The 134714-nt window shown below is 43.4% G+C and overlaps 2 protein-coding genes across 4 annotated transcripts; both read left to right on the top strand.

The window, feature by feature from the left end:
- Window positions 1-26404: 26404 nt before the first annotated feature.
- LOC133379062 (extracellular calcium-sensing receptor-like) lies at window positions 26405-101208 on the top strand. The gene is made up of 7 exons (XM_061613671.1): window positions 26405-26686; window positions 32393-32533; window positions 54773-55012; window positions 65260-65416; window positions 70765-71667; window positions 74384-74629; window positions 98721-101208. Exons 1-7 carry the CDS (start codon window positions 26405-26407, stop codon window positions 99371-99373), a joined length of 2622 nt encoding a protein of 873 aa, XP_061469655.1. The 3' UTR covers window positions 99374-101208.
- Window positions 101209-108936: 7728 nt separating this feature from the next.
- On the top strand, window positions 108937-121215 carry LOC133381744 (zinc finger protein 420-like). Of its 3 annotated transcripts, none has more exons than XM_061621144.1 (6): window positions 108937-109028; window positions 110303-110426; window positions 110533-110656; window positions 112186-112272; window positions 115139-115219; window positions 117181-121215. In XM_061621144.1, exons 3-6 carry the CDS (start codon window positions 110566-110568, stop codon window positions 118842-118844), a joined length of 1923 nt encoding a protein of 640 aa, XP_061477128.1. In that variant the 5' UTR covers window positions 108937-109028; window positions 110303-110426; window positions 110533-110565; the 3' UTR covers window positions 118845-121215. The 3 variants fall into 3 exon arrangements, with proteins under 3 accessions (XP_061477128.1, XP_061477130.1, XP_061477129.1); XM_061621145.1 differs by lacking the exon at window positions 108937-109028 and adding an exon at window positions 109053-109380; XM_061621146.1 differs by lacking the exon at window positions 115139-115219.
- The last annotated feature ends 13499 nt before the right edge of the window (window positions 121216-134714 follow it).

Below are 134714 nucleotides of genomic sequence, written 5' to 3'. Positions count from 1 at the left end.
CTATGTGATTCTCTAGAAAAGGCAATAATGCTGGGAAAAACAGAAGGGAGTAGAAAAAGAGGAAGGCCAAACAAGAGATGGATTGATTCCATAAAGGAAGCCACAGACCTGAACTTAACAAGATCTGAACAGGGTGGTTTTTCACAGATGCTATTGGAGGTCACTGATTCATAGGGTCACCATAAGTTGCAATTGCCTTGAAGGCACATAACATCAAGTTATAACAAAGCAGCAGTAATTGGTTTTATTTATTTATTTGCATTTTATTTTATCTTGTTAAAGTTCCTTTCAGGCTTCTCTTCTTCTTTGTACAAAGCAACAGATGCAATTAAATGATGATGATGATAAAGAAGAGAGGGATTTTGCCTTATCAGCTCCTAGATGCCGGCCAGGCTGTTGTGGCATCACAGGTTGGGACTCTAGACCCTGACAATTCCCAGCACTCTTAACAAACTATAGCTCCCAGGATTTGGGGGTTGGGGGGGTAAATATGCTTTAAATTTGAGAGGAATAGATAAAAGGCAAGCACCCAGTGAAAACTGTTTTGCTCTTCCCAAGGTTTCTGAAGTTTTACCTGCATCTCCTTAAGGATTCTTGCCTGAACCCATAAAGAGCCAGTGCCAGCCAATGTTTACTCAGCCTTTGCCAGATTGGTGCCTGTGACGCCCTTCCCTGGCTCTCCCTGTCAGGTTCCTACCTGCACGTGGCTACTGCCTGTCACTAGGCTCCACCAGGGACTCCACCAATCCGGACTGTCCTGTTTTATTGTTTCTCTCCCCGCTCTAGCACAGATCTCAACAGATCCCCCTGCTAGGCAACCACCAGTCACGTCCTAATACTAGTATTCCCAGAGACTCTGAATACTGGTATTGTTATTCTCTTCACCGCTGCCACCATTTGTTACAGTTTCCCTTCAGCCTTGGTCATTACCTTACCCTCCCTTCTGGTCTGTGAAACCCCAGCCAAGGATCAGGCCTTTGATAAACCAAATTAAGTATCTAACAAGATTAACAAGATTTCTTCTTAAGGCACATAAGCATATGGTTTTATTCAATACTAATCCAAACTCCACCCCCCTCCTTCTCCACTCTCTCCTGGTAAACCACTCTCTCAAACCCACCAAACAACCCACTCTTTCTCTTCTCCCCCCAGATTCCACTCTCACTCTTCCTTTTATACGTTCAGCCATTTTAAACACTCAGCCAATCATCTAGCATTCTACTGCCCATTCACTCCCCCTCCTCTTTCACTCCACTTACCATGTATCTTCTAAACAACCAACACTTACCATATATACATTAATATAGGAACATCACAGTGCCCTCCATATATTTTGGGCTACAACTCCCACCAGTCCCAGCCAGCTGCACCGTATGATACCTCACATCACAAGGTGAGTTACTAGGTCTGCAAAGGCTGGAATAGATTGAGTTGGACAGACCAGTGGTCTTCTTGGGTATATAAGGCACCTGGAACAGTTACTTTTTTGAACTACAACTCCCATCAGCCCAATCCAGTGGCCATGCTGGCTGGGGCTGATGGGAGTTGTAGTTCAAAAAAGTAACTGTTCCAACCTCTGCACCATCCTGAGTTCCTAGAGTCTTGTGGCACTTCAAAGGTTTACATATTTATTTATGGCATATGCATAGACTAGAGGCAACTGCTTCATCAGATGCAAGACGTGTCATCCTGATTTAGGTGCACAGGGGTGTGTGAGGGGTTGTAAGCACAGAAGCCAGAGGATAATTAAATGCATAAAAGTATACAGACACCTATTACTGAGCTCAGTTTTGTGGGCAAATCCACAAACTTGCAGCTGCATATATTGTTTCCTGATCTAAAATAAACCTTTTCAAATGGATCTTATACTCTTGAGTCCTGTTTGGTCAGTTGGGGCAATTAAGGGCCTTATTGTGATAATGATAATGATTACATAATTAACCAATCATTCACATTCCTGGCACTGTTCAGCCAGTTAATGGCATAATTGTAGAACTGGGTTGTATCTTTTGTATTTTATCTCATTTTTATCTTACCGATAGCTTTTGGGGGGCTGTGAAGTAGTTTATCAGTTTGTCAAAATAAATAAATGGACATTGTATAATTATTTTTTTAAAAAAATCCTTTGTCTCCGTTCCATCCACAAGAAACAGGATTTTAATTTTTTCAGAACAGTCACCTTTCTAAATTCTGACCAAAATACAATTATGAGAAAGTGCTTTGCACCACTTTTTTTTTTAAGTGCTTTGTGTAAGACAAATGCATTGGGTTGCATGATCCAGCTAAATTCTAATCAAGAGTAGACCCACCGAAATTAGTGGAAGCAAGTTAGTAATGTCCATTCATTTCAATGGGTCCACTCAGGTTATGGGTAGTATGGGATACAGCATTTTGCTTTACCCTGTCTGGGCCCTTTAACATTTTAACATATTTCAACATCACTTAAAGATGAATATTAATATTACTAGCACCCAATTATTGTGACTAGGCTGCTTTATAGTCCTTATGAACCGTTGTATTGCTCACCATAAGTCAAAATCGACCTGAAGGCACATAACAACAATAGTGGCAAATTAAGAAGTGCAGGGTCCCTTCATTATAGTCACAGCCAAGCCCCCTTTTTTGCTGCTGGTTTAATTAATTAATTAAGTAATGTTCATGGAGGAATATGGTTATTAGCCACAATGGCTCATATTAGTTATTTGATGTTCTCCTTTCTCATCAGCACCCATCACAAGGCTAACTTAAAATAAATGTATTTTAATTTATTTTAATGTTTTTGTAATTTTATTGTTTACAATTTTATTATGTACATGTTTGATTTTACTTTTGTAAGCCGCCCTGAGTGCCCTATTATAGGGTAGAAGGGAGGGATAGAAATATTTTAAATAAATAAATGGCTATGTTGAGCCTCCACCGTCAGAGGCAGTATGCTTCTGATTGTCAATCCATCAAGGTTCTTATGAAGTTCCATAGATCAAGTGTGGCTTTAGAAGCAGACCCCGACTTTGCTTCCAGCCTCAGAGAGAAACCTTTTTGGAGTTTTAGTTTTTGTTGTTATATGGCTTCAGGTCGATTACGACTGCTGGCGACCCTATGAATCAGCGACCTCCAGGAGCATCTGTCATGAACCACCCTGTTCAGATCTTGTACATTCAGGTCTGTGGCTTCCTTTAAGGAATCAATCCATCTCTTGTTTGGCCTTCCGCTTTTTCTACTCCCTTCTGTTTTTCCCAGCATTATTATCTTTTCAAGTGAATCACGTCTTCTCACTCTGTGTCTAAAGTATGATAACCTCAGTTTCATCATTTTAGCTTCTAGTGACAGTTCTGGTTTAATTTGTGCTAACATCCAATTATTTGTCTTTTTCGCAATCCATGGCATGCACAAAGTTCTCCTCCAACACCACATTCAAATGAGTTGATTTTTCTGTTATCCGCTTTTTTCACTGTTCAACTCTCTCCTTTCTAGTTTTTTTAAACCCTCCTTCCTCTGTGATCGAGAGCTCGGTTCATACAACCACTGGAGGAAGACTCCCCTCCTTCCTTCCTTCCCTCCCTCCAATATTCGTGCAAAGACTGACGCACATACACCCCCGCACCCAAATCTTTGCAAAACTGCCTTTTCCAAGTGCACGTTTTGCGCCACTGAAAGCGCAGTGAGACTTCGGGTTCCTTGTCGGACGCCCAATGAACCAGAATCAGGAACCGTTAAGAGCTGCAGAGGGAGGAGAGAGCAGCCCCTCCCACTTTGAGGCGGGCTAACCCCAGGGCTCGAATGGGAACCGGAGGTGCGGGCTGTTCGCCTGGCTCCCTCTCCTATCTCTATGCGCGAGATGCTGGAGAAGCAGAACTTCGAAAAGTTATTACTTTTTAAAATTACAACTCCCATCAGCCCCAGCCAGCATGGCCACTGGATTGGGCTGGTGGGAGTTGTAGTTCAAAAAAGTAATTTTTCCAAGCTCTGAGAAGAAGCCAGGATTCTGTTCGAGGTGCAGAATTGGAGTGGTGAGTCGAAGAGGGGGGAGAGAAGGGGGGAAACTGTGCACATACAGACGTGGCACTTTTCGATGAGATCCGTTGGCAAAGCGTGTTCGGTCCCTTGGCATCATTTGCTTGTTGCACGCAAGCCAGATGTGGGTCTCAGGGGGATGCACTGACTGGGAAAGGGGGTGTCTCTGAGCGCCGAGATAAACGGAGGGAGGGGGGAAGAGAGGCTGCGCAACCCACATGCACTGGGGCTGGAAGGGGAGATCTCTTTCAACTTGCCTTGTGCATAACTGAAAAGGAGCCAAATCCTCACAGCGTGTCAATTTCTGTGTGTAATCGATGAGATTCTGCTCTGCTATGTCAACTACCTTTTATTCAGACCCATTGAAATGAGGCTGACGGAGGTCCATTCCTTTCAGTGGGTCTACTCTTGAGTCAAGTTAGTTAAAATACAACCCACAGTCTCAAAGCAGACTCCTTGCGGTGGAGGCGAAATTATGAATCAGAGGCACCTCCAGACATTCCCTAGGGAATCTAGCTGGACTCTCGTTACAGAGGTTAAGGCACCCTTGGAAGACTCTCCTTCCCTTGCAGGAATTGTAGATGCTGTAGTGAATCATAATTATATTCATTAATAACTGTGTTGCTCCATGAAATACACACACACACACACAGACTTAATTTTACAAAACATGGTGCAAAACCTCCCATCATATATCAAAGAAACCAATGACTTCTTACTTAAAATCGAGTCTTACAATCATAGAATCATAGAGCTGGAAGGGGCCTTGTAGGCCATCGAGCCAACCCCCTGCTCACAGCAGGAAATCCACAGCTAGAGCATCTCCCGCAGATAGCTGTCCAGCCTCTGCTTGAAGACATCCAGCGAAGGGGATCCCACCACCTCCCTAGGCAGTCGGTTCCATTGCCGAACTGCCCTTACTGTCAAGAAGTTCCTTCTAATGTCCAATCTGAATCTACGCTCCTGCAACTTAAAACCATTAGACCTAGTCCTACCCTCTGGGGCAGCAGAGAACAAATCTGTACCCTCCTCTATGTGACAGCCCTTCAGGTACTTAAAGAGTGCAATCATGTCACCCCTCAGCCTTCTCTTCACCAGACTGAACATGCCAAGTTCCTTCAACCTTTCCTCATAAAACTTGTTCTCCATACCGGCTATCATCCTCGTCGCCCTCTTCTGAACCCGCTCTAACTTGTCTATATCTTTCTTAAAATGAGGCGCCCAGAACTGAACGCAGTATTCCAGATGAGGCCTGACGAATGCAGAATATAGTGGGACTATTACTTCCCTCGACCTGGAAACTATAGCTCTGTTTATGCATCCCAAAACCGCATTTGCCTTTTTTGCCGCAGCATCACACTGCTGGGTCATGTTCAACTTGCAATCCACTACAATTCCAAGGTCCTTCTCACACACACTACTGCTAAGCCGGGTATTTCCCATCCTGTACCCGTGCATTTTGTTTTTGTGGCCTAAATGCAGAATCCTGCATTTGTCTTTATTGAATGTCATTTTATTAATTTCAGCCCAATTTTCTAGTCTATCCAGGTCCCTTTGGATTTTATTCCTGCCTTCCATTGTGTTAGCTATCCCTCCCAGTTTCGTATCATCCGCAAACTTCATAAGGCTTCCCTCCACCCCATCATCTAAGTCATTAGTAAAAATGTTGAAGAGTATCGGCCCCAGGCCTGTGGCACTCCACTCGAAACCTCCTTCCAGTCTGAAGCAGAGCCACCAATGACCACTCTTTGAGTATGGTTTTCCAACCAGTTGTGAATCCACCTGACAGTATTTCCATCTAGTCCACATTTGACCAGTTTGCTAATCAAAAGGTCCTGGGGGACTTTGTCAAACGCTTTGCTGAAATCTAGATAGATGACACCTACAGCATTTCCACCATCTACTAAGCTAGTGACCCGATCAAAAAAAGAGATGAGATTAGTTTGACAGGATTTTTTCTTGACAAACCCATGCTGGCTCCTACTAATAACAGCATTGTCATCTAGATAGTTGACAATGGACTCTTTTATTATCCGTTCTAATATCTTTCCCGGTATTGAAGTCAGACTGACCAGCCTGTAATTCCCCGCATCTTCTTTTTTACCCTTTTTAAAGAGCGGGACGACGTTTGCCCGTCTCCAATCCTCCGGCACCTCTCCCGTTCTCCAGGATTTCTCAAAGATGGTGGCAAGAGGTTCTAAGAGTACATCAGCAAGTTCTTTCAATACTCTGGGATGCAGTTCATCAGGCCCTGGAGATTAACATAAGAACATAAGAAGAGCCTGCTGGATTAGGCCAGTGGCCCATCTAGTCCAGCATCCTGTTCTCACAGTGGCCTACCAGGTGCCTGGGGGAAGCCCGCAAGCAGGACCCGAGTGCAAGAACACTCTCCCCTCCTGAGGCTTCCGGCAACTGGTTTTCAGAAGCATGCTGCCTCTGACTAGGGTGGCAGAGCACAGCCATCATGGCTAGTAGCCATTGATAGCCCTATCCTCCATGAATTTGTCTAATCTTCTTTTAAAGCCATCCAAGCTGGTGGCCATTACTGCATCTTGTGGGAGCAAATTCCATAGTTTAACTATGCGCTGAGTAAAGAAGTACTTCCTTTTGTCTGTCCTGAATCTTCCAACATTCAGCTTCTTTGAATGTCCACGAGTTCTAGTATTATGAGAGAGGGAGAAGAACTTTTCTCTATCCACTTTCTCAATGCCATGCATAATTTTATACACTTCTATCATGTCTCCTCTGACCCGCCTTTTCTCTAAACTAAAAAGCCCCAAATGCTGCAACCTTTGCTCGTAATGGAGTCGCTCCATCCCCTTGATCATTCTGGTTGCCCTCTTCTGAACCTTTTCCAACTCTATAATATCCTTTCTGAGATGAGGCGACCAGAACTGTACACAGTATTCCAAATGTGGCCGCATCATAGATTTATACATCGGCATTATGATATCGGCTGTTTTATTTTCAATACCTTTCCTAATTATTGCTAGCATGGAATTTGCCTTTTTCACAGCTGCCGCACACTGGGTCGACATTTTCATCGTGCTGTCCACCACAACCCCGAGGTCTCTCTCCTGGTCGGTCACCGCCAGTTCAGACCCCATGAGCGTATATGTGAAATTCAGATTTTTTGCTCCAATATGCATAAATTTACACTTGTTTATATTGAATTGCATTTGCCATTTTTCCGCCCATTCACTCAGTTTGGAGAGATCTTTTTGGAGCTCTTCGCAATCCCTTTTTGTTTTAACAACCCTGAACAATTTAGTGTCGTCAGCAAACTTGGCCACTTCACTGCTCACTCCTAATTCTAGGTCATTAATGAACAAGTTGAAAAGTACAGGTCCCAATACCGATCCTTGAGGGACTCCACTTTCTACAGCCCTCCATTGGGAGAACTGTCCGTTTATTCCTACTCTCTGCTTTCTGCTTCTTAACCAATTCCTTATCCACAAGAGGACCTCTCCTCTTATTCCATGACTGCTAAGCTTCCTCAGAAGCCTTTGGTGAGGTACCTTGTCAAACGCTTTTTGAAAGTCTAAGTACACTATGTCCACTGGATCACCTCTATCTATATGCTTGTTGACACTCTCAAAGAATTCTAATAGGTTACTGAGACAGGACTTTCCCTTGCAGAAGCCATGCTGGCTCTGCTTCAGCAAGGCTTGTTCTTCTATGTGCTTAGTTAATCTAGCTTAAATAATACTTTCTACCAGTTTTCCAGGGACAGAAGTTAAGCTAACTGGCCTTTAATTTCCGGGATCCCCTCTGGATCCCTTTTTGAAGATTGGCGTTACATTTGCCACTTTCCAGTCCTCAGACACGGAGGAGGACCCGAGGGACAAGTTACATATTTTAGTTAGCAGATCAGCAATTTCACCTTTGAGTTCTTTGAGAACTCTCGGGTGGATGCCATCCGGGCCCGGTGATTTGTCAGTTTTTATATTGTCCATTAAGCTTAGAACTTCCTCTCTCGTTACCACTATTTGTCTTAGTTCCTCAGAATCCCTTCCTGCAAATGTTAGTTCAGGTTCAGGGATCTGCCCTATATCTTCCACTGTGAAGACAGATGCAAAGAATTCATTTAGCTTCTCTGCAATCTCCTTATCGTTCTTTAGTACACCTTTGACTCCCTTATCATCCAAGGGTCCAATTGTCTCCCTAGATGGTCTCCTGCTTTGAATGTATTTATAGAATTTTTTGTTGTTGGTTTTTATGTTCTTAGCAATGTGCTCCTCAAATTCTTTTTTAGCATCCCTTATTGTCTTCTTGCATTTCTTTTGCCAGAGTTTGTGTTCTTTTTTATTTTCTTCATTCGGACAAGACTTCCATTTTCTGAAGGAAGACTTTTTGCCTCTAAGAGCTTCCTTGACTTTGCTCGTTAACCATGCTGGCATCTTCTTGGCCCTGGCGGTACCTTTTCTGATCTGCAGTATGCACTCCAGTTGAGCTTCTAATAGAGTGTTTTTAAACAACTTCCAAGCATTTTTGAGTGATGTGACCCTCTGGACTTTGTTTTTCAGCTTTCTTTTTACCAATCCCCTCATTTTTGTGAAGTTCCCTCTTTGAAGTCAAATGTGACCGTGTTGGATTTTCGTGGCAATTGGCCAGTTACATGTATGTTTAATTTAATAGCACTGTGGTCACTGCTCCCAATCGGTTCAACAACACTTACATCTCGCACCAGGTCCCGGTCCCCACTGAGGATTAAGTCCAGGGTTGCCGTCCCTCTGGTCGGTTCCATGACCAACTGATCTAGGGAACAGTCATTTAGAATATCTAGAAACTTTGCTTCTTTGTCATGACTGGAACACATATGAAGCCAGTCTGTGTCTGGGTAGTTGAAGTCACCCATTACTACCACATTTCCTAGTTTGGATGCTTCCTCAATTTCATATCTCATCTCAAGGTCTCCCTGAGCATTTTGATCAGGGGGACGATAGATCGTTCCCAGTATTAAGTCCCTCCTGGGGCATGGTATCACCACCCACAACGATTCTGTGGAGGAGTCTGCCTCTTTGGGGGTTTCGAGCTTGCTGGATTCAATGCCTTCTTTCACGTATAGAGCGACTCCGCCACCAATACATCCTTCCCTGTCCTTCCGATATAGTTTATATCCAGGAATAACCGTATCCCACTGGTTTTCTCCATTCCACCAGGTCTCGGTTATGCTCACTATATCAATGCTCTTCTCTAAGACCAAGCACTCCAGTTCTCCCATCTTGGTTCGGAGGCTCCTAGCATTAGCGTACAGGCACTTGTAAGCAGTGTCTCTCTTCAAGTGTCTTTGGCACTTGTGGTTAGGCCTGTGGTAATTTTGCTCTTCTGAATTTATATCCTGTGCCCCTGCTCTCACAATGCCTACTTCTAGGCCTACCCCTTTTAAAATTTCATCATTTCTTTGGTTTTTATCCCAGGGGGGAGGTTTATTCCGAACCGGACCTTTCTCAGCTCCTGTCGGGTTTCCCCCCTCAGTCAGTTTAAAAGCTGCTCTGCTACCTTTTTAGTTTTAAGTGCCAGCAGTCTGGTTCCATTCTGGTTCAAGTGGAGCCCGTCCCTTTTGTACAGGCCCGGCTTGTCCCAAAATGTTCCCCAGTGCCTAACAAATCCGAACCCTTCCACCCGACACCATCGTCTCATCCACGCATTGAGACTGCGAAGCTGGTCCTGTCTGGCTGGTCCTGCGCGTGGAACCGGTAGCATTTCAGAGAAAGCCACCTTGGAGGTCCTGGCTTTCAGCATCCTACCTAGCAACCTAAATTTTGCTTCCAGGACCTCACGGCTGCATTTCCCAATGTCGTTGGTGCCAACGTGCACCACGACCACTGACTCCTTCCCAGCACTGTCTACCAAACTATCTAAACGACGGGCGATATCCGCAACCTTCGCACCAGGCAGGCAAAACACCTTGCGGTCTACACGCCCATCACACACCCCACTGTCTATGTTCCTAATGATCGAATCACCCACTACAAGGATCCCTCCACCCCCTGGAGATATATCCTCGGCACGAGAGGATAGCTGCTCATCCCCCAAGGAATGGGTCCCTTCTAAGGGATCGTTTCCCTCTTCCTGAGCTGGATGCTCTCCTTCCCCGAGACCATCGTTCTCCATGATAGCAGGAGAGCTATCATCGTTGGAGTGGGACACAGCTATAACGTCCCTGAAGGCCTCCTCCACACACCTCTCTGCCTCTCTCAGCTTTTCCAGGTCCGCCACCTTGGCCTCAAGGAAATGAAGTCGTTCCCGGAGAGCCAGGAGCTCATTGCACCGAGAGCACACCCACGACTTCTGTCCAACAGGCAGATAGTCGTACATGCTGCAGGCGGTGCAAAACACTGGAAAGCCCCCACACCCCTGCTGGCTTCTTACCTGCATAGTTTTGTTTAAGGTTTATTATGTCAATGGGCTGGAGACTGCGGTTTAGTTGAGGTCAGGGAACAGACGGGCAGAGTGGGGGGCCCTGGCCTCCTCGCCCTGCTGCCGAACTCACTCTGCTGCTTAACTCGCCTTGACGCTTCGTCAGCTGGGGCTCCCTCTAGCTCGTGGAGCAGGCTCCCTCGCTAGGGTGCTCTGACTTTATATGTGTGGCTGGTTCCTCCCAGCTACTGCTGCCAGCCAATGATGTGTTACTTGAGGCTGATGGCGTTCAGCTGGGGCTTAACACTTTAGTATTATCTCAGGCTTCCTTCCTTCCTGAGCGAGGGGCGGGGCTGTTTAAGCTTTTGGCTGCTTTTAATCTAATCAAGGGGCTGCGCCTTCCAGGCACGTCTTTTGTGTTTGTTGTTTTCCCACCTAGAACAGCCTGACCTTTCTTTAACCTAGGGAAACAGAGCTTGTGGTTGTGTTTCAGGAAAGCTGAAGCTGCCCTTTTTAGCAAGGACTGTGCTGACTCTCTCCCTGTATGTGTCGGTGGAGTTTCCTTTTCCCCCTTCTCTCCGACTGGAATTTAGCCTTGTTTACAGTGTCCCCTGAAACTTTCCTGCTAGGGTGGTGTTGAAAACTAGCTTTCTATGGGCTTCCTTCTCCTTGGATCTGTCTCCTAAGATATAGGCTCTTTCAGGATTTGGCTCCTAGCTCAGGGTGACCTTGGGCTGCCCTTATTACTTATTGCTCTGAGCTGTTTTACTTCAATTAAATAATGGAATAAATGGGAGCTACTTACCCTCTTTTCGCTCTGCTGCTTAACTCGCCTTGATGCTTCGTCAGCTGGGGCTCCCTCTAGCTCGTGGAGCCCCAGATTTGAACTCATTTAGGTTAACTAGGTATTTCCTGACTATCTCCTTATCAATCTTGAACTGCAATCCCGACCCCTTACTGAGATTGCTACTGATGCAAGGTTGCACACTGTTCCCTTTTTGGGAGAAAACGGAGGCAAAATAGGTGTTGAGCAGTTCTACTTGTTATCTGTCAACATTTGGCATCCTCATTGAGCAGCAGTCCCACCATTTCCTTGGTCTTTCTCTTGCTTCGAACATATCTGAAAAACCCCTTTTTGTTGTTCCTCGCCTCCCTCGCCAGCCTCAGCTCATTCTGGGCTTTAGCTTTCCTTACGCTATTCCTGCAAGCCCGAGCAGCTCGTCGGTACTCTTCCTTGGTGATGCGTCCTTCCTTCCATTCTTTATACATGCTCTTTTTTACTTTTACCTCCTCCACCAGTCTTCCGTGTAGCCACATTGGCTTTTTGAGATGTCTTCCGTTTTTCTTCCTCTTTGGAATTGTTTGCGATTGCACTTTTTGTAATACGTTCTTCATGAACTCCCATGCTTCTTGGGCTCCTTTTTTCTTTAGTCTATCTAGCCACGGAATCCTACCCATCATTTCCCTGAGCTTGCTAAAATCGGCTTTCCTGAAATCCAAGGTCCATGTTTGACTATATTCTTCTTTGGCTTTCCCCAGAATCCCGAATCCCAGCATTACATGGTCACTTTCCCCCAAGGTACCGACCGCTTTAATTCCCGTGACCAATTCGTCCCTGTTAGTTAAGATCAGGTCCAGGATTGCCGATCCCCTTGTTCCTTCTTCTACTTTTTGAAAGAGGAAATTATCAGCAAGGCCCATCAGGAATTTGTTGGAGGCTTTGTGCTTCGCAGAGTTTGTCTCCCAGCAGATATCTGGGTAGTTGAAGTCCCCCATCACTGCTACTTCTTGCCTCCTTGAGATTTCAGAGATTTGTTTGAGAAAGGCCTCATCTACCACCTCTTCTTGGCCAGGGGGTCTGTAGTAGACACCTACTACCATGTCGGTTTTATTTGTTTCTCCATTTATTTTTACTCAAATGGTCTCTACCGGACCCCTTTGTTTGCTCTTTGTCTTTAAACAAACAGTGCCAATTCCACAACAATGCTCTGCTAGCTACTTTAGATGTCACATCTCTTTACACCGATATACCACATAATGATGAGATTCAGGCTTTAAATGAGTTCCTTAACACCAGAGATATGAACAATCCTCCAACAGAGGTTCTCACAACTTTAGCTACGCTAGTCCTGACTTGTAACAACTTTACATTCAATGGAGAACACTACCTGCAACTACAAGGCACAGCTATGGGGACTCACATGGCTCCATCATATGCAAATTGTTTTATTTATTTTATTATTATTATTATTTGATTTATATCCCACCCTTCCTCCCAGCAGGAGGGTAAACTGAAGCAAGAGATCTTCAAAAAGGCAATTAACAAACCACTTATATGGTGGCGATACATTGATGACATCTTTATGGTCTGGGCAAATGGTAAAGAGGGTTTAAAACAATTTAAAAATTACATCAATTCTATCTATTAAGTTTACATTTGATAGGACAAATGATAATCCACACATCCCTTTTCTTGATGTCCTTCTCACCATTGAAAACAACAAAATAGCTACTGATTTCTACAGCAAACCCACGGAAGCCCACACATATCTTAACTGGAAATTCTGTCATCCAAAGGATATAAAGAAAAGCATTGTGTATAACTTAGCTCTGAGAATCAAACTTATTTGAAACAATGAGGATAAATACCAGAAAAGGATCGGTGAACTTAAAGAACACCTTCTTCTGAGAGGATATCGTCCAAGTATTATTGATTGTAACATCCACCGAGCCTCCATTCTATCCTGAGCAAACCTCCTCCATCATAATGAGGTGTCAAAGAACAAAGAATTCCATTCCCATCTAGCATCTCCTAACTATCACCAAGCAATCAGGGAGAGCTATCCATTGCTAGCAAACTCTGGACATCTTGCTAGAGCCATCAACAAGCCTCCTGCGTAGCATTTCACCAGCCTCCTAGTTTACTCAGACTGTTAGTGAGAGCTCTGCTTAAGCCACCTATCAGCAATCCTGGGTCTCATCCTTGTCCCGCTGTATCACCTGGGTGCACCTCAGGGAGACAGCTGCTTTCACAAGCAGGCAGGACATATTACATCAAACAGAACATCACCTGCAGGTCCTGCAATATAATTTATGTCATTGAATGCAAAAGACCAGGATGTCATATCCAATACATAGGAAAAACCACAACTGACTTACGCATGTGCTTCAGGAACCACAAATTGGCAATCTCGACTGAAAAAAAATCAGTTGCAAAACATTTCAACATCGAGGGTCACAGCCTGTTGGAGTTTTCCATTACAGCGATAGAGATGCCAGCAGATCCAGCAGCATTGACCAAAAGGGAGAACTTTTGGATTTACTCTGTGGACACATTGGCACCACATGGCCTGAACCTGGAGGACAGTACCAGCATCGCTTAGCTTCTGCAAAGGAAGCCCCTCTGAGCGTTCTATCCTCAAAGCTCTATAACTGCCACCTTGGTAACAGCATTTGTATGTTAGCAGCTGATGAAGGCGGATGCGGAAATGTTTTGTTAATATAATAAAAACCTCTGTTTGGTTAATCACAATTATGTGTTTTATAAAAAAATAAAATATTTTTCTAAAATATGTGTTTTATAAAATATGCACTGTAATGTCAGGGGGAAAAATGATTAGTTTAGGTTGTTGGACTAGGAATCGCTATGATTGTCAGTCCACACAAGATAAGGATATTGCGTCTGGCAGATCGCTTTCTCTGAAAAATACCTAACTCCTGCCCTTAGAGTCTTGAAAGGGCAAACTGTAGCGCGGGGAGCTTCAGGGGCCAAGCGCTGTCAGCTGAAGCGGCTGGAGCTCCCTGCGCTACAGCTGATTATAGCAAGTTAATTTTGCCATTAAAGCATAATCCCATATTTTTATTTTGCTATTCTTGAACAGATGGTGCCTTAACAGTTCTCCACTTTCCTGCATATAAAATTCTAGCTCTTGTCAGCAAACAGAAAATTAATTCCATAGGTTTTCACCGTATCAAACCCTCTTCAGATAGTTTAACATAGAAAAACACCACCAGATGTTATCAATTGAGGCTGGTCCATTCAGGCTAGTGGGGCACTGCCCTCAGGCAGCCCGTCTACCTTCTTACTTATATCTTACTTATAACCAGTCCAGGGAGTGGTGCTGGCTGTCAGATTCTTCCTTCTCCTTCGCCCCGGGGTGCAGCATCCTACAAGCCAATCAGCATGAAAGTGAGTTAGCCACTGAGAAGAGTCTTCTAACATGCTTCTTGGTCCTTTCCTGCTGATTGGAGCCAATAAGAGTGAAAGGAGGTGAGTCAGCCACTGAGAAGACTCTTCTCAGTAGCCAACACTCTCCCCCTTCATGCTTATTGATTCCTAGGGATATCTGTTGTTGTGGGGGAAGGCTTTAACAAAGATTTGATTCTCAACCCTGCAGCAAAAAGGGGGGGGCTGTGGCTGTGACTAGCATGAAGGGACCCTGCACTTCTGAATTTGCCACTACACTCCTGCTTTAATCTCATTGTTTCCCTTGTAGAACTCAGCAGCAAAGAGGATAAAGTCAAAGCTAGAATTAGTTGGTTGGGGCCTGCCAGTACCTTTGGTACCGGTACCATCTACTGTTGGATGCCCCACAGTCTCAGTGGGCAACAGCCACCATTTCCATCATCATTATTATTGTTATTGTTATTTGTCTAGCATTCCTTATTTAAATGTATGTTTTTGAGCTTTTCATTAAAACCTGTTTCCTGTATGTGAGACTAGAGTGTTTCCTTTTGGAGTTTGCCATACAGGACCTTGAGAGCAAGGCATTACACTGAGGAGTGTGATGCTTACGGGAATTCCTAAGATGCTGCTGACAGGGAGGAATGTAATAGGGATTATCGTTATTTTTTTGGATCATCTCCCCCATATTGAGACTCCCCAGTAGCCTAGAAAGAGACTGAATCATTAGTAAACTTATCATATGAACTGAACACTGATGAGAAACCTAGATAAAGCATTGACATTTGGGAATGCTTGTCACACTAGGATGGATCTTTTCAAATGGGTCTGCCTTATAAAATTTAAAAGAAGCTTTCAGCAAGTCCCAAGATTAAGGGATGAGTAGGTTTGGTGTAGTGGTTAAGGTGCTGGACTAGGGTTCGAATCCCCACATAGCCATGAAGCTCACTGGGTGACCTTGGGCCAGTCACTGCCTCTCAGCCTCATGAAAAACCCTATTCATAGGGTCGCCATAAGTCAGAATCGACTTGAAGGCAGTACATTTACTTTTAGGTTTGAAGTGGAATCACGCTACATTCCAGAAACTCAAAATCCCAAAATTCACACTTTTGAAAAGATGGCATTCAGAAACATCTCTGAAGTGGGAAAAGAATGCAAAGGGGTTTATTATGGTTGCCCTTTAAAAGAAAGAATAGCATTGGAACAATTTGCTGGTCATGGACCGAAATAAATTTATTCACCATTGGAACAACTAGGCAATAAATCTAGTAATTTATTTATTTATTTATTTATTTATTGAACTTGTATACCACCTCACAGCCGAAGCTCTCTGGGCAGTTTACAGCAATCAAAAACATTAAAACAAATATACAATTTAAAACACATATTTTAAAAACAATTTAAAACACAATTTTAAATTTTAAAACAATACAAAATCAATTTAAAACACATGCTAAAATGCCTGGGAGAAGAGGAAAGTCTTGACCTGGTGCCGAAAAGATAACAGTGTTGGCGTCAGGCGCACCTCATCAGGAACATCATTCCATAATTTGGGGGCCACCAAATGTTCTTAATGTTTTTAATGTTTTTAAGCCCGCTGATAAAGGTGGAGCTATACCGATTCTGGATAAAGGGGGCTATTTAACAGCAGTTTATAGACAATTTCATATCATATTTATTATTAAAATATTGGTCCAAGAGGCAATGTCCTTAGGATATATAAACAGCCCTATTGGAGAATCTTTGATATGTAAGAGTTTCAGGTTTCTATATACTTCCTGAAATCCATAAAGAAGGCTTTCCTCCTGGAATACCTACTCTATCAAAGTGAGTATCTGTTTGAGAACACTGAGCCCAGTATCTTGATTCATTCTTGTGAGATTTTATATGACAGAGCATCGTATATTGAAGATACGAACTGGGCTGAGGCAGGATGTCTCCAAATACCAGCTGCTGAAAACCACAGGAGGGGAGAATGCCCTTGTGCTCAGGTCCCTCTTGGGGCTTCCCATGGGCATCTGGCTGGACTAAATGGGCCATTGGCGTGATCCAGCAGGCTCTTTTTATGTCCTTAAGCCCTCTAGCTTCTCAGTTGCCTGGCAAAACAAAACCTCATTGAAACCTTGTCCACCCAGTCTATGTAAAGCTCATCAAAGCCTCATTTGCCCCATATTTTTATTACAATGTAGCCTGGGCAGTGAGGTCCCCAGTCCAGTGTGTAATAGACGGTGGGTATTTATTCTTCCAGGCTCGAAGTATCTTACCTACCATAAGGGATCACAATTTTTTTGTTGTACTGCTGTTAACCCCCATCCTACATTTAAAAGTGCACATCTGCAAATATCTGTCCTGGCCAACCCCATTGGATTCAGACTTGGATTTACTGGTGTGTTCATAGAATAATAGAGTTGGAAGGGGCCTCTAAGGCCATCGAGTCCAACCCCCTGCTCAATGCAGGAATCCAAATTAAAGCATCCCTCACAGGTGACTGTCCAGCTTTCTCTTGAAGGCCTCCAGTGTTGTGGAGCCCACCACCACCTGGGGTCATTGGTTCCATTGTTGTACCACTCTAACAGTTAGGTTTTCCTGATGTTCAGCTGAAATCTGGTTTCCTGTCACTGGAGCCCACTATTCCGTGCCCTGCACTCTGGGATGACCGAGAAGAGATCCTGGTCCTCCTCTGTGTGGTACCCTTTCAAGTACTGGAAGAGTGCTATCATATCTCCCCTCAATCTTCTTTTCCCCGGGCTAAACATGCCAAATTCTTACAGTCTGTCCTCATAGGGCTTTGTTTCCAGTCTCTCTGTTTTCCTCTGTTATGTTTAATGTGAAACCATATATCAGTTTACAGATTGTACAGGACACTGCATCTCTACACAGCATAACTATGTGTGACTATTCAAGCTAAGACATTGTCACAGAGCTACAGCTATGGGGCGGTAAACAAATGAAAAAAATAAATAAATAAATTAGACATGCCCATTGAGTCCTTTTGAGTAGGCTCAAGGCAGGCTCTCTCAATTTGTGTGGGCAAGGTTTCTGTGACCGGGACTGGGATAGCAAGCAGGCACTCCCACGAGCAGATTGAAAACCTGGTGCTATCTGCTCATGCCAGCACTTCCTTGGCGAGGGGGTGGAGGCACTTCAGCCAGATCCTCCTCTGACACTGCCTGTGTTTGAGTCTCCATTTCCTTTCTCCTCAAGCGGTGGCTCAGATGACAAAGGACGGTTGAGAGGACAAAAAATGGGCTGGTTCACTGTCATGTAGGGAAAAAAGGGGTGTGTGAACCCTGAATGCCAAGGAAGGGAGTATCAATGTATTTATAGTATAAATTCTTTGAAGAAATGGCTTTATAGTATAAAATGCCCAACGCGTTTTAGCCCATCAAGGGCTTTCATCAGGGGCTACAATCCAACAAAAAAACATCATTAGGACAGACATATATTACATTAATTATAACTATTAAAATCTTTTACATTATGTTATTAAAACTCATATTTTAGAAAAGTTCTTTTTAGGAAATACCCATTCAACTCACCCACATTTACAAAGAAATGAAAGTGTAAATATATGTATATATGAAAATATATAAACTGACATAATACATGTAATTCTTTAAAAATAGTAGCAGAGTTACTCACATTATAGTTGCTAAAAGCTCTATATGCGAAATTTCAGTACTGCAGCAATCATATAAATTCTCTAGTGGTTTTTGCAGGCAAGAGGGAACATATATATGGCCTTATACTCAACTAATTCCACCAATCGCTAAAAGCAGGAAGATAATTGATTTGACCTTTAGATGTAAAATTAAGTGCACCTGGAAGAGACCTTTGTGTAAGGATAAATTTTTTTTTTTACAAAAAACTCTTATGTGAACCAGAAAAAGCTGTTATAAAAGAGGAAGAAATGAGTAATCTTCATTCAATCCACTGGGTGTCACTGTCTTAAGCCTTAAAATCCAACCTATTTCTTTTTTATTAAGAAGAGAATTCGAACCTGATCCTTGTATCTTCTGCACAACCCAGAACTTCAGCCCCATACTAGCATATTGGGAACATTGGAGACAATGTGACACTAAAGGTGCTCCTATTCTATTATTTCTGATATTACTCAAATGTTCTCCTATGCGCACCTTTACCTTCCTGGATGTCTGACCTACATATAATTTCAAGCACCCACACTGCACTACATAAATCACTTGAGCAGTGTTGCAATTAGAAAAATGATACAATGTATACTTTTTTTGGTCAATTGGATTAATGAAGTCCTGGATCTTCATTGGAAGACTCATAAATGTCTTTTTCAAAAAACTCCATAAAGAGGTTAGCTACTTCTGGTGCCATGATTATATTGTATTTTATTGTAATTATTGTATTTTATTGTATTTTATTGAAATTTAATATGTACGTCGCCTAGAGTGGCTTCGGCCAGATAGGCGACCTAAAAATTAAATTTACATTTACATGGGGCAGCCCATGGCCACTCCCTTTATCTGCCAATAATGTGAACGATCGAACTGAAAATAATTTTTGCACATGGCTATGTTGGCCAATTCACACAAGAAGTGTGTGGGAGGATGAGTGATTTGGCGTCTATCAAGGGTAGATTGGATAATGTTGAGGGCTTCTTGCTGAGGTATGCTGGTATAGAGCGATCTCACATCCATGGTTACTATCAAATCAGTGGATTGAACATGGATGGGTTGGATCTTATTGATAAAATCAGTAGAATCCCTTATATATGAGGGTATTAGAGGTACAAAAGGTTTTAAAAAATAATCAACAAATTGTGACAAGGGCTCCAAAACAGACCCACAGCCCGATACAATGGGTCGCCCTGGAGGAGGGGAGGTCCCTTTGTGGATCTTGGGGAGAGTGTAAAAAACAGGGATTCTTGGTTCTTCTTTCAGCAGAAATCGTTGTTCCTCCTGGGTAATATAGCCTAAGCAAACCCCTTCTTCTAAGGTGTTCTTAATCTCCCTTAAGATGGAGGGGGTGGGGTCACCTTGGCATGCCTTATAGGCAGTAGTATCAGCCAGCTGATGTTGTATCTCTTTTTTGTACATGTCTACATCCTGTACAACAACTGCCCCGCCCTTGTCTGCTGGTTTAATGATGATAGTGGTGTCTTCCGATATTGCTTTCAAAGCCTGTTGCTCCTCTATACTAAGGTTGTTCCAGTGGTGGTGGGAAGAAGATTCAAGTTTTTCAAGATCTTGAGTAACAAGTTTTTCAAAAGTGTGTATGAATGGGTCTAAGGGTCCTGGTGGCATAAATTTTGACGGAGGTCTGAACATGCTTTTTGAATCTGTGTAGTGGGAGGTGGTATTCCCAATATACTGGCGAAGTCTAATGTTTCTAAAAAATTGGACTAGATCTAATCGAGTCTGTACCGGATCATGGCGAGGAGTTGGAACAAACGTAAGACCTTTATTTAGTAAGCGTGTCTCAGTTGCCGTAAATGATCTTTTCAAAAGGTTGACGGTCAGCGTTTCTTCCTGAACCTGTAGGGGGGTGATGACATGTTGTCCCTGCGTCTTTTTAGGTTCCCTCTGTGATCATTGGTCCTTTTTTGTTTCCCTCGATCTGCTAAAAAAGTGGAAGTTTCAAACGTAGAGACATCTGTTTCGCTGCTATCAGCGGTAGTGGATTCCCAGTCTGTATGTAAACCCAAGGATGTTTCATGTACAGAGAAGGTAACCTTTTTGGTCTTTTTGTAGAGCCAGGGATATACTTTGTTTGCTTTATAGTCATCCTCATCTCTGGTGAACTTCTTGTATTTAAAGGCCTTAAGGTTATTGTAATACTCCTTAAGTTCCAGATCTAAAGAGGCCAATTTGCCATCCATGTCGCCAATATTGTCCCTTTTATACTTATCTCTTTGTAAATTGAGTGATTGTTTTAATCGTGCATTTAATTCTGTAGAAGTGTCCACCAGCGATATCATTAAATCCTGAGAGCATTTGTTAAGAATGGCACACCATTTACTCATAAACTCTTGTTTGTCCAAAAACATGCCTGGTGCCTTTAATATTCTTAATCCTCTGGGTATCCTCTGTACCCTACAGTACTCTAGGAGGGTGGACGCATGCAATTCACTCCTAATCATATTTTTATGTTCTTGCTTAAATTGCTCCCACGTAGAATGTAGATCGTCATGGTTGTGGGGAAAAATGGATGGTTGTTCTAATAGTCTGTCCAAATGTTCCTTAGAATAACTGTGGATGTTGTCCCAAGTCATGATTGCCCCAACAGGAACCACATAAAAATGCAAGTAGAAAAGAAGGTGGAAGACATTCAATGACATGTAGGAAAAAAAGGGGTGTGTGTGTGTATGGGGCTGAAGTTCTGGGTTGTGCAGAAGATACAAGGATCAGGTTCGAATTCTCTTCTTAATAAAAAAGAAATAGGTTGGATTTTAAGGCTTAAGACAGTGACACCCAGTGGATTGAATGAAGATTACTCGTTTCTTCCTCTTTTATAACAGCTTTTTCTGGTTCACATAAGAGTTTTTTGTAAAAAATAATAATTTATCCTTACACAAAAGTCTCTTCCAGGTGCACTTAATTTTACATCTAAAGGTCAAATCAATTATCTTCCTGCTTTTAGCGATTGGTGGAATTAGTTGAGTATAAGGCCATATATATGTTCCCTCTAGCCTGCAAAAACTACTAGAGAATTTATATGATTGCTGCAGTATTGAAATTTCGCATATAGAGTTTTTAGCAACTATAATGTGAGTAACTCTGCTACTATTTTTAAAGAATTACATGTATTATGTCAGTTTATATATTTTCATATATACATATATTTACACTTTCATTTCTTTGTAAATGTGGGTGAGTTGAATGGGTATTTCCTAAAAAGAACTTTTCTAAAATATGAGTTTTAATAACATAATGTAAAAGATTTTAATAGTTATAATTAATGTAATATATGTCTGTCCTAATGATGTTTTTTTGTTGGATTGTAGCCCCTGATGAAAGCCCTTGATGGGCTGAAACACGTTGGGCATTTTATACCATAAAGCCATTTCTTCAAAGAATTTATACTATAAATACATTGATACCCCCTTCCTTGGCATTCAGGGTTCACACACCCCTTTTTTTCCTACACGTCATTGGTTCATTGTCAGACAGGGTCTCTTCGGTTGTACGTGGAACTAAAGGGGCACAGCTGCCACTGTTTGAAGTGCTGAAGCCTCTTTCTGTTTCAGTCCCCTCCTACTGTAGCCCACTGGGCCCCTCCCAGGACCCCAATTTCCCTCCTCCTCCTGATCACCCCAGGAACTCTCCATGGAGCCCATGACAATATCAAGGATTTTGCCAGCACAAAATTAATAGGAATAACAACTTCAGACCAGAAAGAATGTATCACTGGACAAGCCCACATCATGTGTCTCAATGAGGCATTATATCAACGTCACACCTCCAATATCTATCTGTATTGGACAGTGCCTTCCTATACAAATGTTGTGGAGCCCAATATTCTCAAAATAATTAATTTTCGCTGAATCAGTCTCAATTTCAGGTTTAAAGAAACACTCCACATAAGATTCTAAAGCAATTTCCCATTCATTAGTCAGTATGATACCTGTTTGTTCCCTGTTTCACACCTCGGGAGTTCCTGTTTAAGATCCATTAAACATTTGCAAACAATTGGTATGAGTTTAGCTTTCTGTAATGATCCGATATTTCCCTGCAACAATTTAGGGGATGCCAGAGTTCTCACAACACATTCTCCCAGTATAATAATGCTTCCCTGAAGAGGAAGGTTCTTATCAACCAACCAAAAGTGTTAAGGGCGGGGGGCAAATTAAATTCATTGGACACAGGATCCAGTTGCCTGGGTATATCAAAGCCAACAGCCCACCACAGAGGATCCACAGGAGGTCCTTCCCACCAGATCTGATGATTATGTATAAAGTTTGGATGTAATTAATTTTGTGGTACAAAACCATGCAAGTGCCTTGTTGCAACTGACTAATATAGCTCCCCATCTGGAAATTTATACTGCACAATCATTTGTATAAATCATAATGGAAGAGATTTGTCTGGGATGATTTTGGAGAGTCTTGGTGAAAGGTTCAGTCAGCCTCTCTGACCTCTCCCATTGCTAACCAGTATCACAATGTGGAGCCACATTGCACAAACAAGGTGTTGTTTTTTGTTTGTATCTGCACATGAAGCCATCCAAAATGTCCAGGAGGTGATGCAAAGGTGATGCTTCTCCTGATAATTATCAAAATTGTGGTGATTTATTCTTCAGCGTCTTGTCAATACTCAAGGGGATTCCCCCCCCAAAGATCACCTTTGAGAACAATAATGTAAACATCAGAATCAACAGCAGCCTGATGCAACTTCTTGCAACCAGACTGAAAAAACACACAAAACAAGCCAGGTGCATAAATACCTCCTGCAGCACCAAGAGCTTGAGAATTAGGAAGGGGAGGAGCGAGATGCCGTATCGTCCCATGCAGTTCTGAAGCCATGGCTGGTCTCCATCTATGAGTCACGTCTTTGCAGCCTCAGGCTTGCGACAAGGTTTTGGGTGCTTTTCGTTAACATGGAGAACAGCCCTGGAGACAGTGACTATAGCAGTCATATCCAAATTGTAATGCTGCTGCTGTCCTTACCCCAGACAGCCTGTGGCATGCTGGCGGCAAAATGCCCTTTGAATTTAGTAAGTGATCAAACAGATCCATTTAATTATTACAGATCAGGGGACTACATCATTAGTGGGGTCATATCTGCCACAAACGCCGTAATTCTATCTCCTGTGTTCTCCAAACCTCCATCTACGAGACTTCGCTCGTAAGTAATTATGTGTTGAAGGCTTTATTGCAGTTCCTGCTGAATCTCATTTCATATGCTCCAATTGTCTTTTTTTTTTTTACCAGGGACAATCCCTGTTTCCTAGTCTCCCTCTCCTTTTCCAAAATCATTTTGCCTATCTTGCTTTTGACAGAAGGTTTAGGGGCTGTTTGACCATTAAGGCATTGTCTCCTGCACAGCCCTGACATTTCATTTCCTGTAGCTCAGTGGTTCTCAAACTTTTTTGGTCCACGGCGCACTGTAAAACATATTATATTAATATGTAAAATATATTAATATATTTTAAACGATGAATAAAAATAACAAACTATAGAAAACTATTACTTACCCTATACTAATGGGTTTCTTCTCATTTTTGAAATATACTTTCATAATATTTGAGGCACACCTAGCCACCTCTTAGGGCACACCAGTGTGCCTGGGCGCACCGTTTGAGAATCACTCCTGTAGCTGAAGAGGAAAGTACGATCACGTGGTGTTGTTAGTTTGCTATTTCTTTGCTGTGAATTTGGAGAAAGTGCCTTTAAGTGATCAACATGAGTGGCTGACATTCCTTACTGCAGGGATAGGACAGGGGGGAAACTGGATTCATTTTGCATTTGAGTCTATCCAATTAGCACTTTCCAAAACAATATAAGAATTTAAACACAGCCATCCGTCGAAATTTGCACTCATCCAAATTTTGCAATGCAGTTTTCCAACCAAACAAGGTTCACAAATGCACATATGCAGGGAAACTGTGCATAAATGTATTAGTGACAATAACACGACAAAATGTTACATTAGGAGAAATTGCTTGCAAAAGTGTGCCCGTTAATGTGTGCAAAAGTTGTCCCTTACATGCCTGTGTATACATGCATGCAGGGGACAACAGGAGCTCTTCCTTCAGACTGATGGTCATTTGTTGTTGGGGATTCTCTAGCTTTGGATTTCTTGTATCCACTGGGGAACTGCACCCGATGATCTACAAGGTGTGAGGGAGCCTGTCTGCTAGGAGAGAATCTGCAGATGATGCTTCACTCCCACCTGTTCTCTGCCTGTGTTTTGTAAATACTCCTCGTATTACAAAAATGATATGAGTCACCAGTCCTCCCCTCCCAGAGGAAGTTGAACCTGGATGGCACTTCTCCTAGAACTTCCCCTTTGTTTGGGGAAGTTTGGAGGACATAACACTATTGCTGTACGATTACGGTGGGCTTAGCACACTTTCAACATGTGGCATTCCATCTGTTTGGAGAAGTTTAGAGGGCATAACACTATTGTACAATTATGGCGGGCTTAGCACACCTTTAACAATTGGCACTCCATCTGTGGAATGTGATCCCCAGTGAGGTCCCCCTGGTGCCTTCATTGACGTCTTTTCAGAGCCAGGTAAAGACTTACATATTTTTGCCAGGCATTTGATAGACGGAGATTATGCTGTTTATATTACTGTGCTGCCAAACCTTTCTGTGGCTATATGGGGATGGTAAATGGTATGAGAGCCAGTGTGGTGTAGTGGTTAAGGTGCTGGACTATGACCTGGGAGACCAGGGTTGAAATCCCCACACATCCATGAAGCTCACTGGGTGACCTTGGGCCAGTCACTGCCTCTCAGCCTCAGAAGAAGATAATGGTAAACCCCCTCTGAATACCGCTTACCATGGAAACCATATTCTTAGGGTTGCCATAAGTCAGGATTGACTTGAAGGCAGTCCATTTCCATTTCATTTTTATTTATTTATTTGTTCAATTCATATCCTGTCCTTCCTCCCAGAAAGAGCCCAGGGCAGCATTTTTCTGTTTGTCCAGTGAGCACATCCAGAAGTTCTCCCTCTTTGCAAATATGGTAGGATCTGCTGGCATTTTTGCGGCAGTTACTGGTGAGTCTGACAGGGTTAGGGTTCTCAGAACTGGTTGCTCCACTTTTTTGGTCAAAACTGCAGATTAGTGGTTTCTTAAACGTGTGCGTAGGTCAGTTTTAGTTTTACCGACACATGGGATATTTCTTGCTCTCAGTGATATTGATTAGATTGCAGGACCTGCAAGTTTATAGAAATGAAAAAGAATGATAGGGAGGGATATTGTTCTCAGCTGTCCCATTTCAAGTCTCAGTGATCTCAATGCAGGGTAAGAGGTAAGAACATAAGAAGAGCCTGCTGAATCAGGCCAGTGGCCCATCTAGTCCAGCATCCTGTTCTCACAGTGACCAACCAGGTGCCTGGGGGAAGCCCACAAGCAGGACCCGAGTGCAAGAACACTCTCCCCTCCTGAGGCTTCCGGCAACTGGTTTTCAGAAGCATGCTGCCTCTGACTAGGGTGGCACAGCACAGCCATCATGGCTAGTAGCCATCTTTCTAGATACTTCTCTTCTTGGGGGTTATTTTTAGCTCCAAATTGATAGGTCATTATGATCAACAGTGCAATTTCCCATCTTTTTCTTACCTGTTCAGTTACGGATGGAAGATTTTTATTTTTCCAGTATTGGCCAGTCTATAGCCTTGCACCAATGCGTTACACAAAGAAGAGTTGATGTAGGATTTCTTGGTCAATTATATCTTGTAACATTCTGTAATCTGTTGTATGGTTAGTATTATTTCTCCACTTGCTTGCAAAAAAACCTTTTTATTTTGGCACATGTTTTTATTTCCAATAAATGTTTTTAAGTGTCTATTCGTTCACTTTGCAGCAAGACCCCGCCCTCACTTCAGCGCTCAGATGTCATGGTGGTTGTTTTTTAGCTAGAAATATTTCTAAACTGCTTATGATTAATGCTTATGATTAAAATAATTTCAGCATAAATATAATATGTACAATAATTCATCAGTGTAAAAATCTGTAACAATAAAACTACACCAGAAAGAAAATCTACAAGGCTACACAGTGTAGTGACTGGAGAAAGCCTGTGTTAAAGGGTATGTCTTGGAAAGGTGTCTAAAACATCCAATTGACTGTCCTTCCTTGAATGGTGCAGTCATTGAATGGAGGATTCTTAAATGTGGGTTACATATATTGTCGCAGGTTAGTAGACATGAAGTCTTGGCATATCCTGCCCTTCTCATTTGCCATTGAAAAGGTCAACCAGAATCCCAGGCTCTTGCCCAACATCACCCTGGGCTACAGCATCTACGAGAACTATTTCAATGCAAAGATGACATATGATGCCACAACAGACCTGCTCTCTACTGGGCATAAAAACATTCCAAACTACTACTGTGGAAGGCGGAATAACCTGTTGGCTGTTCTTGAAGGGGCTGACTCTGAAATCTCAGGCCAGATTTCAACCATGTTGGACATCTACAAGATCCCACAGGTAGGAAATTGGGAAAGGGAAGAGGGAAGGGAAAAGAGGAAGATAAAATATGTATATTAAGCTTTACATGGTTCTGGACCAAGGTACATATATCTGAGAAACCACCTTTCTCCTTTAATCCCACTCCAGTCACGTAGATCTGCAGGCGAAGATCTGTTGATGGTGTCACATGTTCAGACAGATCCTCAAAAGCCAGGGTATACATTTTTAAATAAATAAAATATGTTTAATTTCAGCTTGCACAGCAGCCAGAAGGGATCTCACTTTGCACAGGGCTGGAGACAGATAATATTATTTAAAGAAAGCTGAAAAGAGTTTGAGAAGATTCACTCCCAACAATACACACTAGGGTTGTAAAGAGACAGAGAGTTTCATTCCAACCTGTATTCATCATGATCAGCGCTGCTTCTGTTTCCCTGCAGTTTAGTTTCCACCAAATACTGTTATTCGACTCTGTCCACTATCTACATAAGTTGCGCAACTATTTACACAGCTTACATTCATTTCATTGTAAAGGAAATGTCAAAAACAATGTAAGAAAGCCATTAATTATTTATCGTTCGTGGACTTAAAAACAAAAACAAGCAATGTGAATGAATGCTGAATGTATTTGCTGATTGATTTTCATTCCTGACCGCTAATGAACACCCAAACTGCAGCGATTTCTGCTTCCTTTTTTGTTTTACTTGGATTTCTCCAACATCCCCACAGTATGCACACATGCCCTGTTTGTTCCACTCTTTGCCAGAGTGCAAGTGGAAGCAGCAGAAACCTTTCTTTTAAAAGGCTTTCAGCTCTCTGGAAAAAACTGCTGCGTGTCTCCATCAAATAAACTTTTGCAAGACAAAAGGGAAGGTATGTGCAGATTGGATTTCGTATTGTCCTAACCCTCAAGTAGCAAAATGCCTTGCTGTTGCTGTTATGTGCCTCCAAGTCAACTATGACTTATGGAGACCCTATGAATCAGTGACCTCCAAGAGCATTTGTCATGAACCACCCTGTTCAGATCTTGTAAGTTCAGGTCTGTGGCTTCCTTGATGGAATCAATCCAGCTCTTGTTTGGCCTTCCCCTTTTTCTACTCCCTGCTGTTTTTCCCAGCATTATTGTCTTTTCTAATGAATCATGTCTTCTCATGATGTGTCCAAAGTATGATAACCTCAGTTTCATCATTTTGGCTTCTAGTGACTGTTCTGGTTTAATTTGTTCTAACACCCAATTATTTGTCTTTTTCACAATCCATGGAATGTGCAAAGCTCTCCTCCAGCACCACATTTGAAATGAGTTGATTCTTCTCTTATCTGCTTTTTTCACTGTCCAACTTTCACATCCATACATAGAGATCATGAATACCGTGGTCTGAATGATCCTGACTTTGGTGTTCTGTGATAGCAAGATGCCTTGGGTTGGCTAAATTACTTTTCATGGTAACTCGGCCATTTACCTGGCACGTATTCTACCAGCTTTTAGATACCAGATGAAGATGATTTAACTGTCTCAAGGGTCACATCATGCATCGATTTATTAAATTGTATTTTATTTCAATAATTGTATCCTTTTATTGGATTTTTTGGAAACTGCTTTGGGGCAGTTTATAAAGAATAAATATGAATAAATAAAATAAATAGCTACAGGCATTTCAATAGTTATCATTTTTTATTTTCATCAAAAGCTTAATACATTCATGAAATATCTAGCTTAACAAGACATAGCAATACTTTCATTCTATACAATCAAAAGCTTTTTCAGCATCAAAGGAAAACAGCTGTTTCAAATGTATTGTGAGGACTTTGATTAAATTCAAAACTCTTCTTGTATTATCTAATAATAAATACGCCATAATAAACCTGTCTGCCTGGATGGAGATGTCTAAATATAATTTGGGCTCAGCAAGGATATGGGTCTGTAAGACGTGGTTAAAGTTGGATCTTTCTAATAAATGATGCTATTTTTGCACTTTCTCAAGATTCTCGTATACTTTTGGTTGTTTTGCATTCTCTACAAGAAGTCAGCCATCCACACCAGATTTTTTGTTTTAGCTTTTAAGGGTTCTTGAAGATTGATACTTGCATTCAGTCTATCCTCCTCAGTAGTTACTTACTATGAAAAAAAAAAACCCTGAGCTTTGTCCTGAAATCAAAACAATATTTTCCTTCCCTCATAGGTCAGTTATGATTTTGTTTCTCCTGCTATAAAAGATAAATCACAGTTGCCTTTGGTCTACCGGATGGTCCCAAGTACAGAGACCAAGTATTTGGGCATTGCCAAACTGCTACTGCATTTTGGATGGACGTGGATTGGCCTTGTTGCTCCAGACAATGACAATGGGGAGAGACTCGTGAGGACTCTGACAGATGTGCTGATGAGGAAAAGGATTTGCATTGCTTTCTTGGAAAAAATCCCAACACTCATTTCGTACACTAACATTGCCCACATGATTGCATTTCTTGTGCAAAGGCAAGTCAATGTAGTCATTTTCTCTGGGGACTCTCAGTCCATGTTTGGTTTAGCTTGGGTCATGCATCAGGCTGTAAAGTACAAGCAGCCCACTGTGGGGAAAGTTTGGATCACAACAACTTTGCAAGACATTGACATGGCTGCTTTTTACCAAACTTTTAAGATCCAAGCAATTCATACTTGTTTTGCTTTCTTAATGCAATCCAAAAAAGGTACAAGATCTCAGAATCTGGAATCACCAGTTGAGAAGAAAAGATTTCGTTGTTTTTACATAAAGCATGTGCTGTCTCTGAAACAACGGACAAGGTGTGCAGAGAAAGGGGAGAGCTTGTATCAGGATGTGCCTGACAGCAGCCTGTCTCTGGGCAGCTACTTGATTTACAACCTTGTCCAGTCTGTGGCTCATGCCTCAAATGCTGTGCTTTCATCCAGATCCCAGAGGATGGCGAGGGTGGATGGAAGTGGCTTGCACCCTCAAAGGTTACAGCCGTGGCAGGTATTCCCTTTTTTTCCCCACAGGTATTTCCACTAATAAATTACAGTAGGGCCCGGCTTTACGGCGCTTCACTTCTAATGCGGCGGTTTTGGATTGTGTCCCATGTGTTCGGCGCTTGATCCATTTTTGCAGTGATTTTGCGGTATGACTCAATTGATGGCACCCAACGCCCTGAGCACATCGTCAGCGCTTCGGGTGCCATTTTACAGTGAGGGAGGTGGCGGAGAGCAAGCGAACAAGTGGGGGGAAGGCGAGCAGGCAAGGGGAGATGAGCAAGGGAGGCTGTGGAGGGCAAGCGAACAGGTGTGGGCAGGCAGCTCATTCCCTGTGATCCTCAGCAGAAGGGGAGCACTACTCCCCCATCATAACAAGAGTGAGCGGGAGGGAGGGAAGAAACATTGATCAGCTGTTGTGGGGGGAGCTTCAGGGGCCGAGCACTGTCAGCTGGAGCTCCCCACACTACAGCTGATCGATGTTCCGCTTTATGGCGATTTTCGCTTTACGGCAGGGGTCTGGTCCCTAACCTGCCGTATCAGCAGGGCCCTACTGTACTGGTATTTGGGTTTTTTTCCATACCTGGAGCCTGAGAACATTTCAGATGTATTGTTAGATTGGAAGAAAGATGAAAGGAACTCAATGCATTAACATGGAGCTTCCATGGAATTACATTGGTTGATACCCTGTCCTCCTCCATGGTCCTGTTCTCAACAGGTTCTTCAGGAGGCAAGAGAATTCCCAGCACTAATACAGTTAGGAGCACCATGGAGGCAGTATCAAGGGCCAGTCCAAAGTGAGAGTCCACAAAATCAAAGAGGTCAGGCAAGGAGCAATGTCACAACAGTCCAAGGTCACAAGCCAAGCAGTCTGCGGCCAATGCTGCTCAAGGGCAAGGTAAGAGGCAGGTACAGAGTAGGCCAAGGTCAGGTCTGGAGTAGGGTTGCCAGGTTCAGGGCCTGAGACTGATCCTGTATCTTTAGGAGAAGAGAAAGTCAGCCAAGTGCAGGTGTTCTTGCAACCCTGTAATGGGAAAAACCACAAGGTGGAATTCTCCCTTCCTCCTGCACACCTTTTAAAGATACAGAAGACCTCTTGATTGCCAGGTCTAGCCTCCAAGAAGTCTTTTGTATCTTTAAAAGTTGTGCAGGGAGAAGGGAGAATTCCACCTTGTGGTTTTTCCCATTACAGAGTTGCAAGAACACCTGCACTTGGCTGACTTCCTCTTCTCCTAAAGATACAAGATCAGTCTCAGGCCCTGAATCTGGCAACCCTAGTCTGGAGTCAACAGGCAATCAGCAGCTAGGTCAGGTCCAGGACTGGTGTATAGACAATGTTCCAGCAGCCTTTCCAGCCCAGCAATGGGGTTTTCATCTTGGAGCTGTCCATACCCCAAACTTCAGCTGACTCCTATTAATCACCTGCAGCCAGACCGTTACTCTCGAGGAGTCTGGGACAGCAGTCTGACCTCCTATGGATGGGTGGGGTCTGTAGCTCGTGTTGGAGGCAATAGAATCATAGAATAGTAGAGTTGGAAGGAGCCTATAAGGCCATCAAGTCCAACCTCCTGCTCAATGCAGGCATCCAAATCAAAGCATTTTCGACAGATGCCTCTTGGATGCCTCCAGTGGCAGAGAGCGCACTACCTCTCTAGGTAATTGGCTCCATTGTTGTACCCCTCTAACGGTTAGGAAGTTTTTCCTGATGTTCAGTCGAAATCTGGCTTCCTGCAACTTGAGCAATCTGGGACAATCAAGAAAAGATCCCATCCCTCTTGTGTTGGCCTCTCCATTGTGCTTGGGTCCTGTTCAGCCTCGATGTCAGGGGTCAAACCTGCCCTGGGTGCAGATGGCCCTTCCTCAGCCCTCATCGCAGGACCGTGGCTCCTCATCCCCAGAGGGACCCTGACGCAGAGTTCGGTCCAAGACCGGAGCCTCCTGGGCTTCCTCTGAGGAGGACTCCCCTGATAAACACTCCTCTGGTTGGGATGTGACATCCATCCCCCTTTAAAGCATATATCTATATCTAATGGGCCTACTCTGATCTATATCTATAAGGAGAGAACTATGTGCTCTGTGAAGAAGTACTTTAGTTTAGTCTTTCCTCAATTTACCATCAGCTTCCTTGCATACCACCATTGGATTCAAGTATTTTGGGTAAGGGCAGTATTTTAAAAACAAAGGCTTGTATGTGATTCCAGTTCTACTCAGAGTAGACCCATTGGCAATAGGTGCATTAATTACAGTGGATCTGCTCTGAGTACAATTTACTGGGGTACAACCTGAGATAAAATTACACAGCAAACTAAAAAGTGAATGCATCTGGGATTGGGGGATGCCTAATGACCTAAACAGAAAATATTATTTATTTATTATTATTTATTAGATTTATATCCTGCCCTTCCCCTCACAGTAGATGAAGAGATGAATAGGAAATCAGTACCATTTCTCATCAAAAGGCCAGGAAGAACAGGACTGTTTTTAGACCTTAAAATGAGTTTCAGTGCCCCCTTCTGACAGAAGCTCAGAGAGTGGTAACAAGGGAGTGGGCCTCTTTGGTGATGGCTCCCTACTTCCAGAATGCTCTTACTGGAAATAACAAGCTACATTATGCACCAGACCCACCAGACAATCAGTACTGTCTTCATTATGAGTCTGCGGAACATGTTCACACATGCCAAGAAGATTAGACAGTCCAAAAAGGCTGGGTTGCTGATATCCAACTCCTTTTCTAATTACTGCTGGTTGTTTTGTCATCCCAGCTCCACCGTTTCCTGAAAAAAACCCAATTTTACAATATTTCCATGGATGGGATGTACTTGGATGAGAATGGAGACCTGGAAGCTGACTATGATGTCGTGAACTTGTTGGTGCTCCCCAATAAGACCCTTAAGAAAGTGACGGTTGGGAGTGCAGAGAGACAGGCCCCGGCAGAAATAATGTTCTCGATAAACCAGGATGCCATTGTGTGGCCTGGGTGGTTTAACCAGGTGGGGAAAACCATTTCTTTCATTTTATTATCTTTGTCATTTCTTAAAGTGGGGGTTCCCAATCTATGGTCAGTAGACCACCAGTGGTCCGCGAGCTTCATTCAGGTGGCCTACGGCATGTCTGCATTACATATTCAAATTGATTTTTTAATTGTATTATTATTGCTTCTTAAAAATCAATAAGCGGTCTGTCAAGAGTAAGACCATCAGCAAGTTTCAAGTGGTCCACGGAGAAAAAGTTTGGTAACCAATGTTTTAAAACATAGGTTGGGAACCTCAAGCCCGGGGGCCAAATGTGTTTCTCCAGGCCTCCCTATCTGACCCTTGGGACTTTCCTCAGCTACATCTACTCGTCCCATGCCATGATAACTCACCAGCCCTACTTCATACCTTCCTTGAGTACTTTTGCCTGGGTGGAATGTGACCTTGAACTCTGATCTTGCCTCTTGGTTGCTTGCATGGAGCGCAAAGAAGGATATTGGAGTGTGTGCAGAAAATACCCTTCTGTGCAAAGGCAACATTTGCATTTGTTGCTTCACCCACTCTTGCCTCTAATCGAGCCCACCACTGGACATTTACCCTGATGAAAATGTAGCCCTGGGACTGAAAAAGTTTCCCCACCCCTTCTTAAAGTCTGACAATTTATTATTAGGGATTGGCAGATTTCAGGCTTGTGAGATCTTCTTTGTTATTAGAGATTGGCGGATATTTTTTAATAGGGATTGGCAGATATCAGGCTTCTTTTATTTTTATTTTTTTGAGAACCTCTGAAAGATCACCAACCAGAGACTGGCACACACACAAAAACAGAATTAAAAAAAATTATGAGCCCATTTGTTTTGAGTGCCAGAACCGAGCAGAGCTCACTTTTGGTCACCCCAAGCTTTCTTCATTTCAACTGTGTAGATAACAGCACAATCCCACATGGCTCATATGCACCAGGAGCTGCATGTTCAGTATTGTGTATCCAATGTGGTGACACTGCCTCCTGGATGAGACCAGACTTGGCTCCTAAGAACATAAGAACATAAGAAGAGCCTGCTGGATCAGGCCAGTGGCCCATCTAGTCCAGCATCCTGTTCTCACAGTGGCCAACCAGGTGCCTGGGGGAAGCCCGCAAGCAGGACCCGAGTGCAAGAACACTCTCCCCTCCTGAGGCTTCCGGCTACTGGTTTTCAGAAGCATGCTGCCTCTGACTAGGGTGGCACAGCACAGCCATCAAGGCTAGTAGCCATTGATAGCCCTGTCCTCCATGAATTTGTCTAATCTTCTTTTAAAGCCGTCCAAGCTGGTTAACTTCTGGTGCTTGTTGAACACTTTTTAAAAGAGCCTCCCCCTCTGATTTTATGGTTAATTTTAACTAATTTTATGCTGTATCCCTATTGTATATTTGCTTAGAAATGATGGTATTAAGCAGTATATAAATTTTTAAAATATATAAACAATATTGTTGCTGCTGTTCAACAACTAGAAGTAGGAAATGCTTTTTGATGACCTGCAAACCACTCAGAGATCTATGTTCACCGCCCAGAGAGCTATTGCTAGTCGGGCGGTATGTACGTTTTAAAAAATAAATAAATAAATAAATAAATAAATAAAAATACCAGTGGACCCAGATTTTTAAGAGAAGGACCATAGCTGAGTGGTGAAGTGTTTGCTTTGGAAGCAGAAGTTTCCAGGTTCAATCCCTGGCACGTTCAGACAGGGAGAGAACCCTTTCTGAAATCCTGGAGAGCCAGTCAGTGTAGACAGTAACAAGCTAGATAAATCAATGATCTGACCTGATCTAAAGCAAATTCCTGAGTTGCTATCTATCTTCTGCTCACCCCTGACATCAGTGCCATAACTAGGCAGGTGCAACAGGTGCACAGGCACAGGGCACAGGACGAAGGGGGCTCTGAAATGGATTTGCTGAAATGAAAATTATTTATAAACAATTGTTATATTGTATTTGTTTTATTATTATTTTTCCCCCAAAAAAATATTAAGGGCCCCAAAAATAAAACCTTGCACAGGGCACATGAAAAGCTAGTTACGCTACTGGCTGACATGCATTAATACAAAAGGATATGATCCCCATTCTATTAGTTTACTGTCTGAGGACTGGGGATGGGTGAGAAATTTGATTCAGATTGCATTGAAAGGCCAACCTACCAAAATGAGCGCTCTCTGAAACAATGAAAAATGGAAATGGACTGCCTTCAAGTTGATTTCAACTTATGGCAACCCTATGAATAGGGTTTTCATGGTAAGTGGTATTCAGAGGTGGTCTACGATTGCCTTCCTCTGAGCCTGAGAGGCAGTGACTGGTCACCCAGTGAGCTTCATGGCTGTGTGGAGATTCGAACCCTGGTCTCCCAGGTCGTAGTCCAACTCCTTAACCACTACGCCACACTGGCTCTCATATGGCAACCCTATGAATAGGGTTTTCATGGTAAGCGGTATTCAGAGGGGGTTTACCATTGCCTTCTTCTGAGCCTGAGAGGCAGTGACTGGCCCAAGGTCACCCAGTGAGCTTCATGGCTATGTGGGGATTCGAACCTTGGTCTCCCAGGTCGTAGTCCAGCAACTGAACCACTACACTGCACTGGCTCTCTGAAACAATACATGGGCCTTTTGAAATTCACACTTCTTTGAATTTTTCAGCGCACTTCTCCAACCTAGTAATGTCTACAGAAATGCATATGGTAGGGCATATTACCTTTTTAGAGCCTATTGAAGACCTTTCTCTTTCAACAAGCCTTTTAAGTAGAGACCTTATCCCAGTCTGCGTCTGTGCTGGAATTGCTTTTTAATATGTTTTTAAACCTTTAAAAAAAGAAACAGATGTTCTTAAAGCTTTTAAAAAATGTTTTTAAAGAGGTTTTGTTTTAATGTGTTTTTAATAGTTGTTTTAATATATTTTAAAGGCGGTTGTTATGATGTTTCAAGGTGTTTTTAGTGCCTCTTTTTATTTTGCCCCCCTGGGCTCTTACTGGGAGAAAGGGCGGGATATAAATCTAATAAATAAATAATAAAAAATAAAATGTGTAAAATGCATTATATTAGGGAAACCTTGCTTTGCAAAGAATGTGTACAGTAGGCAAAAGTGCATACAAAAAATGTGGGTATCAGGAGAAATTCACACAGAAATGATGATGAATTTTCATGAGGACTTTTTAAAAAAAGAAAATGCAGAAATGTGAACTGAATTTAAGATTGGAAAAATAACCTGAAAGAAATGGAAATGGACAGATTCCCCCATCCCTACTAAAACATATAATATGAATGGGAAGGGTCAACCAGATGGGATGCAGGGGCAAATATCCGCAAGAAGCACTGGCTGTTGTTTATGATGGGGTCAGAATGAAGTTCGGGTCTTACTCTGGGGTCAAGATCCAGAAGGCATCTTCTCTAACTCGGGGTCCTGAAAGTGATTGGCTTGCCAGCAATGGGATCCTATTCTCCAGTGGAGCAGAGGTCTGCTGTATTTTTTATTTCTATTATTTTTATGTAATAAATTTGATAGTTGCTTTTCTACATAAATATCTGCACTCAAAGTGACTCACAGTTATATATATATATATATATAAAGTTAAAAACAAAACAGTCCATAAGGCAGTGGAGCAATCCTTCTTAGGAAGGCTGTAAGGACTATAGCTTGTATTTGGCACCATATTTAAACGGGCTGCTCGTTAGGCTGGGATATAAATTTAATAAATAAATAAAAATATAAATTAGCTACAAGGCCAAGTTCAAGGTTCTGTTTTTGGTGTACAAAGCCCTATACAGCTTGGGACCAGGATACCTGAAAGATCGTCTTATACATCCAGTCGGTCACCACGCTCTGCAGGTGAGGGCCTCCAGCAGATACCAGCATGAGATCCGTTCCACACAACATAGGAAGTGGACCTTTAGTGTAGTGGCACCTACCCTGTGGAATTCCCTCCCCTTAAATATCAGACATCTGCCGTCTCTGTTATCTTTTCAGCACCTACTGAAGACCTCCCTCTTTCAACAAGCCTTTTAAGTAGAGACCTTAGCCCAGTCTGCATCTGTGTTGGAATTACTTTTTAAGATGTTTTTAAACCTTTTTTAAAAAGATGCTTTCAAAGATGTTTAGTCTTAATATGTTTTTAAAGATGTTTTGCTTTAATATATTTTAAAGTCATTTTTAAGATGTTTTAGAGTGTTTTTAGTGTTATTGTTCACTGCCCTGGGCTCCTTCTGGGAAGAAGGGCGGGTCATACATTTAATAAATAAACAAATGGTTCTGAATGCAAACTGCAGCAGAAAAGGAATAATCCAGACCACACTCCAAACTGCATGTTTGTTTATTCATTTATAAGATTTCTTACCTGCCTTTATCATAAGGTTTCAGGGCAGGTTACAACAATATAATACACAATTATAAAACAGACAAAACCATTACAATCATCAAAATGTAAAACCGTTCCAAATGGAACAGAACACTATGTTTCTTTGCAGTGTGCTGTTTTCAGTAATGATCTTCAGGTGGTTGACAATGTAGCCTGCAATGGGTTGGCCAATGCTGGATCTGACTCTAATATTACAGAGTTGGAAAAGGTTCAGAAGAGGGCAACCAGAATGATCAAGGGGATGGAGCGAGTCCCTTATGAGGAAAGGTTGCAGCATTTGGGGCTTTTTAGTTTAGAGAAAAGGCGGGTCAGAGGAGACATGATAGAAGTGTATAAAATTATGCATGGCATTGAGAAAGTGGATAGAGAAAAGTTCTTCTCCCTCTCTCATAATACTAGAACTCGTGGACATTCAAAGAAGCTGAATGTCGGAAGATTCAGGACAGACAAAAGGAAGTACTTCTTTACTCAGCGCATAGTTAAACTATGGAATTTGCTCCCACAAGATGCAGTAATGGCCACCAGCTTGGATGGCTTTAAAAGAAGATTAGACAAATTCATGGAGGACAGGGCTATCAATGGCTACTAGCCATGACGGCTGTGCTGTGCCACCCTAGTCATAGGCAGCATGCTTCTGAAAACCAGTTGCCGGAAGCCTCAGGAGGGGAGAGTGTTCTTGCACTCGGGTCCTGCTTGCGGGCTTCCCCCAGGCACCTGGTTGGCCACTGTGAGAACAGGATGCTGGACTAGATGGGCCACTGGCCTGATCCAGCAGGCTCTTCTTATGTTCTTATGTTCTCTTTGCCCAAAAGCAGTTCCACAACAGTGATAGAGACTGAAAGGCCAACCTAGGCATTTCCCGGGGGGAGGGGAATGGCCAACCGTGGTTTTTTGTGTGATGTGGTCCTTCATTTTATGCACAGACCCTGCCTCACTCAAGGTGCACTGAAAGCTGTCACCATGGATATGCCAAGGTGGTTCTGGAAGGAAAACCCTTTTGCTGCTATGGCTGCTCACGGTGTAAGGAAGGGACAATCTCCAATCAGGAAGGTAATCAGTTACACAGGGAAGGGCATTTTTGAGGCAGAGGACAAAGATTTGCACACACAAAGGGGGGGGTGCCACAGTAACAGGAGGCTATGCTGTGATTTCCCCTTGTTTTTGTTGTGTGTGTGTGTGTGAGATAGACTCAACATTGAATCTCCTACAACTGCAGTTTGTAGAGAGGCTGTGAGCATTGCATGTTTGGACGTCTGCGGAATGGACTGGGAGAGGGAAGGAGTTGATATGGTAACGGTCAGCACTCACCCCAGCAAATACTTTTCATACTTGGAATTGCCCTTGTGCTGTCACATTTAATATTGCCATTATTATTCATTCCATAATGTTCACGTAAAATATATATCTATGCTGGGTACAAAATCTCAGTTACAGACAAAACAAAATGATCACGGCAAACTACATTATAGAATCAGAAGCACAGAATAAGTCATCTGACAGAAGGTTATTGAAGCAATCATTCATTTTCATAAGCAACTTTGCTGAAATAACCAAGTCTACAGTTGGAGCCTAGAACTCTTTACAGATGAAATATTGTCTTACCCCTTATACACCCAGTCAATCACTGCACTCTGCAAGTGAGGGCCTCCTGCAGATACCATCTTACCAGGTGGTCCATTCCTCACAACATACGAAGCGGACCTTTAGTGTAGTGGCACTCACCCTGTGGAATTCCCTCTCCTTAAATATTACACAGGTGCCGCCTTTGTTATCTTTTTGACACCTACTGAAGAACTTTCAACAAGCCTTTTAAGTAGAGACCTTATCCCAGTCTGTGTCTATGCTGGTACTGCTTTTTAAGATGGCTTTGAAGCTTTTTTTTTTTTAGATCTTCTGTGGCACAGAGTGGTAAGTGGCGGTAACACAGCCGAAGCTCTGCTCACGGCTGGAGTTCAATTCCAACGGAAGGAGAAAGTTGAATCTCTGGTAAAAGGGGTCGAGGTCCACTCAGCCTTCCATCCATCCGTGGTCGGTAAAATGAGTACCCGGCATATGCTGGGGGGTAAAGAAAGGCCGGGGAAGGAACTGGCAATCCCACCCCATATATACGGTCTGCCTTGTAAATGTCGCAGGACGTCACCCTAAGAGTCAGAAACGACTCGCACTATAAGTGCGGGGACACCTTTACCTTTTAAAGCTTTTTTTAAAAAGATGTTTTGTTTTAAGATGTTTTTAAAGATGTTTTGTTTTAATATATTTTAAAATCTGTTTTTAAGGTGTTTTAGAGTGTTTTTAGTGTTTTGTTTGCCACCTGGGGCTCCTTCTGAGAGGAAAGGTGGGATATAAATTTAATCAGTCAATACATAATGGTGCCAGTTTGATCTCATTCATTAGAGAACTCCATAAAGTACCCTAAATGCACAATTTCTTGCTGAGGACAGTCTAGCACTGCCCATCACCATCAGGGAATGCTAAGAGGGGATGGGGTTGTAGCTCAGCAGCAGAATACCAACTCTGCATGTGAGAAGTCCCAGGGTTTATCCCTGAAATCTCCAAGTAGAGCTGGCAAAGACTCCTACCTTACACCCAGAACAGCCACTGTCACTTGGTATAGACATCAACAATACTGAGTCCACTCAGGCTAAGGCATCTTCCTAAATCCCTGTGCTTTGAGACTTGCTGATGAAGGTTCCTCTAGGCTTCCTTGCATGCTGAGGTTAGCCAGGTGGTAACTGGGGCATGGAATCACTAACTCCAGCAGTGGCTAGTGCCCATTGGGACTGCTCTGGAGACAATTGACAGGTGGAACCAGAGTTGATTGGCAGGCAGAGCCAACTCATAGTTTTGTCTCCATCTTCTTCTCTGCTGAGTTCGACAAGGGCAACACGGAGAGTAAGGACAGCCAATGCCACCTCCTAGACTGGCTGTAGGTAAGAAGGCAAGCAGGTGAGGGGGTGGCTGAGGACAGACTGAAGTTGGTGGGGCAGTGCCCCTTTTAGCCTCATGGACCAACTCTCCACTGTCCAACCCACTTCTGCTGCACATAGTAAATTCTTGATATCGTGTCCACTATCCCTGTAGAGCATGTCACCTGTCTCTTTGACAGACATGCCTTACCTGTAGTGGAAACTTCCCTTCCCTCTGTTAGAACTGGCTAGTCTAAGGCTTTGTCTGTGTGGCAAGGCCCAGTGCTAGCTACTAGGCTATGCTGAGATGCTGTTCTGTTTACTAAAATAAATACATTCATCAAGGTTCTCCTGGCTCCTGCTGCTTCCTGATATTAGGGCAGACCCAATGCAAGGTTTCTTCACGCAGGGAGTCCCTTCCCCAAACCCACAGGATAGTACAATCCCTGTCCCATCTGGCCCTTGGGAACAAGCTTTCATGCCAATATGTAACTTTTTATGCAAGTCTCTGTTCTGTTACGAGACTAACAGAAAAGTAAGTCAGATGTGGTTGATACTGAAGGCACTCTTCCTCCATAGATGCAGACCAGTGCACCAAATGTCCAGATGATCAGCATCCAAGCACGAAACAAAATCAATGTGTCCCCAAGATTATAACTTTCCTCTCCTATCAAAAATCTCTGGGGATTGTCTTAGGTTCCTTTGCCCTGTTCTTGTCCTTAACCACCAGTGTTGTGTTGGGAATCTTCATTCAATACCTAGACACTCCGATAGTCAAAGCCAACAACCGTGACCTCTCCTACATCCTCCTCATCTCCCTCCTGCTCTCCTTTTTGTCCTCCTTCTTGTTCATCGGCCAGCCGAGAAAAGTGACCTGCCTTCTCCGACAAACAGCTTTCAGCATCATCTTCTCAATTGCAGTCTCTTCTTTGTTGGCAAAAACCATCATTGTGGTTCTGGCCTTCTTGGCCACAAAGCCAGGGAACAGAGCGAGGAGATGGCTGGGGAAGAGTCTGGCCAACACCATTATCATTACTTGCTCTAGTGTGCAAGTTGTCATTTGTACCATCTGGCTAGGAATCTCTCCTCCATTCCCAGACTCCGACATGCACTCCCAACTTGGAGATATCATCTTGCAGTGCAATGAAGGGTCTGTTGCCATGTTTTATGGTGCCCTTGGCTACCTGGGCTTCCTGGCTGCCATCTGCTTCACGGTGGCTTTCCTGGCCAGGAAGCTTCCTGGGGCCTTCAATGAAGCCAAGCTGATCACCTTCAGCATGCTGGTCTTCTGCAGTGTTTGGGTGTCTTTTGTGCCCACCTACCTGAGCACGAAGGGGAAATACATGGTAGCCGTGCAGGTCTTCTCCATCTTGACCTCCAGTGCTGGGCTCCTGGGCTGCATCTTCATCCCCAAGTGCTACATTATTGTACTGAGGCCTGATCTGAATACAAAGGAACACCTGACGATGAAAACCAAAGATAGCATATGATTATGATTACTAAGAATGGAGAAGAATTCTGTCTGTATCAGAATCTGGACAAGAACTATGGCTTCTGGTGAGGCCATAAGATTTGCTGGAATGGTTCCAGGGCTTGCTGCTTTCTAGCAGGTTCTTGCCTGTTTCAGAAATACAAGGTAGCCTCCACGACAAGAAGGGGACGGAATATGCTTTTTAAAAAAGTTTATTTCAAAAAAAAATTATTTGAGTGTAACAAACAGCAGTTAGATTACTGGCTGTGTTTCAGTTTAGAACCCACAGGGGGAGTGAATGGGCAATAGAATGCTTGATGATTGGCTGAATGTTTAAAATGGCTGACAGTATAAATGAAAGGATGACAGGTAAATCTGGGTAAATGTGAGGTGGTGAATTGTGGAATCTGGGGGGAGAAGAGAAAGAGTGGATTGCTTGGTGGGGTTTAGAGAGTTGTTTACCAGGAGGGAGGTGGAGTTCGGATTAGTATTGAGTAAAACCATATGCTTATGTGCCTTAAGAAGAAATCTTGTTAATCTTGTTAGCTTTGTTATCTGTAATAAATACTTAATTTGGTTTACCAAAGGCCTGATCCTTGGCTGGGGTTTCACAGACCAGAAGGGAGGGTAAGGTAATGACCAAGGCTGAAGGGGAACTGTAACAAATGGTGGCAGCGGTGAAGAGAATAACAATACCAGTATTCAGAGTCTCTGGGAATACTAGTATTGGGACGTTACTGGTGGTTGCTTAGCAAGGGGATCTGTTGAGATCTGTGCTAGAGCGGATAGGGAAACCATAAGAGAGAGCGGTCCGGACTGGTGGAGTCCCTGGTGGTGCCTAGTGACAGGCAGTAGCCACGCGCAGGTAGGAACCTGACAGGGAGAGCCAGGGAAGGACGCATCACATGTAAAACTGATGCATTGGGTGCCAGTTCGTTTCTGGGCCCAATTCAAGGTGGTCATGCTAGTGTTCAAAGCCCTAAATGACTTAGGCCCCAAATATTTGAAAGACCTTTTTTGCAAACCATCTTAGGCGTTAAGATCAGCACAGTGGGCCCTATTGGTAGTTCCTCTGCCCTCAGAAGTGTAGGAGGGTGGCTGGGGCTGATTGGAGCTGTAGTTCAAAAAAGTAACTTTTCCAAGCTCTGATTTTAGGACCCACCCTATTTTTTTTGGTGTTTGTAATTTTAAGTTGTTTTTTAATTCATTTTTAATGATGCATTTTAAATTGTTGTAATTCACCCTGGGTGGAAGGTAAAACAACAACAACTGTGTAATCATAATAATACTTCATATCAGATGCAACAAACACCATAACTGTACACTATTGAAACTTCATAACCAGAAAATTAAAAACAAAAAAGTGCAAGTCTCTAGTCTTGGGGAGGCTTTATATTTATTTATTTATTTATTTATTTACTTATTTATTTTATTTGTTTGCCACCCTTCCTCCCAGAAGGAGCCCAGGGTGGCAAACGGAAATGCTAAAAACACTTTAAAACATCATAAAAACAGATCTTAAAATACATTAAAACAAAACAGTGTTAAAAACATTTTTTAAAAAAAACAACATTTAAAAAGGGTTAAAAACATTATTAAAAAAATATATTAAGCAATTCTAACACAGATGCAGACTGGGATAGGTCTCAACCTAAAAGGCTTGTTGAAAGAGGAAAGTCTTTAAAAGGCACTGAAAAGGGAGGGAATTCCAAAGGGTAGGTGCCGCCACACTAAAGGTCCGTTTCCTATATTGTACAGAACGAACCTCCTGATAAGATGGTATCTGCAGGAGGCCCTCACCTGCAGAGCGCAGTGATCGACTGGGTATATAAAGGGTAAGGCGGTCTTTCAGGTATCCTGGTCCCAAGCTGTATTTGTACACCACAACTAGAACCTTGAACTTGGCCTGGTAGCAAATGGGCAGCCAGTGCAATTCTTTCAGCAGAGGGGTGACATGTCGGCAATACCCTGCTCCAGTGAGCAGTCTCGCCACTGCATTTTGCACCAGCTGCAGCTTCTGGACCAACCTCAAGGGCAGCCCCACATAGAGCACATTACAGTAAGCCAGCCTGTAGGTTACCAGTGCATGTACAACAGTGGTTTTTAAACTTTAGGATGCTCCCCAGACAGAGGTGAGGGGCATACAAGATTGGGTAACTGTTTTTAGCTGGCTTTCTGGCTGGTGTTCGGTCCTCCTGTTCTCTGTCACAAGTATTTCAGCCTCGCTCTTGCTGGAGGAGCAAGCAGTACTTCCATTGTTGGAGGCAGTATCCCTCTGAAATACCAGTTGCTGGGGATCTTAAGGGGAGAAAGGTGCAGTTGCCCCCAAATCCTGTGTGAGGGCTTCCCAGAGGCATCTGGTTGGCCACTGTGAGGACAGGATGCTGAACTAGTTGGGCATCTGGCCTGATTCAGCAGCTTGGCCCTTCTTCTGTGAAAAAAGGGGCTCTCTTCTTGTGGCTCTCAGCTGGGGGCAACCAGCAAGAGAGATGTGGCCCCTTTGTATCTCAGGTGATTGTTCCCCACTCAGAGAGAACCTACCAGACCAGGATCAGCATCAAAATCGACCCCAAGGAAGAGGGATCATTTTCAGCGCCATGAGGAGCATGATGAATTGCCCCCAGACTTGGCTTGGGGGCATTTGGTGAATGCCTGAGGGGGAGGAAGAGCTGAATACTTTGATGAAGGTGGGGATGAAGAGCTGTTCTGAAAGGTGTCATAGACCAAGGTGGTGAAGTTTTCCTGGGAATCCTAGCCCACTTTGCATAAACATAAGAGCCCTGTTGGATTAGGCCAAACTAATCCACCATTTTGGATTCAGTGTTCGTTCTGAGTAGACCCATAAAAATTAATTCACAAGGCTAACAAGTCCACTAATTTTTATTTATTTATTTATTAGATTTATATTCTGCCCTTTCTCCCAGTAGAAGCCCAGGGCAGCATTTCAATGGGTTTAGTCTGAGTAGGAATTAGTTGGTTGCAACTGTGTTCTCATAATGGCCAGCCACATGCCAATGGGCAGTGGCATCACTAGGGTTGGTGTCACCTGGTGCGGTAACTCATGGTGTCACCCGCCCCATGGACCTCCTCCCGTATCAGACCATACAGAATCCTTAGTAATGTTTTTTGTACTAATGTTACTCGTAAATCGTAATTCCTGTATATCACTGAATGTAATGGCAATAGTAGTGACATAAACAACTAGCAAAATTAAAATTACACCTTTAAACTACAATATCATACGCACAGCCCAAATTCTTGCTCTTTTTACTAATGGGAGTTAATTATCTTGCATATGCCCATAGTAAATTTTCAGATACTTTCAGACCCTCAGCAATTTTCAAGTGGTCTATGTAGAAGAAAGGTTTGGGAACCCGTGGAATAAGACACCTGCTTATGTCGCTATGCTGCTCTCTCCCCTCATTTAGGTGCCTGGGATGCATGTGTGTGGACACACCTCCTTACAATTATGGAAAGTGATTCTTAATAAGAAGTCTCCAGACACAAAGTTACATAGGTATTTATCAGTTGTTTAGTAGAAAATTCAGAAGTGCAGAGTCCCTTCATGATAGTTGCAGCCACATACACCCTTTTTTACTCCTGGATTAAGAATGAGATCTTTGTTAATGCATTCTCTCACAACAACAAATATCTCTAGGAGCCAATCAGCATGTAAGTGGAGAGCATTAGCAACTGAGAAGAGTCTTCTCAGTGGTTGACTCACCTCCTTTCACTCTGATTGGTTCCAATCTGCAGAAAAGGCAAGGAAGCCTATTAGAAGACTCTTCTGAGTGACTAACACACTCCCTTTTCATGCTGACTGTAGGATGCTTGGAGACATAGGGACCCTGCTCCCAAAAAAGCAGAGGGACTAAGATCCCCTGGGCGACTACCCTCCTGGTGCTTATGGACATGACCGTAATATATTTTGTGACGTGCAAGTTTGACATTATTTATTAAGTGTGTTTAGGATTACACTGATGGCATTCCCAAATATGTACTTTCACACAGACTTTGGTTTTCCATAACACAATGTTTGTCCAAGCCTCCACACTTGGGGGAGCACCACTTGCACACCCCTTCCATAAGCACATCAAAGTTGGATACACACCTGAACCAAGACCCAGACAAAAGGGCACTCAAAACAAAAAGGTAATTACAGTGGCTGAGTAGATCTTGTACAGTGGTTATACTGACTAGACAGCCACTGTCGTTCACATTTTACAAAATACTTTTTCCTATACAAAGATTAAATTTCTGTGTATGAAAAAGTAATATATGAAGTGGTCTCAATAGTGAGAAAAGTAAACAAGTGAATGGTGATCCAAATGTTTTTCATTCTCATGTTATGAAGCTAGCTGCCAGATGATGTATCACCTTCCCTACGCATGCAGTGTAGACTGAAAAAACAGCACCCAAGCCACCATTCAATACGTGCACGTGTTCTTTCCAACATGAATCTACAGGTCTCAAAAAGTAATGTGTGACAAAGTCCTCAAACACCTTATAACATGCCTCAAACATGGTCTCTTGTTCTACCAGCATGCCTTCACACCATCACTTTGCCAAAACATAAGGATAAGTAAATTGCTTTTAGGGAGGTTCACAATTATGATTTCCTATTTATTTAATCTAAAAATATTTAAAATACATAAAAACAGCCAGGGGAAGATATTGGAGAAATATAAAATAAATACAAATAAAAAAGGGGGGGGAGGTGAAGAGACCTTAAATGTGCTACTCACCATCTCTCAGCCTATCCTCCCCTCAGGATGAAAACAAGGGAGAACCATGACCACCCCCAGGAAGAAGGGCACACTTAAAATGTAGAGGAAACAATCAGCTACAACCATAGTGTGACACAGTATGAAGAAATATTTATATAAACATGACTCTCAAATATGTTTATGAATTACACAATCTGTAAATATATTTATAGTGCAATCCAATGTTTGGTTATTGATTTTAAATGGCTTTATTTCTTGTTGTGAGCTGCCTTGGTTTCCAACCCTACCTCACAGGGTTGTTGGAAAGACTACACACACACACTGCAGATGTATAAATACATACAGCCCATATAATAGTTTATTGTCAAACCAGTTGCTCATTGCAGAAAAATCAGTATTAGTTTTTAAAAAATCAGTATTCATTTCCTACAGAATAAAAACTGTAATACCTAAGTAAGCCCTGCCTACTTGCTTTAAAATAGGACTGGAGGAGGGGGGACAGAAAGAGAACACAAACACAATTCTTTTTTACATTCACTCCAAAGTCCTATTTATTTTCAGCGCATTCATAACCATGTCTACTCAAAAGTAAATCCTATTGAATTCAATGGGATTTACTCTGGAGCTATGGGATTAGCAATGCTTTTACCCCTACAAAAACAAGTATTGGGAAGGTTTTGAAAACACTGCCCAGGATCTGACTCCTACACACAAGAGGGGAAAAAACTGAAATGTATATACTTACCCAATTTATGAGATTTTCAGACAAACGGGGGGGGACCACCATTTTCTGGCCTTGCAATGAGGTTTACTAGACACTGCCACAGGTCAAACAAACACTTCACTGATCGGCTGCAATCCTGAATGGGCGGGGTTAAAGCTACGAAGTGCTATACAGTAGTTTAAAAAAAGATTTAACAGGGCGGCTGACGTTTTTATGTATATCTCGAGAACTGGACCACCTAGAAACTTAATTTTTTAAAAAAAATAAAGCTGAGAATCACCCCCCTCTGATGGTGTCACCTGGTGCGATATGCACCCCCCAAACCCCCCTAGTGATGCCACTGCCAATGGGAAGTCTGTAAGTAGAACGTGAGCACAACACAATTCCCAGCAACCGGTATTCAGAAGCATACTCACCATTGAGGACTCTGCAGAAATTGAAACACTGTAACTTATTCATTATTAAATTTATATCCTGCCCTTCCTCCCAAAGGAGTCTGTGGCTGCAAACAAGGTGATTAAAAACACTAAAAATATCTTAAAAAATAAATAAATCTTTAAAACAATTTTTTTTATATAACATCTTATGCATACTTGACTCGGAGCTTGTGACAAACAGCATGGACACTTCTCCTTAATTGTGGAAAGGTAACGGATGGTCAGAGCAATCCAACTCAGGGGAAGCCGGGCAGGAAGGTGATTGGGATCCTTTGGGCTGGCTGAATGCCAGCTCAGCTGGGAGCTGTATGGAGGGACCAGAAAGTAAAAGCCAGCTCTCACTAATACCCCTACGAGGGAGTAAGCGCTCCCCATTGACTTCTGTTGCAATTATTTTCTTAGGCTGACCTTTTGCTCTGCATAACTTTTGCCTGGATCAGGACCTGCATGAGTTGGATGTGGCTGAAGTCAGCCCACCTCAGCCCCTCCTCTGACATGCTCTTGGAAAGCCCCTTTTTTATGCCTTCCACCGCCTTCCACTGGCTCCCCTTCTACCAGGCTGGGCCTCCCCGGTGGACTGAGCTGGGATGAGGGGCTTCTGCTGGTGAAGCCCAGCAAAGCCTGGCTGAGTCAGGACCCTGACGGCTCAGGTAGGGGGTGTGCCATTTCAAGATCCCCTCAGCCCGACATAAATAGCAGCTGGATTGCACATGGAGTCACCGAGTCCATCTTACATTCCCGAAGAGTCACCCAAGGGTCTGGTGTGTGTTGTTGCCACACAGTCTGCGGTGTTCACAGTTACACCTTAGAGAGCTAAGAAGGTGGCTGCAATGTGAGGGCACCATTTTCAGCAGTACTTTCATGCCTCCCCAAAGGTGTAGCTCCTCTTCTCTACAATCCTCCTCCCCCCAACCCGGAACCTGACATTCATTCACACTTTCATCTGACATTTTCCATTCCACTGCAATGAGTTTAGTGTGCACAAGTCTTTCCCCACCCCGTTTTGGTGTCAGCTGATGTGGAAATATAAATTTTCATGTATATATTAGCACACAATAGACATGCACATCTCACTCAGCCATCAACAGATTTACATATCCGTTACTTTCTCTGTGTGTTCCTTTTCAAAGTTAATGAATTTGCAACAAAAAGAAAAAAGAGTCTTGGGGCACTTTAAATACAGTGTTGTTAATGGCACATTGTGGAACAGTCTCCCCGAGGAGGTGTGCTTGGCGCCGACACTATCATCTTTTCAGCGCCAAGTTAAAACCTTTCTCTTCTCTGAGGCATTTTAATCTTAGTTAAATTTTTGAAACTTGGTTTTAGATTGTGTAGTTTTTATATGCTTGTTGTATCAGATTCTGTAATTTTATTGTATTTTATGTTAACCGCCCAGAGAGCTATTGCTAGTCGGGCGGTATATAAGTTTAAGAAATAAATAAATAAATAAATAAAAATAAACATACCCGCCCCCCCCACTGTCGATGACTGATCCTAACGATGTCTACTCAGACGTAAGCCTCACTGAATTCAGTGGGACCTACTCCCAGGTAATTGCAGTTAGGATTGCAGCCTTGCTTTCTTGATTTTACAGTTCGATATAAACAGAGAATCCTGTCTCATTTCTGTCACTCAGTAATCAGGAAAGGACAGTTTAGCACCTTGTTGATATTTTGCTCTTTGGGTCGTGGATCATATGAATTCCTGTGGGCATATTAAAGATTTTAAAGGCACTTTTCTTCATTCAAAGTCATTTAATATCACTTACAGAAGTCCTTTTTGCAATGCAAAATGTTTCATAAATGTAGTAAACATGATTTTATGTTTGACAGCTTGAAACTCAGACCTTAACTGAGGAGCACAAATTAAATCAAAAGATGACAAAAGATATAGCTTCTTTCCATGTAAAAAGAATAATACTGAATGATAGATTCCATTCATTTTTAAAATTCACAGTAGGACACAGATTGAGGCTGCAATCATAACCCCATTTACCTGGGAGTAAGCCCCATTTAATTCAGTAGGGCTTATTCTGAGTAGACAAGGTTAGGATTGCTTTCTTCGTGCCTATAGGCTGCCTACACAAAGTTAACAGACAACATTTCAAAAAATAAAGCACCTTTTTAGGTAACAAGCAACTAACAAGTATAATTAATAATAATAATAATGTACCTGTACAACAATGCATATATAAATATTTTTGTTTACAATGTTCGCATGTTAAAAAAAACCCTTCTGTTGTAGATAGCAAAAGGGGCTACCGTTGGGCCTGGTCTGGAAGCTTCAGCTGGTGCAGAAAGCAGTGGGCTAGACTTCTGATGACCGACAGCGTATGGCACCTCTACTAACACTTTTGCACTGGCTGCCCATTAGATGCTGGGCCACGTTCAAGGTTTTGGTTTGGTGCGCCAAGCCTTATACAGCTTGGGACCAGGATACCTGGAAGACCATCTTATTCCATATATGCCCAGTCGATCACTGCGCTCTGCAGGCGAGGGCCTCCTGCAGAGACCATCTTATCAGGACGTCCATTCAGCACAACATAGGAAATGGACCTTTAGTGTGGTGGCACCTCCCCTGTGGAATTCCCTCCTCTTAAATATTAGGCAGGCGCCATCTCTGCTATCTTTTCATCGCCTTTTGAAGACTCTTTCAACAAGCCTTTTAAGTAGGGATGTTATCCAGGTCTGCATTGTGTTGGAATTGCTGTTTAATATGTTTTTAAACCCCCCCCTTTTCTTTTTAAAAAGATGTTTTAAAAGTTTTTTTTTTAAAAAAATGTTTTAAAAGATATTTTGTTTTAATTTGTTTTAAAGACTGTTTTTATAATGGTTTAAAGTGTTCTAAGTGTTTCTGTTTGCCGCCCTGGAGATAATCCAGGGGAGCACAGTTAGTTATCCCCTGTGTTACAGAGGCCAATTGGCCTCACTCAGAAGTCAGGTATTTAATGTCACTAGTCCATACTGTGGAAGTCTCTTCTGGCAGAAATTCAGAAGATAACATTGTTTTTGACTTCCAGGCACCTCTTGAAGACTATTTTATGCCGACAGGCCTATGCAGATGCTTAAAATGTTGTTATTATTATTATTACTATTATTATTATTATGTAGCCAGTCATTTTAATGATTGTTTCATATTGTTTTTAAATGTTTTTATATTGCTGTACACAGCCCTGATGTTTTGTGAGAGGATGGTATATGAATACTTCTATAATTAAATAAAATGAATAAAAGTCTGTGCAATGATATCGAGTCCAAGGCACTATGATTTATTGCAATAAATGGCACACCATGCGACACACAAGCGGTGAGGCAAGAAGGAGCGCGCCTAGCCCCTAAAACCAGAGATTTTTATACCCTTAGCAAAACAAGCTGGTTAATTTTACACCCATGTTTGTTATGCTCTGTTTAATCAGTAGTCTAATTAATCTTTTCCCAAGGGTTCAACAGTTTAATCCTTACTTTTGCAAATGCAAGTTTAAACAGTGAGTCACAGTCTGCTGATCATGCCTTAAGCTTTTAAACAAACAAATACAAGCAGTATCTGACACTTTGTCATGCTGTTTATGCTGGTTGCACACATCTCGTGCTTACTCATCACCAACTTAAACAGGAGACAAATATTTAGCAAACATCTTAAGCAAAATTCCGTAAATCATTAGGACTTTGCACAATTTTAAGGCATCTAGGCTTTACTTTAGCAAATAGCATTCCCAAACAGATACTTTGAACTACCAAGGGCTAAAATTTTCCTTTAACAGCTTCAAGGGCCACATTCAGACCCTGGGCCTGACCCCTACCTCTGGTTTATCCACACTCAGGGTGGCAACCTGCTCTAGCTCTATACGGCCTAGGTCCAGGCTATTTGTCAGACCGTATCTCCCCATATGAGCCTGCCCGGGTGTTGAGATCCTCAGGAGAGGCCCTTCTCTCAGTCCCAACACCTTCGCAAGCGCTATTGGTGGGGACGCGAGATAGGGCCTTCTCGGTGGCTGCCCCCAGGTTCTGGAACTCTCTTCCTAGGGAAGCACTAATGGCCCCTTCCTTGCTATCCTTCCGTCGGCAGGCACAGACTTTTTTATTCCGACAGGCTTTTGGACTAGAAGATGTTTAAGATAGGGCCTCATAAGGTCTGTTGTATTGTTCTATGGTCCTATTCTTAAAGTTTTAAATTGTCTTAGTATTTTAAGTGTATGTTTTATGTTTTTAATGTTACGAATAGTTTAATTCTATTTTAATTGTATACTTTTGTATGTTTTTTACCTATGTGTAGTTTTTATTTGTAAGCCGCCCTGAGTTCCAGTTTTGGAAAGAGGGCGGGGTAAAAATAAAGATTGATTGATTGATTGATTGATTGATTGATTGACTGCAGGCACTCATGGGTCTCTGGACTGGACTCCCACTGCATCTGCTATCAGGGTTGAAAGATGTGGCAGGCACTTCATGAAGTATAGGGGTGTGGAGTTTCTCCCAGAGCTTGGAAAAGTTACTTTTTTGAACTACAACTCCCAACTGCCCCAGCCAGCATGGCCACTGGATTGGGCTGATGGGAGTTGTAGTTCAAAAAAGTAACTTTTCCAAGCTCTGCTCTTTCCATTGTACTACTGGTTCAAGGTACAGGGGAGAACTGTATTTTCATCCAGCCAACCAATGGAAAGCAGCAAGGGAGGGGGGCAAATGAACTCCATTGGGCCAGGGGTCTCATCATCTGGGGAGGCCACAGATGATCATATCCCCACCACCACCACAACCACAGTCAGACAGACAGATGGACTTCTCCACCAGATCAGATTAATAAGGCTTTTCTTCTGCAAATTTATACTGCATAATCATTTGTGTAAACAGCTTCATTCTGAATGATTTTGGAGGGTCTGTAAATTAAAGGTCCAGACAACCGCTCTGTCCTCTGCTGTTGCTGGCCAATATCAGATTATGAAGCCACACGGCTGAGCTTCAGAAAAGTTTTTCTCCCACCCTGTGCCTGCACCTGGAGCCATCCAGAGAGTCCAGGAAGTTGCAGAGATGATGCTTCGCCCAATAATTATCAAAATTGTGGTGATTTATTTTTCACCATCTTTCCAACACTCAAGGGGATTTCTCCCAAAGATCACCTTCGAGAACAATAACATAAACGGCAGAGTCAGTGGCAACATGATGCAACTTCTTGCAAGAACACTGGAGGAACAAGCCTGGCACATAAATACTTTGTGAGGCGAGAGCCCTTGCTGAGACTTAGGAAAGGGCGGGGACTACATCAGTGTCAGATGCCATATCATCCCCAGTGGTTCTGAATCCAGTGCTGGACTCCATCTGTGAGTCTAGTCACTGCAGCCTCAGCCTGGCGAGAAGATTGTGGTTGTTTTTCATTGGCATGGAGAGCATCGCCCGAGGTGGTGACTGCAGGAGACATATCCAGATCCTAATAATGCTGCTGTTCTTGCCCCAGACAACCTCTGCGATGCTGGCGGCAAAATGCACATTGAATTTAATAAATGATCAAAAAAACCTGTCAGACCCATTTAATTATTACAGATCAGGGGACTACATAATTAGCGGGATCCTGTCTGCCACAAATGCCATATTTCTATCCACAAAGTTCTCCAAACCTCCCTCTACAAGATATTATCTGTAAGTAATTACATGATAATGAGTTTATTGCAATTTATTTGTTCTGATTTCATATGTTCCAGTTGTGCCCCAGTTTCTATGCTGCACTCTCTCTCTCTCTCTCTCTCTCTCTCTCTCTCTTCCCCCCCTCTCTCTCACACACACAATCTCATGCCCTCTTTTGAAAGGTTTAGGGCTGCTTAAAAGCACTGAGGCATCACCTTCTGCACAGCCCTGCCATTTCACTTTGAGCTGCTGAACAGGAAAGTATGATGACATGGCGTTGTGAGTTTGCTGTCTGATTGCTATGAATGAGTCTTAAGTTTGGAAAAAGTACCCTTAAGGGGCCAGGGTGACTGGTTAACATTCCTTCACAGTCAGTGGACATCTATTTATGGGAACTGGTTTCTAGAGGAGTTATGGTTTTATTTATGGTTTCTAGAGGACGATTTTCTTGAGACAAGATCTCTCTGGAATGTTCTTGAATGAGAAAAGCCATCAGAGGTTGTAGGAGAGTGACTTGCGTACAGACACACACTGCTAATGGGAAAAGAGTATCATAAGAACAGCGCAAGCCTCCAGAAGGGATGAGGAGAAATTTGATTCAGTGAACTTACATAACTTGCCTATCCAAAACCATATGAGAACCAAAACACAGCTATCCTTCAAAATCTGCAGCTCTCCCAATTTTATAGTACAGTTGTCCAGCCAAGTAATGTGTACAAAATAGCACAAACTGGATTAAAGTATAAGTGATAACACGTTTTCACACAGCAGCCAGAATGGCTGTTTCTGGTAACTGGAAAAAGGTTAGATCACCTAAAGCTGATCAATGGGTTTTTAAATTGTGGGACATAGCGTACATTTATTATTATTATTATTATTATTATTATTATTATTATTAATTATTATTATTACTCCTGCTGCTGCTGCTGCTCCTCCTCCTCCTCCTCCTCACCCCTTCACTAGTAAGTCCCAGGGCAGGTCACAACACTATAAAACAAATATCTCTCTCAAGTGCCAAAGCCAGGGTGAAGATGTGCATCTTCGGCATAAGACTAAAGCTATATATCAAAGATGCCAGATGCACCTCTACGGGGAAGGGAGTGCCACAAGTTAGGGGCCACCACAGAGAGTGCCCTATCCCAGGCCACCCCCCCCCCAGACTTCAGAGGGTGGTAGAACTACCAAGAAGGTCCTCTCAGCTGATATGAACACCCAAGAGGGTCTGCAGGGAAGGAGACAATCTCTCAGATATACATGGGGCAGCTGACAAACCTAATCAGAAGGAGAAAAAATGTCATTACTTATTGTGTGTTGGAGATACAGGATGGAGCGCGGTCATGTTTTACTAGACCCAAATTAAATATGAGGAGCATTCAAATATTAGAAATTATAATTTCATGATGACTTGAATTATGAAACCCACAGAGCGGAAGTATGATTAAAATTGTTTTTGTAATGTGAACTAAGCTTGAATGGATTTATACCTATCTTGGACTTTTGGATTTCAAATGTTTCTTTGTTTATTACTGAAATTGTATGGCAGAGAGAGGCCCAGTGAAGATACAGAGAATAGCTCCAGTTCCCTGGAAAGAGAGACTCATTAAACTGCTCTGGGAAATGGGTAAACAGGGGTCTCCTAACAATTCTTAGCACAGGTAAAAGAAACTACAGTTCCCAGGATTCTTTGGGGGTTAAAGCCTGTTTAAAAGTATAGTGCAGATGGGGCTCTGTTTTAAAGCCATTCACATTGGTGGTCGTCACTGATCACGAAAGCCTGTTGAAGGAGGTATGTGCCATCTGGTATATGGTCCTTCATTGCCATTGAATGAATGATGGTTAAATGTGGGACACAAATTTTGTTGCAGATTAAGTAATGTGCAGTTCAGGCAGATCTTGCCCTTCTTATTTGCTGTTCAGAGGGTCAACCAGAATCCCAGGCTCTTATCGAACCTCACTCTGGGCTACAACATCTACGAGAACTATTTTGATGCAAGGGTGACTTACGATGTCATGATAGACCTGCTCTCTACTGGGCAGGGAAACATCCCAAACTACTACTGTGGAAGGCGGAACAGCCTGTTGGCAGTCCTTGAACAGGCTGACTCTGAAATCTCTGGCCAGATTTCAACCATGCTGGACATCTACAAAATCCCACAGGTAAGGAATTGGGGAAACACATCTAATTCCATGTTGTGCTGAGGCCAGGAGGATTAAGGGAACAGGGCTGTAGGCAAATAATACTGTTTCAAGAGAGCTGGAAATAATTTGAGAATAATTACTTCCCTCAGTGTGCTACTGGGAAGGAGCCCACCTGACACAGTTGTGCCCACCTGAATAGTCAGTGCAGCATCAGCACAGGCTTCAGGTGGGAGTGGTGGAAATGCTGTGGTCCACAGGACTTCTGTCTCCATCACTAGGAGACCAGTCTGTCCTGGAGCTGACTGAGAGGGCCTGCATGTGGTGTCAAGTCAAGGAGACAGTAAACTAGAGTTCCTGCTGGTGTTCCATCCAAACTTCCGCCCAGCAGCTTTTCTGACTGAGCTGACGAAGGGAGTCAGGTGTGATTTTGGAGAATGATAGTCCTGGATGGTTTCAAATATCCCTGTGGTGAGGCATCCTCTTGGTTGCCAGGCCCAGCCTCTAAGAGGTCTCCTGTATCTTTAAAAGTTGTGCAGGGGGAAGAGAGAATTCCACCTTGTGGTTTTTCCCATTACAGTGTTGCAAGAACACCTGCACTTGGCTGATTTTAATTTAATTTAATTTATTTAATTTAATTTATATACCGCCCTAAGCCCAAGGGCTCTCTGGGCGGTGTACATAATAATAAAACAATCAAAGAATATATAAATACAATAATACAATGGAATCAAACAAAAATAATCAAAATAGCAGCAAAATACATCAATAAATATTAATAGTACACATTAAAATGCCTGGGAATATAAAAAGGGTTTCACCTGGCGCCGAAAAGATTGCAGCGTCGGCGCCAGGCGCACCTCATCGAGGAAACCATTCCACAGTTCGGTCTTCTCCTAAAGATACAGGATCAGTCTCAGGCCAGGAACCTGGCAACCCTGCTGCACACTTCCCACAGGCATCTGGTTGGTTATTATGAGAACAGGATGCTGGACTAGATGGGCCGTTGGCCTGATCCTGCAGGCTCTTATGTTCTTATATTTCATCTCAGGGGCAGAATGCCAGTGGTGAAACAATTGCACTCACTGTCAATTAGCTACCAGTCTAACTCCAAGGTGTTGGCACTGGTGAACAAAGCCCTATATAGCTTGGGGCCAGGTCACCAGGATACCTAGAAGATTGTCTTACCCTTTATATACCCAATTGATCACTGTGCTCATCTCATCAGGAGGTCCGTTCCATGTGATTTAGGAACTGAGCCTTAAGTGTGGTAACACCAACCCTTTGGAAATCCCTCCCTTTACATATCATCAGATGCTCTCTTGTGTCTATTGCTTTTTCGGTGGGTACTGAAGACTTTTCTTTTTCAACGAGCCTTTCAAAGTGGTGATTCTTACCTCAGCCTGTGTCTGCGTTGGATATGGAATTATTTTTATATGTCTTTATTGCTAATCACTTTGAGATGTTTCATGGCAAAACAAACATATGGATAAACCATAGTGGGAACATCTGTTCTCTTTGACCAACTATTTGCAGGGGTGCTAGTGGGATCAGCGGAAATCCTGGATTGTAACCAACTAATTTGTGCTCAGAAGAGAGCCACTGAAATTTATGAACCTGTTAGTCATGTACATTTAATAGGTTTGCTCTTGAGTAGGACTAGCATTGGATACACACACCCCTTTTAAATGACTTCTAGCTCTCTGCAAAAACTACTATTTGTCTCCATCAAATAACATTCAAGAATATAAGAAGAGCCTGCTGGATCAGGCTAGTGGCCCATCTAGTCCACCATCCCATTCTTGCAGTGGCCAGCCAGATGTCTTAATGGGAAGCCAGCAAGCAGGATCTGAGCTCAACAGCACCCTCCTCTCCTGTGGTTTCAGCGTCCCATTCTAGATGGGCCCCCTTTGGCCTGATCCAGCTTCAGAGCTTTCCTTATGTGCTTTGCACAATGTCTTGGGTTGGCCCTGTTTCCTTTCATGGGGACCAAGCCGTTTAGCTTGCATCTATTCTACGCACTTTTAGACAGCAGGTGAAGATGATTCAGTGCTCTCAATGAGGCACATCAACCATCATAAACTGTATTTGTTTTATTAAACTGTATTCTATTTTAATAATTGAGGGTTGCATCCACTCTAGTGCAAAGTCACAGTCCCGTCAGTGCAATGATTTCCACTTGTGCAATGTGTCCTCCTCCTCTTCCTCCTGTGCAGCCGCTAAATCGGTACTAGGAGTCCCCCAACCCTGTGGAGCAGATTTGGGGAGGACGTGGCATGCACAGCAGGGAGGAAGGAAGTCATGTTGTGCAAGCAGAAATCTTTGCACGGATGGAAAACGTTTGCTGCATCCATCACCCTGTATCACTTTTTTGGAAACCACTTTGGAACCTTTTGTCAGAAAACCATTTGTAAATGTTTTTGAATAAATGAAAATAAGAAATAATAGCAGCCATTTCAATAGTTGTTCATGAATAACAATCCTTTCCTTCCCTCATAGGTCAGTTATGATTTTGATTCTCCTGCTCTAAAAGATAAGTCTCGATTGCCTTTTGTCTACCGGATGGTCCCAAGTGCAGAGACCAAGTATTTAGGCATTGCCAAACTGCTACTGCATTTTGGATGGACGTGGATTGGCCTTGTTGCTCCAGACAATGACAATGGAGAAAGGCTCATGAGGACTCTGACCGGTGTGCTAATGAGAAATAGGATTTGTGTTGCCTTCTCAGAAAAAATCCCGGCACTCATTTTGTACACTAACATTGCCCACATGATTGCATTTCTTGTGCAGAGGCAAATCAATGTAGCCATTTTCTCTGGGGACTCTCAGACCGTATTTGGTTTAGCCTTGGTCATGTTCCAGGCTATCAAGAAGAAGCAGCCCACAGCGGGGAAAGTCTGGATCACAACAGCTTTGCAGGACATCAACCTGAGTAATTTTTACCAAATATTCCAGAGGCAAGACATCTACACCTGCTTAGCCTTCTTAATACAATTCAAAAAAGGTTCAAGATACGAAGAAGTTAAACCGCGCTTCAAGGAGAAAGGATTTCTCTGTTTTTATTCAAAGCATGCGATGAGCGTGAAAGGCCAAAAGCGGTGTGTCGAGACAAGAGAGAGCCTTTATCAGGACATGTCTGAAAACACCCTGACTCTGGACAGCCACATGATTTACAGCCTCGTCTGGGCTCTGGCGCATGCCTTAGACACTGCATACTTGTCCAGATCCAAGCTGATGGCACGAGTGGGTCGGAGGGGCTTGGACTTCCAAAGGATACAGTCATGGCAGGTATTCATTTCTGCTTCATAAATTAATGTCAGGGTTTGATAGTTTTTAATTTGTATATCCTGAGTCTGAAGTGTTCTGTTTGTATCCCTTACAGCAACCCTGTCAGATAGGAACATAGGAATCTGCCTTATATTTGAGCCAGATTATTGGTCCACCCAGTTTAGTATTGTCTACACTGACAGGCAGCTCTGCAACTGAGCTATGGTGCTTCCCCATAGAAAGTTATTGAATGTCCTTATTTATTTATTGCATTTATATACCGCCCCATAGCCGAAGCTCTCAGAGTGGTTTACGGTACCTAAAAACATTAAAAACAAATATACAAATTTAAAACACATCTTTTAAAAACAATTTAAAACACAATTTAAACATTTAAAACAATTTAAAAACACATGCAAAAATGCCTGGCTCCTTGGCTCTTCCAGTGAGCTTATGGCTTAATGGGGACTTCATCCTGGGTATTCCCAGTCCTAGTGCAACATTGAAACTCAGGGGCTAGCCAACGTGGGACCCTGCAGGCGTTCTTGGACTCCAAATCCTGTCAGCCTCAATCAATATAGCTGTGGACAGGAATGATGGGAAACACAGCCCAGCAACGAGTGGAGGGCACCATGTTGGCAACCGCTGGGTCAAAGTGCCGGACTCTGCTCTAGTCATTGCAACACACTGGCTCTCCAAAGCAAAAATTCACTCTGTAAGGCTGTGGGGGCGGATTCCCCTTGATGCCTCCCACTCAGGTGAGCTGCATATCTTCACATCACTGGCTAAAAGAAGCACCTCTGTGTCTATGGCAGCCCACTCCCAAGTGGACTGAGTGGACAAAATGGATCTAATTGGTTTGATCTACCCACTTCTTTATGAGGGAGAGCTGTACATAGAGAAGGGCCGTGCCTCAGTGGCAGACGACCTCCTTTGCATGAAAAGGGGTCTCAGACATCTCCAGGTGTGGCTGGGACAGACTCCAACCTGAAACTCCAGAGAACTGCTGCCTGTCAGGGTAGACAATACTAGAGTTGGCTGGTGTCCATTGAGTCTGGTGGGGTGGAAGGCAGAGAGCCCAATAGTAGGAGGAGCCAGATCCAGTGACAGTCAGAGTCAGAGCCAATGAATTCCAGTGGTGTCCAGAGCTTGGGAAAGTTACTTTTTGGACTACAACTCCCATCAGCCCAATCCAGTGGCCATGCTGGCTGGGGCTGATGGGAGTTGTAGTTAAAAAAAAAAAGTAAATTTTCCAAGCTCTGGTTTTGTCCCCAATTTCCTCCTTGCTGATCTCTGCAACACTGACGCTAAAGGAGGTGGAAGCTAATGGTCAGTGTGATGTTTCATGAGGCGCAGGATGCATAGTTATGCCTCCTGACTTGTATCTAGGGATGGAATTGCATTTAAAGGTGAACCTATCAAGTTTGTACTTTCCAAAACAATATGAGTACTGAAACACAGCCACCCCTCGTAATTTGCACTTAACTGAATTTTGTGGTGCAGTAAGAAGATAAGAACATAAGAAGAGCCTGCAAGTACATATGGGAGTAAGCGTTCCCTCAGGTATATTGGTCCAAGGCCTTTTAGTTAACATTCTGGCTGCTGCATTTTGAACCAACTGTAACTTCCTAACTGTTAAAGCCATATGACAATGGAACCAGTTACCTAGAGAGGTAGTGGCCTCTCCGACACTGGAGGCATTCAAGAGGCAGCTGGACAGCCATCTGTTGGGAATGCTTTGATTTGGATTCCTGCATTGAGCAGGGGGTTGGACTTGATGGCCTTATAGGCCCCTTCCAACTCTACTATTCTATGATTTTAATCCACTCACACCAACTATTGCAATGATAATGCATTCCATTTCTTGCTTGACAATTTCTAACTTTCTCTGGTTCATGCTTCTCACATTCCATGTTCCTATTGTGTGCATCGTATACCTCCGGACTCTCCTTTTGCATCTGTGTTCATCACCCTCTGGGCTTCCTTTTGGCTTTGACCGAGCTGCATCATTAGTCACAGCGCTACTCTTACTTCTCCGTTGTTCTTCCCCAGTAACTCACAGAGTGCCATCTGTCCTGGGGTCTCATCTTCCTGCACTATCTCGTGTTGCAGGTAACAGGGAGCTAAACTTTTTGGGACGGAGGGAGGGGATGCAAGCTGCCCTCTGGGTAGTGGAAAGGGCCATGTTTCTTTCAGACAGGATCCATCCTAGGTTTGTACATTCCAGCTGTGTGTAAGTACTGGGCTGTCCACCTTAAATGGAGGAACAATAGAGGAGATGTTCGTTACAATTCATAACAACATAAGAAGAGCCTGCTGGATCAGGCCAGTGGCCCATCTAGTCCAGCATCCTGTTCTCACAGTGGCCAACCAGGTGCCTGGGGGAAGCCCGCAAGCAGGACCCAAGTGCAAGAACACTCTCCCCTCCTGAGGCTTCCGGCAACTGGTTTTCAGAAGCATGCTGCCTCTGACTAGGGTGGCAGAGCACAGCCATCATGGCTAGTAGCCATTGATAGCCCTGTCCTCCATGAATTTGTCTAATCTTTTAAAGCCGTCCAAGCTGGTGGCCATTACTGCATCTTGTGGGAGCAAATTCCATAGTTTAACTATGTGCTGAGTAAAGAAGTACTTCCTTTTGTCTGTCCTGAATCTTCCAACATTCAGCTTCTTTGAATGTCCACGAGTTCTAGTATTATGAGAGAGGGAGAAGAACTTTTCTCTATCCACTTTCTCAATGCCATGCATAATTTTACACACTTCTATCATGTCTCCTCTGACCCGCCTTTTCTCTAAACTAAAAAGCCCCAAATGCTGCAACCTTTCCTCGTAAGGGAGTCGCTCCATCCCCTTGATCATTCTGGTTGCCCTCTTCTGAACCTTTTCCAACTCTATAATATCCTTTTTGAGATGAGGCGATCCGAACTGTACACAGTAGTCCAAATGCGGCCGCACCATAGATTTATACAACGGCATCATGATATCGGCTGTTTTATTTTCAATACCTTTCCTAATTATCGCTAGCATGGAATTTGCCTTTTTCACAGCTTCCGCACACTGGGTCGACATTTTCATCGTGCTGTCCACTACAAACCCGAGGTCTCTCTCCTGGTCGGTCACCGCCAGTTCAGACCCCATGAGCGTATATGTGAAATTAAGATTTTTTGCTCCAATATGCATAATTTTACACTTGTTTATATTGAATTGCATTTGCCATTTTTCCGCCCATTCACTCAGTTTGGAGAGGTCTTTTTGGAGCTCTTCGCAATCCCTTTTTGTTTTAACAACCCTGAACAATTTAGTGTCGTCAGCAAACTTGGCCACTTCACTGCTCACTCCTAATTCTAGGTCATTAATGAACAAGTTGAAAAGTACAGGTCCCAATACCGATCCTTGAGGGACTCCACTTTCTACAGCCCTCCATTGGGAGAACTGTCCGTTTATTCCTACTCTCTCCTTTCTGCTTCTTAACCAATTCCTTATCCACAAGAGGACCTCTCCTCTTATTCCATGACTGCTAAGCTTCCTCAGAAGCCTTTGGTGAGGTACCTTGTCAAACGCTTTTTGAAAGTCTAAGTACACTATGTCCACTGGATCACCTCTATCTATATGCTTGTTGACACTCTCAAAGAATTCTAATAGGTTACTGAGACAGGACTTTCCCTTGCAGAAGCCATGCTGGCTCTGCTTCAGCAAGGCTTGTTCTTCTATGTGCTTAGTTAATCTAGCTTTAACCATACTTTCTACCAGTTTTCCAGGGACAGAAGTTAAGCTAACTGGCCTGAAATTTCCGGGATCCCCTCTGGATCCCTTTTTGAAGATTGGCGTTACATTTGCCACTTTCCAGTCCTCAGGCACGGAGGAGGACCTGAGGGACAAGTTACATATTTTAGTTAGCAGATCAGCAATTTCACCTTTGAGTTCTTTGAGAACTCTCGGGTGGATGCCATCCGGGCCCGGTGATTTGTCAGTTTTTATATTGTCCATTAAGCTTAGAACTTCCTCTCTCGTTACCACTATTTGTCTCAGTTCCTCAGAATCCCTTGCTGCAAATGTTAGTTCAGGTTCAGGGATCTGCCCTATATCTTCCACTGTGAAGACAGATGCAAAGAATTCATTTAGCTTCTCTGCAATCTCCTTATCGTTCTTTAGTACACCTTTGACTCCCTTATCATCCAAGGGTCCAATTGTCTCCCTAGATGGTCTCCTGCTTTCAATGTATTGATAGAATTTTTTGTTGTTGGTTTTTATGTTCTTAGCAATGTGCTCCTCAAATTCTTTTTTAGCATCCCTTATTGTCTTCTTGCATTTCTTTTGCCAGAGTTTGTGTTCTTTTTTATTTTCTTCATTCGGACAAGACTTCCATTTTCTGAAGGAAGACTTTTTGCCTCTAACAGCTTCCTTGACTTTGCTTGTTAACCATGCTGGCATCTTCTTGGCCCTGGCGGTACCTTTTCTGATCTGCAGTATGCACTCCAGTTGAGCTTCTAATAGAGTGTTTTTAAACAACTTCCAAGCATTTTTGAGTGATGTGACCCTCTGGACTTTGTTTTTCAGCTTTCTTTTTACCAATCCCCTCATTTTTGTGAAGTTTCCTCTTTTGAAGTCAAATGTGACCGTGTTGGATTTTCTTGGCAATTGGCCAGTTACATGCATGTTTAATTTAATAGCACTGTGGTCACTGCTCCCAATCGGTTCAACAACACTTACATCTCGCACCAGGTCCCGGTCCCCACTGAGGATTAAGTCCAGGGTTGCCGTCCCTCTGGTCGGTTCCATGACCAACTGATCTAGGGAATAGTCATTTAGAATATCTAGAAACTTTGCTTCTTTGTCATGACTGGAACACATATGCAGCCAGTCTATGTCCGGGTAGTTGAAGTCACCCATTACTACCACATTTCCTAGTTTGGATGCTTCCTCAATTTCATATCTCATCTCAAGGTCTCCCTGAGCATTTTGATCAGGGGGATGATAGATCGTTCCCAGTATTAAGTCCCTCCTGGGGCACAGTATCACCACCCACAACAATTCTGTGGAGGAGTCTGCCTCTTTTGGGGTTTCGAGCTTGCTGGATTCAATGCCTTCTTTCACGTATAGAGCGACTCCGCCACCAATACGTCCTTCCCTGTCCTTCCGATATAGTTTATATCCAGGGATAACCGTATCCCACTGGTTTTCTCCATTCCAGCAGGTCTCCGTTATGCTCACTATATCAATGCTCTCCTCTAAGACCAAGCACTCCAGTTCTCCCATCTTGGTTCGCAGGCTCCTAGCATTAGCGTACAGGCACTTGTAAGCAGTGTCTCTCTTCAAATGTCTTTGGCACTTGTGGTTAGGCCTGTGGTAATTTTGCTCTTCTGAATTTATATCCTGTGCCCCTGCTCTCACAATGCCTACTTCTAGGCCTACCCCTTTTAAACTTTCATCATTTCTTTGGTTTTTATCCCAGGGGGGAGGTTTATTCCGAACCGGACCTTTCTCAGCTCCTGTCGGGTTTCCCCCCTCAGTCAGTTTAAAAGCTGCTCTGCTACCTTTTTAATTTTAAGTGCCAGCAGTCTGGTTCCATTCTGGTTCAAGTGGAGCCCGTCCCTTTTGTACAGGCCCGGCTTGTCCCAAAATGTTCCCCAGTGCCTAACAAATCTGAACCCTTCCACCCGACACCATCGTCTCATCCACGCATTGAGACTGCGAAGCTGGGCCTGTCTGGCTGGTCCTGCGCGTGGAACTGGTAGCATTTCAGAGAAAGCCACCTTGGAGGTCCTGGCTTTCAGCATCCTACCTAGCAACCTAAATTTTGCTTCCAGGACCTCACGGCTGCATTTCCCCGTGTCGTTGGTGCCAACGTGCACCACGACCACTGACTCCTTCCCAGCACTGTCTACCAAACTATCTAAACGACGGGCGATATCCGCAACCTTCGCACCAGGCAGGCAAAACACCTTGCGGTCTACACGCCCATCACACACCCCACTGTCTATGTTCCTAATGATCAAATCACCCACTACAAGGATTCCTCCACCCCCTGGAGATATATCCTCGGCACGAGAGGGTAGCTGCTCATCCCCCAAGGAATGGGTCCCTTCTAAGGGATCGTTTCCCTCTTCCTCAGCTGGATGCTCTCCTTCCCCGAGACCGTTCTCCATGATAGCAGGAGAGCTATCATCGTTGGAGTGGGACACTGGTTGTACTCCAACCAAAAGCATATATTAGGGGAACGTGTGCATAAAAATGAATATATTCGTGAAAATAACATACAAAAAATGCATACTTTAAATGATTTTAATTGCTAATTTTTAAAATTGTGTTTTTAAATTTCTTCTGTGTTTTAAAATTTGTATATTGTTTTTATTGTTTTTAATTGTTGTAAACTGCCCAGAGAGCTTCGGTTATGGGGCGGTGTACAAATGTAATAAATAAATAAATAAATAAATACCAGTAAGAGAAATTTCTTGCAGCAATGTGTATACCAATCAAAGCTGCAAAAATGTTGAGTCAGAGCATTGGTTCATCTAGTTCAATATTGTCTACACTGATTGGCAGCTGCTGCCCAGGGTTTCAGGCAGAAAGCTTTGGACACATAATGAGAAGACCTGATTCACTAGAAAAGACAATAGTGCTGGGAAAAACAGAAGGGAGTAGAAAAAGAGGAAGGCCAAACAAGAGATGGATTGATTCCTTAAAGGAAGCCACAGACCTAAACTTACAAGATCTGAACTGGGTGGTTCATGACAGATGCTCTTGGAGGTGGCTGGTTCATAGAGTCACCATAAGTCAAAATCGACTTGAAGGCACATAACAACACCACACCTGGAAATGCCAGAGATCAAACATGGGACTTTTTAAATATATAAAGCTGTTGCCCTACAACTGAGCTACAGTGCTTTGCTGTTATGAGTCTACAGGGCATGATAATGCACTCCCAGAAGTTGAGAGTCCCAACAAGGCTGGCCTGTTATGTTTAACTTCTTTTTTAAACACTGCTCTTTCCTTTCTCATTCCAGCTCCACCCTTTCCTGAGAAAGTTCCAGTTTGACAATACGTCCACGGATGGGATCTACTTGGATGAGAATGGAGACCTGGCAGCCAACTTTGATGTTGTGAATGTGTTGGTGCATCCCAATAAGACCATTGAGAAAGTGAAGGTTGGGAAGGCAGAGGGTCAGGCCCCGAAAACAATAATGTTTGCTATAGACCAGGGTGCCATTGTGTGGCCCAGGTGGTTTAACCAGGTGGGGGAAACCTTTCCTTCTTATTTCATTTTATTATCTTCACCATTTCTTAAATTCTAATGACTGCTTAGATACCATACATCAGGGATGCACAGATTTCAGGCTTGTGGAGTCTACTTAATTTTTTAACTACAACAATTCGCCAACAAGTGACTACTGCAAAACATTGAATTAAAGAATGCTGAGTCCAAACTTTCTTCATTGCAGCAGTTAATAGGATATGGATGTGTAAGAGAGAAGATGTCATACTGATGCTACTATTTTCAGGCAACTGGGAGTCAGGAATGCTCTCCAGTCTTCTGCAAATCCACACAAAAACTGCCAGTATAAATAATGAGTAAGATCCCCATCCAATTCATTTAAAGGGGGGGTGGAGCTGGTCTAATGATGGGCACTGGAAAGAGCCAATGGGATGGAGCACTGAAAGGAGAAACATCCAGTCAGGAAGCAGGTCCCCTAAAGCCCATCCTCTGTGCTCTGAGGAGACATTTTGGAGGGAAGTTCCTGTGTGTGTGTGTGTGTGAGAGAGAGAGAGAGAGCGCAATCTGGTCCTGCCTGAATGGAATTGGATCCATGACTGACTGGATTGGGTTGACATATAACATTTTCAGCAGAAGACATGGACCTTCTCCAGCAATGCCACAGACTGCCCTTATTCATTGTCAAAGGCTGCCTCCACTAAACCCAGTCCACTAAACCACACCTGAACCCATGCCTGCCCTTCCCAACAATCCCATTTATCCTTGAGTCCTTTATTGGAGGTAAAGAACCAAGGAAAGTTGGTCTACTGAGATGGGCACCGGAGACAGCCAATGGGATGGAACACTGTGCAGTGAGGGAGCCAATGAGTAAACAGCCCCCCCTAAGGCCTGGCCTCTGTGCTCTGAGGAGAAATTTTGGAGGGATGATTCTCCTGTCCTAAAAGCTCAAGGAGGGCGACGATGTCTTCCTTGTGGGTTCTGACCTTCTCAAACTAAAGCCCAAGGCTTTCAGTGGGTTGCTATGTCCATCTTTTCCCTGATGGGCTGGCTCCTGTGGCACTAGCGGCTGAGTGGCAGGCAGGCAGCAGTGCCCGGGGAAGCTTTGCCTAGCACGCATATGCAGCCATGGTAGATTATGGTGTTGATGATTCCCAGAGTGACTGAGGAGTTTTAAGACTTTAGGAGAGGCAGAAAAGAGCGGAAGGGCAGGATTTAAGTGTATGTGGGGGGGAGAGATGTGCCTCTCCCCCTGGCCCCAAAATGCAAAAAGTTAGTTTGGAGGTTTATTTATTTCTGAAAATATTTGAAGTATGCTATATTAACAAAAAAATATTCAGGCCAGCTATCAAGCTGAAATCAACATAAACCTCACACACAAGGAGTGGAGAATAAATATACTGTGGGGACCTGGCCACTGTGAGATGTTCTTAACAACAAGAGATCAAAAGGCCTGGGAGAAACCAAGAGGTCTTTGCCCAGCGCTGAAAAGATAATTGAGTAGGTGCAGCTCTGGGGAAAGCATTCTGACAGCTAACGGGTCAAACTGGATAGCCCTGAGAGGCCGTGGGGTGTGGAGGGACATGGTGTGGACCATGGGATGGAGGAGACCCAGGTTCAAATCTCCACTAAGCCATGAAGCTGACTGAGTGACCGGTAGCCAGTCTCTCAACCTAACCTGGGCTCCTGCTGGGAGGAAGGGCGAGATATCAATCAATCAATCAATAAGCAAGCCTACCTCACAAGGTTGTTGGAAGGATAAAATGGGAGGGCAGAACCAAGCCTGCCCCTCCTGAGATCCTTGGAGAGAAATAAAAATGTAATAAAATGAATCAATCCAGCAGGTCCTGCGTACAATCAGGCGTGAGCTGTGGTCCTCCCTCCAAACATGACAGTCACTTGGCTGGAGGCCTCAACGAGATTAGGACCAGCATCCACAGCAATGCAGAGCAATGCCATGCAACCCCAAGGCTGGCACTTCTCCAGACAGTATTGTCTCTGATCCTAGGGTGACACTCAAGAAAGTCATTTTCAGCTGAGGTCCTGCAAAGGAGTAGGAATTTTTGCTCACTGTATTTTTCTGGTGTTTATTTTTCCTTGATCAGCAGCACCACAATTGTGGCTTAAAGGAAGACCAAATTATGTGAATGTATAGAAAAGAAGGAATCAAGTGTTTTAACACTGCCCTGCAGGATTCTTTAAGACTGTTATTTTTAGAAGGTTTTAAAGCATGTCCTAATACTGTTTCCTGAACAATGTGCTTTAAGTGTGCTTTACGGTGTGGATGTGATCGTTCCTCACACTGGTTCTTAATTTGTTGGCAACAGGAATAAGGAACCTGTGGCCTTCCAAATGTTCATTTATTTATTCAAGTATTTATAAGCCACACTTTTTGGACAGTGAAAAAAGCGGATAAGAGAAAAATCAACTCATTTGAAATATGGTGTTGGAGGAGAGCTTTGCGTATACCATGGACTGCAAAAAAGACAAATAATTGGGTGTTAGAACAAATTAAACCATTACTATCACTAGAAGCTAAAATGATGAAACCGGGGTTATCATACTTTGGACACATGATGAGAAGACATGATTCACTAGAAAAGACGATAGTGCTGGGGAAAACAGCCTGGAGTAGAAAAAGAGGAAGGCCAAACAAGAGATGGATTGATTCCATAAAGGAAGCCACAGACCTGAACTTACAAGATCTGAACAGGGTGGTTCATGACAGATGCTATTGGAGGTTGCTGATTCATAGGGTCGCCATAAGTCGTAGTCGACTTGGAGGCACATAACAACAACAACATCAAGGTGGCTTACAACATACAAAGACACAACAAAATTTACAAAGTCAATGTTGGATTCCCATCAGCTTCGGAAAGCATGGCCCATCACCAGGGATGATCGGAGGTGTAGTCCAACACCTGGAAGGCCACAAGTTCCAATTTGTGTGTGAGTTTGGGGTTTTTTGCTTGATACTCCTTTCTTTTATGAACAGACCCTGCCTCATTCAAGATGCACTGAAAGCTGTCACCCAGGATATGTCAAAATGATTCTGGAAGGAAAACCCTTTTGCTGCTACAGATGCTCACGCTGTGAGGAAGGGACAATCTCCACTTTGGAAGGTAAGAAGCTCTGGAAAGAACAGACCTTAGAGAAGAAGTAAGAGATTCAGATGCACACAGAAACAAAGTGTGTGTGGGGGGGAGGCGTGCACCAGTAATAGCTAAGATGCAAGAGACCATGCTGTTAGTTCCCCATGTTTTTAGTGTGTGTGTTTCATCAGTTAAACTGTGTCTCCTACAACTGCAGTTTGCAGAGGAGCTGTGAGTGTTGCAAAGTGGTGTTTGGACCTCTGGGGAAGGGACTGGGAGAGGGAAGCAGTCGATGTGGGAACTGTCAGCCCTCACTCGAGCACACACTTTTTATGCTTAGAATTGCCCCGTGCTGTCACATTTCATATTGCCATTATTACTCATTCCTATACCACAAATTCACATAAAATATATATCTATGCTGGGTACAAAACCTCGGTTGAAAACAAAATATTTAACGTTTTCTCATTATTATTCATTTCTATACCTCAAGCTCCTATAAAATATATATCTATGAGGTGTACAAAATAAGCAGGCTTGCTGAAATAAGCAAGTATAAAGTTGATGCCTAGAACTCATTGGTGGTGTCACTTTGACCTCATTAATTAGAGAACTCTATAAACCGTCCTAAATTTGCTGCCCTGGGTTCCCTTTGGGGAAAAGGGGAGGTATAAATTTAACAACAACAACACAGTTTCTTGCTGACAACAATCTAGCACTGTCATTACCATCAGAGAATGGGGTGGCCATTGGGGGTCCCTGTGAGAGAGGAGACCCTGGAGACTGGAATAGGGGTCCCTGTGAGAGAGGAGATCCCGGAGATTGGAACAAACGTGGAACAGGAACAAGATTTGGAGTCTATGGACTTTAGAAATAAAATCTATTGTTTGGAACTCAATGTTATCTCTGAAGAAATTAATGAAGATTCTAGAGATAAAGTTATCAATGGCATGGATTATCTTCTGGACTGGAATGATGTGATGGAGCCCAATATAGAGAAAATCTATGGAATTAACTGCAGCCATGTGACAATGGAAAAACTTTTAAGAGATGACCCAGTGTATTTTGAAAAAAAGAACAGAGATATGATTTTACAGCAGTATTTCAGCAACTTATTCAGAATGGATGGCAAGAAAATATTTGGGATAGAGGTAATTCCCATCAGACTCTTATTATATGACTATGGCTTTGACAGCAAGATTATTATGGAATACTGATAATGGAAGATTGGATATTGAAATTACTGGACTTAACAAGACTACTGAAGATGGAAGATGGAAAATGGAACTAATAGAGATAATAGAACAATGGCTACTGAAATTACTGAACCTAACAGATTCTGATGTGATGGATTAATTGAAAAGTTTATTTTGACTATGGTTATGACAATAAGATTATCATAATTAGTAATGAGATGGATTAATCGATATGCTTATCTGGAAAAAAAAATTGATAGATATATTTCTTAAAGAATTGAAACCTCTCTTTGACTTTTTGTGGAAAGAATAAAGTAATGTTTATGAGATTTGATGATTAAGTAAGATAACTACTGGAGGAAAGTGATTTTATAATATGACTTAAGAGACAGGATTGCTATATATTATAGACTTATAACTGATTTGATCTTTGACAAATGGGAAGTCAATATTTTACTCTTTATTTTTTATTTTTGTTTTTTTTTTTTCTTCTTTTCTTTTTTTCTTTTTGTTTAACTATTTTTGATTTTGTTTTTTGTCTTTGAATGTTTTATGATTTTGTCTTGTATGTTTTATGAAAATCTGAATAAAAATTATTGAAAAAAAAAAAAAGAGAATGGGGTGGCCCAAGAAGGGATGGTGTAGCAGCTCAGCAGAAGAGCACAGACTTTGCATGCAGAAAGCCCCAGGCTTAATCTCCAGAATCTCTGGACAGGGCTGGCAAAGACACTTTCTCCACACCACGGAAAGCCACTGCAGGTCTGTGTAGATACCAACAGTACCGAACTAAAGAGTCAACAACAGAGCTGAGACAGACTGCAACAGGTAGGGAAGCCTAGAGGAGGTTAGGTCACTACACATAGTAACTTCTTGATATCACATCCACCATCCCTCTCTTGTCTGGCTCTTGGAAACAAGCTTTCACACTACAGCCTATTATTATGCTGCATCATAGACTAATAGGAAAGCAAGGCAGATGTGATTGACACTGAAGGCACTCTTGTTTCATAGATGCAGACCATTGCACCAAATGTCCGGACAAACAGCATCCAAGCAAGGACAAAGATCAGTGTGTCCCCAAGGTCATAACCTTCCTCTCCTATGAAGAAAATTTAGGGATCATCTTAGCTTCTGTTGCCCTATTCTTGTCCTTAACTACAGGCTGCATGCTAGGAATGTTCATTCAATACCTTGACACTCCAATAGTCAAAGCCAACAACCGGAACCTCTCCTATATCCTCCTGGTCTCCCTCCTGCTCTCCTTTTTGTCCTCCTTCCTCTTCATTGGTCGGCCAACTAAAGTGAACTGCCTTCTACGGCAATCAGCCTTCAGTGTCATCTTCTCAGTTGCCGTCTCTTCTTTGCTGGCAAAAACCATCACTGTGGTGCTGGCCTTCCTGGCCACAAAACCAGGGAACACGATGAGGAGATGGCTGGGGAAGAGTCTGGCCAACTCCATTGTCATTTCCTGTTCCAGTGCCCAAGTTGTCATATGTGCCATCTGGCTGGGGGTCTCTCCCCCATTCCCAGACTCCGACATGCACTCCCAGCCTGGAGAGATCATCCTGCAATGCAATGAAGGGTCTGTCGCCATGTTTTACATTGCCCTCAGCTACATGGGTTTTCTGGCTGCCATCTGCTTCACGGTGGCTTTCCTAGCCAGGAAGCTGCCTGGGGCCTTCAATGAAGGCAAGCTGATCACCTTCAGCATGCTGGTCTTCTGCAGTGTTTGGGTCTCCTTTGTGCCCACCTACCTGAGCACGAAGGGGAAATACATGGTAGCTGTGCAAATCTTCTCTATCTTGACCTCCAGTGCTGGGCTTCTGGGCTGCATCTTCATGCCCAAGTGCTACATTATTCTACTGAGGCCTGATCTCAATACCAAGGAGCACCTAATGTTGAAAACAAAAGATAGTATATAATTCTCAGTACTAGGGATGGAGAAAAATTCTGTTCACATCAGAATCTGCACCAGACCTATAGTTTCTGCAAAGCTGTAAGGTTTTCTGGAATGGTTCCAGGGCTTGTTGCTTTTAGCATGTTCTTAGCTGTTTCAGAAAGGTGGCCTCCACTGCAGGAAGGGTGTGATTTCCCTTTTTAAAAATATATTAATTTTTTAAAAAATATATTTTGCCAAATCACAATATTACAGATGTTTACACCTGCACATACAAATTTAGGTAGCTGTGATTAAAATGTAACTATTACTTGTAGAGCAACCTGGAAATAAAACTGAACTTTTAAAACAAGCTTTTTAATATGAATTTTCTTTACCAACCAATAAAGTACTTATGGATGCTTTTGTTTTCAATGTTTTATTGGTTTTTATCATGTTTTTGTATTTTGTAATGCTGCCTTGATATACTTTTATGAAAAGTGCAGCTTATAAATATTTTAATTAATAAATATACAATATGCAAAGGCAATGGTCTTCTAAAACTAACATATAAACCTGATGTGTTTCTGCATAGACAATTGAAGGGCATCAACCTGAGCATGAGTCCAGAGGACATGGTCTTGAAAAATGACAAAATATATAGAAATTGATATTGCATATATGTTAAGTCCATTTAAAAAATAGTACCCTGTTGATATTTTGCTCTTTGTGTTCTGGATTGTATGAGCTCCCATGGGAATATTAAACATTTTACAGGCACTCTCCGTTCCTCAGTCTTTTAATGACACTTATAAAACTTTTTTATGCAAGTTTTTTAATGCAACTTTCTTCTCATGTGTTATTTTACACAGAAAATGGTTGTGTGTGTGCATTTGCTGAAATCTCACTTACCTCTTAAATTGACACGATTAGGACTGCAGCTTTTTTTGCCCGTAGACTGCTTCAGAAAAAATAAAAGCAATGGAAAAAGAAAATCCCTGTGAATATGTAAATAATGCAAACTGCAAAGCAATTTACAGAAATATTTATGCATAGCATCCGCATGTTAAAAAACTTTTGTTGTCAAGAACTAAGGTGAAAAGCATTCATTGGAAAAGTTTGGGCAGTGCTGAGGGTCAAACAGAGGGGGACAGATGAAAATCCACTTGATAGTCCATTTTCAATGGATTACTTGTTGCTGTTATGTGCCTTCAAGTCGGTTATGACTTATGGCAACCCTATGAATCAGTGACTTCCAAGAGCATCTGTCATGGACCACCCTGCTCAGATCTTGTAAGTTCAGGTCTGTGGCTTCCTTTATGGAGTCAATCCATCTCTTCTTTGGTCTTCCTCTTTTTCTACTGCCTTCTGTTTTTCCCAGCATGATTGTCTTTTCTAGTGAATCATGTCTTCTCATTATGTGTCCAAACTATGACAACCTCAGTTTCATCATTTTAGCTTCTAGTGACAGTTCTGGTTTAATTTGATCTAACACACAATTATTTGTCTTTTTTGTGGTCCATGGTATCCGCAAAGCTCTCCTCCAATGCCACATTTCAAAGGAGTTGATTTTTCTCTTACCTGCTTTTAAAACTGACCCAATATTCCAAAAAGTAAAATAAAGCTTTGTCAGTTATGCAGATCCCAAAACTAATTAAATATTATAATTACATATATTCGTAAATAAAATCTCTCTCTCTCTCTCTCTAAATATATATATAATATAGAGAGAAAGAATGTGGGGGGCCCCAACTATGCTTTTGCTCTGGGCCCCGCACATCCTAAGAGCGGCCCTGATTGCTATTGTTTGTTGTTATATCTTTAAGCAGCCTTTCCTAACTTGTGGGCCACTAGATGCAGCTGGACTACAACTCCCATCAGCCTCAGCATTCCTGACCATTGGCCATGCTTGCTGGGGCTGATGGGAGTTGTAGTTGAGCAACATCTGGTGGCCCACAAGTTGGGAAAGGCTGGTTTATAGTGTGTGTTTTTGTTTTGTTTTAACATTGTGTAAGTTGCTTGGGGATCTTCAGGTATCAAGCAAATAACAAATAAATAAATTTCCTCTTTGAAATACCAGAAATTTTCCCAAGGTCAGACTGGAAAGTGTTAAAATTAGATGTGGGGGCACTACTCGTAGGTAAACTATACAACATCTTCCTGCTTGTGAGGGATATTTCAGAGGTCCTACCTCGCAACGGGGGTGGAAATGAGGTGGCCTGTTTGTACCAGGCGGTCAGTAGGTTGGCTGCCGAGGAGACATGACTTGGCCTGACATGACTTGATCTTACTAATGTCCGTGAGTCCGTTAAAGAACTTATCTAATGATTTTTTTGTACGTTTTCCATGGGGGCAAGGTTCTCCACCTGCTCTCTCTTACACACCCCATGGATTTACTTCAGCTGTGGCATCTCTTGAGGAACTGCCCTTTGCCTTTGTGGCACGAACATCAACGTATTTGGCTTGTGCTCTTTTTTGAAATGTGAAGATTGTGCTGTCTTAAATTTTTGTAAGTTGCATTTATATAGAACAGGGTGGGTTATGACAGATGCTTTTGGAGATACCGTCTCCTTGTGTTATCCTGGGAATCTCTGGGGAACGGCCGTAGCTCAGTGGCGGAGCATCCCAGGACCCAGAGCGACCTCCCGAGAAAACCTTTACAAGTCCGGCCCAGGCAGGCAGCTCACTGGGGGCGCAAGAGCAGGGGTGGCAGCGACTGCTAGGCTGAGAACGATCCATTCCGCCAACCGGAAGAGCGGCTAAAGGGGAAGGTTCACCTGCCCAGAGCCGGGCTCGGGGCTCTGGAGGGGAGCCTCATACCTCCCCCAGCTCCGCCTGTTAAGAAGCCTCTCCCTGCGGAGACCTCTTTAAGGGTTAACACAGACGACCGAGCCGAAGGGAAGAGCGCAAACGAAGGACGTCCCTTTCCTGCCCCGCCTCTCAGCAAGAAATGCAGGGTGGAAGCGCGGGAGGAGCCCCTCTTCGTGCGCAGCGATGTTGGCAAGTGGGGTTGCATGAGGGGAGCCTTGGAACAAATGTATGCAATGGGGGCGGAGGTCGAGGACCTCCCCTTAAGTGCCCCCTCGCAGCAGATCCTCCAGATCGGAGGCTGCAGCTCTGCCCCGTCCCGTCCGCCTCTCCCCTGAGCTGGGCTGGCTGTGTTGGGCCTGATCGAAGCATCCGTTGGAACATCTGTGGTTCTGATGATGAATTTCGTGGGCTTAAATTTGGAGATGGAGGCGCCTCAGAGTCGGAACAGAGCTGAGTAGACATCAGTAATAATAATAATAATAATAATTTAATTTGTGGGTCGCCTATCTGGCCAATGGCCACTCTAGGCGACGTACAATTTAACAACAATACATTACATCATAATAAAATACATCATAAAATACAATATAACAATAAAACAATAAAACAGTTCCAGTACAGAGTAGTAGGCTATTGGTCGTAAAAATTTAACCCTCCCCGTAAGTCCCAAAGGCCTGTCTGAAGAGCCAGGTCTTCAAAGCTTGGCGGAATACATTCAGGGAAGGGGCATGTCGAAGGTCATATGGGAGGGAGTTCCAGAGAGTGGGGGCCGCCACTGAAAATGCCCTCTCTCTTGTCCCCGCCAACCTAGCTGTTTTAGTTGGCGGGACTGAGAGAAGGTCCTGTGTGGCTGATCTTGTTGGGCGGCATGGTTGGTGGCGCTGGAGGCGCTCCATCAGATAAACTGGGCCGAGACCGTATAGGGATTTAAAGGTTAATACCAACACCTTGAATTGGGCCCGGAAAATAACTGGAAGCCAGTGTAGGTCGAACAACACTGGGGTGATGTGTTCCCAGCGGCGACAGTTTGTAAGTAGTCGAGCCGCAGCATTTTGTATAAGTTGTAATTTTCGGACCAAGGGTAACCCCACGTACAGCGCATTACAGTAATCCAACCGAGAGGTGACCAGGGCATGTACCACCAGTGGGAGCTGATGAGCAGGAAGGTAGGGCTGCAGTCTACGAATGAGGTGTGTGCTCAGTGGGCGGCTTCTTCATGTGTCCTCCTTTGTCCTTTGGTACAGCTGTGATAGTTGAATAGTGAGGCTCTTCTTTCAATGCCTACATTCTGCGAGCTCTCCCCAGTTTCCTGTTCTGGTAGAATTAAGGTCACCATTTAATTTAGGCCCTGTTCACATGTTACAGTCAACGAGTGTACAGTCTGTGTCCCTGGGTACAGAAGTAGTTGGGCTGTACACTCGTACAGTCCTTCACATGTAATAGTCAATGAGTGTACAGTCTGTGTACCTGGGTACACAAGTAGCTGGGCTGTACACTCGTACAGTTATTCACATGTAACATTCAACGAGTGTACAGTCTGTTATATACACATTTGCTGCCTGGGAAAGAAAATGGGTTCAATAACACTTATTAAATGTGCCATTGAAGCAATTCCCTTTTACTGGCAACAAGGCAAGGCATGCTGGGTCTGTTATACTTCCTGAAACTCTTTCCTGTCAAGGGGTACATTCAATAGAAAGAGTTTTGGCAGAAACAGGAATGTAGTTTTACTCTTTTCATTTTTCCTGCAGATTCTTAAGTTTTTAAAATCAAAACCCCAACTTTTAAAAAGAAAATACTCACCTGTAACTATCATAATTATAGTTATTAAAATATTGCATTTTTCATTGCCTGTTATTAGAGTATGTATGGTTTTTGATGTAGGCTTTCATGAAACAATCGTATACATGTCTATACAGTCCTATAGAGATCAATAGGACTTACTCATAGGTAAATCTGTGAAAGTGCAGACCTAAATATATTGAATATTTATATATGAAAATATTTTGAGGAGGGGGCTGCAACAAAAACAAGCTGCTTAAAAGAGTATAAACTGAAACTATCCTTCCAACATGGAACACCTGATTCTTTCTTGAGGATATCATGCGTTTTAATACCCAAAACTACACTCAAAATATGAATGTGGAGGAAATTATTTATCAGTTGGGCTTTCCAGCCTACTGCTCCCATTGGAACATACTCTGTCCCCTGTGACCTCCTCCCTGCAGGAAGGCAGCTTGGCTGCCAGGAAGGAAGGGGGAAAGCGGCCTTTCCTTGCAGCCTTGCTTCTTTGTGCTTCACAAAAAGCCCTCTCGTTCTGAGTAAGGACATCATCAGTAGTGGTAGTGTGAGGAGACGGCAGTCAGTGGTAGTAATTCTCTCTTCTTTCTGGTAGCGCCACCTCAGCCTCCTTTGGTGGCTGCCATGTATTTCAGAGGCAGATGCCTGCCTTCGGTGCGCCTGAAAGATGCTCTAGCACTTCAGCAAAACTCCTCCCTTCTCATTTGGAGCGGCAGTGGGGAGCAGACAGTGTCCAGGGAGTGAAGAATTTTTAAAAATAATAATTAATTTCTTTACTGTTCGCAGCCCCTTCCAGATTACTTCACACACACCCAGGTTGGGAACCACCGATCTATGTCATAATATTTAGCTTTTGGATAGCACTTTAAATGCAGGGTGGGCAGAACGTAGATCAAAATGTATTGGTGTGTCTCAGGATGACTCACAGAAGATCAATGAGGATTTCAGACTCCTGTTTCACAATGAAAACAAGAAAATGACCACCCCACCTTTATACTGCTGAAATGAAGAAAGTGTGTGTGGGGGTAATCTGAGTGGATTTTTGTGTGGAAAGACTGTGAGCTCATCTCAGTTCTGATAAGACTATGCTCAGCAGCTTCTCAGACACCATGTTCTTTCACACTAGACGTATGTCTTTCGCAGCTGGCTGCAGTTAGTGGTTCTCGAGGTTCTAGTAAAACGCAGGGTGGATCCCTGACTCTGGTGGCACCACCATCCTGCAGCACGTGGGCACACACCTGCAAGCTTGTGCTGCATTCCACCAAAGTACCCCCAACCTTGCCATCTCTGTGCCACTGCCATTCTCCCCCCCCCCCATGTATCTCTGCTGACCTATGCCATCAAATTATTGGAAGAGTCTTGGCTAAATTTATCTTCTTGACCTTTAAGAGGAAATAGAAAGCACACAACAGAATTTACCTTACCATTGATTTCAATAGGTTTTAAAAGAGCAAGGAAGAGAAGTATAGTGGGTAATTTATATTGGATTTATAGAGGTACTGTAGTGTACAAGTTCTGCAAAAGCCAGTGTGGTGTCGTGATAAGAGTACTGGGCTAGGGCCTGGGAGACCTGGAGTCAAACCCTAATTCAGTCATGAAACTCACTGGGTGACTTCTGGGCTAATCACCTTCTCAGCCTAAACTACCTCATAGGGCTGTTCTGAGGATATATTTGAGAGGTGCAGGACTACATATTCCACACTGAGCTCTTTGCAAGAAAGTTGAGACGTAAAGGAAATAAGGCATTAAATAAGATTAAGGCTACAATCCTTTGCACAATTACTTGAGAGTAAGCTCCATTGAACTGTGAAAGTTACTTTCGATAAACCTGCTTGGGATTATGTTGTTAAGATACAAGGGATAGCTATTACCCAAAATTTCTATTATTTATTGATAACTATCATTTCTGAGCAATGTGTTACCTAGCCATTAAGTTATTTTATTATTGCAGTAGTTGTGATAGCAGCTATTATTCATTACCTGCACAGGGAGGTTGGAGCAAGTTTTGGAATCTATTTGTGGCACTATCCTGAAAAGTAGGTGTACTACTCGTAACAAGCAACAATAAGAGTCACGGGATGACACATTGAACATTTGACAGACATTATAAATTATAATATTTATTGATAAATCACCTAGTATTTAAAGGAAAAGATTGAATTTAGAAGTTAAAGGCTGTAATTCTATATTCAGGAGTAAGCCCCATTAAACTCAGTGGAACTTACTTCTGAGTAAACATGGCTAGGACTGCACTGGACTGTGAGCAGACACAGAGGCAAACTCCCCTCCCTTTCTCTGCCCCCCCAACTGTTTCTTTTAAGAGGCTGGAATCCTAATGCTTCTTACCTGGGAGTAAGTCCCACCAAACTGAATGGGATTTACTTTAGAGTAGGCATGGGGTTAGGATTGTACTTTAACAATGTAAACAGTCCTTGCCTAGCTCTAGCTTCTTTGGCAGAACACTTGCTTTTTTTTAGGCAATCCTAACTCTACTTATCTGTGAGTAAGCCCCATTGAACTCAGTGGGATTTACTTCTGAGTAGACATTTTCCCTCCTTTCTTCCCCCAAGCACATTGCTAGTGTTAGGGTGACTTTTAGCACCTGTCCTAGGCAGTGTGAAGCTCACCTCAGTACCCCGGGAGTAAGTGCAGGCAGAAGAGAGTTAGATGGGCCCCTGTGCTTTCAGCCAAGTATCAAGTAAGACACACACACACACAGAGCTCTTGATCAAAAGCGACCCTCACACTTACACGGGCACATCAGCCAGGCAAGAGTGAAGGGCCCCCTTTATTGTGGGTAGAATCAATATATAGGGTTGAAGAGAGAAAAGGGCAATAAACAAAATGTAACATAACATTATTGACAACGTCAGAGACAAAGAACAGATCCTTGCTACATTTCTAAAGCCAGGACGTTCCTCCCTTGCACCCCTTTGGAGCCCTTGGGTAATCCATTGTGAGATAAGAGTAGGGCTGAGGTGAGTAACTGACACTTCTAGTTGGTCATAAACATGAGAACAGATATACAAGAGAACACATATGGCCCTGAAGGGGCCCCATATCAATGAAACTATGAGGTTCTGTTACTAAACCTCCGAAGGAGTGTACAGAAGGAATTTACAAAGAAATACACAGTCTTAATTGCAAAAGGAAGATACATGGGGTAAATACACATCCAGTGCTGTGGGAATGAAACACTCAAGGACAGCTTCAGTTTATTATCTTCTAAAAACATTTGTTGCCGACTTGCAGGCACCTTTGAGCTACATTCCCATGGACAAAGAATGTTATTTAGAGTATTTGCTTTCCCCCTCCCATCCGTGTTCCAGCGTGCTTTGCAACTTTGGTTCAGTTCTTACTAAGGTGGTTGGGCTCAGGGTTCTCTACCTAACAGTTTCCCCCCTTTCAGCTCTCTTCAGACGTTCCAGCGTCTAAGAGATAGCTGCCTTATCCTTTCCTGGCCACACAGGTGCGCGCATCAAACGATGAGTCATGTCCAGTAAGGCCAGCTCGCCCACAGAGAGGGGCTTTCTTTGACAATCTGTAATGCATCTTGCACCACAAGTGGAAAGGATGGACATCAGGTTAGGAAGGCATTGGATAAGACAGCAGCAGAGTATCAGAATGCATATTCCAATCACAATATATGCTATGATTTTGTGCCAGCTGGGCCATTCACTGAACCATTGAATGATATCTGGAATTATGGATGACTGTTTGATTTTTTCAATATCATTGTATACTGTGCCCAAATGATTTAAATGTTGCAAGACATCTGCTTTTGAATCTGTGATAGAAGTACAGCATTCGCTTCCAATTAATGCGCAAATGCCGCCTGAGCTTGAGAGGAGGTAATCAATTGCTAATCTGTTCTGTAATGCCATTGTCCTAATGTGCCCTTGTTCGTTAGTCAAATCTCGTAGGGAAGCTGTGGTGTCATTTAGAAAGTCTTCAAAGGAATTAGATAGCTTTATCAAGTCCATGTAATTTTGCCCTGCCCCGTACTGAGGGAAGAGCCCCCGAAGGATTGCTTCCCCCACCTTCCTTCGGTTTCTGTGTCGTGCCACTGGGGGCACATTGGAAACTCGGATCCCCGGGACCACCCTTCCCAAGGTGCACGTCCAACGAACAGTCGCTGGCAAGCGTCTTTGTGCCCTGTGGCCGCACAGCCACCAGAGCCCTTTAGGGGTGGGTTTGGTTTGTAAATTAAGGAGGAAAGAGAACATTCCTGTTTCAGGGGAGCCTTGGGGTAAAAAGGAGTACCAGGCCTGCGTCCAGGTGTAGTGCCCGTGAAGCAAAAGGGAGTTATTAAAGATTCCCCACACGTTAGGTTTTATCTTACTCAAGATGAACTGACAGTGCATGCCGAAATGTGCTTTGGGTCTGCTGCTCACACAGATCTCCCCCTGCAGTGGGCCACTAGTTTCTAAAGGACCGTCCAGCTCTCTTGCGGGTGGCTGCCTTAGAAAACTCGGTATTTCTTTGATAGAGAGGGAGGTGCCTACCAAAGGAACCCCGGCTTCCCCATGTGGCGGTGTGTGTGCGCGGACGTAACAGGTGCCATTCTTAGGGGCTGCAGCTTCCAATAGGGAAAGAAATACATTTGCTTTCCAGCTATCCCCTTTATATGTTAAGGAAGTTGGCTCAACCTTTCTTACTGGGGTGGAAGCGCCCGATGGGGGTCGGTATTTGGCTGTCAGCCCCCTTTGTCTCAGGTCTGTTAAGGTGTTATAGCAAGTAAAGAATCCCAGCCCAATACAGTATTTTGGTCCCGGGGCGCCTTTTTCTCTATAGGTAAACATAGAATACTCTTGTACAAGGGTGTACGTGTCCATGCTTGCCGGGCAAGGGGAGTTTCGGGTCATCTCTTTTGGTCTAACACAATTCAAAGCAAGTTGCACTGCCCATGCCACCTCCGCCCGTATACACTGTGTCACCTCGGGACCCATATACCTGTGCTGAAACACCACAGCCGCTTTCTGACACCGGGTCCTCCATCCAGCAATTTCAGCCCTAAAAGAAAGATTGTGAGTGCGCATGGCTTGGTACAAGTGAGGGTCTGGACAGTCTGACGTGAGCAGAAGAGGGCTTTTTTCAGGAGGCCTGTACAGGTGGTGATTTTTGAAATCACCACGTGTAGACTCTTTCTCACGAGCAGCTGTACCCAGGTACAGGGAGCTTCTACCTGGGTACAGAGTAACGTGTGAATACCCCTGTACTCTGTCTCCTGGAAAGCCTTTCCTGGTATTTGGGAAACAGGAAAGCTCTGGGCTGTGGTTTTTATGGTTTTTCAGTAGAAATGTTCGTAGCTCAGTATCAAAGTGATCATCCGTTTCTCTTTTTATGATCTGTGTCAGTGGTTCCCAACCTTTATGGGTATGGGACCCCCTTTATAAGCTCAAACATTTTTGTGACCTCCTCCCTCCAGGAAGGCAGCTTGGCTGCCAGGAAGGAAGGGGGAAAGCAGCCTTTGCTTGCAGCCTTGCTTCTTTTTGCTTCACTAAAAGCCCTCTCATTCTGAGTAAGGGCATCAGCAGCAGTAGTAGTGTGAGGAGAGGCAGTCAGTGGTAGTAATTCCCTCTTTTTTCTGGTAGCTTCAGCCTCCTTTGGTGTCTGCCGGTGTATTTTATACCTTTGGTGCGCTTGCAAGATAGCACTTCAGCAAAAGTCCTCCCCTCTCATTTGGAGCAAGGAGGTGTCATCTGCAGCGGCAGCAGGGAGTGAAGACTTTTTTAAAAAAATAATTAATTTCTTTACTGTTCGCAGCCCCCTCTGGATTACTTTGCGGCCCCCAGGTTGGGAACCGCTGATCTATGTCATAATATTTAGCTTTTGGATAGCACTTTAAATGCAGGGTGGGCAGAAAGTAGATCAAAATGTATTGGTGTATCTCAGGATGACTCACAGAAGATCAGTGAGGATTTCAGACTCCTGTTTCACAATGAAAACAAGAAAATGACCACCCCACCTTTATACTGCTGAAATGAAGAAAGTGGGAGGTAATCAGAGTGGATTTTTGTGTGGAAATACTGTGAGCTCAGTTCAATTTTGGAACTCCAAACAAATTCCTGGGCTAAGAATTATTTAACTCTAAGTGCATATATTTTGTGGCTTGCTCTAGTTGGTGGATCTTGGGTTTTTGTAATGATAATAATAAAATCAATACCAAAAACCTGAAGTCTAACCATCCTGCTCTAGAGATCCTGATCTAGTCTAACCATGAAGTCTAACCATCCTAACCATGGAGTATTTGCCACCCTGGGCTCCTGCTGGGAGGAAGGGCAGGATATAAATCAAATAATAAACAAACAAAACATTACAACCCTACAAGGCAGGTTTGTGTTGCCATAAAACCATGTGATGCAGCTACTTCTGACAGCAGTTTCTAATGGAGGCAGCAGTTAACATGTGTTTGACCATCAGGTGTGTCTAATTTTGATGCATGACACTTGATGTAGACGGGAAGAGCTGCACAGAGATGAGCAAATCCACAATTTTTCTCTTCTCAATTTCTGGATACACAGTAGAAAGGTGACATTGCTTTTTTGAAAATGCCTTCTTTGGCAATGTTTTGAAGAGTCTTACCTCTGCTACTGTAGTTTCATTCTTGCAAGCACTCCTTTGAACCATGCTACAACAACCCTGCAAGGTAGGTCTGTGCCCATACAAATGATTTAGTGCAGGGATGGCCAGAAGATAGACTGTAATCTATTGGTAGATCCCTGGGAGATTTGTAGTCAACTGGCAAGCGCTTCTGGCTTCCAGTTGTTTAACAATAGCAACAAAAGGGCACACATCTGTTTGGAAATTTGACAACTGAAATTAAGAATACTTGTGGAAAGTAGGAATAGATCTATGTGTGGAAAGACTGTGAGCTCATCTCAGTTCTGATAGCCCTGTGCTCAGCAGCTTCGCAGAGACACCACGTTCTTTCACACTAGACGTATGTCTTTTGCAGCTGGCTGCAGTTGGTGGGTCTTGAGGTTTTAGCAAAACACAGGGTGGATCCCAGACTCTGCAATAGCAGTGCTCTCTCAGTAATGGGAGCATTGCCACTCACTGAATGGGGCAAGGTGCCTGCAAGTTCAGAGCTGGTGACACCACCATCCTGCAGCAGGTGGGCACACACCTGCAAGCTTGTGCTGCATTCCACCAAAGTACCCCCAACCTTGCCATCTCTGTGCCACTGCCATTCTCCCCCCCCCCCATGTATCACTGCTGACCTATGTCATCAATTATTGGAAGAGTCTTGGCCATATTTCTCTTTCTTGACCTTTAGGAGGAAATAGAAAGCACACAACAGAATTTACCTTACCATTGATTTCAATAGGTTTTAAAAGAGCAAGGAAGAGAAGTATAGTAGGTAATTTATATTGGATTTATAGAGGTACTGTAGTGTACAAGTTCTGCAAAGGCCAGTGTGGTGTCGTGATAAGAGTACTGGGCTAGGGCCTGGGAGACCTGGAGTCAAACCCTAATTCAGTCATGAAACTTACTGGGTGACTTCTGGGCTAATCACCTCAGCCTAAACTACCTCATAGGGCTGTTCTGAGGATATATTTGAGAGGTGCAGGACTACGTATTCCACACTGAGCTCTTTGCAAGAAAGTTGAGACGTAAAGGAAATAAGGCATTAAATAAGATTAAGGCTACAATCCTTTGCACAATTACTTGAGAGTAAGCTCCATTGAACTGTGAAAGTTACTTTCAATAAACCTGCTTGGGATTATGTTGTTAAGATACAAGGGATAGCTATTACCCAAAATTTCTATTATCTATTGATAACTATCATTTCTGAGCAATGTGTTACCTAGCCATTAAGTTATTTTAATATTGCAGTTGTGATAGCAGCTATTATTCATTACCTGCACAGGGAGGTTGGAGCAAGTTTTGGAATCTATTTGTGGCACTATCCTGAAAAGTAGGTGTACTACTCGTAACAAGCAACAATAAGAGTCACGTGATGACACATTGAACATTTGACAGACATTATAAATTATAATATTTATTGATAAATCACCTAGTATTTAAAGGAAAGGATTGAATTTAGAAGTTAAAGGCTGTAATTCTATATTCAGGAGTAAGCCCCATTAAACTCAGTGGAACTTACTTCTGAGTAAACATGGCTAGGACTGCACTGGACTGTGAGCAGACACAGAGGCAAACTCCCCTCCCTTTCTCTGCCCCCCCAACTGTTTCTTTTAAGAGGCTGGAATCCTAATGCTTCTTACCTGGGAGTAAGTCCCACCAAACTGAATGGGATTTACTTTAGAGTAGGCATGGGGTTATGATTGTACTGGGAATGTAATCACACTTAATGTTGTAAAAATTAACAATATCAGTCCTTGCCTAGCTCTAGCTTCTCTGACAGAACACTTGCTTTTTTTAGGCAATTGTTAGGTCCAAACCCAACACGCAAGTCGCCCTGTCAACCCCAACTCGCTTATTACACCCGGGAAGAGTGCGGAGTTGAGTGCAAATGAACCCACTATCAGAGATCAAGTAACACGAGACAAAAACCTTTGCAAAGGGGACCCAATACTTAGAAGCCGAAGCAGGCCAGCATGGGAACCTCGTTTATTGGTGTTCAAGGGTTTATATAGGCTTACCCTGAAGTTTACAATATCGGGTTCACGTCATAAAATACAAAAGGAGCAATTGCTAACTGTCATAGCTTTGGGGCATATGCAAGGAGGTAAAGGGGTACCGGGGGAAGGACAAAGTGGAAACATCAAGACTATCTCTTAGACTCTATGTCTGCATATTTCGCATGTCCTTGAGATAAGCACTATGCAGGAGCAGACAAAGGCAACTATTGAGGGGAGGCCCAGCTGCAACCGGGCGCCCCCTAAACTGGAGACAGACATGATATTACTTTGCTTACATATCAAAGGAGTTTTACAAGTCAAGGTTTGTGGGACATTGGAACAGCGTTTGACATTCCTATGCAAGGCACATTAGTAACAATAAGCAAGGTTATAAGCATAAATGTGATACAGAAATGCACAGTAGGGACGTGTCCAGCTTAAACCGGCTTTTATTATGCGAGCCACTGGAATGTAGGTAAGGGTCAGGTCACCAGGAAATAAACCGACATTTTATATCAAGAGTCAAATAAAGGCCACTTTGGTTCTATTTCCCATGATGCTCAAGCTGGTTTGGGTAGGACAAGTGAACTATAGTTTTACAAGCACTGGGGTTTCAATTTAACCCTAACAGTCCCCCCTTTCAGCCCTGAGAGACTAACTGGTCTCTCAGGTAGCTGTATTACTTTGTTTGGGTTGCCGAATCGGTCTCAAAGCCATTTCCATGTAGGTTGGTTGCGGCTTTCGGGAAAATGAAGAAATCAGCCTATGCAGGCAGGCGGAAGCAAGCTGGATTAAATTTGGGATGCATTGTATACAGCAACAAACAGCTATTAATAATACTATAACTATTACAACATAAAACACAATCTTGCATCAGTCTGCTCAACTCCCTTTTCAGCACATCGACCAAGGAACTGTCAAGTATGACTGGACCTTTTGATACTACTAGAATGGCCCGTTTGCTTGGTTTTGGTCCCTAAAACTAAACTCAGAGACCTATAGACATTAACTGAATAACATTAGAAATACATTGCAAGTAACAACATCCAGTAATAATAATTAAAAAAACTATTACTATAATCACATAAAACAATATCTTCTGCCAGCTAGACCAAAATTCACAGAGCCACCAAGGGCCAGCAGGCATTTGGTGACCCGTTAAGCCCAATAGGAAAAGAACAAGTCAGTGACCAAAGGAAAATCAAATGCAACAAATGCTACCATCTCAACAGTAATATTACCTTACCCACTGTTTTATGTCCCATTCTTCAAAGTCCAATAGCCATTTTCAAGTGGGTATATCACATGTATTGGTCACACAGACCTCACTTCTTACTAAACCGCTTATCACCAAGCCCTCCTCTACCTCCTTTAAGCTGTAGCAGGAAGCAAAGGAGACTGTACTCCTTAAGTAACAAAGGGGACTCCCACTTATCCATGTGGTGAAGTGTGTGTTCCTTGTTTTGGTTGTCCCTGTCTCCTGTAAAGTCCAGGCCAGTGGGGGGGGGTCTCAATATAAGAAGACCCCCTATCTCTGTATATATTTTCCGATATGTGTGCTTCTAGTCAAGAACAAAGGAAAATAATGCTATTTCTAACGAGCAATGGGATTCCCTGTGGATGGGGGTGTATCCGCCAAGGATTAAGATAACATTTATGCGACAGCGTTTAACTCTGCCCTTGTTTTTCTATGCACAAAACCTCTGGAACGCATTACCAACCATGGGGGTATGTGTGAGTTGGGGTGGAAGTTATAGCTCTTGGCTTTTGCACCTCCTAGATTCCACTTGAACCAAAACGGGGTTAGCCAAGCCGTACCACTCCCTCCTTTTATGTGAAAGGCAGATGTACACAGATGACCTTTCACATATTAGCAAGCACTGTTCTGCCCCCTGGCTCCAATACTGACTTCCAGGGTGTGACTGTGCCATATGAGATGGATACACATTATAAGGGCTAATTAGACAAAGATCAGAATTCAAAATCACCACAATGGGGTGCATTATAAGGGTTAAACCTTCTTTGGCATCCTTATCCCAGCCAAACAGGGAATCCAAAATCATCCATGTGCCTATATCTGTGAGTGCTTATCTATAATGTAAGTGACTGTATGGCAATCATGTGCTATCTAGAGTGTACTTGCTCCCCCATTTGTTTAACTGCTTCTAATTGTTTCTGTACATAGGATGAGAAGGTAGTGTCTGAAGATCAGCTAGGTCAGTGTGTTGAAACAAATCTGGATTAACTAATATTCTCTGGATGATCCATACAGGGACTTTAAATGGAAAATCACATCCTACCATTTCCTTAATACCACAAAGGCATCTATTGAAATGTTAGCATAGGTTGTGTATAGTACTTATCAATAACATCATAATCACAAAATGTTCTAAGGCACATGCACCCATGTCCAGAATATACAATAGTTGAACTTAATTCATTTCTTAGCATGAAAAAGCCATAAGATACATTAATCATTTTGAGAGAAAAGCAATCTTGATGGAATTCCAGACTATCATCTTCCTAGATTCTTATGGTGTTGACATCCATTCACATTAATTGTTACCTATTCCTAGCCATTGTAATGACAGAGTGAGAAAATAAACAAATGGGTCAAAACTTCACATTGATGAACCTCACATCTGAAGTAGCCAAATTCAGTAAACCCCTATTACAGAATCACTCAGAAGGATTTGAAAAGTAAAAACATCTAAAGAACAAAACAGCCATAACATATAAATTATGAAGGGAAAACAATAACAACAACACATTCTTAAAGGACAATGCATAAACAGTTACATTCAATATTACAATGGAAATATTACAAAGAAAACAAGTAAATAAAACAAATAAACACACTGTGGGATGGCTTGCACAAAGTTCATCCTGTTCCTGTTCCTGTTCAGTTACAGCTTCCACTGAACATGTGTGTCTTTTGCTGATGCTAGGCAGAGAAACTGGAATAATGAAAGAATCTTCATTCCCCCCCTCCCCCCGAGGGACTGTATGAAAAGATTGCAAACTTGCACAAGGTGCCCGTTTCAGGTTGCTGGCCAAAATAGGCCCGAAAATAGTTCTGTGGTTAGGTAGAATGAAGCAGGCCTCTATGCTGTTATTGCAGCAATACAGGAAAATAGCATGCCAGTTGCATATCGTGTTCTGGTCCTGGAGCAATTCAAAGATCGAGTCCAAAATGTCTCAAAATAAAAATCTTCTGTGATACACACGCAAAAGGAAAATGTTCCTTGGGGAGAAAACACTTCAGTTCAGGAAAGAAAATATAAAAATAAAACATCCATGGCCACAGATGAGACTTCTGATCAAAGTGGACAAAACCAAAATATTGTTTTTGCAACAGACAGACAAAACACACAACAGTACAACATATTCTAAACTTCTGAGTTTCCCCATCCTCTGGCTATGTAGAGCCTTGCTCATGAAAAGTAGCCACGGAAAGCAGAGAAAAAAGGATTTATACCTCTTGCTATGAATGCAAAACAAAGAGATGTTAGTGGCACAAATAGATTAAGTTCTGTTCCAAATCAGCAGGGAGTTCCAGTGGTGCTCATCCTGTATGTAGAGCAGTTGCTCTAAGTGCCTGTCAAGGAATAAATGCACTAACATGTGTTAGAATTGTGAACATCATTTTAAAAGAAAAAAGTTCATTAGTAATAGTGTGATTTATATGCACAAGGTATGACAATGAGGAAAGCATTTTCCTGTTGAAAGTCCTGGTCCATCTTCAGTCAAAGAGCAACTGGGGATGAGTTTCTGTTTTGGAAGCAAAGTAATATTGATTCCCAATGTGAATTCTAATATGAGGTAGACAATTACTGTGGCTGGAAGCTCTGCATTTTGGTCCCCTTTTGCTAATGAATTTACCTAGTCACAAGAGGGCATCACATTAGGTTTAAACAGCAAGGTGGCCTCAGTTTTGCCTATCTAGGAAATGGGCAAATATACATTTCACAGACAAATTTAAAACAATTACCTGGGATCGAGTACCTCAAGAAGAGGTTTTATTTTCCTTATGGAAGAAAGAACCTTCAAGAAGTTTTGTTGTTGACTTCCAAATATATATATATATTTTACCCAAGTTCAAAAGTTTAAACAGGTATAGGTTCTAATCCACAATCTGGCAACAATGATGAAAAAAAAGGAACCACATACAACATTTTGTTATTTCCTGTCACTTTCTCCCCTTTCTTATTACCATCAATCAATATTTCTCAAACTATCCTTCCTCTACCATCAAAATAACTTATTTCCTAGAATCCGTCATATTGCATTCCTCCCTTTGCTTTCCTACAACTTTTTCAGTCCTTCATTTTACTTACAACCTTTCTAATTCATGGGTATCTTTTCCCTATCAAAGTGTATAGGGGGGGGGAAACATTTCTACCCACAAGGCACTACATACAAATTTAGTTGGCACTTACAATTGCCTCCCTTTATATACAGGTAAATGGGTAGAGTAGTTCCAAAAGTAATTTTGTTTATTTTGCCCCTTTGGCCACTGACAGAAAAACTAACTGTGCCAGGCTTTTATCTACAAGCAACAGCCAAAGGTTCAGGTCTAACCTAAACAAAAGGAACTCTAGTATCTTCTCCTGATTTCAAGATGTATGCTTAATACGTTTGTGCTAGATCTAGAGAACGGGGGGGGGGGAACCAATCTCTTTCCCTTTCTGCAATTCTGGCTCAACATGCAGTAACAAAAAAACAGAACCACGTCAAAAAGAAACGTAACATTTACAAGATAAGAAATAACTGACAAATAATGAAAAGCAAAACTTATTCTAGACAAATATCCCCCCCCTCTGTGAACATCTGCTATTGGGATTAATGTCAAACGGCAAGGGCTGAAATAAGAAATTATATTTAATAAGTTACAATCACATAACAGACAGCACAATAATTAGGAAAACACAGCCAATCCGTCTTTATATAAAACATAGTAAACCACAGGGATCACGTTAGACTTAAAGCATAAGACTGCTGCAGAGAAAACAATCATCCCACTGTTTCAACAGACTGGAGAAAACAATTTGACTGAGATAAGGAGGATATAAAACATTACATCAGGAAGGAAGATGCACACAAGTAATTTGTGGCAAGCAAAACAGACAAACACAAAAAAAACCTTAATAATCTAAATTCATATCAAATAAGGAGGAAGGGAAGAAGGAGTTAACCCAGTACAGGAACAAAAGAAAAAGAAATCCTGACATTCTAAAAGGAATCGCTTAGTTCAAATCCTATACTTTCTTTAAAAAAAATGCTAAGAACTACTAAGAGAACAGGTGGGCAGCGCAACTGATCCAAGCAGTTAAAAGAGGAAAAGGTAAAATCAGCATGATTTATGAACGACAGTAATGGAAGGAAAGTTCCCTTGAAAACAAACCCACAGAAAAACTTTCATACATAAACTCAAAAAAAAAAAGCTATACGCATACAACCTCTCACTTGGGTACCCAACTCATACACATTTCTTTTATGCAAATCCTTCCTATTACCGTTCTTACGTTCTTACTTCCCGGGAAAACACAAGCCTTACACACCTAGGAGTCTGACCCGTCCCTGGGCGTCCAGGTACGGCTGGTCTCGCACAATCAATGGCGTTTCCTTAGTCAATAACCGTTTCTCTTTTTCTCTTTTTCTCCTTTTCGCAAGCGCGTGACCGTTCCCCCCTGAGGGCCCCTCTCCTGGATCCTTCTCTTCCGTCTCGGCACTTGAATCGGAAGAGACTTGTTTCCGCGCCGGCCGAGGAGCCCTGCCTTCGGGGCTGGAAGGCGGCGCTGGCGCGGAAAGCATAATAGAACGACTTAAAATCATTCTTCTATCTGAGTCATCCTCAGAAAAATAACTTGGAGGGGGGGCCTCACCGGTCAAAGATCTGTCTTTCAGCATTGTAAAAACCCTGCAATCTCTGCACTCCCATCTGCCATAGGAGCCAGAAATGCAATTAATCTGAATGTTTTACCTCAATCCGCTCCCCTACTCCTCTTAAAGGAACGGGTTTAAAGGAGCCACTCTTTGGCTACCGTTCACCCGGTGCCAATACTGCAGTTACCCGCGGTCTCGCTACCGCACAGAGCTCAATCATCTTTCTCTTTTTCAGGCCTCTCTTACGCACAGGCAAGTCCTCCTCTTGCCACAGCATACACATTATTCCCAAAGGGCTGTCCTTTACCGGCACACTCCCTTTATTTCCCATGACGTCTGATAGCGGGTTTTCCTCAACTGTGCTTTATCCCCAAAATGTCAAAGCCGCCCGCTTTTATTGATAACCGAGAAAATTCTCTCGTGGTGCCTGTTATCAAATTAAGGGGTGCAATGGCAAAAAGGGGGTCCGCACAAGGGATCCCGGATGAGCCCCCAATTGTTAGGTCCAAACCCAACACGCAAGTCACCCTGTCAACCCCAACTCGCTTATTACACCTGGGAAGAGTGCAGAGTTGAGTGCAAATGAACCCACTATCAGAGATCAAGTAACATGAGACAAAAAGCTTTGCAAAGGGTACCCAATACTTACAAGCCGAAGCAGGCCAGCATGGGAACCTCGTTTATTGGTGGTCAAGGGTTTATATAGGCTTACCCCGAAGTTTACAATATCGGGTTCACGTCATAAAATACAAAAGAAGCAATTGCTAACTGTCATAGCTTTGGGGCATATGTAAGGAGGTAAAGGGGTACAGGGGGAAGGACAAAGTGGAAACATCAAGACTATCTCTTAGACTCTATGTCTGCATATTTTGCATGTCCTTGAGATAAGCACTATGCAGGAGCAGACAAAGGCAACTATTGAGGGGAGGCCCAGCTGCAACCGGGCGCCCCCTAAACTGGAGACAGACATGATATTACTTTGCTTACATATCAAAGGAGTTTTACAAGTCAAGGTTTGTGGGACATTGGAACAGTGTTTGACATTCCTATGCAAGGCACATTAGTAACAATAAGCAAGGTTATAAGCATAAATGTGATACAGAAATGCATAGTAGGGACGTGTCCAGCATAAACCGGCTTTTATTATGCGAGCCACTGGAATGTAGGTAAGGGTCAGGTCACCAGGAAATAAACCGACATTTTATATCAAGAGTCAAATAAAGGCCACTTTGGTTCTATTTCCCATGATGCTCAAGCTGGTTTGGGTAGGACAAGTGAACTATAGTTTTACAAGCACTGGGGTTTCAATTTAACCCTAACACAATCCTAACTCCACTTACCTGTGAGCAAGCCCCATTGAACTAAGTGAGACTTACTTTTGAGTAATGTTTTTAGAATTACATTGTGAGCCCTCAGAATCTCTGCCCTTCTCTCTTGGCTAGCTCTCTGATTACTGCTTCCTTCTGCCCTTCTCTCAAGACAGCAATTTCCACTTGTCTGAGCCCACCAGAGGCTTAAACGCCATTTAAGTTTGTAAAACAAATTTATTTTTTAAACCTAGCTTCCTGACAAATCTCTCTCACATTTTTAGTCACTCCATTTACCTGGGAGTAAGCCCCACTGAACTCAGTGGGATTTACTTCTGCGTAGACCTTTTTAAAATTCAAATGTGAATTCTCCAAAGCTTTCCCTCTCCCCCATTTTTTTCTCCTTCCTTTTCTCAAACTCAGTCACTGCCAGCACACAGAAGCATTGCACTCAATGGGACTTACTTCTGAGTAGACTTTTTAAAAATTGCAGTGAGTCCTTCCAAGCTCTCCCCCCCCTCCCCATTTTTTGCCTCTTTCCTTCCCTGAAGCTCTTTCGTTGCTTCAGGCTGGTCTCTCTTTCCTCTTCCTTGCACTTGCTTCCATTTTAGTTTTACTCTTCTTTCCCACTCCATGGCTCCAGCAACTGACATTTTTCTTCAGCCCATTTCTGATTGGCTGCTGCTGCTGGTGGTGGTGGTGGTGGTACAAGGCCCAGGCTGTCCCCGGGGAAAAAAACTGATTGCTCACGATCAGCTCCACGGGGACAGCATGCAGGGAGCTTTTTTCAGGAGGCCTGTACACTTGGTGAGTTTTGAAATCACCACGTGTACACGCTTTCTCACGAGCAGCTGTACCCAGGTACAGGGGGCTTCTACCTGGGTACAGAGTAACGTGTGAATACCCCTTTAGGGAAGCACAAACGTGGCCCTACCCTCCTTGTTTTAGGGTAGCCCGGCAGACAAACTTTAGCGAGTAACATTTTCCCTGAAAAGTGTGCAAATTGGTGGGAGTTACGTTTACCTCCCTCTTCCTACACGCCAGGTGTAAGTTCCCTACAAAATCCGGGGGTATTATCCAGTTTCTCCACACCATGCACCTTTATGGCACATCCACAGTGTACATTGAAAGCAGATGGCTTCATCGAAAGAGTCCTGGGAGTTCTAGTTTATGAAGGGTGCTGGGAATGTAGCACAGTGAGGAAAAACTATTATCCAGGATTCGTTGGGGGAAGCATGTGCTTTATATTTGTGTTGAATGTGCTTTAAATGTCTGGTGTGATCATAAATTTCTATCATATCTCCTCTAAGCTTTTTCTCTACAGCAAAACTCCCCAAATGTTGTGACCCTTGATCATTTTGGTTGGCCCTTTCTCTATCTCTTCCACAACCAGAACTGAAGACAGCATTCCAGGTGGGATCACATCTTCAATGTGTATAATGGCATTATGATATTGGCAGTTTTATTTTCAATCTGCGTCATAATGATCCCTCACATGGAATTCACCAATTTCATAGCTATAACATTGATATCTTAATTGAGGCATCCACAATGTCCTCAAGGTCTCTCTCCTGTCGGTCAGCACCGGTTCAGTTAGGCTTTTTCACTTCTGTGCATCACTTTATACTTGCTTCCATTTAATTGGATTTGCTCTTTAATACCCAAGCCTGCTTGGAGAGTTCCTGTTGGAGTTCCTCACAATCCCTCTTTATTTTAATCACCCCAAACTTGATATCAACAGTAAAGTTTGCTACCTCTGTTCTCACTCCAAATCCATGTCATTTAGAAACAAGTTTAAAAGCACAGGTCCTAATCCTGATGATTGGCGGGGGGGGGCACTGTGATGTCCCTGTATATATATAATACTAAATATGGTATGTGGGGGTTTATTAGAGTATATGTGGGAAGTAGACTGAGTGAGAGGGGGGAGTACATGGGTTGGAATGTTGGAGAATGTTGTATGATGATTGGCTGAGCATTTGAGTGTCTGAAGGTATAAATGAGAGGATGATAGTTGAGAGAAGTGGTGGGAGAAGTGGTTGGGTAGTTGAGTTGAGTTGGTTGGTTTTGGGAGACTTCTGTTGGGTGGATTGGATTAGGCGGGTAGTGAGGCAGGTTATTGATGACTAGAAACATAAAGAGTAACACAATTTATGAAACCACACACTTGTTGACAATACCTTTAAGTAATCTTGTTATTCCCTGTGTATATAAATAAATAGTTCTTGGTTTACCGGAACGCCTGATCCTTGGTTGGGTTACACAGACCAGAAGGGTGGGCAGGGCATATACCAAGGTTGGGAAACAGTATCAGTGGTGGCAGCAAGAGATAGTGTAACATCATCAAGTGCCCAGAGCAACCCAGGGCTGTAATCTTCATAGGCACAAATATACAGGGGTGTGAGGCCTGTAAGTCCACCCAGACACAACGTAGCAATAGGCCAGGAAGAGACTAAGGCACAGTCTCAAGGCAATATTGTTTACAGGGAGTGCCTGGTGGTGCTGCCTAGCAGTGGCACCTTGAGAGATCTTTGCTCGAGCCGGTGAGAGAACCGTTTTGAGAGCAGCATCCTGAGGTGGGACCGTGACAAGGCAGTGAACACAGGTGGGATCCTAGCAGGTGGCGCCTGAGGTGGGATCCTGATAGAAGGGGCCTGACAGGCACTTCTTACATGGGTCTATTGGGAAAACTATTCATTTATTCCTGGTTTCTCCTTCTTGATCTTTAAACACTTCCTGATGCATGAGAGCATATTTCCTTGTGTCCCATGATTGCTGTGTTGCACTCCATGTTTGGTAATTCTGTCTTTAATAATATTTTCCACTACTTTTCCCGGAACAGCTAACAGGGCTCTGATTTCCCGGATACCTCCTGTGTCCATTTTACTTTCAAATGCATTTGCCAGTCCATATGGTAGTAAGTCTTTGGGAGAAGGTACAAATCGCGTGAAGTTCCCCTCTATTCAGCACTGGTTAGGCCTCATCTTGAATACTGTGTCCAGTTCTGGTCTCCACACTTCAAGAAGGATGCAGACAAACTGGAACAGGTTCAGAGGAGGGCAACAAAGATGATCAGGGGACTGGAAACCAAGCCCTATGAGGAGAGACTGAAAGAACTGGGCATGTTTAGCCTGGAGAAGAGAAGACTGAGAGGAGATATCATAGCACTCTTCAAGTACATGAAAGGTTGTCACATAGAGGAGGGCCGGGATCTCTTCTCGATTGACCCAGAGTGCAGGACACGGAATAATGAGCTCAAGTTGCAGGAAGCCAGATTTCGACTGGACATCAGGAAAAACTTCCTAACAGAGCCGTGCAATAATGGAACCAATGACCTGGAGAGGCAGTTGGCTCTCCGACACTGGAGGCATTCAAAAGGCAGCTGGACAGCCATCTGTCAGGAATACTTTGATTTGGATTCCTGCATTGAGCAGGGGGTTGGACTCGATGGCCTTGTAGGCCCCTTCCGACTCTACTATTCTATGATTCTAAGAGCAAAGTTGGTTACCTCGCTTCTCACCCCAAATCCATGTCATTTAGAAACAAGTTTAAAAGCACAGGTCCTAATCGTGATGATTGGTGGGGGGGCACTTTTTACATCCCTCCATTGGGAGAACTGTTCATTTATTCCTGCTTTCTCCTTCCTGATCTTTAAACACTTCCTTATACATGAGAGCATATTTCTTTGTATCCCATGATTGATGTGTTGCACTCCATGTTTGGTAATTCTGTCTTTAATAATATTTTCCACTACTTTTCCCGGAACTGCTAATGGGGCTCTGATTTCCTGGATACCTCCTGTGTCCATTTTGCTTTCAAATTGTAATACATTTGCCAGTCCATATGGTAGCAAGTCTTTGGGAGAAGGTACATATTTTTGTTAGAGGATCAGCAATGACACATTTAGGTTGGTTTCAGACCTCTCAGGTAGATGCCATCTGGACCTGAGATGATTTGTGAACACTAAAGGAAAAGATCCCGCTTGCCACATCTCTCTTCAGAATGCGAGTGGAGGGCAGATGATGTCCACGCCTTGCCTCGGAGTTAGAATGAGGAAAGCAATTGTTTTCTTCTTCCAGGGATGGGTGACCTTTGAGGAAGTGTCCTTGCACTTCACCCAGCAGGAACGGGCTCAGCTGGATCCAGACTAGAGAGCTCTGTACAAGGAGATCATGCAGGAGATTCAGGAGATGGTGACCTGTTCTGTTAGAATTAGGAGAGGTTAAGGATAGCCTTCTTACTCCCTTCCTGGCACTATGCTTCACAAATCTGACCCACTATGCATTTCATATTATCCCGTAGAGCTGCCAACATTTCCTGGACCCCCTTTTGCCAGACAGGAAGACTCTGGGGGGCCAGTTTAGTGCTTATAATTCTGGGATCGTAATGACAGCACATCCTGCGCTTCCCAGCCAGAGCCCTCTTTAACTTACTGTAAGGCCGAAAACCAACACTCTCCCTTTATTGCTGCCACCAATCTGCAGAGTCAGCTTTTCTTTAGCACCTCAAAATCCTTTTACTGGGTAGTGGGGAACCCACATTTTAGCTCAAGTTTCTACCTGATCCTAAGTCACTAACTATCTCTAGGATATTGGTCCTCTCAGGTGTAAAGCTGTTTAGCTGTTCCACTGCCGGCTTTTTCCTGATGGTGGATGAGGCATAAAGGCTGCATATCACAGCCCACCTTTTAAGCATATTCCCTCCCACATAGGTTTGCAGGCACTGGGCTCTCTTGGGTCAATTAAAGCTGAACTCACATAGTGCAGGGGTGTGTGTGTGTGTTATGTGCCTTCAGGTCGATTACTACTTATGGCGACCTTATATATCAGTGACCTCCAAGAGCATCTGTCATAAACCACCCTGTTCAGATTTTGTATGATAAGGTCTATGGCTTCCTTTATGGAATCAATCCACATCTTGTTTTGTCTTCCTCTTTTTCTACTCCCTTCTGTTTTTCCCAGCATCATCTTTTGTAGTGAGTCATGTCTTCTCTTTATGTGTCCAAAGTGTCATGAAAACCTGAATTCAAGATGGTTGTGTAGCAAAAAATTGTGGGGTTTCATTTGTTAATGTGGGATCTTAAGAGGTTAACATTTGGTGTCTGTATTAGAGCTATGAGTTGGCAGTTTTATTTCCCAGCTGCGGGTAATCAGAGGCCCACCCTAACACCCCCTTATCAGTAGATGCTGGGCTCCATCAAGGTCATAAAGTCTGGAAAGCTTTAGGGAGCATGTTCCATTTGGCTGGTGATTGATTGGCTCTTTTTTATTTATTATTTATTAATTTAAAATATTTCTATCCCGCCCTTCTACCCTATAACAGGGCACTCAGGGCAGCTTACAATAAAATCGAGCACATGCATAATAAAATTGTACACAATAAAAATCGCAAAAACATTAAAATAGATAAAATGCAATTAAGATACATAATATAGACATACACACATATATAGGGAGCAGTACTGAAGGGACTACTGAGGTAAAAATTAACACAGAAAGCATAAAATCAGTGTCAGGCTCTACCTTCAGTCCCTCCCAAAGGCTCTCCAGAACAAGATTGTTTTCAGAACTCTCCGGAAAACCAACAGGGAGGGAGCAGAGCGGACATCTTGGAGCAGGGAATTCCAAACCTTGGGGCCCACAGCTGAAAAAGCTCTCTCCCGCTTGCCTGTCAGTCTTAACATCTTTTGCTCCAGGCACACAGAGGAGACCAGAGGGCGATGATCTTAAATTCCAGGCAAGTACATATGGGAGTAAGCGTTCCCTCAGGTACATTGGTCCAAGGCCTTTTAGTTAACATTCTGGCTGCTGCATTTTGAACCAACTGTAACTTCCTAACTGTTAAAGCCATATGACAATGGAACCAGTTACCTAGAGAGGTAGTGGGCTCTCCGACACTGGAGGCATTCAAGAGGCAGCTGGACAGCCATCTGTTGGGAATGCTTTGATTTGGATTCCTGCATTGAGCAGGGGGTTGGACTTGATGGCCTTATAGGCCCCTTCCAACTCTACTATTCTATGATTTTAATCCACTCACACCAACAATTGCAATGTTAATGCATTCCATTTCTTGCTTGACAATTTCTAACTTTCCCTGGTTCATGCTTCTCACATTCCATGTTCCTATTGTGTGTGTCCTATACCTCCGGACTCTCCTTTTGCATCTGTGTTCATCACCCTCTGGGCTTCCTTTTGGCTTTGACCGAGCTGCATCATTAGTCACAGCGCTACTCTTACTTCTCCGTTGTTTTTCCCCAGTAACTCACAGAGTGCCATCTGTCCTGGGGTCTCATCTTCCTGCACTATCTCATGTTGCAGGTAACAGGGAGCTAAACCTTTTGGGAGGGAGGGAGGGAGGGGATGCAAGCTGCCCTCTGGGTAGTGGAAAGGGCCATGTTTCTTTCAGACAGGATCCATCCTAGGTTTGTACATTCCAGCTGTGCATAAGTACTGGGCTGTCCACCTTAAATGGAGGAACAATAGAGCAGATGTTCGTTACAATTCTCTCTCTCTGTGTCTCTTTTCACAACCTGTTACCAAGCACCTACTGCTAAACTAACTCCGTACAAGGCCTCGAGCTTTGACAGTTAAAGTCTGATATCAACAGAGCTCCCAGAAATATGTTTTCAAAGTACAAATCATAATATATCCCCAGGATTTCTCCACAGCATTTTATCTCTTTTCCTTTTCATTCCATCAGGATACATCTGGAGGGTCAAGGCTGAGGGAGAACCATCTGAAGTATCACTGGAAAAAGCTGAGGAGCAGGCGCAGGAGCGGAAACTGAGGAGTCAAGATGGAGCAAAGAGACAAGAGGAGAGACAGACTCACACAGGGGACAAACCTTATACATGCTTGGAGTGCGGAAAGAGCTTCAGTCGCAGTAGCAACCTTACTTTGCATCACAGAACTCACACAGGAGACAAACCTTATAAGTACTTGGAGTGTGGAAAGAGCTTCAGTCAGAGTGGCCACCTTAGCATACATGAAAGAACTCACACAGGGGCCAAACCTTACAAATGCTTGGAGTGTGGAAAGAGCTTCAGTCATAGTAGTACCCTTACGGTGCATCACAAAACTCATACTGGGGACAAACCTTATAAATGCTTTGAGTGTGAAAAGAGCTTCAGTCGTAGTAGCACCCTTACTTCGCATCACAAAACTCATACTGGGGACAAACCTTATAAATGCTTGGAGTGTGGAAAGAACTTCAGTCAGAGTGCCCACCTTACTTCGCATCACAAAACTCATACAGGGGACAAACCTTATAAATGCTTCGAGTGTGGAAAGAGCTTCAGTCATAGTAGCACCCTTACTTTGCATCACAGGACTCATACAGGAGACAAGCGTTAAAATGCTCGGAGTGTGGAAAGAGCTTTAAACAGAGTTCAACGCTTTCTGTGCATCAAAGGATCCATACAGGGAAGCAAGGCTACCAACAGGATTTTCTGGTCTCATTACTCTATGCCGATTGGGCCCTCTGCTGCACTCCTCAAAAACACAAATTTGCATAAAATGTGCATACACTCCATGCCAAATGCGAATTTGTAGCCTCTTTTGCAGATGTGAGTGGAACACCAAAAATAATCCAGTGCTAACACTCAAATAACAGCTGGTATAGCACAGTGGGGAGGAGAGCCTGGCTGGGAGTCCAGCATCTGTGAGTTCAAATCCCTCCTTGTGTCTCCTTGGTGTCAAGCGTTACGATTGCCAGGTGGTGCAAGGCCAGGAACTATAACCCCCACCCCACACACCCCTCCCTTTTTATGGCTGGTTATGCTTTCTCGAGGTCTTGTGTGAAAGAAATTCACTAAAAGCTACTGAATAAATTATCTCTGTGACATCCTTCCCTGGCTCCCCCTGTCAGGTTCCCACCTGCTTGTGGCTACTGCCTTTCACTAGGCACCAGCAGGGACACCACCAGTCTGGACCGTCCTTTATATGGTTTCTCACTCCGCTGTAGCACAGATCTCACTAGATCCTACTGCTAGGCAACACCACCAGTCACGTCCTGTAAGCAATACTCCCAGAGACTTTGCCTCAGTCTCTCTATAGCTTGTTACTTTGTGACTGTGTGCCTATGCTGTTCCCAACCCCCTTGTATGGATACTTGACTTGTTACAATATCTGCCTTCACTGCTGCCACCATTAGATACAGTTTCTGTTCAGCCTTGGTAATTACCTTGCCCTCCCTTCTGGTCTGCATATTCCCCCAGCCAAGGACCAGGCCTTTGGTAAACCAAATAAGTATTTATTTACTAACAACAGGAAATAACAAGATTACTTTAGGAATGTTTCAGAAGCGTATGGTTTCATATATGGTCATGCTTTATGTTTCTGTTCATATATATACTCTTTAAATATCAGCCAAATCCAATCCAAACTTCCCTCCGAACTCTGCCAACCAACCCTCACCAAAGGACCTCACTCCAAGCAACTCAACAACTTCTCTCCCTCATCACTCACAAACCTCCATTTATACCTTCAGCCACCCAGCCACTCAGCCACTCATCATCCAGCATACTTCAGCTTCTCACCCATGTACTCCCCCTTTCTCCCTCAGTCAATTACTATACATCATCTAATAGACCTGCACTTACCGTATTTACAGATGCTTAACCCACAGGAACATCACAATCTCCTTCTTTGGCAGACTTCCCTCCTGGACAGTAGAATACTCCTATTGTCCAAAGAAAGGAGCCTAAGTTTTCCAGGGTCAGCAAGAAACTTGTGTGAAGACACTCTCTCTCTCTCTCTCTCTCTCTCTCTCTCACACACACACACACACACACACACACACACACACAGACTCTCAGGAGGGGAAGAGAGGAAAAGGTGTTTTAAAAACGAGGGTTGAATCTAGGAAAAGGGGAAGGGGGGCGAACAGTGATCTGAGCTCCAACATGTGTACTACGCTCTGAACGAATGCAGCGAGGGACTGCAGGGACAGGACCAGGGAGAGACTCTGGGTCTCGGCGCAAAAGCTGGAGACCAAGAGATTCTTTCCTGGGTTTGGATCAGAGCTCTTCCACATAGCTTCAGCTGTATTCAACTGCCCACTCCGGGCCTAGGATAGGTAATCTTTCCTACCTGCCATTCCTTTCTAGTAATAGGGTTCTTTTCTCTCTTTAGTTTAAAGTTATGAATGGGTTAGGATATTAATGATTAATGCTGCCACACACCCAAGTAATGCTGTTCTGTTCTTTCAATAAAAGAAAGCTTTGCTTTAGTCTGGTTTGGACGTGCATTTTTGGGTTATAGACTCACCATTTAGTCACATTTCAGGGCAAAGCGCTTGTTTTTATCCCTAGCAAAAGATCCCCCTCCTCTCAAGAAGGTGTATTTCATGGGACATGTGGGTGGCAAGTTCACACACTCAGGTTCCCAAGAGCATGTGTTGTACCACAAGGGCCAGCTAAAGATCACCCCACAGCGAGTGGCTCAGGGGGTGACGTTCCCTGCCACCTCTGCAGCTGTGGGCAAGCAGCATATTCCCAAGGAGCCCAGTTGCCCCCCAGCTGGCAGTTGCAGACAAGGAAGGGGCTGGGTTGTGCAGCTGTGGCAAGCGGAGCAGGCCCTGGCCAGCTGGGGAGGACTAGCCTCAGAGGGAGGCAATGGTAAACCTCCTCTGAATACCGCTTACCATAAGATCCCTATTCATAGGGTCGCCATAAGTTGGGATCGACTTGAAGGCAGTCCATTTCCATTTCAGCACTCAAAGAAGAAGATATCCAGCAGAAAGAATATGAACAGGTGAAGCTTTCCCCATAATTCTATACTATAAAAAGGCTGGTATCAATCTGCCTGCCACATTGTTATGTAGCCGCAAGAGCGGCTGTATACTATAGCCAGCATGGATTTTTCACATTCCGCAATGATAAATTGAAAATACCCCCGCATGCCATTCTGATGCTTCCCATCAGCTCATTTCAAATAAAAACCTCACAAAACTCACAGTCCTGGACTCAGAAACGCTCGCTTAACAAGCCTCTAAGTTTTCATGGCAATACACAAAACAGAGAATCGAGAGTTCAAAGTGTAAAAGAAGAAAAAACCCAGACCTGGACGTTTTTCTGTCAGAGATCTCATTTGTTGAAACTCATTAAAAAATCAGCCTTGTTCACAGAGTACCTGTAATCCTACTACTGACCTTGCCCCATATTCTGACCTCCATCTACTGCAGTTTAAAAAATGCCTGGCTGATTTTTAATTAATTTAAGAAATTTTGCATAGAACTCAGTGACAATGTTAGGGATGCCCGGTAAGGACCACCTGTCAGTGTTCTACAAGCCTCACAGCTGCTGGGCGTGGCTAATCAGGGGGCCACACCCACACCAGACCTTGATTTCACTTGAGACAGTCATGGCTTCCCTCAGAGAATCCTGGGAAGTGTAGTTTGTGAAGGGGGCTGAGAGGAGATTCCTGTTCCCCTGAGAGAGCTCCAGTGGCCAGAGTGGTTTAACAGTCAGCCACTCTGACTGAAGCTCTGTGAGGGGAACAGGGCATCCCCTAGTAACTCTCAGCTTTGGTTGAAATTTAGGTGAGAGACTACATGTGCCTTCTGTAGAATAAAAAGGTGGGGGAATCACGGAAAAGCAATACTGTTCTCTGATTGGTGAGGATCTCTTGTTCCTGATTCTACCAACAGTGACGCTGACAGCTGGTATAAGCCAGGCAACATAGCAGGAGCCAATTCAATGGAGAATGAGAATGAATGAATGAATGAATCTTTATTGTTCAGAGCCATATGATACCACACTTAAACGCATGTAAAAGGAACATATAAAATACATATTAAAATATTGAGCAACGTATTAATGATATTGATGCTCAATATTCCAGATCTAGGGCTTGCAATACTTGCTCCCCTATGTTTTTTGATCTCCAATTCTCATTTCCTGCCCGTGCATCCTATTTGATAAATCTATCTATTCCGAAATATCGTATACTCTTTTCAAGAGCGAGATTCAACTGTTTCCCCCCCGCGATTTTAGACGGCCGTTTTAAAGGTATTCCGTATGCAAACCGCATCTGCCCCTGCTCAAACTCTGAAGTCGAATCGTTGGTTCACACTTTTCTTTTTTGCAACCTTTATCATGCTGAACGGCTTAGATTTATTTCTCCCATAATTAATCGCTTCTTTGGAAGATCAAATAACTGGTATGTCCAACTCCTCTTATCCGATTCTGATAAACTATGGACAGAAATGGTTGCCAAATTCTTAAACTTAATCCAGTTAAGACGAAAGAATTCTTCCTTTTAAACTGTGTTTTTTAGGATTATACTGTTATATTAATGTATTATGTTTTTATTTTTTATGTACTTTGTTGTATTTTTTGTACGACGGGTCTGTGACCGTATAATAAAATTCATTCATTCATATTAAAATATAGGTCATGTTATAACAAGACACAGTTCAACAACATAGAACAGAAGAACAGCAATTTCGAATAAAATTTCCTCTCCTGAGTGGGAGGTACCCTGACCCACCCCATCTCGTAGTGTATAGATACTACAGTCATGATAGCACCTGGGCACATCCCACTCAGCCCACAAGGGGTTTTTGGTATCTAACTCTTACTACAAAAGAAATGACTTAAAGGACTGAAGACTATGGAATTCGCTCCCCAAGAGGCAGTGATGGCCCCCAACTTGGAATGGCTTTAAAAGAGGATTAGGCAACTTCACGGAGGAAAAGGCTACCAATGGCTCCTGGCCACAGTGGCTCTGCTCTGCTCCACAACCAGAGGCAGTTTGCTTCCAAATAGCAGGTGCTGGGAATGGCAAGTGGAGAAAGAGGCTCTGCTGTCCTGCTCAGGTACCGTTTGTGGGCTTCCCTTTAGTGTATCTGGCTGGCTGCTGGGAGACCAGGATGCTGGACTAGATGGCCGCCTTATGTCAACACCAGCAAGAGAGGAAAGACACAGAGCAGCCCACCGCCCTCTCCTCAAACGCACCAGATTTCCCTGAGGTTGGACTGATTGCAGAGAGAGAGAGAGAGAGAGAGAGAACTTGCAGAGATCCTTCCAAATCCACCATGGATTAATGAAAGTCTTCCCTCAGGGGGGGCACAACCCCAGGGCAGAGGTTGGGCATGTATGTCCGGTCACACGAGGCCAGCATGCAGCCCAACCAGCCTGGCCACACCTCCATCATGTGTGGCCTACAATAAGCCCAAAGACTCTCAGGAAAGGATTCACTGCTCTCTGGTATCTGTACCTGGTAGTTTCCCCTCCCATTATTTTGTCCCCCTTTTTGTGTGCCTTGTGAGGATGCCCTGCTTTGGGGGGGGGCTGTGCACCCATTTCAGTGCCAATGGTGGTGCAAAAGGTGCAGCTGCAGCTGCTAAGTTCTCTTGTGAGCTGTTGGCAACTTCGACAATGTGTACATTACAATGCCTGTGAAGGCAGATGAAGGCTGCAGCAGATAAGGGACTTCCAGTCATCGTGGTATCCATGCCATTGTATCAAAGCCTTTTTCTGTCAAGATTGTGTGTTGATTGTCATGCACCGATCTCCCCACATAAAACAAATTCACGCACAGGCGTCTTCCAACCAAACCAACCCTCTTGGATAATTGGGGGAATAGGTGTATAATTCATCGGATCCAAATTTCCCTGTAAGAGTCTCCAGAATTCAATCTCGTTCCCTGCATGGGTTGCTCTTGCCAACGCCTTCCAATTGGCCTGATAGAACAATTGTTTTTTTGATTTAATTAATGTTTTATAAGCCCTTTTCAGGGTTAGCAGGTGTTGGAAGTTGTCAGGACTATTATTAAGACGCAATGATTTAATTTGTTTAATTAGCTTTCTTTTAGGATCCTACATTCTTTATCAAACCATGTTTTGGGGTGGAGAGGGACTGTTGCTACCGTTAGAGCAGTGATACGTGGAGTAAGTTCGGCTATTATCGATTCATATGCCCTTAGGCAACTCTGTGGATCTGTTATAGCCGTGTGATGTAGATTAGAAAGAGAGCACATTGACAGCCATTGATGAGCCTTAATTCCCATCTCTTGAGACCATTTTAAATGCTTGCTTCCATACAACTGGTCTAAACAAGGGGCCTCTATTTGATTTAATCTTTTGTTTGTCGAGGACAGCAAGGTTACTTTTATAGGCAGGTGGTCACATTCTGGTCTTGCAAGGACATCAAGTTCTTTAACTCTTTTTATCAAGTCATGTGTGCATAAGAAATAGTCTACCAAACTAGCCCCCTTCCTTGCAAGATATGTGAAAGCACCATTAGAATGATCCAGTGGGGAGCCATTTAGGCAACCCAGATGGAATTTCTGGATTAACTGAAAAAGGGCTAGTCCGAATCTGTTAACTACTTGGTCCTTGGTGGATCTATTCAAGATGGGGTGGCCCTCAGGCAGATCTTTAATAATACCATCACCCAGAGGATAGCTAGGGCCCATCCTGGCATTAAAGTCACCACCTAAGAGTAACTCATAGTAAGGATATCTTTCTTGCACTTCTTCCAAAAAGGATTCCAGTAGCGGCCAGGGGGATTCCTGTTGGCTAGAATGTAATGGAGGAATATAAATGTTTACACAAATAAGGGGTAGAAGACCAGAGATCTTCAAGCCCAATGCCAATGCAAAGGTCGGTACCTCCAAATTAAGCTCAAATATTTGGCAGTTGAGGTGGGTGGCAACCAAAATAGCCAAACCTCCACTGGCACGTCCTTTGGATGCCATTTTGGTAGCAGGTGTAAGCCACGTTTTATATCCTCTAAGCTCTAAAGTCTCCCCAGCCTTGAGCCAAGTTTCCTGAAAAAGAATAATATCAAGGGATTGTAAGAATTGTAATAAGGCAAAATCCATCATCTTGGATTTCCATCCCGCAATGTTCCAAGATAATATAACAAAGGAGGGGTTCATTGACAAGATATCCGTTGGGCAAACTCTTTTACAGAAACTGGAATTAATCCTGGAACTATTTGATTTAACGAATGAGTTGTGGTGTTGTCATGGGCATGGAGTAATGATATTAATTGTTGGATATAATGTGCTAACATTGGAAATTACTCGAGGTTTTTGAGTGTCCCACCTTGGGGAATCTGGTTTAGTCCTTTGGAGTCTGTCTGGAGAGCCTTGTTCCTCCAGTTGTAAGAAGCGCCTCTCTAACCAGGAAGGGCTTGTCGCGGGCTTTACTGAGTTCGCGAACGTAACTCCTTGTTGAGAAATAGGTTGACTCAACTTATTGATGGAATTTGAGGAGCTGTAGGTGTTACGTAACGGCAAACTTTGATGAGGAGAAGAAATTATCTTATTTGTAGTTGAAGAACCAGGCAAGTTTTCTACAGTCGGTGTAGTACGATGGAGGACATCACTTTCTTCTAAATTAACTCTTCTTTTTATTAATTTTTGTGTGAGAAGAAGTAGTCTATTAATAATTTCGCCCTGATCAAGTTCCGGAAGTCGGCCGTATGATTCTATAAGAAGAATCTCTTCTGGGAGAAAGTCTACCTGGCTGAAGGAGTTATGCACAGGTAGAACATTTGCTTCCCTGAATTGACGGTAACTTTGTGAGCTGGAAACAGACGAAGGATCCTGTCTTTCTTTACATGTGGGGACTTCTAATGTCTGGCGATTCTCCTGATCTCTCTGTTGTGGAGAGTAGTTGAAAAGCGGATTAGGAGGAGCTTTATTAATGAAAAAGCGTTGTAACAGAATGCCATACGTAAGGAGTTCATCTCTGATCTTATAAATCCGGTCCGCATCATAAGGCGAGAAGAAAGTAAAGATGGCTCGACAGTCTGGGTCCTGTGCAAACAAGTAAGTCACTTTCTTGATGAAATTTTTATACTGAAGATCCGGCAAATAATACTGAAGGCAGGAGACTAGGCAATGTCTTATTGAAGAAGATGACCAGAAATCAGATGTTAATGAAGAGGCTGTAACCACTAATTTATTTCTCAGCAGTTGTAATTTCCAGTGTGATTCATTACGAGGACTGGCCAGAGAAGAGGGTTCGCAGTAGAACTTATGCGAGTCTTCAACGTACAAGTCACTTCCGATCTTTTCCAAATCTGGTCCCACGGGGATCTTTAACTTCCAGAATTCGAACTTGGTAAACTTAAATTCTGGGGACAAGCACCTGTAGTTGTTTTTTTGGAATCAGGTAATGATGGTTGTTGGATTTTAGGTGATGCATCCAATAATTTAAATAGAGGTTTAAAATTCATTTTCTTAGACTGGGCACGCTTAAAGTTTTTAACATTTTTTTATTTTTTCAATTTTTTCCCTTTCTGCGCGGCCAGTCGTCTTGTTTTGTTGTCTCTGGCTTTCCGCTTAGGCTCCTGCATCAAATCAGTCCGTGTATTTTGGGTACTGTCAAGAAAGTCAGGGGAGCTTGAATTCTCTGTAAGCAGTGGGCCCAACTACTTGACTAGGGTGGTTAGTAAATTATTCATTTCGGTAATGAACGCCTTTATAAGGCTCAGTTCTTCTATTACTGCCAATCCCCATCCTATGGAGGGTAAATTAAAATAAATTACATTCGATTGAGTAGAAGATTTATTTAGAGATCGATTTTCTGACAGGGAAGTCCTTAAATCTTTGGGTTCTGTTATAGAATCAATAATTATTAAATCTGAAGGAAGTTCATCAGCCTTTGGAGAGAAGGCACTGTTAAAACCCACATCTTGCAGTTCTTCTGCAAGGCTTCTAGCATGCACATCCTCTTTAATTAAATTAATTTTCAGTTGTCGGTCTAAAGACCAGTCAAAGAAGCTTGGCGATTGCAGGGTAGCTTTTAGTTCACTTAAAGGCACAGGCAGAGTTTGTGGAACTTCAGACATCAAGGGGAAAATTTCGTAATCTTCGTCTGAGAGGTTGAAGATAAAAGTTCCTCTTCCCCTGGAATTATACCCAGCTCTTGGCACCTTTTCCTTGTGAGCACCATTGGACAATCCCCAGAACAGAGCTTCAGCAAGAAATCACGCCAAAATAAAGGGCTTGATTGCTCAAACTCTAGAACTATTGGCTTCAGAGTAAACTCCTAAGGTGTAAATTGAATTTCTTAAGCAGCTTGCTGAACTGGGAATATGATTAGAGTACTGAGTTCACTCTATCACTATTTTAGATACTAGGAGGAAGCCTTCAAAAATTTACTTTGTTAGCATTCGCGTCAATTACTCCCACTCAAAGTCGACTTGTTATCTCACTTGAAGCTGGCAAGGCACTTTGAGTAAACATAATTGCTTCATTATATGCACCAAGTCTATGAACTGCTAGGATGGATTCATATCGTGTTTTTTGCCATTAGGTAAAAGGGTTAAAAAGTTTAAAAATACAAACGGAGAGATAGCAAGCAAGGCTTCTTATGGAAACCGGAACTAGAAAAGGTCCTCAAATGCAAAGATGTCTCACTGAACACTAAAGTCGGGATCATTCAGACCATGGTATTTCCGACCTCTATGTGTGGATGTGAAAGTTGGACAGTGGAAAAAGCGCATAATAAAAATCAAGAAAAATAAATATATAAATTGACTGAAATGACTTACAGAGTTCACTTCACTGTATATTATTACAAGATGTCCATTTACCCTCCTCAGGCACTTTGGAAGTTGGAGGGCACCTTCCCTATTTGTGTGTGTGTGTGTGTTTACAGATATAAGTAATACTGTTTCAAGTGTGGAAAGAGCTAACGTCACATCTCACTGCTGTGGTCACATCAAAGAATGCATGCAGGGGAGTAACCATTTAAATGCTGTTTGCAAAGAACGCTCTGGTGACAGGGCGTAGTAGTAACCTCTGCGCCCGCGCCCTGGATTTGTAAAAGGGGCAGAGCCTGCAAGACGTTTGCCCAGAGCGCAGCTGACATTCAGTCCTCCAGCGGGGAAAGGAACTGAGCTCTGTTTCCCAGAGAGGCAGGATGTTGTCATGAAAATGGGAGGGAGGGAGACAAGAGTGAAGCAAGGAAGCAAACAGGCTTGATTCATTTCCGAGGAGGAGGAGGAAGGGGGCTGAATCGTGGCGAGGACGCAAGACAAAGAAAGAGGTGCAGCAGTGGGGATGAGGAGTTTGCCTTTGGGGGTGGAAAAAGGGGGAGATCCTCCCCCCACATCTTCCCGGGGAATTCATGGGGGGGAGTCGCATGCATGCAACCAAGCTGCAACATTGGGGGCCGAACAGCTGCAGAGCTTCCATTGCACGATCCCCTTTGAAGCGCCCTCTCTGCCAGGAGTGGGGCTGGGAGTGGGAAGAGACGCCCTGTTGCAGAGGAGACGTCCGGGTGCCGGGGCTAAGAAAGCCACCTCACTGGGCTGCTGTGTGAGGACAAAAGGGGAGCAGGAGCAGGTGTCCCCCTCCCCAAACGCCTTGGACAAGAAAGCAGACCAAAAAAAAAGAGAGTAAGCCAGCGAATAAGTGAGCAATATTTTCCCCACGTACAAACGGGGGCTGTTTTATTGTTCATTCTGTCCACAGTGTGTTTCTGTGAGTCCATTTCTGCACTGCTGTAGTTCTTCGGAGGAAACACGCTTTTTGTAGAATCATAGAGTTGTAAGACCATCCAGTCGAACCCCCAGCTCAGTGCTTACCCTCTCCCGCAAATGCACTTTGCCTCTTCTTGGGATCTCCTCAAACCTCCCCACCCCCATTGTAGATACTCTCTCTTTCACTCACTCACTCACACACACCCCTACACACACGTTAGGACAATCATCTCCTTGCCTTCCTGACCTTACAACATCGTTGCTGCTGCTGAAGGTTGGGCAGGGGGAGATCAACCTACATTTTCCACTCTGGGGCCCTTGGAGGAAGGTCTGAATAAATGTGTGGCCAGCAAATAAGCTCATCTCAGTCATCCAAACTGCAGCCGTGCAAGGTAGGCAAGAGTGGTGTCAGCCTCCCACTTTGCACCCCAGCTGCTCACTTTAGAGAAGAGGCCAGTTTTATTTCTTTCATTATAAATTAAGTAAATGATCAGGAAGTCGTTTACTTGAGAAATTGGGAAGAGTGGGCAGGGATGATATTATTGAAAATTGGTTGTGTTTTTGTGAGCGTCGTGGAAACATAGGAAGGTGCCTTATATTGACTTGGTCCTCCGGGCTCAGTATTGTGTACACTGACTGGCTGCGGCTGTTTTGGGTTTCAGGCCGGGAGCCTTTCCTAGCACTGCCTGGAGATGCTGCTGAGAATTGAACCCAGGACTTTCTGCATGCAAGGCAGATGTCCTTCACCTAAATGGCCGTGTTGAGAAGTTCTGGATTTGATCCTAAAGTTTTGCTCATTTGGAGAATGGGTCAAGCTAAATGCTCTTTCTGCTTTCAGCGTTCACAGTTCTCCAGTTTCAAAACCAGCCGTGGGAACCCTTTCTGGCTCTGCGGGCCAGATCATTACTGGACCCTCGCCTCAGGATCCAACTTTGACGCATGGGAGGAGCTCTTTGAATGCTGTGAGTGATTGAAGCACACCCTGTTGCCCCTTCCCCTTTCAAGCTGGACACAATGGTCTGTGCGGAAGAGGCTGTCTCTTGAGCAGAGGGCATGTTCTTCTTTCAGGGTCTGGTGACCTTTAAGGAGGAGGCGCATTTCATGGAGGAGGAGTGGGCTCTGCTGGATCCGGGCCAAAGCGCTCCGCGCAGGGAAGCCATAGAGGAGAATTATGAGGTTGGAGCCTCTTTCAGTAAGGAGACACATTTTCTTAACTGATAGATGTTGAAGGCCATTTGTGCCAATGATGTGTGGAGTGGAAAGTCAGTTTCTCACTAGGGATTCTGGGAGCTGTAGTCCAAACTCTACAGTGGGAATTGCTGCTCCATTGGCGCTTGGGAGAGCACTCTCTCCCTCTCCCTCCCTCCCTCTGCCCAGTTTATACCTTTGGGGCCTAGGAAGACGCGGAGGTGGCAGCTTGCAGAATCAAGGTGGGCACCCCTGTGCTTGCACCAGTCTGTGAGCAGGACTGGTGCCTGCCTGGATCCTGCCCCCACACATTGGAATTGAAGTCCTTGCCAGTTCTCAAGACAGCCCTAGTGCAGTTTCTGCAAGAATGATGCTGCATTCCGCATATTGTTGTGTGTTTCGGGTGAGGAAGATTCTCTGGAGAAGCTCTCCAAATAGATGCCACTGAAGAAGATTTGCTTCAAGTCGAAACGCGTTTGGCAAATTATTTGAGATACGTTGTGCATTTTATCTTTGCATTTTATATTTCTGTATTAGCACACCTCTGCCTTTTATTGCTGTGTTGTCATTGGGAGTGTATGCACATCTTGTCTACAAAGCTAGTAGTTCACATCACACTCTGTGCGGTAAATTGCATGTGCATTAGAAATTGGACATTATTGTGTACTCAGCCATAGACTATATTTTCCATCATTCATTTCTACATATATTTTTCAGAATCGTACCATGACTTAGAACTTGACTTTATGTGCTTTTCCCTATTTTGTCTAATTCAGCATTTGCATGGTTGGTACCAGAGATGGATTATGGGGAGAAGGGGGTGGGGGGAGAAACACTCTTTCTGACAAATTTCTCACTCCCCCATCCACCACCCCCATTGCTGGAGCCCTTTCGATATGCAAATTATAACTGAATCATAAACTGGAAGTTAAAATTAAACTACAATCCCAAACATGCTTGCGTCAAAGTTGACTCCATCAAAATCAATAGGACGTTTTTCAGAGCATTTAGGGAGCATTTATTTATACGCAACACACCATCATTTCCCTTCCAGAGATCCAAACCATATACTCTGGCCCTTTTCTGTCTCTTCCCGATGCCAGCATTGATATTTGCAAATATATTCTCAAGCTACGACACTGAAAAGCTTATGGGACCATTTCTGGCTACACAAATAACTTGCAGTGGCTTCGCTCTTAATCTCCATGGAGAAAGGTTTCCTCAAGAAGTGTAAATGTGAAGCGCAGCCCTGACTCCTTTTGGGAGGAGGAGGAGGAGGAGGGCGAAGCTGTCAGGGCTGGTTTTCACTCTCTTTGTGATGAGATGGTGTTGTCTAAATGAAAACAGCTGGGCTGGCTGAGTTCCACCGTGCCCTCCCCATCAGGCAGTTCAGGTTGGGCACACGGCCCTGTCCTCTTCAGGGGGTGCAGGAGTTAACATGTTCCAAACAATCCCTCCTCTTAGCTACAAATGGCTTGACTTGGAATGGCTCTTGTGGTCAAAAGTAACTAGTCCTGTCTTTTTCCTTGGAAGAATTGGAGCTCAATTCCTGTTTGGAAGACGGAGAGGATCTTCTTATTCAGGTTCCCAAAGAGGAGGAAGAGGAGGAGACCTCAGCAGGTCGGTGCTTAGCTGTGTTGGGGGGGGGGGCTTTTGATCTGGGAACTGAAGCATTTTTCCGTTCCTGAGTAATGTCATCCAGGGGAGAGTCACCCATCAGGCTGTGAGTTCTCCTGGTGGACATCTCGGATGGTTTTAAAAGGGGCTGAGAAAAATGGCTTCATGCCCATGTGTCTGTTGGAATTACTTTTTAAGATGGTTTTAATATATTTTAAAGCCTGTTTTTAATGATGAGAGTGTTTTTAGTGTTTTTGTTTGCCCCCCGGGCTCCTACTGGGAGGAAGGGTGGGATATAAATAAATAAATGCATGGAAGAGAAGACTCTCTTTTTTTTTTTTTACAATAATTTTTATTCAAATTTTCATAAAACATAGAAAACAAAATCATAAAACATTCAAAGACAAAAAACAAAACAAAACAAAAATGATTAAACAAAAAAAAATAAAATGTTGACTTCCCATTTGTCACATATCAAATCAGTTATAGGTCTACAATATATAACAATCCTGTCTCTTAAATCATATTATAAAATCACTTTCCTCCAGTAGTTATCTTAATTAATCATCAAATCTCATAAACATTACTTTATTCTTTCCACAAAAAGTCAAAGAGAGGTTTCAATTCTTTAAGAAATATATCTATCAATTTTTCTCCAAATAAACATGTCAATTAATCCATCTCGTTAATAATTATAATAATCTTATTGTCATAACCATAGTCCAAATAAACATTTCGATTAATCCATCTCATCAGAATCTGTTAGGTCCAATAATTTCAATAGCCATTATTCCATTATCCCTATTAGTTCCATCTTCCATCTTCAATAGTCCTGTTAAGTCCAGTAATTTCAGTGTCCAATCTTCCATTATCAGTATTCCATAATAATCTTGCTGTTGTAGCCATAGTCATATAATAAGAGTCTGATGGGAATTTCCTCTATCCCAAATATTTTCTTGCCATCCATTCTGAATAAGTTGCTGAAACATTGTTGTAAATTCATATCTGTGTTCTTCTTTTTTAGAAAATGCACTGGCTCATCTCTTGAGAGTTTTTCCATTGTCACATGGCTGCAGTTAATTCCATAGATTTTCTCTATATCAAGCTCCATCACATCATTCCAGTCCAGAAGATTATCCAAGCCATTGATAACTTTATCTCTAATATCTTCATTAATTTCTTCAGAGATAACGTTAAATTCCAAAAAGTAGATTTTATTTCTAAAATCCATAAACTCCGGATCTTTTTCCAATTCCACATTTGTTCCAATCTCCAGGGCTTGTATCTTCCCTTTATTTTTTCTTTTCTCATCTCTGATCTCATTCTCCTCTCTCACAGGGTCCCCTATTTCTTTAAGCTCCTGCGTCATTTTGCTCAGTTCAATTTTCAGCTCCTTACTACCCTGTCGCAGGGTTTGTTTCGTTATCTCAATCTCATCCATTATTTTCTGAAACATAATTACTTCCAGATTCTCAGCCACTTTCTTGATTGCCATTTTTAAAACCACGAAAACAAAGCAAAACAAAAATAAAGAAGAACCACTTCTTATTTCAGCAACAATTGGGTTAATATTCCAGGCTTGATGACATCACAGTATAAACAGAGCAACCTGCCTTATCTCTCTATATTCAAGAATGCAAAATAAATTTAGTTCCCAGCATCAAAACAGTTAGTGGCGTCGTGAAGAAGCAGATTCGTCAAAATAAAATAGACCAAAAAGAGAATAGTCCCAGACAATATAATATTCCTCGGAATAGAAATCAGGAATAGAAATCCCTCTTCTGTTTATTATCTTTAGAATGCACTTCCAGGACAGCTTTTTGCGACAGAAACAGAGATAAGCTGTTAATTTCGTGAATAACAGAGAAGAGCTATATCTCACCCAGAAGTTGTCCAAAGCCGATCAATCTGACAAATCTCCTTTTGCTGCAACAATTTAAACCAAGTAAAAAAAATAATAGAAAGAAGGGTGCTTGCCTGTTAGTCCGTTCTCTCTTTCAAGAAAAGATAAACGTATCGCTTAAGCAGATAGAGCTTGTTAGGAAGTCCGTCCGGCATTGTTGGCTGGACCTTATCTCATAAATTAATGAAATCCAGTCCTCCCAACAAAAACAGGCTTTGAGGTTGATCTCTACGTTTCTCCCTGCCCGGGAGAAATTTCATCAGTCAAAAAAAAAAATGTTCTGACTGATTTATATCTGAATAAGCTTCTTTTGAGGCGGGAGCCCGTCCCAAAAGCAGGCACAAGCGAAGTCACCCTTCCCGGAAGTCCGGAAGAGAAGACTCTCAAGGGCCACCAGTCCTGATGTTTATGGGCCACCTCCGGAATTGGGGACAGCAGCAGGAGATGCACCCTTGCCTTTCTCTCTGGCTTGTGGGCCTCCCATGTGTGTCTAGTTGGCCCCTGTGGGCCAGGCTGACTCCAGGCTCCTGACTCCTAAAAAGAGGAGGGGAACCTTTGGCCCTCCAGATGTTGGTGAACTGTAAATTCCATCAGCTCCTGCAAGGATAGCCAATGATTAGGGTGATGGGAGTTCAGCAACATCTGGTGGGCCACAGGTTCCCCACAGCTGGTATAATTTGATCTGCAAACCCAAACACACTTACCTGGGAGGGTGTCCCATTGAACTCGGTGGGGCTTACTTCTGAATGGGTGTGACATTTATTGGGGTAATTTACATCCACAGTGGCAAGGGATCTGATCCTTTTGCCTTGATTCTAAATGGGGTTCTTCCTGTCCCACTCCCAGAATTAAAATTCAAAATGCTTCCTCGTCTTAGATTCGAGGTTGTAGAAATTGTTTGATATGGAATCCCTGACTTTCTATGTTGTGGTTAAAAGTAACACATCTTGTCTGTTTCCTTGAAAGAACGAGACCTCACTTACTGTAAGGAAGAAGGAGAAAGTCTGTTTATCCAGGTCGTCAAAGAAGAGGAGGAGACCTCAGCAGGTTGGTGCTTAGCTGTGCTGGGGGTCCTTGTTTGGTCTGGGAATTGAAGCATTTTTCTGTTCCTGAGTAATATCATCCAGGGGAGAGTCGCCCATCAGGCGGTGAGTTTTCCTGGTGGACATCTCGGATGGCTTGAAAAAGGAAGCTGGAGAAATGCATGGAAGAGAAGGCTCTCAAGGGCTACAAGTCATGATGGTTGTAGCCTTCTGTCCTTGTTTTTATAAAAGATGTTTTGTTTTAAAGGTGATTTCGGTGCTTCAGCATTTTTTGCCCCCCCCCCCCGGATTCCCTTTGGAAGGAAGGACAGGATATAAATATTATTAGTATTATTAGGACTAATTGTGCAATTCCCATACACATTCAGGCCCTGTGGAGATGCTGGACTAGGTAGGCCTTTGGTTTGATCAAGCTCATCTCATGCTATAAAGAGGAAGGTTGGCCGTCAGGTGGAAGTTCCCCTTCCGTCCACTGACAGATTCCCCAAATTAAAATATCTGGCTTGGCTTCCAAATCCTGACAGTCTGAAGGAGACCCAGCTAGTTTTGTAGCCGAAAGTAACTTGTGTGTTTCCTTGAAAGAGCCAGGCTTCATTTCCTGTTGTGAAGGAGGAGAAGAAGATCCACTTGTCCAGGGTCTCAAAGAAGAGGAGGTTAGGTTAGGTTCCAGACCCCCGCACTACAGCTGATCCTCTTTTCGGTGGTTTTTGCTTTCCAGCCGGCGTCTGAAACATAACCTGCCGTATGAGTGGGGCCCTACTGTATATTCCAATGATTTTAAAAAGCTGCCTGACTGCCAGCGATTCCCAACAATACATTTTGTTTCTACAGTTGCAATCCTATGTATAATTAATTTAGGAGTAAGTTCCACAAGGTTCTTCCTTCTGAGTAGTCATGCAGAAATCAAACTTGCAAAATGGAGCACTTGTTGAACAAGGACTGTTTTAAGTCAGTTGAAATGCAACCTGTATTTATTTATTTAACAAAATCTATATACTGCTTACTTGACAGAAAGCCTCTAAGTGGTTCACTAAGAACAATTTAAAATATGCATTAAAAAAAAGAGAAATTAAAAGAAATCTAACAGGTAAAGGAAACAGGGTTTAGGCTAACCTAAGCTGTTACCTAAAAACTTTTTTTAAAAAAAATGTGCATGGCATTTTTATATTTAATGTGGAGAACGGTCACCGGTCTGAAAAGGGCTTCTCCCCTCCCCTCCCTCTCCATGCGAAGCAGCTGAGGAGCTTCAGCCACTTGACGGGTTAAACAACAGCAGGAATATTTTAAGGATATTTCCTCCCACGTAGGTTTGTGGGGCAGTGGGCTCTCTTGGATTAATTAAAGCTGAACTCATGTAGTGTAGGTGTGTGTGTATTATGTGCCTTCAAGTCGATTACGAATTATGGCGACACTAAGAATCAACGACCTCTAAGAACATCTGTCATGAACCTCTGGGCTTCCTTTCGGCTTTGACCCAGCTGCGTCATAAGTCACAGCGCTACTCTTACTTGTCCGTTGTTCTTCCCCAGTAACTCACAGAGTGCCATCTGTCCTGGGGATCTCCTCTTCCTGCACTGTCTTGTGTAGCAGGTAACGGGGGGCTAACATTTTGGGAGGGAGGGAGGGAGGAGATGCAATCTGCCCTGTGGGCAGTAGAAAGGGCCATGTTCCTGTCAGACAGAATCCATCCTAGGTTTGTAAATTCCAGCTGTGCATAAGTACTGGGCTGTCCACCTTAAATGGAGGAACAAGGGAGCAGATTTTTGTTACAGTTGTCTCTGGTCTCTTTTCACAACCTGTTACCAAGCACCTACTTCAAAATTAACTCCGTACAAGGCCTCGAGCTTTGACAGTTAAACTCTGATATCAACAGAGCTCCCAGAAATATGTTTCAAAGTACAAATCATAATATATCCACAGGATTTCTCCACAGCATTTTATCTCCTTTCCTTTTCATTCCATCAGGATACATCAATGCTGAGGGAGAACCATCTGAAGTATCACTGGAAAAAGCTGAGGAACAGGTGCAGGAGCAGAAAATGAGGAGTCAGGATGGAGCAAAGAGACAAGAGGAGAGACAGACTCACACAGGGGACAAACCTCATAAATGCTTGGAGTGTGGAAAAAGCTTCAGTAGGAGTGGCTACCTTACTAAGCATAAAAGATGTCACACAGGGGACACACCTTATAAATGTTTCGAGTGTGGAAAAACCTTCAGTAAGAGTAGCCACCTTACTTTGCATCAAAGGATTCACACAGGGGACAAACCTTATAAATGCTTGGAGTGTGGAAAGCGCTTCAGTCGGAGTGACCACCTTACTTCGCATCAAAGAACTCACACAGGGGAGAAACCGTATAAATGCTTTGAGTGTGGAAAGAGCTTCAGTCAGAGTAGCACCCTTACTTCACATCAAAGAACTCACACAGGAGTCAAACCTTATAAATGCTTTGACTGTGGAAAGAGCTTCAGTGACAGTAGCCATCTTACTTCACATCAAAGAACTCACACAGGGGACAAACCTTATAAATGCTTGCAGTGTGGAAAAAGATTTAGGTGGAGTAACACCCTTACTTTGCATCAAAGAATTCACACAGTAGACAAACCTTATAAATGCTTCAAGAGTGGAAAAACCTTAAGTGAGACGTGCACCCTTACATTGCATCAAAGAATTCACACAGGGGACAAACCTTATAAATGCTTGGAGTGTGGAAAGAGCTTCAGTCAGAGTAGCGGCCTTACTTTGCATCACAGAACTCATACAGGGGACAAACCTTATCAATGCTTGGAGTGTGGAAAGAGCTTCAGTCAGAATGGCCACCTTACTTTGCATCACAGAACTCACACAGGGGACAAACCTTATAAATGCTTGGAGTGTGGAAAAAGCTTCAATCAGAGTAGTGCCCTTACTTCGCATCAAAGAACTCATACAGGAGACAAACCTTATAAATGCTTCAAGTGTGGAAAGGGCTTCAGTCACAGTAGCACTCTTACTTCGCATCAAAGAACTCATACGCAGGACAAACCTTATCAATGCTTGGAGTGTGGAAAGAGCTTCTGTCAGAGTAGCACCCTTACTTTGCATCACAGAATTCATACAGGAGACAAACCTCATAAATGTTTGGAATGTGGAAAGAACTTCTGTCAGAGTGGCCACCTTACTTCGCATCACAGAACTCACACAAGGGATAAACCTTATAAATGCTTGGAGTGCGGAAAGAGCTTCAGTCAGAGTAGCCACCTTACTTCGCATCACAAAACTCATACAGGGGACAAACCTTATGAATGCTTCGACTGTGGAAAAAGCTTCAGGTGGAGTAGCGCCCTTACAGTGCATCAAAGAATTCACACAGGGAACAAACCTTATCAATGCTTGGAGTGTGGAAAGAGTTTCAGTGACCGTAGCCAGCTTACTTCGCATCAAAGAACTCACACAGGGAGCAAACCTTATAAATGCTTGGAATGTGGAAAGGCCTTCAGTCAGAGTAGCCACCTTACTTCGCATCACAGAACTCACACAGGGGACAAACCTTATAAATGCTTGGAGTGTGGAAAGAGCTTCAGTCAGAGTAGCCACCTTACTTCGCATCAAGGATGTCACATAGGGGACAAACCTTATACATGCTTGTAGAGTTGAAAGACCTTTCGTCAGAATGGCTACCTTCAGGGAAAAAAGCTTTAAGCAGAGTTCAACTCTTTCTGTGCATCGAAGGATCCATAGGGGGATGCTTGGCTATGAACAGGAGTTTTATAGGGAGTTTCAGACCCCCAACAACCTTCTTCTTTTAGCTTAACCACAGACTGTTCCACTTCCCTTCGCCTGCTATTTTGGTGGCCTTTCAGTTTTTCCTTTGCAGAGACAGAGAGGATTTTGCTTTTCCAGAGATGGGTGAGCACCCAAGATGGATGCTGAGGCCAAAGTGGCTGCATAAGCCAAAATGGCCCCTCCATTGTCCAGTTTCCCCCCATCATATCCTCCCCTCTGGTAGTTTCTAATTGCCAAATTCAATATTCAATTAATGACATTTCATGTATTACTTTATCTACTTCCTGTAGATCCTCCCTCTCTGTCATTGTTACCTCCATGTGCATCATTCGAACATCAGTTTTTGTGATGGACTTAGTAGTTTTTGTCACACAGCTTCTAATGCAACATAACGCCAACTGGACTATTATATATATGAGCATTAGCAAGCATAATCCCATTATAACATATTTTAGTAGATTTTTACTAGGCCTTCTCCCATCCCCCTGGATTCGGTAGCCATCCCCACCAATCAAAATCGCTACTCCGGTCAACATAAGCTACTTCTGCCATTTGCTCAACATGATACTATGGAGTTGGCATGGGATTCAGTCTCTCTAGCTGAACTGTATGTAGGAACAACTTTCGCTCCCAATGATGGCACAAGTCCCTCCGTCCGTAGGGAGCAAATAGCCTACTGCCATCCTGTTTTGGAGAACCGTTTTCCTTATTTGGGTTTGGGTTGCCTGTAGGGTCTTTATAGCCTTAGAGGCCACAGGAAGAGCTTCTTTGGTCTCATTTGCAAGAATTTCCACTGCAGATTGAAGTCTCAATACTCCAGAACCTACGGCGGCCATGCCAGCCAAGGGCAGAAAAGACCACCCTATTACTGAGCCCATCATTAAGGTCCTGCGGTTTTGTATGTCCCATTGTGCAGAAAGGCAAGCAGGTTTTGATTTCTCTCATTTTTTCTCTGAGTGGTGAGGATCTCTTGTTCGTAGAATAGTTAGAGGAAGCATGAAAATCATGATAACATTGGCAGAAAGTGGGATTTCTCCAGTCCCCTTCAAGGGTGAAATAATGTTTGCATTTACTTACACCAACCTCCATGCCTTTCTTTCCTTTGGTCTTGTTTCCCAAAAACCAGAACTTGCTCAATTTTGGCAGGATATACCAAACCCTATTTTGTTGGGCCACGGGGGCTATGTCCCGGGTAGAATTTGCGCTTAACCAATTCAATTCCATCGGCATAAAATTGGAATTGCTTATTAATATGTTAAACCTTTTTTAAAATGTTTTTAATCTTAGATTTTTTTGAAAGCTTTGTTTAAGAAACATTTTTAAAGATGTCTTGTTTAAGTGTATTTTGGGGTCTGTTTTTATGATGTTTTAGAGTTTCTGGTGCTTTTGTTTGCTGCCCTGGGCTCCTGCTGGGAGGAAGGGCGGGATATAAATCAAACAAATGAATAAAAATGGGGGCCGTGTCAGTGATGTTCTCTTCAGTCAAAGGGATGGGTACAAGGGGAAAGCCTCCCTCCCCATGGACAGGGAGTAGGGAGCATATCCAACTGTTACTCACATAGATGGAAGCGATTCTTGTTGGGTTTAAGCAAGCTTGCATCCCCCCCCCTTGATAGGAAAATGTTCCCTCTAACCAGTATTGGGGATATCTCTATATGTTTGTTTACCATGATGTAACTTCCTCAAAGGGTGGGGTTATTTATTTCTCAGAGGGTGGCAACGCGGAAAAAGGCTTTTTCTGTGGTGGCCCCCGAACTGTGGAACGATCTGCCAGAGGAGATACGCTTGGCGCCAATGTTACTATCTTTCCGGCGCCAGGTTAAAACTTTTCTCTTCACCCAGGCTTTTTAACATGTTTGTATGCGTTGATATTGTTTTAATTTTTAATATTTTAAACTTTTAATGTGCTTATATTGTTATACGTTTATTGTATTTTTGATATTTCTTGTCTTGTGAACCGCCCAGAGAGCTTCGGCTATGGGGCGGTTGTGATGTGCCTATATTAATGTATATATGGTAAGTGTTGGTTGTTTAGAAGATACATGGTAAGTGGAGTGAAAGAGGAGGGGGAGTGAATGGGCAGTAGAATGCTAGATGATTGGCTGAGTGTTTAAAATGGCTGAACGTATAAAAGGAGGAGAGAGAGTGGAATCTGGGGGGAGAAGAGAAAGAGTGGGTTGTTTGGAGAGAGTGGAGAAGGAGGGGGGTGGAGTTTGGATTAGTACTGAGTAAAACCATATGCTTATGTGCCTTAAGAAGAAATCTTGTTAATCCTGTTAGCTTTGTTATCTTTAATAAATACTTAATTTGGTTTACTAAAGGCCTGATCCTTGGCTGGGGTTTCACAGACCAGAAGGGAGGGTAAGGTAATGACCAAGGCTGAAGGGGAACTGTAACAAATGGTGGCAGCGGTGAAGAGAATAACAATACCAGTATTCAGAGTCTCTGGGAATACTAGTATTAGGACGTGACTGGTGGTTGCCTAGCAGGGGGATCTGTTGAGATCTGTGCTAGAGCAGGGAGAGAAACAATAAAAAAGGACAGTCCGGACTGGTGGAGTCCCTGGTGGTGCCTAGTGACAGGCAGTAGCCACGCGCAGGTAGGAACCTGACAGGGAGAGCCAGGGAAGGGCGTCACATGTGGTGGCAGCAGCGGTGGGATACGAACGACAGAGAATCCAGATACGAACAAAGGAGACTACGTCACACGTGTTGGCTGTAGCAGTGGTACGAATACTAGAGAATCCTTAACAGTAGTGTGGCAGACAGAAATAACAAAACAAGATTACTTGTGAGAGTGACTGGCAAAGAGTGTGTGGCAAAGAGTGAGTGAACTCAAACACCATGGCTGAATACATAAAAATGAAAGGAGAGGAGCTGGTGGAGAAGTGCATAACATTCAGTTTACCTCACAAGGGTAAAGGGGTAGATGAATTGAGGGTAGCACTTATAGGATTTGCAACTGCCCAGCAAAAACAACCTGTCAGGGAAGAGACCCCAGAAGGATACTTAAGCAATCCCGCTTATATAGAGTATTTGAGAGAGAAGTTGAGGATGGAAACTGAGAGATTGAGGATGGAAGCTGATGGGAAAGATAAACAGCGAGAGTTGGAAACTGAGAGATTGCGGATGGAAACTGAGAGAATGAGAGTGGATGCGGAATTACAGGCAGAAAAGTTAAAATTTGAAAGAGAGAAGTTTCATTCTGATGAAACAAGAAAGGACAGAGATGGAGCAAAAATAAAAATTACTCCAAAGGACTTTGCTGTCTATGAGCCTGGTCAAGATCCTCAAATTTACCTCAGCACCTTTGAAAAAGCAGCTCAGTTGTGGGGGCTACCTGAAGATAAATACATGCAGTATTTATCAAACCTGATCAAAGGGGAATTGGCTGAGGTATACCAATATTTCCCCTCAGACAGGCCCATCACCTATGCTGAATTCAAAGAAGCAGTGTTTAAAAGATTCAGACTGGGGCCTGATTATTTTAGAAAGCTTTTCAGAAACTGCCAGATACAGACAGGGAGGTCTTTCGTGGAGCTGGGGGCAAAACTGGTGGACATATTTGGGAAATGGCTGACAAGTGCAAAAGCTCAGTCTGTGGAGGAGGTGAAAAACCTCATGATATTGGATCAATTATACCATCAGTTACCACCAGAAATAAGGCTCCTGGTCAAAGACCGTTCCCCTACATCGGTGCAGGAGGCCGCAGAGATGGCGGATCACTTTGCCTCCAACAGAACTGGCTGGGTGGGGAAAACATCAAGAGATTTTAAACCCAGACCATATAATGCTGGCAGAAGGGATGTGGTACCACAGCGAGTGAGTCCTCCAGTAAAATCTGAAGGGCACAGGACACCCCAGAGTGGATCTGTGTACCCTAAAAGTGAGGAGAAATTATGCTACAAATGTGGTAGACCGGGGCACCTACATTTTCAATGTGAGGTTGCCAACCCCAGTAGTAATCCTGCTCAGACAAGGGCAGTGAAAACAGCCCAAGGCATTAGAAACAGTGAAAAAGGTTCAGTTCTGCCAGATAAACTGGACAGAAGTAACAGACCTTGATTCAAGTCTGAGAGAGGAAGTGAGTGTACAAGGGGCAAATTATTGGGCATTGCTTGATACTGGTGCCGCTCAGACATTACTGAGGCCAGATTTAATAAAATCTGAGGTAATATTACCTCAGGAAACTGTGACTATCCAAGGAGTGAGGGGTCAACCAGAAAGTTTGCCTGTGGCCCTGGTGGAAATGACTTGGAGAGGCCGAGGGGGCCGATATAAAGTAGGCATTAATGCCCAGCAACAAGAACCAGTAATACTGGGAAGAGATGTAATGGGAGCCCAAGGAAAGATATATGTAGTGACCAGACAGCAAATTGGCAGAGAAAAAGAAGCCATATTAAGGGGGGCTGAAACAAACAGGGTGGAATCTGTTAACCAGCCTCAGGTCACCATAGCAACCACTAGCAGGCCTGCTGAAGGAGACAAACTGTATCAAGTGGTCTCTGGGGAAGAAGCAGATCGATTCAGAGAAGAGCTGCATAAAGATATAAGTTTGAAGCAGATAAAGGAACAAGCTCTGACCCAACAGATTCCTTTCACTGACAAACTGAGGAATCAAGTTGTGTGTGAGAATGGGATTTTATATAGACTGTGGATGCCCGCTGAGAGAAAGGATGAATGTGAACCAGTGAAGCAATTGATAGTACCTAGCAAATACAGAACCAGATTGCTAGAGGTAGCCCACGATGTCCCATGTGCAGGACATCTGGGAATAAAAAAGACCAAGAGGAGATTGGCGGCACACTATTATTGGCCAAACATCTCCAAAGATGTAAAACAACATTGTCTATCTTGTGGAATATGCCAAAAGGTGGGAAAAAGTGGAGTAAAGACTAAGGCACCCTTAAAGCCCCTTCCTATAATTGGACAACCCTTTTATAGAGTGGGAATAGATTTGGTGGGCCCTTTTTCCAAACCCACAAGGCATGGCAAGAAATATCTAGTGGTGGTGGTGGATTTTGCCACCAGGTACCCAGACGCAGAAGCACTAAGATCCGTAGAAGCCCCTGTAGTGGCAGAGGCTTTGTTAAAAATCTTTATGAGGCTGGGTTTCCCTCATAAAGTGCTGACGGATCAAGGCAGTGTATTCATGGGAGAAGTGATGCAATGTATGTGGAAATGTTGTGGTCTAAAACATCTAAAGACCACTACTTACCATCCCGCCACTAATGGGTTAACAGAGAGATTCAATGGCATTTTGAAGGGCATGATCAGAAGCTATGTTCAAGATCACCCACAAGACTGGGATGAACGTTTGGGATGCTTCTTATTTGCATATAGAGAAGTCCCTCAAGAGTCAACAGGCTTCTCACCCTTTGAATTCATGTTCACTAGAAAAGTGAGGGGACCTTTGGAACTATTAAAAAATTCATGGGAAGGAACCCTGGGAGAGTACAAAACATCTGTAGTAGATTTTGTATTGAAATTCCGCAATAAATTAACATCAATGATGGAGGTGGTGGAAAAGAATTTGAGTCAAGCACAGGAGAAGCAACGTTACTGGTATGACAGAACAGCCAGGGAACGTGTGTATGATGTGGGAGATATGGTTATGGCGTTCATACCCAGGAAACATGACAAATTACAGGCTAACTGGGAAGGACCATATACCATCAGAGAAAGGCTTGACACAGTGACGTATGTAATCACCACAGACCAATTAAACAAAAGCAAAGTGGTTCATGTAAATATGTTGAAGCCTTACCATACCAGGGATGTACAGGTGTTGCAAGTTACCTTATTCCCTGAGGGAAGTGGGCCTGAACTTCCAGATTTGGTACAGGAAAACAAAGACAAAGGAGGGGTAGATCAAGTGGAATGGTCAGAGGAGGTGAAGGAGGAAGTAAAATAAGAGATTCTGAGAGTTTTGAAAACCTATAGGAATTTCTTTAGCAACAAACCTGGCCGAACCAGTATAGTTATACATTCCATTGATACTGGAGATCATGCTCCAATCAGATCTGTTCCGTACCGTGTGAATGGGAAAGTTGTGAGTGAAGTAAGCTATTTAGGACATAAGGTGGGGAGTGGGAAAGTCACCCCCTTATGGAGCAAGGTAGAGGCAGTGCAATCGTGGCCTATTCCCTTGCATGAATTAACAAAGAAGAAGTGTTCTGAGCGTGTGGTATGGACGGATGAATGTCAGAAGGCTTTTGATCTACTGAAGCAAGCCTTGTGCCAAGGACCCATATTAATAGCACCAGACTATGAGAAACCATTCATCGTGGCTATAGATGCGTCGGACCTGGCGCTGGGAGTCGTCTTGCTGCAGGAGAGAGAAGGCACCAGACATCCAGTGGCGTACCTGAGTCGCAAGCTGACGCCGAGGGAGAAAAACTATTCGTCGGTCCAGAAGGAGTGCCTAGCGGTCGTGTGGGGACTGAACAAATTGCGCCCATACGTGTGGGGACGAAGATTCACGGTAACTACGGATCATCGGGCCTTGTTATGGTTGCAGACTATGAAAAACCATAACACTATGCTGCAGAGGTGGTCCTGGGCCCTACAGGACTATCAAGTGGACTTCCAGTTCATAAAAGGCAATGTACTGGCCGATGGACTTTCCAGGCAAATGGCTGGGACTGCAGTGACGTGACCAGATGAAGGAACAAAAAAGACATTTTCTCCATAGAGACTTTTATTTGTTAACACGACGTATAAATCCTGGAACAGGAATAATACTCTGCCGTTGTTTAAGGGGGCGGAAATGTGATGTTCCTATATTAATGTATATATAGTAAGTGTTGGTTGTTTAGAAGATACATGGTAAGTGGAGTGAAAGAGGAGGGGGAGTGAATGGGCAGTAGAATGCTAGATGATTGGCTGAGTGTTTAAAATGGCTGAACGTATAAAAGGAAGAGAGAGAGTGGAATCTGGGGGGAGAAGAGAAAGAGTGGGTTGTTTGGAGAGAGTGGAGAAGGAGGGGGGTGGAGTTCGGATTAGTATTGAGTAAAACCATATGCTTATGTGCTTTAAGAAGAAATCTTGTTAATCTTGTTAGCTTTGTTATCTTTAAGAAATACTTAATTTGGTTTACCAAAGGCCTGATCCTTGGCTGGGGTTTCACAGACCAGAAGGGAGGGTAAGGTAATGACCAAGGCTGAAGGGGAACTGTAACAAATGGTGGCAGCGGTGAAGAGAATAACAATACCAGTATTCAGAGTCTCTGGGAATACTAGTATTAGGACGTGACTGGTGGTTGCCTAGCAGGGGGATCTGTTGAGATCTGTGCTAGAGCGGGGAGAGAAACAATAAAAAAGGACAGTCCGGACTGGTGGAGTCCCTGGTGGTGCCTAGTGACAGGCAGTAGCCACGCGCAGGTAGGAACCTGACAGGGAGAGCCAGGGAAGGACGCCTCACAGCGGTCTATAACTTTAATGAAATAAATAAATAAATAAATTTCTTCCTCCTCCTTTGTTAGAGGATATTGATCCTTTTTGGATATTCTCCCTTAATCTCTAGCAGAGGGAACAGGCAGACGTTCCTTCCAGGAGCATCCTCACTAATGACTGAAAATGGACTGAGACTACAGATTATTTTCTATCTAAGCTAAAGCCTATGTTGTCTTAAATATATGAAGGTCATGAGTAAATACTCTTTATTCTTTTTACCTAAGAAGATTGTCTCTGTGACTTATTTGATTAATTAGTGTGCATGGGAGGAAGTTGTGGGACCGGTTTATTTTCATTCCACTGTTGCATACATATTTTGCTAAGAAATAGGACTACATATTGTTCCTCTTTGATTTAAACCAAACAAGTTCTGTGGCCCAGAGTAAACTGAAAATTGAACCAGATTTTTCGGGATTTTATATTTTTGAGTATTTTTAGCATGTTTGCTTCCCCCCTTGCTCTGTATCAGACACTAGTTTTAAAAGAGACTTTCTTACTGTTCTCTGAGTTGTTTTTTGCCAACCAAGGGCCTGTTCACACAGGAGCTTAACTTCAAAGTAAATACCTATCTTTTTGCCATCGCGATAGATTTGCTAGGTTCACACTCCCCAGCTTTCAATACGGGTTTTCCCCCCTTCCAATTCACATGGCGTTCATCTTGAAAGGTTAGTATGGCTGTTTCCTTTCTCTGATTGCCCACTAAGCCTGGAGACCATTGGGGGAGGCACAATATGTAAGGGAAATGTTTCGTGTGCGCCTTCTGTTTTAACTCAAGTCATTTTGGGGCAGAGAACTGAAATCAGTTTAAAGCCTCAGCACTTCAACATGCAAGCCACTGGAGCGTCGCTGCCGTATGCAACCGAGAACTGCATCTGGGCTGGATGGCTTGAGGGGCAATTTAACAACCTTTGGTGCAACCCGAAATGGGAAATTTGGGGCTGCAAATCCAAAGCAGCCTCAGCCCTGCCTCTACTCTGCAATGTCAACACAGTGGACTACATTGCAGGGCTGTTGTAAACCACTATTTCCCTCAGCCACACATACATCCAATCAGTCTATGGAAATGGGCATTGGTATTAGTGGGGATTTTTAAAAAACTATTTGAAGCCTATACACACGTTGTCATTTTCATGTGCAGCAAGACTTGCGTTATAAAGAACTTGACCTCTGGCACTACCTTTTCTCCCCCTGAGTGGACAGGCTACTGCATAATCAATGGGACACTAAAATGCTGGATGCCTCCATTGCTTCCTATGAGTAGAAATAGCATGGGAAAAAGCAGGAAGTTGCCTCTCAGACAACTGCATGTAGGGTGGGAACAGCTCAAAAGTCTATGGAGTTCATTGCACATCCACGGAAAAATATGTCACATTATCTCTTGGGGGCATGCAATTAGTATATCAACATACACTCGTGTCTTGCTTTGGTCCTCGCAGTGCAAATTACCACCTTTTGTTCAGAAAATGCTTCAACAAAAAAAGTATCATATATTTTGTTTGGTATTGTTATTACGCAAAAGGATAAAGAACATTAAAAAATGTCATGTTGCAGAGCAATGCATCTCCATTATGTCTCCTAGCGGCTGCGAAGTGTTTTTAACATGCATTTCTGAGAAGAGGAAGGCAATGAAAAAGAGGCTAGCTATGGCTATTCAAATGTCTGCTCAGAAGTAAGCCCTGTTGAATTCAGAAGGGCTTCCTCCCTCCCAGGTAAATGTAGTTAGAATTGGAGCCTAATGGGGCTTGGAAGGAAGGTGAGACGGCTGTCCTGGTTTGTCTAGGCTGCAGTCCAATGACATCTACTCAGAAGTAAGAGTAAGCTCCATTGGGTTCTATTGGACTTACTCCTTGGTGAATTCATGGGATTGCGCCTTAATTACACAACAATTGTTGCCTCCCTCTCCCTCATTCCCTTTCCCTCACTGATCAGAATGAGAAGAGAGGGTGTTTAGAGCTTCCCTCTCCTCTTACATTCAAACTTCCATTCTTCAGGTCTGTCCTAGGGCTCTATCCCCCCCACCCCAGTTGTAGCTGGTATTATTTTCAATGATGTCTTGCTTTTTCTAAAAGGAGCTCAAAGATGGTTCTTCCCTTCCCCATTGTATGCTCTCAAAACCCCTGTGAGGTAGGCTAGACTGAGAGACAGTTACTTGCCCAAGGCTACCCAGCGAGCTTCATGGCTGTGCAGGGATTTGAGACCAGGTCTGGCAGGAGGTCCTACTTAATCACGTGTCTCTTTAATTTGGTAGCACGGCATGTTCAGAGACAAATAGTTTGTCAGAGCAGTAGATTAAAGACTGAAAAAAGGGTCTTGGAGAATTGAAGTCTTCATTTGAAGTGCTTTTTTCAAAGATCTTTGCAAATGGCAGGAAAGGATGGCTTAACACCCAGAAGCCAACAGAATCAGAGAAGAATTAGAATTATTTCACAGTAAATTTTGTGGAAGATCCAAGGCTGTGATACTGTTCATATGATCTGCCTATAATAAACATAGTAAGCCAGAATCATAGAATAGTAGAGTTGGAAGGGGCATAAGGGCATCAAATCCAACCCCCTGTGCAATGGAGGAATCCAAATCAAAGCATTCCCGACAGATGTCTGTACAGCTGCCTCTTGAATGCCTCCAGTGTTGGAGAGATTTACCTCCCCCAAATTGAAATGAATCAAAAATGAATCAAACCAGCTCAATGCGGGGAGCACTGAGATGACATTATGCATTTAAGAGCAGAACTGGTGTATCACAAGATCTCTGTCGGCGTTCATGCACATTTCAACCTGCCCAAGCAGTGGCGAACCGTTTTAGTTGTGTTTTGAACTCTAAATCCAGGAGCAGAGAAATACTGCCCATCACCAACGCAGTGTTTTTACACTGAAGTCACATCTGGCTACTTGCTACTCCTGTTGCACAAACTCACAAATCCAGCACACATAAATAAAGCAAGCAACTAGTACCTTTGTCATGCTCTTTTGCAGGAGGGACAAAATCTGCCTTGCAAAGCATATAACTCCACACAGGAAGAAAGCATTACTTCTCCAAGGTCAAAAATTGATGTTTGTCTGTTCACGGGTCATTTGGTTTTTCATCTGTTCTATATTATCTTAATTTATGGATTTTAAACATGACCCTCTTGTAAAAGTAAAGGCATTCTTGATGGTAATATAACATTTAAAATACACTGCTGAACTATTTCTGTTACTGCTGGTGCTAACTTGCACAAGATCCCATCTCTTACCTCCCAGATTAAAAAGCAGGGAAATTCACTAATAGGCAAAAAACCTTGCGGTTTAAGAATGTACCTATAGCCCACAGATATTCTATCAAACTTTAAAAAGCAGGGAAATTGGGCAGCTATAGTGAATGCACCAGGGGAGCAGGAGACCTGAACTCCTCTCTGAGATATTGGACTGCCCCACAAATTGGTCAAAATGCAAACACCATTTGGGTTGGTCTTTCACAGTCCAATCCACTTGCTGTGTAGCTTGGAAGAATTTGGTAACATGTGCCTCTGAGCATATGGTGAGTGGTGGCAACACCTGCAATCACCCCAAATAATAGAAAGAAGACATGTGCTGTGCTGATCTTGTTTTAGCAGAGAGGAAGGAACATTATTAAGACTGTTGATATAGTTCAGATGGTCACTTTGAATATGTCTGATTTCCTTTGCAATTTTAGTGAAGTTTCCTATAGGAAATCATTTTCTTTTGTTTCTATTTCTGTGAATATGTGAAGTACAGCGACACTTTGCAAAATTTACACTAAAAAAACTCCAAACATAATTGTGGAATAATGGCACTGACGTCTGCACAATAGTCTCCAGTGGACCTCAGGAGTGTCTCAATTTGCACAAGATAAAACAGTGGGAGGTGAAATATATTCTAGCAAAATGCTAGGTGTGCTCTATGTTTTTAATTGACCAAGCCCACCTTGCCTTAAATGAAGTGGTTTAAACATAGCAGTCTGAAAACATGCATCCTCTTTTTTCCAACAGCTAGAGTCATTGCTTAAGTAGCAACATATTGTAATCCGTCTGATTTTACATCAAACTGCAGATTCAACTGTTAATGCGCCCGAAATAGAAATAGAGCATAACCTCCAGTTTGAAACAAAAAAGGCTATCTTCACCATCATATGACATTGAGCAATAAAAAGGCTTTGAAATTAATAAAAATAAATTTGACACCAATTTCTAGGATGAATAATGAGGGAAATAACCATTTTCTAGTTTAGATTCTCTGTAGAAGAAACATTAGTAATACAGGAACGAAGCAAAGTAAGGAGAACATCAACAAACATGCAAAAATATAATTCTCCATCTTTGGAGATGGCAGGTGTTGCCACCACTCACCATATGCTCAGAGGCACATGTTACCAAATTCTTCCAAGCTACACAGGAAGTGGATTGGACTGTGAAAGAGCAACCCAAATGGTGTTTGCATTTTGACCAATTTGTAGGGCAGTCCAATATCTCAGAGAGGAGTTCAGGTCTCCTGCTCCCCTGGTGCATTCACTATAGCTGCCCAATTTCCCTGCTTTTTAAAGTTTGATAGAAACACCTGTGGGCTATAGGTATGTTCTTAAACCGCAAGGTTTTTTGCCTATTAGTGAATAAATATTAAATACGTACTATGCAGAGAAATTCAACGTCATTCAAAGCAGGCTACCTCATTATTCTTTTCAATTTGTGAAATTATCACAGTGCAAAAAATAAATTGACCAAACCCAGAATATTTCCTATACAAGACCTCAGATGTATTCAAGTCTACACCTCCCCATCACCTGTCTGGATTTATCCCCTGCTGCAGCCTTCCAGCATTATATAAATCAGCTCTGATTCCCCGGACATCCATCCTCCTCCTGTCGGCCTTCCCTAAATGTAAATGTACTGCCTTCAAGTCGATTCTGACTTATGGCGACCCTATGAATAGGGTTTTCATGAGGCTGAGGGGCAGTGACTGGCCCAGGGTCACCCAGTGAGCTTCATGGCTATGGGGGGATTCGAACCTACAGCATATTTGTGGGGATGATCAGCTGAGCCACATCCCAAAACTTAGTCAACCAATTTTCTAATTCAGGGGGAGGGTGTGTGTGTCTGATTCCTGCCCCCCGGGCTTGACATATGGTAAAAAGATTAATAACCATTTCTTGTGTCTTCATGTAATACAACTTCCTTGGTATATCTAAAGAATATAATAATGATGATGATGATGATGACGACAAGGTCCCAGGGCAGGTCACAACAATATAAAGCACATTATTAAAATCAGTTTAAAACAATTTACATCCACATCTAGAGAGGCAATTTGTATCCCATAATTTCTAGTCATATTCGGTCCCAGTACCATCAGATCTTTGGACACATGAAGATAACATGTAAAAACCTTGCATTTTAATGACTGACACCTCCTATCTATCCATCCGTCCGTCCATCTATCCATCACCTTCTTCCAGGTCGGTCTCTTAAACGGCCATTCTCAACTGCCACTCTGCACCTGTCAGTCACCCTGACTCCGCCCACCTCTCCTATTCCCATTCATTCTCCTGTCACATCAGCTGTGGGGGGACCCTTTGGCCTGCCATACCAGGCTGAACTACAACTCCCACCATCCCAGGCCGGGGTGGGTGGGTTCAGGAGCCCTACCTGGAGATGCCGGCAGGATTTCAACCTGGGGCCTTCCAAATGGAAAGGAGGTGCTCTGCCACTTGAGCGAGGGCCCTTCTCCGAAAAGGTAAAGTAAGATTCTAGTCCTCGCGGTTGTGAATAATGGGCTCATTTAATGAGAAAACAGGAAGTTACTTTGGGCAGAGTCAGGCCATGCTGCACTGACCCGCAGAGACGGAGAGGAGGGGCTTCCCGGCCGCCCCCTGGGTGAGCCCCACTGAATTGCGAAGGATGTGCAAAAGGGGAAAGAGGAGGGGGCATGGGGGGCCGGCGCGGATCCTCGCCTGGGGGGCCCTCTTTGCAACGGGGAGACCCAACGCCCACCACCACGGCACCCCCTTCCAAGAAAAGCAGGGCGGCCTCCGAGACTCGCCTTCTTCACGGTTAAAGCCAGCGAGTGCGGCTCCTAGAGAGGGATCGTCCAGCCCCACCTTCTGTCCTCCCCCACCCCCAAATGCCCCCTCTCTCCGCGGGAAAGGAGACTGACCCTCCCCCCCATGCAACCTCTGCAAGGTTTTTTGGGAGGGTTAGGTGTGAAGTGCATTATTGCATTGCACTTTAGGGGGAGGGGGTGTGAGAGATAAAGGAGGGAAGAGCCCCCTGGGCTTGCTTCTGAATACCCCTTGCTGGACACTGCGGGGGTGGGAGGGTTGCTCTTTGCAGGCAGGGGCTGCTGGTGGGCTTCGCATTGGGGGCAACTGGCTGGCCACTGTGAGGCTGGACTAGATGAGCTCCCTTTGGCCCCATCCAGCAGGCTCTTCTGATGTTCTTATGAGACCCAGAATCAAATCCCCCCCGCCAGCTACATGGCTCCCTGGCTGACCTTGGACCTGTGACCGTTTCACAGCTCAGCCTATCTCACAGGAGTGTTGTGAGGGTACAGGGTGGAGAAAATAGAAGTGTCACTCAAAATCTTGGACCTCCAGCATGTGGGATCTTGCACACTTGTACCCATAGTATGTGTGAGCATGAGCATGTGGCACAATGCATGTATGTCTGCTATTATTGCAAATACTTAACTATGTCAAAAGGGGCCTGGGTTCGAATCCCTACTCAGGAGTGAAATTGAGTCGGTGACCTTGGCTGAGTGACGGTGTTGTTGTGAAGACAAAGGTGGCAGAGGGAGGGGGCTCAAACTGTATTTCCCACTGTGAGCCCCTTAAAGAAGGCTTTGGTAAAAATATTAAAAATACTATAGAACATATGGGGAAAATGTAATAACTAAACAAACCTCTTATCTCGCTTGCTCAAACTCCAACCCTATATGGTAGGCAAGACTGCTGTGGAGCATTCCACCTTGTACACCCCCTGCCCAACTCAGAAGTGCCTTCTGCCACTTGGTGTCCTCCAGGTGTGACCATCCAGGCTGGGTTTTTTGAAAAAGGTTGCCTCCTCCTCCCCCTCGCCCCCCTGCCCCTTTCAACACCTGGCAAAGAGCAAAAGCTATCACTGCGCCGCGGGGGTGAGGGCCTCCATCAGATACCATCTTATCAGGAGGTCCATTCCGCACAACACAGGAAGCGGACCTTTAGTGTGGCAGCACCTACCCTGTTGAATCCCCTCCGCTTAAATATTAGACAGGCTGTTATCTTTTTAGCGCCTGCTGAAGACCTTCCTCTTTCAACAAGCTTTTTACGTAGAGACCTTGTCCCAGTCTGAGTCTGTGCAGGAATTGGTTTTTTAGGATGTTTTTAAAGCTTTTTTTTTAAAAAAATGTTTTTAAAGATGTTTTGTTTCCCTTGGCTGGGCCAGGGAAGTGAACGCCTCTCCCGATATGAACCCACCCGTACACTACGTTCAAGATCAAAGGCCCTCCTCCGGGTGCCTACTCCAAGGGAAGCTCGGAGGATGGCAACAAGGGAGAGGGCCTCCTCAGTGGTGGCCCCCAAATTATGGAATGATCTCCCTGATGAGGTGCACCTGGTGCCAACACTGTTATCTTTTTTGCGCCAGGTCAAGACTTTCCTCTTCTCCCAGGCATTTTAGCATGTGTTTTATATTGTTTTAAGTTTTAAATTGTATTTTAAATTGTTTTTAAAATATGTGTTTGAATTGCATCTGTTTTGATGATTTTAGTTACTGTAAACCGCCAAGAGAGCTTCGGCTATGGGGCAGTATACAAGTATAATAAATGAATAAATAAATAATGCCTTTCTGCGAGACAGGGTGGTCCCTGGTTGTTTGAAAGAGGTGGTAGTGAGACCGCTCCTGAAGAGACTCTCCCTGGACCCAGAAAAACTTAATAACTATAGGCCAGTGTCAAATGTTCCATTCCTGGGCAAGGTCCTTGAACGAGTGGTGGCAGGCCAGCTCCAGACACTCTTGGATGAGACCGATTATCGGGATCCGTTTCAGTCGGGTTTCAGGCCTGGTTTTGACATGGAAACAGCCTTGGTCGCCCTGTATGATGACCTCTGTCGGGAGAGAGACGGGGGAGTGTGTCTCTGTTGATTCTCCTTGATCTCTCAGTGGCTTTCGATACCATCGACCATGGTATCCTTCTGGGAAGACTGGCTGAGTTGGGAGTGGGAGGGACTGCATGGTGGTGGTTCCGCTCCTACTTGGTGGGTCAGCTCCAGAAGCTGGTGCTTGGGGAACATTGCTCGGCACCCTGGACTCTCCA

This window comes from Rhineura floridana, chromosome 3 (genome assembly GCF_030035675.1).
Source record: "Rhineura floridana isolate rRhiFlo1 chromosome 3, rRhiFlo1.hap2, whole genome shotgun sequence".
Classification (NCBI taxonomy): Eukaryota; Metazoa; Chordata; class Lepidosauria; order Squamata; family Rhineuridae; genus Rhineura; species Rhineura floridana.
This window is presented reverse-complemented; position numbering and strand designations above follow the sequence as displayed.

What these genes read in the sequence shown, in the direction of transcription:
- LOC133379062 (XM_061613671.1), top strand. Translation starts at nt 26,405, where the DNA reads ATGAAGTCTTGGCATATCCTGCCCTTCTCATTTGCCATTGAAAAGGTC. An exon ending in ACATCTACAAGATCCCACAG is followed by an intron (nt 26,687 to 32,392) that starts GTAGGAAATTGG and finishes TTGTCATCCCAG; the next exon opens with CTCCACCGTTTCCTGAAAAA. An exon ending in AGACCCTTAAGAAAGTGACG is followed by an intron (nt 32,534 to 54,772) that starts GTTGGGAGTGCA and finishes TTTGCTGTTCAG; the next exon opens with AGGGTCAACCAGAATCCCAG.
- LOC133381744 (XM_061621144.1), top strand. Translation starts at nt 110,566, where the DNA reads ATGGAGGAGGAGTGGGCTCTGCTGGATCCGGGCCAAAGCGCTCCGCGC. An exon ending in TGAGGTTGGAGCCTCTTTCA is followed by an intron (nt 110,657 to 112,185) that starts GTAAGGAGACAC and finishes TTTCCTTGGAAG; the next exon opens with AATTGGAGCTCAATTCCTGT. An exon ending in AGAGGAGGAGACCTCAGCAG is followed by an intron (nt 112,273 to 115,138) that starts GTCGGTGCTTAG and finishes TTTCCTTGAAAG; the next exon opens with AACGAGACCTCACTTACTGT.